The sequence below is a fragment of the Ambystoma mexicanum genome, chromosome 6q (genome assembly GCF_040938575.1).
Source record: "Ambystoma mexicanum isolate Mex_15411 chromosome 6q, UKY_AmexF1_1, whole genome shotgun sequence".
NCBI classification, from domain to species: Eukaryota; Metazoa; Chordata; class Amphibia; order Caudata; family Ambystomatidae; genus Ambystoma; species Ambystoma mexicanum.
Window position 1 is genome coordinate 1,237,888,277 of NC_090937.1, and position 144,179 is coordinate 1,238,032,455.

Here is a 144,179-nt window from a genome sequence, read left to right on the forward strand (position 1 = left end):
GACAAGACAACAAAACTACTAGGCCAGTGAAATTGAGATAGCGCAAGTGCCAGGGAGAGGAAGTGGGACAAGTGCTGAGGGATGGGGAGGAGGAGAAGTGCAGGACATAGGATCATAAGACAAGAAAACAAGAAGTGTGGCCAACAGGTGGCAGTGCAAGGTTAAGTGCAGAACAACAAGTGATGGATAGTGCAGGTAGGGGTGCAGGTAGGGGGACAATAGGGTTACAGATACATCCCCAAGTGCAGCGAAGAGCAGAGCCAAGTGCCTCTACCAGAAATCCCACCCCCATTTTGCCTATATGTTGTAAACCGGAAATTGTGACATGCACAGTGCCAGTAATGGTCCCTATACCACGAAGAATCCTCGAAACAAGGTATCCATTGAGAAAACCCTATATGATGTACCTGAACGAAATGACAGTCTTTTAAAGGAAGTTCAGGAAGAAGTGTGAAGTGAATGAAAGAGAAAACTGGTGACATTACATGAAGCAGAAATGATGCACCCAGAGGAGATCTCGAAGAGAGTATATAGACCCTATAGAACCTGATGGCAAAGTGAAGAATTGAGTAACATTTGATGTGCCGAATGAAGATTGCACATGCAGAGAGCACTGGAGAAATTGCAAGTCATTTTATGATTGTACAGATGCTGAAATGAAAGTAGATTTAGTAATCATAAGGCTGGCTATAAGTAGTGAATAGATTGTAGGGGATGCTGTCAATATATATATATATATATATATATATATATATATATATATATATATATATATATATATATATTCAGTAAACAACTTTGTTAAAGGGACGTTATGGTTCCAAGTAAAACCGAAAAACCCCTGAAATTCGCCAGTTATGGTAAGCTAAGCAACCATAACTCGAGCCACCACTGTGCACTGCTAAAACTAACACATGGGACATCAAAGATGACATCAGAAATGTCATTGATGACAAAACTGATAACATCACATGTGCATTTACTTTTCATGAAAACTCTGCACAAGGGATTCTTATTATAATGTTGACAGAAAAAGGGTCAAGGATAATTGGAATAGATATCTTGAGCTATGTAGTGCATTAGGCAATGCATTGATATAAATAGCATTCTATTATGAAGTTCTTTACAGTATACTAAGCTACTCAAGTATAAATATAAGCATGGTGTGTAGCATACATGATGGAGGTGCAATATTCAGAATCTTACCATGTTGAATAGTGAAATGATATATGCTTTCTTATTAGAGTTTTGTGTACTGTGCAACATGTAATAAGTAGCTAATAAAACCACTTACTACATAAATGATTACATACAAAACACAAAGACACAACAACACATACAAATAATGAGTATATCTAGAGAAAGTGAAGTATGCAAAAAGGCAGCAGTAGGAGCAGAAAGTGTTCACAACTTCCCTATGTACAAATATCACATTATGTGACTGCAACATAAAGAAACGAATGCAAATACAAATATGAGCACATCCAGAGAAAGTACAGTATTAAAAAACAGCAAAACAATAAGAAAGTGTTGATAACCGTACTGATTGTGTATTTTTCCTATGTATATGTTTAATATGCTGTGAGTGGACCCTAAGTGAATTATTGTTGGAACATATTTAAAGTCTATAAATATACTAATTTTTGATTTTTTTGTTCCTAACTATTACTGTCTAATATATAAGATATATAAGATATACCACTAAAGGAAAAACAGTAAGACATGTGGGGGCCGATTCATGGAACCAACGTGCGCCGAAAATCTAGGCGCAAGCATGCGCAAGCATGCGCAAGCGGAAAAAAACAGGCGCACGCGCACGCGTGCGATTCATGGAAGTCCCTGCGCGTGTCCACCGCGGGATGTGCGCCAAACCCGTGCATGGCGCACAAGTCACTGCAACATCGCGAAAGGCGTGCGCGACGGTGCGCGACGCGCACAGTGAAAGCGCACAACCTCAGCGCACACAGCAGAAAGTGGGCGGGACATGGGGCGTAACGCGCGGAATGGGGAACAACACGCGAAAATAAGGGCGTAACTTGGGGATGCACTGCACGGAAGCAGAGGTAACGCCCACACGCACACGAACCACACGTATTCATGGAATGGAATAGGGCAAACCCACGCACAGCCAAAGCCGCGCACAAGCTGAAACACGTCCGCCACACGAAGGCAGGCGGTAGAGTCCCAGCGCATCAAAAAAGTGGCGCCGCGGGAAGTAAAATACGCGATTGAGCGGGGTACGTGTATTCCGGGTGTGTGCGGGAAGTGACACACGCGATTGAGCGGGGTACGTGTATTTCGGGGGTGCGCGGGAAGTTCCACACGCAACTTGGCCGGGTACGTGGATTCCAGGGGTGCGCGGGAAGTTCCACACGCGATTTGGCCGGGTACGTGGATTCCAGGGGTGCGCGGGAAGTTCCACACGCGACTTGGCCGGGTACGTGGATTCCAGGGGTGCGCGGGAAGTTCCACACGCGATTTGGCCGGGTACGTGGATTCCAGGGGTGCGCGGGAAGTTCCACACGCGATTGAGCGGGGTACGTGTATTCCGGGGGTGCGCGGGAAGTTACACACGCGATTGAGCGGGGTACGTGTATTACGGGGGTGCGCGGGAAGTTCCACACGCGATTTGGCCGGGTACGTGGATTCCAGGGGTGCGCGGGAAGTTCCACACGCGATTTGGGCGGGTACGTGTATTTCGGGGGTGCGCGGGAAGTTCCACACGCGACTTGGCCGGGTACGTGGATTCCAGGGGTGCGCGGGAAGTTCCACACGCGATTTGGCCGGGTGCGTGGATTCCAGGGGTGCGCGGGAAGTTCCACACGCGATTGAGCGGGGTACGTGTATTACGGGGGTGCGCGGGAAGTTCCACACGCGATTGAGCGGGGTACGTGTATTACGGGGGTGCGCAGGAAGTTCCACACACGATTGAGCGGGGTACGTGGATTCCGGGGGTGCGCGGGGAGTAGCACACGTGAATTGCACGTGTGGGTCCTCCCAGGTGTACCCTCTACACCCTCCACGGCCCCTGCAGGTGGCTCACACCACAGGGGCCTACCCAGCACATGTCCTGCAGGCACCCCATCCACCATGGCCATGCCCACCAGCCAACCCACATATCAACTAGCACTACTGCCCACCAACGCATGTCCCCCTGCACCCCCAGCCACCAGGGGCAGCCTCCAGCAGGCCCCCACCCATGTCTCCCCCCACCCCCACCCCCCACCAGTGCAGGGGCAGCCTCCAGCAGGCCCCCACCCATGTCCCCCTGCACCCCCACCCCCCAGCAGTGCAGGGGCACCCTCCACCAGGCCCCCACACATGTCCCCCTGCACCCTCACACCCCAGCATCCAGGGGCACCCTGCACCAGACCCCCACTCATGTCACCCATCACCCCCACCCACCAGCAGTGCAGGGCACCCTCCACCAGGCCCCCACACATGTCTCCCACCACCCCCACCCCCCAGCAGTGCATGGGCACCCTCCACCAGGCCCCCACACATGTCCCCCTGCACCCCCAACCCCCAGCCACCAGGGGCAGCCTCCAGCAGGCCCCCACCCATGTCCAACTCATGTTCCCCACCCAACATGTCATCACAGTCCAGATACCTGGTCTCTATGGTCAGCCCCCAAATGCAAAACACCCACCCGAGTATTGCATCCACCCACTCATATTCTGCAATTACATCATAGAACACCAATTGCAAGTTCCAAAACAAACGCATGTCCCTCACATACACCCAATGGGTGTCAGTGATTCTCTAAACACATAACATGAAATGCATGAAAACAATGAGACACCACACATTGAAGTGCAACAAATAAATAATGTATTAAAGGAAAGATGAATAGAAACAAAAATGAAGAAACAGAAATGTGAATGGAAAAAAATGAAAAGAAGCATGTCCGTTCAAAAAAAGAAAAAAATTAAAGAATATAGAAATCCAAAGTAATGTAGTACAAAGTCAATGTCCACCAAACAAAATCCAATGTGAAAAAAAAATTATAAGCCATTGATCCATGGATAATGTCAAAAAAGAAAGTATGTACAAGTCCACAACTATGTACAATGCAAGAAGCCAGGGTCCATCATCCCAACAAAATAAAGGAAACCTAACTAACTACACTAACTAATAAAAAAAACTATATACAAAAATGTGGCCAATGTCCAAAAGGTCCAAATGAAATAAAAACAAAAATGAAACTTAACACTACCTACATAACTATGTACAAGGGCAGCGGGCTAGTTCCACGGCTCACTTCTGGATGTGCCGGGCCAGGGCATCATCGAACTCCTCCTCAATGTCCCGGAGGCGGTCCTCCTCCATGGCCCCGAGGGTCCGCAGGGCCGTCGACGTGTCCACCTCCAAAGCCCTGCGGATTGCCTCGAGGCACTCGACCCGCCTCAGGGCCCTCTGCATGGAGTTCTCCGCCCTGACCATTGAGAGCCGTGCCTCTTCCGCCCGCTGCCGCTCCGCATCTATGGCGTGGCCCAACCGCTGCCACACGGAAGACACTTTTTGTCCTGGGACCTCCTGCCCTCCGGCCGATGCCTGCCCCTCCGATGTCGAAGGCCCCGAGCCTTCATGGCTCCCACCATGGTGCTGCTGCTGCTGTGCCTCTGCCCCTGCACTGCCTCCTGCTGCCTGCACATCCTCCGCCGGCTGGGGTGCAGTCGTTGACGTGGCCACCCCTGCTGGACGTCCGACTCCCGACTGTGGCAGGGATGCCTCCTCCACCAGCCTGGCCGCACCGTCAGAGGCAGCTCCACAGGGCACCCAGGTGACTGATGGGTGGGAAGATGGCACAGAGGACGACTGGCGCGTAGGGGGTCCAGCTGAGGAGGGGGTCGTGGCAAGCCCCATCAGACGGAGGAATCCGGCCTGGGTGACCTGTCCCAGCAGGCTGACGTGGTCAACGAGCCATTCGAGATGACCTGCAGTCTCTTCATGAAAAGACTGCAGGTCACCTCGCATGGCCCGTTGACGCAACGCCACTCCAGCCAGGACAGGCTCAACCCGGGCCTGGATAGCCACGTCCGCAGGCAGAGGAAGGCCAGTTGACGTCAGCTCATCCCCTGCCTGAAAACTGGTCTGGACATGGGCATCCCTGCTGGTGCAAGATGATGCAGGGACAGGATCAGGGACAGGATTGCACACAGGCACCTCCGCGGCGGCCTGTGCTGCCTCCTGTCCCTGGTCCTGCACTGCACCACTAGCACCAGTGGGATCCCCACCCCCAGACCCCGTCTCCGGTGCTTGCACGGCCTCCTCCTCCACCAAACCCCCCACCAACCTGGATGACTCTGTGCCATCTTCCCCCGTTGGGCCCTGGGGGGTCCCAGCTGCCCCTTCTGCTGCCGAGGAGTCCAACTGCAACCTCCGCCTCTTGGACCTCCCCCCGGCAGCTGCGGCCTGGGACGCGGCACCGGACTCCTCACTCCCCGACGAGATGACAACCTGGGAGGGGAGCCGGGCCTTGCGTCTCCGGCTGGCGGTGGGATCCCCGCCGCTGTGCTCCACAGCACCTTCTCCGCCCTCTTCATCAGTTGACGCTGCAGACAGGGAGAAACAAAACACAGGCATCAGGGCACTGTACAATGGACACATACACACATGACAGTTGTACATGAGTGGCATTGGCAAACCTCTGACATGTCATCACAATCCCCAACACACATGTCATTACAACTTGCACACACGAGCCATACCACAGCCATGTTGCAACTGCCAACACCATCCATACACATACAACAGCATCAGCAGCCAAAGGTGAGCCAGACATCACATGCAACACAGGAAGTGCACCACACATGTACACACACCACCACACTTGCATGCATGTGTACACCTCTGCTAAGTGTCGCAGTGTTCAGACGGGCATCCATGTCACATCTGCCCATCAGGCTTCCACATACCGCTGTCACATGCATCCATGTTGCATCACTGTTGCACCCTTGTCAAATACACACACATGCACATGTACACAGCGCTGATACAATCAGCTGAAAACAACATACATGCGTGACATCACAGACATGTCTACTCACATACACATTCATACAAACTTGTGTGCCCACACAACTGCATTTGGCATGCAAGCCCACACACACAGGCACCATCCATGTCTCACACATTACAGCCCTCGCATGTGTCAGCCCCACGGCCCTGTACACCCGCACCCATACTCGACCCCATACAAACAGATGTGCAACCTGCACACTACTGAACAATCACCACACGCACTGCTCACAATCAGGATGCATGTACACTCACCGCTCGACTCCAGACGGGTCTGCCTCTCAAGGACCTGGACGTGGAGCGCTGGGGATATGTGTTCCAGGACCCTCATCTGTTCTTCCGACAAGTGGCCCCGGCGCCCCTTGGCATCCGCTGCCTTCAAGAGGCGCCGGGCCTTGGTCAGGGTCCTGGACCTGAAGTCCTCCCAGCGCTTCTTGACATGTTGGAAGTCGCGGACTGCCAACCCCTCCGCGTTGATGGCAGTCACGATGTCAGTCCAGATCCGAGTCCGTCCTTCCTTGTCGGCGCGGCAACTTCCGAAGAGGGCATCATACTGCCCCAGGACTTGCTCCACCAGGACACCAACTTCGGTGGCACTGAAGCTGGTGCCCCTCTGCCTCTCTGGCCGGGGGTTGTCAGTGGTCACAGATGGAGTTTGCCCCGACATGACAACCCCAGAGGCAGGAGTGGGTGGGCAACTGGGTCCTGGGGCTGGGCTGTGGAGCGATGGAATCCCAGTCGGGAGTCTTTGGTTCCAGCAGGGGTGGTCACACCAACAGCACCCCTGGCTGATGTGCAGGCAGCAAATGGCAGGGCACGTGGGCAGCAGGCAGTCAGGCAGCAGCAGATGGCAGGTGGGAGCGTGCTCGGGGCTCTGGGGGGCAGTAGTTCGGCCTTCTGGGCAGGAGCGTGGTCTTCCGTGTGCTTACGCGTGGCCAGCTTGATACGGAGTGATTTGGCACGTGAAAATTCTGCACGTCAGCGTGTAATTCGAGGAAAGGCCCTTAGCGCGTAAGCGCGTCTGCACGCATACGCATTTTCATTGGACCAAAGGCCCTCAGCGCGTGAGCGCGTCTGTGACGTGACGTGCGAGGGAGTATCCCTCATTGCACGTGATGACAGTACACACGTGGATCCCAACCAATCGCGTGTGAAAGTTCACGGGACCCCGGAACACACGTACCCCGGCCAATCGCGTGTGGAACTACCCGCGCACCCCGAAACACACGTACCCAGGCCAATCGCGTGTGGAACTACCCGCGCACCCCTGAAATACACGCGCCCAGGCTATTCGCGTGTGGAACTTCCCGCGCACCCCTGAAATACACGCGCCCAGGCTATTCGCGTGTGGAACTTCCCGCGCACCCCTGAAATACACGCGCCCAGGCTATTCGCGTGTGGAACTTGCCGCGCACCCCTGCAATACACGCGCGCAGGCTATTCGCGTGTGGAACTTCCCGCGCACCCCTGAAATACACGCGCCCAGGCTATTCGCGTGTGGAACTTCCCGCGCACCCCTGAAATACACGCGCCCAGGCTATTCGCGTGTGGAACTTCCCGCGCACCCCTGAAATACACGTACCCTGCTGAAATCGCGTGTGAAACTTCCCGCGAACCCCTGGAATACACGTAGCCCGCTTGCCGTGCTGGTACAGGGTTAGCGCAGCCCTTTGCGCTGGATTGGGGATTTTGATGGCTTTTCCCTGCGCGGAAGGCGTTCTTGGGGGCGTAACTGGCGCTGCTGCAAGGTCGCTGCGCCACTGTGCGCCACGGCTGGTTTTGGTGGCTGGAATCCATGAATACGCTGTGCGCGGAAATGTGTTTCGGCGCACGCGGCTGGCGCAGACTACCGCACGCGCACACTGTGCTCCAGCCGCCTGCGCCACTTGTGCGCCGAATTCTATGAATTGGCCCCGTGATGTTTTCATTGATGTCATCAATGACATTTGTGATGTCAGCTTTGATGTCCTGGGTGTTAGTCTTATGAGTGCACGTGGTGGTGTGAGCAGCTATGGTTGATTAGCTTACCATAACGGGCGAATTTCAGGGGTTTTTCAGTTTTACTTGGAACCATAATGTCCCTTTAACAACATTTTTTTACTGAATTTCATAGGTTCTTAGTAGCGCAACTTAACCATAACGTCCCTTTAACAAAGTATTTTTACTGAATATACATTTTCATAGTGTGAATTTGATTGATGTTTACTAGGATTCCCTTACTTTATATACATCTAACAAGGAACATACTGAACCCCCTGCTAATGATGTTGATGTCCGCGGACTGTGCATATGTCCGCGAACGGACACGGACAACATCAACACTACCCAAACACTCAGGGGGTATCTTAAATTGTTCTAGCATGCCATATAAACACTGCATAAGTTCAAAACGCAGTACATTAACACATCATATGTAATAATAAATAAGAAGTGGAACCTATATATCTAACACATCAACCATCCATCCATCCATGTACTAAAATGGAATATACCGAAACAAAAAAGATATGCTTCCAACATAATTACCTCACAGAAACTGCATAGCTAGGAGCAACAGCAGACCTGCACAACAGTAAGAATACAAGTTACCAGAAACTAGTAAGTAAACTTTATTTTTCTTATCTATTTCTAAACTTTTTGCATTAGGTACACTAAAATTAATATATTTTTGTTTTTTACACAGAAATGTCCAGTACTTTGGAATGGCTTGAGGAAAATTTCCCACGTGAGGAAATGTCTGAAGACAGTAATACTAATGGTAGACATTTCTCTTTATAAGCAAATTAATAATCATTACTTATTGTGCAACTAACATATATATATATATATTTTTAACAGACCATACAAACATTGAAAATAATACACCAAACCACACATTGGAAAATACTCTGCAGCACATGGAACAAAAAATGGACATGCTCATGGAAAATTTCAATCTTTTGAAACATTTTGTGGAGGACCACATAAAAGAAAACAATAAATACCATTGTCCCACATGTACCTATTCCCCCTCTGCATGTCCTAATTAACTATCCCCAAACCCTCAACACCAAGAAAAACATTTTCATGATACTTCAATCCCTTTATCTCCTCTCATCCATCCTCTCCAAACCCCTAATTCCCCTATATTTGTATCAGTTTCAGCTTGCCCCTCTCTTTCATAAATTGTGTATCTGTATATAACAGAAAAATATATTATGTTCCTTTTAATTCAATCCTTTGTGTCTTATTTTTTATTAAAGACAACTGGGGTGTCCGTTGACATCACGCCTGCCTGGAATGTTTGTAATCAGCCAAAATGAGGGTGTCCTAAGGACACTATACCTGTCCGTACCATTTACAAGCACGATGGAACTGTTCTTAGAACACACTTGGTGTCCGGGATGTCCATAAGTGAACAAAATAGAGCTGTCTTAAGGACACTATACCTGTCCGTACCGTCCGCAGTTAAGTTGAAACTGTCCTAAGAACACGCGCAGTGTACGGGATGTCCGTAATTAAACAAAATGGAGGCGTCCTAAGGACACTATACCTGTCCGTACAGTCTGTAGAACATCTACGCACATGTGCACCACACCCATAAGTCCTGCAAACAGCACGCCTGTCCGTAACTCTCTGTCCCAATTGTGTCGCACTTTTAATTTGTTGAGGACCCGAACACTGTCCGTAGAACACCCGCACGCCTGCGCATGACCGTTCCCATGCATTTGGTGTCCTGCGGACCCCTGTCCCCTTCGCAGACGTGTTCCGGACATCATCATGTGACCGCATCCACGCTGAGCATGTGTCCTGATTTGCGGACACTGTCCGGTTCCCCAACATTTTAAAATAACTTTTTCAGAAAATCCAAATTATTTTACAGTATAAATTCACCATTGCACATGTCCCAGACAATGACCCTGGCTTTCCACATACTTTTTGGAACATTTTGAACCTTTTTGGGTGTGTTCAATCTGTCTGCGAAGCGCACCCCTCCACCGCTATAAAAACCACACCCCATAGCTGATCATCATTGTGCTTCTGGTTATTGCAGATTGACTTTAGCTGCCTTTGCTGCCTTTGCTGCTCTTGCTGAGATTATCACATCAACCATAATGGCATCCATGGCTACTGTTGCGACATCTGCCTCAGCACCACCCTCAAACCCTCCACCACCACCTGCTCCCCAAGGACCTGCAGAGGGGAACAGGCGTGAGGATGTAAAGGACCAGGATGAAGAGGATGAAGAGGATGAGGTAGAGGAACGTCCTATAACGAGCACTCGCCGGGAGTCTCGGGTGTGGCGGTTTGTAGAGGAGGTCCCAGACATAGCATACACCCCAGCCCCACCAGTTTGAGGCACCAGGAACAGACTTGCCAAGGTACGTGAGGAGCAATTGAACCAACAGAGAGCTGCACTGAGCCCATGCCCAGTGCCCATCAGAAGAGCAATACCTGTTGAAGTACCTATAACCAGACAACCATGGGCAGCTTGGTACTGTAGGGTATTTTGTATAGATTTGGGGCCTAGCGGTATTTTCTTACCGCCAAAATGAAAATAATTCAGTTATAATCACTCTTTGCATTCAGATTACATTTGGTATATAGTACTACAGTATACATACATTATTTCAGCACACTGATACATTTACTGGTATACATTATGTTGGTATGCGTTATTGGTGGTATTTCTGGTGAGCATAATTCCTTTGTTTTATATGTGGCCCCAATATCCAGAACCCCTTATTTTTGCTTAGTTTGTTCGTGTGATCACTAGAGAGGCCTCAGGCTTACATTTCAGGAACACCACAATTGGAGTGTCACCATGGGCTGTCCTCACTGTCTTATCTACGGCAGCGAGCTAACATGCAGTATTTATCACCAACTTATCTACATCGGTGAACTATGTCCAGGGCCTCTCTTTCTGCTGACTCATGTACCTCCAGCAGTAGTCTATTTCATTATATTATTATTATGTTCCGTTCAGAAAACATACACTTATATACTGAATGGAATCATGCACACAGCTGCCGCTAAGTCTTATTTTTAGCTAGCTTAAAAATGACAATTGCACTGTCTAAACCTCTCCCCATATTATCAGTACTGTAATGGTAGATGCACAAATAAAAGAGAAAAATAAAACACACTATCCGTCTGCTTTCAGATATTTTTTGTGTATTATAAAAATTGCATTTCAACACAATCTTACTCTTTTTACAGAAATAGAGAGAGCGGCAAGAACATTTTCAATTCGCAACATTAAACCTGTTGATAAAACACTGGAGTTCCCTCTTCCACGCTGACTGAATAGTTTCGCACACATACACACTGCCCCCACACTCTGTAATATAATTACCAGGCCTGTCCAGCATGTGAAGTTTGTCGGCTGGTCGCCTTCTGGAAGTTGTTCAATGAATTCTTCTTAAATCACCCCAGCAAGGACGAGCATCTGCCGTCACTCAAACCGGGGCTTATTGACTAGAATTCCCAGTCTCTGGAGCAGTGCACTGGGATCTGCTTTTTCAATCAGGAAAATACCCAGCCACCAGCCAGGTCTTTCTCCCAGCTGTGTAAAAAGTCTTCTCCTCTCCTTTTTCCCGAGATTCATTAGCAAAGCTCTGTTACAGCCTGCCAAACGAGTTCAACCAATGAAGTTCTATCATGTCCTACCCTCCTTCTCATTAACAATGGCTTGGCTTATACAGTTGCAACTGTAACCAAACTGATTTCCTGCTTATTCGAGTCTTTGCTTCCTGCAAATACTGTGGACAGAGCGCAGATAGAAGCAAAGAAAACAAATAATCTGGATGCGCGTTTAAAATGACTTTCAGAGCCTGTCATTTTCCATCCCATTTTGCACTGGAGAACACATTATATTATTAATGAGTTAGAATCATTAGTATTGTTAATAAGGTTAGTTCATTAATCCTCAAATGTGTCTCCTGCAACAGAGGAATTTCAGGTGGAGAAAAAAAATATATGCTTTTAACTGTGACAAAAAAATTATTTGCATTTTCAATGTAGAAATCGCTTTTGACTGAATAGCCTGTTTTTCATTTGCATGTCCATGTCACACTGGAAACACATGCCTTGCTGTACTGCATTATAGCAATGCACCAAACCCATGCAGTGGTGCTGCATAAAAAATAATGCTAAATACTCTTACATATTCCCTCCTTTTTTCTGAGAATTTGGCAGTCCAAGCCATAATTAGAGGAATAACAACTTGCTCCCTTCCTTCTTTTAAAATGTAGCAATCCAACAAAATGAATATTCACATGCAAAAACAAAAAAGTTAAAAAAACAGTGTCCAATCAACATAATATCAAAATTCATCTTTGGGTCCATATGTTCCTTCCCAATGGAAGTGCCCATAGTTCAGTGCTTCAATTTTATACTTGAAGTCAATCAAAAACAATAAGATAAAATAAATAACTAAAACAAAGAATTAACATAACAGATTAAAATAATTAATTAAAATAATAAATACGTGTGACTCCATACGCCAGGACACTTGTCTGCCTCTGATATGTCCCAACCAGCGATGTCAAATCATTTGGCTCATTCGGGTGTTCTTCCATTTTGGTGCTCTTGGATCCTTTTCTATAGAAGTCATCTTTTCTTTGGCATTCCAGTTATTTTGTCTTCACCTCCACCCGGAGGCAGGCATCATTCGATCTTCATCCAGGGGACTCCAGGACTCCATCATCTCCCGTGACCTCCGGTACAAATATGTTAATATTCTAAATCAAATAGAAAAGAAACAGATTAAGTATATAGCACAATACTAACTTCACCCTTTTGCCAAAAATAAAACATGCTTTGTAAAACATTTTGCCCTTTTTCTTTTGCCTTCTGAAATTAAGCACAGGTTATAGAGAACAAGCATACATAAAACAACATTCAATATTTAATGCATTTTCATTCTGCACACCGACTCCATAAACTTCAGCTTCTTTTTTATATTATATATATATTTACATATATTACAGTGTTTATGTGCCATTATAATCAGCCATCTTTATTTAACTTCTCTGTCACTGCCTCCTGACTGTACTCATTTATTTTACCTTCTTGTGTTCAAGAGACTTTATCTGTTTCTACACGCTCCAGATTTTTTATCTCATGTCTTGGATGACATGGCTTGATTTGGTTTACATGCACAAACTGTTCTATTGCTGTTTCACCTTCAGTCTTTAAAATTTTGTAAACTACAGGAGAGACTTTATCTATAATTCGGAATGGCCCCTGCGAGGCTGCTAGGAATTTGGAATTTTTCTGTTTACTTTTTCCAAAATGGAATTTATACAGCTGATCCCCTACACAATATTCCTTTATTGTTGACTTTTTATCATAATATGTTTTAGCACCGTCAGCAGCCCTTTCCAGATTTCTCTGTACAAAAGCAAATGCATGTTGTAAATGCTTCCTCAGCTCATCAATGTATTCATGAACTGTAGATGCGCTTACAAGTGTTTGCTCATGTGTTCTGTATAGCAGGTGTTGCTGCAACACCATTTTCCTACCTGTCAAGACCTCATGTGGGCTAATACCTGTTGCTTTGGCAGGAGTTGATCTGATTGCCATCAAAACCAACGGTAAACGTAAATCCCAGCTGGAACCTGCTTCAGCTACAAATTTCTTTAAAATGTCCACAACAGACCTATTACCGTGTTCAACTCCACCTAAAGAAACCGCCCGATATGCGATATGTAGTTTCCTTTTCACACCCAGTATTTGCCATACCTTGCTTATTAGAGCACTTGTGAAATGACTTCCTCTGACTGACTCAATTCTTTGTGGCAACCCAAACCTTGAGAACACATGATTCACTAGCAATGTGGCTGCTGTTTGCGCACTACAATCTGGTGCAGGAATACATTCAATCCACTTCAACATCAAACATACCACACTCAAAATATAACGGTTTTGTCATTCGCCGTCCTGTTTGGCGTTTGTATCCGCGTTGGCGGTTACGCGCTGGAAGGGCGTGCGGAGGTTCCGCTACGTGATTTCTCTGTTACTCACCCTACGGTCTAGTGGTTTTCCAACATGGTGTCGCTGGTAGTATTTCTTTCCTCCTCTCCCAGCGATCGCGGAGTTGCAACCCCCTTCACTGCGCTAGCTCGCTCCTTTGGGTTTACACGCTAGTTTTCCAGCCTTGACCTCCTCGGTCACTATCTGTACTTTCGGTCCGCCTTCTCTGAACTATCTCTCTCTCTCTCTTCCTTCCCTCAGCTCTACGGTGCGCTGTTCTCCACGCCCGCCTTCTCTGCCTTACCTTTCGGCTGCGCTGTCATTCAGCCGCCCTGGTTCCTGTTGCTAAGGAGTTGTTTTCTCTGCTGGTACCCTTTCCGGTGGCTCTCTTTCTCTCCGGATCCTTCTTTGCTTTGGATGTCCGGCTTTGCCTGCTCCCATCAGCTAACGGCCTCAAGAACTCCTCTACAACTGCTTGCTCCAGATCCTCTCAAACCGCTGCACTCCTCGGAGGGTTTTTTCTGCCTGAACAGGCTTTTTCCCTTCGTACTGTCTGGCCTCGGGAAGGGGGCCCCAGGTTTGCTATACTTTAGCACTCACTGTGGCTTCCTCTCGAGACAGATACTTTCAACACAAAAAGGAGAAGGACTATCTCTCTCACAGGCAACTGCAACCGGAGGACTTTGAATCAGGTGAGGAGAGTGGGGAGGAACGGGAGTTAGCGGAATCGGCCAAACAGGACAGGTTTCCTCTGCTCGACCTTTTTAAAGGCCCTACATAGTCTATTTGCAAATCTGACCATGGAAGGGTTAGGCCTCTTTTCATTAGTGGAGCTCTGTGCATTGGTGAAGCAGGTTTAAATTGGCCACATACTAGACATCCTCTAGTATACAATTCCACATCTTGGGACATATGTGGCCAATAAGCATAATCTTTTAGTATTTCCAATGTTTTTTGTGAACCACTGTGGCCTGCAGTCATGGCATCATGTGCATGGTGTAGCATTAGCACTCTAAATGAAACGGGTACCACCCATTGTATCTGTCCTATTATGGACTATGTAACCATGAGTACATCCTGTAGTCTAATTCGTTTTGTATTCTTTAATAGCACCCTCAATCCCTCTTTTCCCACACAATCATCTTCTGTTAAAGGGTTTTGTCCAGGATCTATCAAATAGTTATAATAGATTCCCAAAATTTGATCATTCTTTTGTGCCTCAATCAAATCTTGGTCTGGAGTGTCGTAACTTCATTGTACCACTGATTGTTCTGTGTCCTTTGGTGCTTTATAACGTGTTACTGCATCAATCTGTATTTCACCCAGTAAATGTTCAATAGGTAGCAATTCTCCCATCACAGCCCCAATATTAGCCAGGTGGTCTGCCTTATCATTCCTATCATTCCCCTCTTTATCCTCTCCTGGTGTTTTTAAATGCCCACAAATTTTTCTCCAGTATATTGTCAAATTATTTTCTGACACTAATTTGTCTATGGCTTGTATCATTTTTCCATGTTTAAGTGGCTTTTTGTTGTATGTAATCAGGCCTCTCGCTTTCCAGCCAGGTAGGTATTCCACAAAGCTGTTTCGTGCATAATCAGAATCAGTCACCAGGACAATTTCACTGAATTTATTATCAATTGCAGTAGCCATTGCTTTAAAAATGGCTGTCAATTCCGCTACTTGACTGCTCCTAGCTCCAATTCTCATCCCTATGCTGGGAATACCTTCACATTTCAACCAGATATTTCCTATTCCTGACACTAATTGTTTATTAGTGTCATTTTCAATGCAAAAAGCCCAACCATCGACATATAAAGTTGGCAAGTCCTTGCATGTTTTTTCATCAAAAGCTTTGTGTGGTGATTGTTCAAACTCCTGTAACTTAGGTTCTATTTCCATTTCGTTTGATGCTTGTTCAGCTGCACAGTCGTATAAATCTGCTAAACTTTGAGCAATTGGACTATTTTTATTTTGGCCATATCTCACTTATACAGGAAAACCTTGTAATGCTAGCGTCCATGAAGTGATTCTGGACTACGCTAGATTACCTGACCTAATTATTTTACTCTCTAAGAATTGCAAAGGTTGATGATTTGTTTCAATAATCACCTTTTCTTCCTGAACAATAGGGTGGAAATGTTGTAGCGCCCACACAGTGGTTAATAGGGCCTTTTCACATTCATTGAATTTCATTTCAACTTGGGAAAATGCTTTACTTGCATAGGCAATGGTTTTGTGATTCACATCATGTTTTTGTGATAACACTGCTGACATACAAAGTTCAGAGAAACCTATTTCTATAAAGAAATCCCTATCCTTTATGGGGTATGCTAAACATGGTGCCTTTACAAGACATTCCTTCAATTTGGCTACTGCCTCAGAGTGCTCTTTCTCCCATTTCCAGGGCGTATTTAGTTTTAGCAGTTTAGTCAATGGTTGAGTGATCTCAGCATAATTTTCAATGAACATTCTGTTATAGCCTGTCATTCTTAATAAACTTTTCAGTCCTTTCACATTGTTAGGGTCTTTTAGTTTTTCTATGGCCTCTATTTTCTTCTTTTGTGGATTTAGTCCATGTTCAGTTATTTCATGGCCTAGAAAATTCACTTTTTTCTTGCACCATTGTGCTTTTTGTAAAGACACTTTGGCGCCTGCTTTCTGCAATTGGCCAAGCACATGCCTTATTTCATCAAAATGGTTTTTTAAGCTTTCATTTTTTATCAGGACATCATCCACATAAACTATGGTTCCTCTGTCCGCTGAATCAGGCATGGCCTTCCTCAAAAATATTCCAAATTCACTCCCACTATTAACGTACACGAACGGAGTTCTAACCCATGTGTATTGAGTCCTGTCAAATGTAAAGGAAAATAAATTCTGTATCTCCTCTGCCAATGGCACGCAACAATATCCAGAGGTGAGATCTAATGTGGTAAACACTTTTGAACCATGTACCTGGGCTAGGCCCTGATCAATGAATGGCAGTGGCCATCTGGACACTGGTACTCTTTTATTTAACTCCCTCAAATCTGCACAAAGCCGCCATTGACCATTTGTCTTTAACACACCTAAAATGGGTGTGTTGGATGTGCTATGGATAGGCCTGATGATTCCTTGCGATTCTACATTTTTAATAATCTCTGCCAATGATTCTAAACATGCCAGCGGTAGTCTATACTGGCGTACAAATACTGGACTTCTGCTACACCCTTCCGGAAGTATGGCCACATGTAACTTAGTTAAACCGCAATCATAGGCATCTTTTGCAAATACATCTTTAAATTCCATAAATATCTTCCTCAATTCGTTTCTATCCTCATCGTTGTCACACGCATCCGCTAAGGAGATCTGCTCTTCTACCATTTTGGAAAATTCCGGAAAATGTTCTGGTAGTGGAATCTCGGCGCCTTCCTCTAGCTGTGCGGCTGTGTCTCTTTGTAAAGCTGCCACTTTTAAATGTTTTGTCATGTCAGCTTCCATTTCAATGGGCTGATTTTCCATTTCATTTTCACTTAAATCAAATGTTATACAACTCTCTTGATAACAGCACACTGTCTCACTTGAATCATAAGGGTACACAGAATGAATTCTAAATATTCCTTTGGGCTGAGAGTCCAGGTATTCTGGCAACTCACCCTTGGCATTTACATACTTTTCAGGGATATTTCGAAACACCATGTTATTTAGATCTGCAGTATAATGTGATTTGTGTATGGCCATTCCTAATGAGGAGTTTTCCTCTAAGTGAATATCTTGACAACCCTTATTATTTACCATAATTCTTACAGGCCCTTCACCAATATCTACCAATGGAATGTATTCATAATCCAGGCCTTGCTGTTTTATGGATTCATTCAGGCACACAAATGCATCAGAGTCTTTCATCTGCTGTCCATTTTTGCATTTCAGTCTTATTGCAAACTGTTTTGTAAATGCAGGAATAATAGTATCATTCCTCATTTGTAATTTGATTGCATAAGGAACCAGTTGTGCACAATGATAAGCCCTACTTTTGTCTTCAAATTCAGGTGCCGGCCCACCTAGGCGTGACCATATTTTTTGATTAAAGAAATCTAACACCATACACATTCTGTGCATGATGTCATTGCCCATGTAAAAATCATTTTGTGCTCCACTCACTATCCATATATTATGGTAAATTGTTTTCTGCCCAATGCTTATTTTAAGCATGCATCTGCCTGCAATTCGGTTTTCAAAGTCTGGACTGTCCAACCCAGAAACATATTGGTTTTTAATTCTAAATTTCAGGATTTCCTCCCTCTCCATTATTTTTTGCAACAATTTCTCATTAATGAAGCTCTTCTCCTGTTCAAGCGCTAAAGTGGCTTTTATTGTTTTAAAACAGTCATTTATACCAACATGAACCCATGGTTGCTCATCTTCCATGTGTATTTCAGCAAGAGTGGTAATGTGTTTTTCTGAATCTGCTTTAGGAGTAATATTTTGTTTGCATATCTCTTCTTTTAAATAAAAACGTAATGTGTGCTCATCTATGGCGGTCTGCCAATTTTTCCTTGGGTCCAAGTATATTTGTAAAGGTAGTTTTTCATTGTCGCTCTGCATTTTGTCTTGACACATTAATATAACAGTGACACTAGGTATGCAACTATTCTGGAGATATATCTCCACAGCATCATTTGTTTTGGCAACGGTGTGACATTAATTTATGTTGCTGTTTTGTGATTTTAGTTTCTTAGGTCTCAATGGCTTTTTGGTTAAGGACCACAGCACTCCATTCACCCCATCTATGAGAGGAGACAATCTTTTCAGGCAATCTGTCCCCATCAGAAATGCAATTTCACAAATAGATGTGATCAATACCTCTTGTTTCATTCTGTGTTTTCCTATTTTTATGTCAACCTCAGTTACACCTATGATGGGCACCTCCTCCCCATTAAAGTTATGCACTGGACCTTGATTTTCCTTCACTGTGATCTGATTCTGTGGGGATCTCCCTTCATTGATACTCTTTACCAGATCCTTGGATGTAATTGTGGCTTGTGCGCCAGTGTCAATCATTGCAAATGTTTGGCATTTTTCTTCTACAGTGATGGGAGCATAATACATGTCCTCAATTTCCTCTAATACACATAAGAAGTGTGAATTCTTACTGATTTCAGAACTCACCTTTCTCAGGCCTTTTTCACTTTTGGCTAAGCACATTGGTAAATGGAAAGACATTTTTCCCTCCTTTTTACCCATTTCTGCGCGAGAGACTTTATTCATTTTTCCATGTTCAGAGGTTTTTTGGAGTGTGGCCACTGTTCGCCTATCCATCCAGGTATCATCAGAGGCACATTACAACCCTCCAACTGAACATGTGTAACAACATCATTCAGTAATCTGTCATTGTCTAATTATGTGCATTTGTGATCATTTAGTGTGGTGCCAGCCCTTTCAGCCTCTTCAAAAATATGTGGCTCAAAGAATTCTTCAGGTGATTGGCATGTACCCTCCTTTGGAGTATTTCCTTTTTCTGCCTGTGTTTGGTCATTGTTTTGACTGCCCAGGGAAGAAATCATAGCATCCCCACTTACTCCCTGTTTACTGGTATTCCCCATGGATGAGTCATTTTTCTTAAATCTGTCTCTTTGTTCTCTTGGAGTTTCAGGTTTTCTTATTTCATTTGTACAAATCTCCAATGTTTGATTTAGCTCTAGGTTAAACCGTACCTCTCTTCTAAAAGTATTTGCACTTTCTGTTACATGTTAATTTACTGGCATTTTCACTTTTAAATCATTAGACATCTCAGAGTCATTATGCAAAATTACATCAGAGAAATCTGTCTTTTCGGCGCTGTAGGTATCATGAGTACTTAGTCACTTTTCAGAAGAAGCCCCCCGGTCATTGCTATGGCCATCAGCCCCCTCCTTTGATGACTGTTTTTGTGCTGTTTTTGTGCTGTACAAAGCTTCCCTATTTGTTCAGCTAACATTTTCACTTGGGCCTCAAGGCACTGGAACCTTTCCATCTCTCTAGAATCCTCCCTCTGTGGCCTAGATCGATATTGGTTGCTTTCTCCCTGATTGGATCTATTCTGATACCTCTCAGGTGAGTGATTTCTATTGGGATAGTTTCTGAACTCTTGATTCATTTGTGGAGGGGAGCGGGGTGCACCATCCTTTGGTTGTAGTCCCCTGGTGGGGAATCATTGTACTGACGTGGAGTGTAATTCATGTTCTGTCTCATGTCCTGTCTCTCATGTTGTGGGTACTGACCCCTATGTTGATTCCCATTATCAGCAAATCGATCCACATATCGGGGTCTATCCTGATGACCATATATCATGGTGTTGGGATCAAACGTGCTCTGTGTCCCCAATGTCTGGTAGGGACCATCATTTCTTTGATCTTGATTTTGTCCCTGATTATAGTTCATTCCTGACATATCAGGCCGATAGCCTGCCCGGGGCCTATCTCCTAAATACCTAGGACTGATGTAGCTCTCCCTATTACTAGGATCATGTGATTGAAACATTGGTGCAGAGTGTGATGACCTTTGTTGATTAACCCTTTGTTCAGGTGCCAAATTATTTTTACCTGGACTTTGAGCAGACTCAAGGGACATCTTGGCTGACCTGATTTCCATCACTGTTGCTGAGGGTTCTTTAGATTTAGGTCTAGTATCTTTCATTTTATCACTTTCTCTACCCTGACAATAGAGTACCTCATATAGTTTTGTGCTTTGATGCACAACCCACTCAAGGGACTAGTCACGATCAAATTCACAAACCAATTGGGATATGATGTCTTTCTGTAGCCCATAGAAGTAGGTGGTTTTAAATTCATTAGAATTGGGGTCAAAAGATACATCAAAGCGACAAAATGCTCTTTTTAAGTCTTGTAAAAACTGTCAAGGGGATGTATTAGGCCCGGCAGTAAGTGTGTAAGCAACTTTCTTTGCCTCCTGTAATGACTGGAAAGGAGAAAAATGACGCCTAATTTCTTTTTCAAACTCCATCCATGTCATATTCTGCTGTTCATTTAATCCCCTTATGATGCTGGCCGTCGGAGCATCTAAAGTTAAATGAAAATATTGTCTGTACTGTTCCTTAGGTATCTGGAGTGCTTTAAAAATGTCATGAACTGCTTCTAAGTGATCCTAAATGCAGCATTCCCCTCCTTTTTTAAATGGTTTGATCAGAGCTTTAATAGATTTCATTATCTTTATGGGGCTACTTGTTGCAATGCATGGAATTGCACTACTTGGTGACTCGATCCTGGTTCCAGGTGTATGGGATTGGTGGCTGCCCCCAATGGGAGTATCAAATCCCCCAAGGGCGCTGCAACCAAGTTCAGTCACCGGCCCAGTCACTGGAGCACTAGCTCTTTGAGCAGAACTAGAATTCACCTCCACTCCATTGAATGTAGTACCCTGCCGCCTCTCCTGGGACGTGGGAATGCACATTTGTTTTTCTAAGTCTTTGCACTATTTAAGGAGCCTGCATGCTTCATTTTGCAGATAGTTGTTTTCATCACTCATTTTATTTATTACCTCCTGCATGTCACACATTTGCATTTGGCATTCATTGAATTCTTTGTTTCTCTTGTCTCTTTCTTGAATCATTTTAACCATTTCTTGCTCTGCACCTTGGAGATCACTTTCTTTTTCAAAATTTTCTTTTTGTAAAATCTGCATTTCTGAAACAATCTCATCTTTATCCTGTCTAATGTGATCCACTAAGGCTTTTAAGTGTACCAATTCTTGCTCACCGTCTTCAAACTGTTTCTTGCTTTTGGACAACTGAATATCAAAATCTCTGCATTTTAATTGCATGTCTTTCTGACATCCTTCTAATTCTGTTCTTAACATCTCCTCTTTTTTACTTGCCCCATCTAAGTCAGTCTTTAACCTGTTAATTAGCTGGGTATCATGTTCTTGCATTCGCAGGGACCTATTCAAAATAAACCATATTTTGGCACATAGCCGTATTAAACAGTCTTTCTCTGCACTTTTATCGGCTGCATTCAAAAACCTTGTAAGGCAGACCTGAATTATGCTGCCTTCTGCAAAAATATTGTCTAGTTTTTCTTTCTGCACCTCACCTTGAATGCGTTCATGCCATTCTGAGGTACTGTTCGATGACCACGTCCCATGTGCAAACAACTTTGCCTCTAAAAATTGCACTAAGTCTGAGAATGTGGTTTCCCTTTGTGACATTCTGAAATTCGTTTTTGGTGACACTGTTATTATGAAATGTGTTTCCTTTAATGTACAGATAGCAGTGTGAGACACACTTGCCACGCCAGTAGGTGCTCTATGATCACTTTCCTGGCCTGCAACGCACCATAAATATGTAGGGTATTTTGTATAGATTTGGGGCCTAGCAGTATTTTCTTACCGCCAAAATGAAAATAATTCTGTAATAATCAGTCTTTGCATTCAGATTAGATTTGGTATATAGTACTACAGTATACATACATTATTTCAGCACACTGATACATTTAGTGGTATACATTATGTTGGTATGCGTTATTGGTGGTATTTCTAGTGAGCATAATTCCTTTGTTTTATATGTGGCCCCAATATCCAGAACCCCTTATTTTTGCTTAGTTTGTTCATGTGATCACTAGAGAGGCCTCAGGCTTACATTTCAGGAACACCACATTTTCAATTGGAGTGCCACCAAGGGCTGTCCTCGCTGTCTTATCTACGGCAGCGAGCTAACATGCGGTATTTATCACCAACTTATCTACATCGGTGAACTATGTCCAGGGCCTCTCTTTCTGCTGACTCATGTACCTCCAGCAGTTGTCTATTTCATTATATTATTATTATGTTCCGTTCAGAAAACATGCACTTATATACTGAATGGAATCATGCACACAGCTACCGCTAAGTCTTATTTTTAGCTAGCTTAAAAATCACAATTGCACTGTCTAAACCTCTCCCCATATTTTCAGTACTGTAATGGTAGATGCACAAAAAAAGAGAAAAATAAAACACACTATCCGTCTGCTTTCAGATATTTTTTTGTGTATTATAAAAATTGCATTTCAACACGATCTTACTCTTTTTACAGAAATAAATGGAAATTGCACAGTAATAACCTTATCTGTAACAAAATGAAAAGAGAGCGGCAAGAACATTTTCAATTCGCAACATTAAACCAGTTGATAAAACACTGGAGTTCCCTCTTCCACGCTGACTGAATAGTTTTGCACACATACACACTGCCCCCACACTCTGTAATATAATTACCAGGCCTGTCCAGCATGTGAAGCTCGTCAGCTGGTCGCCTTCTGGAAGTGGTTCAATGAATTCTTCTTAAATCACCCCAGCAAGGACGAGCATCTGCCGTCACTCAAACCGGGGCTTATTGACTAGAATTCCCAGTCTCTGGAGCAGTGCACTGGGATATGCTTTTTCAATCAGGAAAATACCCAGCCACCAGCCAGGTCTTTCTCCCAGCTGTGTAAAAAGTCTTCTCCTCTCCTTTTTCCCGAGATTCATTAGCAAAGCTCTGTTACAGCATGCCAAACGAGTTCAACCAATGAAATTCTATCATGTCCTACCCTCCTTCTCACTAACAATGGCTTGACTTATACAGTTGCAACTGTAACCAAACTGATTTCCTGCTTATTCGAGTCTTTGCTTCCTGCAAATACTGTGGACAGAGCGCAGATAGAAGCAAAGAAAAAAAAAAATCTGGATGCACGTTTAAAATGACTTTCAGAGCCTGTCATTTTCCATCCCATTTTTCACTGGAGAACACATTATATCATTAATGAGTTAGAATCATTACTATTGTTAATAAGGTTAGTTCATTAATCCTCAAATGTGTCTCCTGCAACAGAGGAATTTCAGGTGGAGAAAAAAAGATATGCTTTTAACTGTGAAAAAAAATATTTGCATTTTAAATGTAGAAATCGTTTTTGACTGAATAGCCTGTTTTTCATTTACATGTCCATGTCATACTGGCAACACATGCCTTGCTGTACCGCATTGTAGAAATGCGCCAAACCCATGCAGTGGTGCTGCATAAAAAATAATGCTAAATACTCTTACAGTACCCACTGAGACAACTGTACCAGCAGCTGACATGAAATGAAGACTACTTACAAACTGTCCCGGAAGAGACCCAAAGAGTCTTGATGGAGGGCAAATGGTGATGACATAAGAGCCCAGACAGACGTACAGATGAACATAAACGACAAACGAAAAACGACACACAAGGGCGAAATACAAAGAATAACGTTGTAATGGACGTGTAAGAAGATACAATGTTGATACATAACGAGACGTAAGGAAACGTAGCTGTGAAGCAAGATGGAAGTTTTCAACCAGCTAACACTTGTAAATAGGCTTGGAACACACGAAGCTAAGAAAACCCTACTGCTTGCAATGCTTAGTAGAAGAATAGAGTGGCATGCGCCAATTATATATCTACCTCAATGAAGCACATTAAATAAGTGCGACTCCATTATCTAAAAGCAGAATTAAAGTCAGGCAGCAAAGGACTAACAAGGCCAAGATTCATATTCCAGCCAAAGCCAAAGGAAGGAGCGGAATCAAAACTCAGTAAGAAGCAGCTCAATGCCTGAGAATTTGAGGTCAACCTAAGGAAGGGAGGAGAGCGGCAGCCTCAGAGAATCGAAACTTCAGAGCATACCAGCCAGCCATTGAAGGTCGAGATAAAGAGACCCCAGGCAGGTGGCAAGGCTACGGGAGAATCAAATACACGAATACAAGGGAAATGAAGCAGATTCACGGTGAATAGACTCATGACCAGCCACGGGCGAAGAGGTACCAACGTTTGATGTCACCCAGAACCCGAGGGTGCCATAACTTTTCCTGATAAGAAACTACAGTTTCAAGGCCATCCTCAGCCAACTAATTGACACGTAGCCCTAAAAGTACTGATTGATGGAACGGTGGTAGGGTGAATCTAGGGGCACTCCGCATCTGGGTGTCCCTTCAGCATGCTGCTAATTAAAGTGGAGATTTATGCTTAGGGTTGTAACCTACCCAATCACAATGGACCAAATAATCTAGGGTCCTATAGCTTGTAGAACCAATAAGACGTCGTAGTTATAGTGACGTCTATCATGAATGATGTAAAGGGATTGGCATAGACGCCCACCCGATAAGAGTTATCCAATCCTCACGCTCTGTTACCATATACAGATATAGCACCTATACTTAAGTTATCTTTTTCCAACCAATAGAATTGCATGTCAAACTTATGAGTGTTACACGTCAATGATGATGAGAATTTACTATACAAGTTACTGTTTGCATGAAGAATTTGGAAGTTGAATCGAGACAGGCGATCGCAACACTGCTGAGTTCCATTTGTTTCCCTGTTTTTTGTACTTGTCATTAAACGGACTTCCCTTTGCCAAACCATTGAGTTGTCCTTATTGAATTGTGTCGGAGTAAGAGAATCCTGCACCCCATCTTCCTCAAGGTGCAGCTATCTTGTCTTACAGGTACTCAACCATAGGTCGGTACCATAGGTCAGAGGATGCACCGCCCTCCTTTACAGGTTGTTTACCATTCATGGTAACATACCAAAAGCATGTGCGAACAAAGTCACCTGTAACCAGTGCAAAATGGTTCTGAGTCGTGGGAGACGTGGTTCATACAGCTTTGATATGACATCCATGAAGCAGCACCTGAAGTTGTTCCATGGTGGGGCTGTTCGCAAGGCTGTACCTTGTGATGACCGTAGTAGGTAGAGTTCCTCTACCACATGCTCTGTTTCCACTTCTCTCACCACAAGGGACATCCCTCCAGCTGCCTCAAAGGCCATTCACGATGCTGTCCTTTCGAGGGTCACAATATTGTGTATGTACTGCGACGCAGTACTCTACAGGGGGAGCGTCTTTGAAGTGCTTTCGAGACTGCAGTCACAGAGCACATGAAGACCTGCTACCTACCAAAGTAAGGCCCACCCTACATCTTCCTCTCTCCACCTGCCCTTTCTTATCCCTTTGGTTGGTGTCCCTTCATTACCCTTCTTTCCCCTCCTCTCCTAGTGTGTCGTGTGTAAAAAAAACCAAAAAAACATAAACAAACAAAAATAAAAAAAGGCTCTTTTCAGAGCCACCTTTCACAGTTTAAAAATAGAAGTGGCAAATAAACAGTGCAGGGCCCTGTGCATTTGTTTTGATGTCCAGGGACAGTTCTAGGACATATCAAGTTTTAGGGTGCTGCCCTAGCAAATCCATTGCACTTTTCTCTGGGAGGAAGTGGTGGCTCTGAAAAGAGCCGTTTTCTGGTGTTTTTTGTGTGTTTGAAAATCTTGAAATCATCAACATCTACTGCAAAATAGATGACTAATTCCAAAAAAGGTTGCAATACATTTGGCAAATTAACAAGGGGGGTCCTGTGAGTCCCTCTGCCAGAAATTAGTCCTGGTTACGAGAGACTTATCCAGAGTCTTTAGCTCACTATCTTTCACAGAGAAGAAATATCCCAAACATATCAGTCTTTGTCCTGCCCTGGGGCAGTCCAGCACCGAAATGCTAGGCAATTCTCCTCTGAACAAGAGTACCAACAGAAACCTCAGATACATGTTTCGGTCTGGTTGGACCTCATCAGTAGGGTGGATCTGTGCCTCTCTAAGAATAGTGAGCAAGGGGTCCACGTCTGGATTCCCCTAGTAACTTAGGGTGAGACCCAAAGTTACTTAAATATGCAAATTAACAAGGGGGGTCCTGGGAGTCGCTCTGCCAGACATTAGTCCTGGTTACGAGAGACTTACCAGAGTCTTTAGCTCACTATCTTTCACAGAGAAGAAATATCCCAAACATATCAGTCTTTGTCCTGCCCTGGGGCAGTCCAGCACCGAAATGCTAGGCAATTCTCCTCTGAACAAGAGTACCAACAGAAACCCCAGACACGTGTTTCGTTTCTGGTTGGACCTCATCAGTAGGGTGGATCTGTGCCTCTCTAAGAATAGTGAGCAAGGGGTCCACGTCTGGATTCCCCTAGTAACTTAGGGTGAGACCCAAAGTTACTTAAATATGCAAATTAACAAGGGGGGTCCTGGGAGTCCCTCTGCCAGACATTAGTCCTGGTTACGAGAGACTTACCCAGAGTCTTTAGCTCACTATCTTTCACAGAGAAGAAATATCCCAAACATATCAGTCTTTGTCCTGCCCTGGGGCAGTCCAGCACCGAAATGCTAAGCAATTCTCCTCTGAACAAGAGTACCAACAGAAACCCCAGACACATGTTTCGGTCTGGTTGGACCTCATCAGTAGAGTGGATCTGTGCCTCTCTAAGAATAGTGAGCAAGGGGTCCACGTCTGGATCCCCCTAGTAACTTAGGGTGAGACCCAAAGTTACTTAAATATGCAAATTAACAAGGGGGGTCCTGGGAGTCCCTCTGACAGACATTAGTCCTGGTTACGAGAGACTTTTTGTACATTTCTCAAAAATATCTGATTGGCACCATAAGTAAGATGGACTCCATCTCTGCGAAAAATGTATGTGCTACAAAACATAATATTTTCATTGTGAAAAGAGGACATGCCAACATCTCTTAGAAAGGCACAAACAGCCTAATTGACATTGCACCTCGCTTTCTCCATTTTGGACCAAATGAAGAAGAACGCAGCCTCATTTGTCTTTGCGCAATACAAGAAAAAAATACTTCGGAATTTGGAAATATGTCAATGACCTTCCCAAGTCCTTCTTTCATTGCAAATTGCAAAGAAATTCCAGACACATGTCCTACACTATTCCCTCCACAATGAATTATAATTATGTCTTGATGATGCTCTGTCTCTAAAGCACCCAGAGAGGCACCAAGTCCAGCTACTTCATTCCACGCGCTCCATGCCAGTGCACTTCCACATGAGGGATTCCAAGATCTGCAGCTACTCCACAGCGTTCTGCATGCACCCTCAACCAATGTATCCATGAGTCTCCCAAAATCCAGATAATCTGGTTTCGGAAACACACAGCCATAGCTATATGTTCTTCTCTCAGGAAAAAGACGTTCTTACAAACTCTCATTACACAACACACCCAGTAAACTTTACTGACCAATCCCTAGCTCTGCTCATTCTCATTTGTATTCCTCTCCACCCCAAAACCCCTGTATGTGATACGTGCTGTCCGCGACTACTGCCATGTCTGCGGACATATCAAAAACCTGAGCGTGGTGAGTGTAAAATTAAATAGTGTGCCCCATTTCCCCTTTGAGGTTGGCTCTGAAAAGAGCAATTTTTTGGGGCTTTTTTTGCAGATGCTTCACAGACACCTGTTATTTTATATTTTTTGGTTTTATTTTTCTTCTTACTTTACTACTAAAATCTTCCCATAACCTTCTCCAAAGCAACCCTTATATTCCAAAACAGCATAGCATTTCCCAAAAAAGATAAGGAAATGCCATCTTCTTTAAAATAAACAGCATTACTGGAATCAATATTCTCATTATTAAAGAAAAACATACCAGCTCTAAGCATGAAAACACACATGCCTCGGTTGATTGCATACCTACCAATGTTTTGCTGAGGACAAAAAACAGAACTATTGTCCCATATTGCCCTAGGTAGTAATCCAGAAAAAAATACTTTGGCATTTGGAAGGATGTTCATTACTGCTTGAACCAAGTATTCCAAATCTGCCAACAAATTTGGGGCACTTACGTAGCCCAAATGGGAACCACCATAGTGACAAAACTACCACATGCGGACTGTTAATCCTGCCCATATCTTCACAAACTTGTAAAATTCCCTGTACATTGCAATCAGGCACAGTGCTCCAAACCACCTCCACTCCTTTAACATCGAAATTGTTTGCCACATGCCTGTATTGAGCATACTGCTGTAAAGCATGCACAAACATATCTCCAAACACGGACACCCTGACTTTCTCCTCCTCTGCCATCTTCACTACACACAGTCTCTTTCAAAACAAATCCACAACTTCAACAACTGATTGGCTGATCCGTACAGTCGCTTTCCATGCTGGATTTCCTGGAAAACCCCGGATGTGGCACACCCTGCTCACGGACAGCCGCGGTGTCTGCGGGGCATGTAACTCTTAGCCAGCCCTTCTACCATTTCCACATCACTCTCGATGCCATTCCCTCATTGAATACAGCTAAGCAGTCACATAATCATCCACCAATCACATCCAAGACCTCTGCATCTAACTCCACCATCAGAGTTCCGCACTTCAAATGTACTGTTGATCACTCTGAGTACAAGTCTCATATCATTGGTAAGCTCCTACTACAAAAACTACTCTCCAAGTCTCCGAGATTTCAACTTACAGCTGCATACATATTCACATGCATTAATACAAACTACAGGTGTGCACATTTTATTCACAGAACATGTACAACTCTTATGAATGCATATAAACAGAGTAATGCCACTAAACCTGCATAACTATAAAATGAACTTATCGCAACTTTCTCATCTACTATAATCAACTGTCACTTCCAAACCTCTCTGCTACCTACAATACAGCTTTAAACAAACAAGTGAAGTTCATACACTTAAAATTCTACTCATTTGCAAACCATGTTGAACTAACATATTGTAAATAAAATATAAAGGCTGCACATAATGAAATGAAATGCATGCATACACTATGTTCAGATATCAAACAAGAATTCTACTACAAAAACATAAAAATCAACGTCTAAATTAACTTCAGTGATATAAACACACACAAAATTTTTATTTTTTATTTTTGTTTTTTATTTTGGTTCTTTCAAACCTTTAAAAAAGAAAAACAACGACCAAGAGACACAATAACAAACAGCAAAAAATACATATTTTTGCATCCAGTTCCATAGATAAATCACATCTTTCGTCAGCAGGGCGCATTTCCAACCATCCCCTCAATTAAAGAGCGGGCTTTGCGTCCAAGCGTTCTTTTATGACGCGAAGAAAGGAGACCAAGGCATATAACACAGATCTATTTGACCCGTCAAACATGGCTCTCCACGAATCTTCCCGAGATACGAGCTGAAATTTATCTATTACTGGGCCAAAGATGGTGTTTCTTTCTTGTTCTAGCCCAGAGCAAGTCATTGTCAGATGCTTAAGAGTTTCATTTGTGGTTTTACAGAATCGACACACTAGGTCCGAATCATTTGACTGGGACCAAAAGCATAGTCGCTCCTTGGTAGGCAGTACATTGAGCCTACACTGCAAGCATATGGTTCTAGATCACTGGTCCAGGAAACAAGTGAAGTATTCTGGAAGATGGCTGTAAGCTCTCGCCTCTTCGGGGGCTTCTTTCATTGTTCGTGATTCCGATCTTAGTTTACAAGTGTTGATCCAGTCGGTTCTCCACAGCTTCAATTTCGCAGAGTCAGGATTTTAAAGCAAGGTTTGTATCGTGATGTCATATGTGTCAAGAACCTCGCAAAACATCTCATCTCATTGATACAAGATTGTTTGAGCTTTTTCGGAGTCAGGATTGTGGAGTATTGCGATTTGTAAAGGCGGATTCATTTGTATTGTTTTCCTGAAAAGACTTAAAAGATTCCAGGTAACTCTTGCTTGAATTGAAATGTACCCGAGTTTGTATCTTACACATGCTGTGGCAGTCCCCTTTGGGAGGTGTAGAACTTTGGACCAAAAGATGTTTTCAAGTGAATTCCACACCTCATGCCCACAGCCACATGCGTTTTCTCCACCATATATCAGGGATCCAACCACCTTTTGTTGGAAAAAGGTTACCGTGGGTTTTAGGGAGAATTTGCCAAATTTTTTGTTGATCAGCGACGCCTGGCATGCCAACTGGAAGCATTTGCTCTTTGCTGTCTCTACCCAGAGTGCATAATTTCTACTAGCACTGATTCTGATCCCCAGATAGGTGGTGTTCTTCACAATCCTGATAGGTTCTTTATCCAGGTACCATTTGAATGTCTTCTTGTTTCCTTTAGAGCCCTGCAGTTTTTCAAAAACGATAATTTCACATTTCCCCTTGTTGATGTTAAGGCCATTCTCTGTTAGATACTTTTCCACAACGATAAGCTTACGTTGGAGTCCTATTGGTGTTAAATCCAACAGAATAATGTCATCCGCATGAACAAGGTAATCGATATGAGTACCATGTATTTTCGGTGGAAACGTAATCAGCCCTTTGAAAATGTCTTTGATGTCTGATATGAACAGGTTGAAAATGCTCGCTGCTAGGGGACAACCTTGTTTAACACCTGTAAATTTGTCAATTGGGGCCGATAGATTATAAACACACAACATTAGTAACTTCTTTCTTTTACAATTGCAGTCAAGACCACGCTCCTGAAAATCAGCAGCATCTAAATTACAAACAACATAATCGAAAAAACATGCTCATTCCACAAAAAAAGTGTAAGTACAATAGAACCTGAATATTCTTACTGTTACTCAAACACACTGTATAGTTAATTCATGTAATTTGCGCACCAAAAAAAAGAGATTTCTGAACCATTCTGCCCACAAATCCCCATTTATTAAACAGGGATTAGCAGGCAGAATGGCACACAAATCCCCATTTCTTGGAACACAAATAACATAACTCAACCCCTGTAGTATTACAAAACAAAGAACTGATTTAATTTTATACCATTAGATTTACTATTAGTGCTTCTCCTCACCACTAGCTCAGTTTCTACTGTCATCTGAACCACAGTATAGTAACACACAAATAGAAGAATAGCCTTCCCAACTAATTGTAGCTGACCAATGCACAATCACACACCACCACATACATCTTTAATATCATACTCAGACACTCATGCACACAGCACACATACATTGCAGAATGGCCCAACCCATACCTTCTTTTTATTTCAACAGTCCCCAAAGCATGCCTACCAAAAAGGAAGTCCATAGAAAGCAACACAGAAATAGAGCACATGAAAAGAAAAGTGTCCAAAATAAGCATCCATCTCTAGCAGAGTTTGTACAAAAAGTTCAAACAAAACAGCTAATACAGTCATTTAGCAAAACAAAACAAGCTTCCAGGACAGAAACTTTGCCTCCTCTATCAAAATGTAAAACGAAACAGTAAATGATTAACAAGAATTCAGCTACCACTACTGCTAAAACTGCTCCTATAAATCTTGATATACTAGCAAGTAACCATACCAAAAAAAGTATTTTAGCAAAAATGTTCCGCCACAGAGTCCTTCAGAATCTTATAAAAACAGGAGAAAAATCATGCACAACCCTTAAAACCTACTGTAGAAAATTAATCTTAGAAGCCTTGATAGACATTGTAATCATTCTCAAAAGAAAGTTATTTTTTTAGTGTTAAACTGAATTAAACCACCAACAAAACTAACTACTAAATTACAAAAAGACTTCTCAATAAACGGAATGTCGACAAAAATAACTTCTTAAATATCTGCAGAGGTGAGTGGAGTCACACCACGAGCACAGAACCATATTTTAATGATGAAGCATACAAACAAAACCAAACAAACACAATTGCCATACATAGCAGTGGACGATGTTATGAAAAACTTAATAATACCATAATGCAACAAGAAATGCTGCTTACAAAAATATCCCCAGAAAACTCAGAATTACCTCTCCATTTGACTGAACCAGAACGTTCAGTATACAAATGGCCATGCACGTAAATGTGTAACATTCCCAAAAAATCTTTCAAATCTTTACGCCAGTTCCTTAATCAGTATGTGAAAGGCAAAGACAAAATCAAAATGAAACTGCTGCAAAATATGGACACCTGTCCAGTGAGCAAATACACAGGACTACAAGGACATTCATTAGCCTGCATTTTAGGACCTATTTGCAAAAGCACCTTCCATCATATCTAAATGATAATAACACATCATTCAACTATAAGAAATGGAGTCTATAAACTGTACTATGCGAAAAGTCCTGCTTTAGCACTAGCCAATTTAAATAACAATCTTCTACATGAGTCGAAGAAATGAAGCATATCCAGAAAAAATATTTTGGAACTGAAAGCCACTTACAAAATGCAATAGCTTTACAACAGACTAGCAACAATTCTAAACATGGCAACCTTCTACTACACACATACAAAAAAGAAATACTAAAATTTTAAAAGTACATCCGCTGGAGTACCAAACCGTGTCTGTGTGTTGCTGCAGAACTTTTTATAAAAGTAACCCAAAAACTATAGACGTAACATACAAAATAAAAGACAATGAAGATTCCAAATGGTTTGAATTAGCTCTCTACCTTATAGCAGAAAACAAATAAGGAATAACTACAAAACTTGACAACAACCAAACCCCTTCACGTCTATAATAATAACTTGGAATTATTCCCATTACCAAAACCTCTCCAACAACTCAATTTATATGAGAGCATCATATTTCAAACAGTGCACCCATTTCAAGCAATACACCTTCAACCAAAAACAGCAAAATGAGCTCCCTCTGAATTGGTGAAAGGCATTTGTGGCAAAGTAGTTTATTTACCATTAGATCTAAAAGAAAATGTGCACACTCTGGGAGTGCAACGCCCAATAGACCAATCTTTAATTGTCTTAGTAAATGGTGTACCTACAAAACACAAAACATTTTGGCAACAACTTGTAGACTTACATAAAGTTAGACAAGCCTTGCAAAATCTACAAGACAACAATGAATACTACAAAGGAATAAATATTGAAGAAAACTTAAGGGAAACAACTGAAATAATTCAAGAGTTACCAGAAACTGGTCAATTTGAACTTCTAGATCCTGCTACAGTATCCAATATTTTAGACCATTATACAATTCATCTATTACACACTAATCACACCATAGATGATGCACTAGAAACATACCAAATGCGACAAACCAAAGGATCACCAATCAGCATATAGGAAAAAAGTATAGAAGCACATGCTTTTCCTCTACTCTTTCCTACTGGCAAAGGAGGAAGGTACGATGATAGACCTATTCAGATAACAGCATCAGAATACCGCTTGTTACGAATGTATTCTGAAGATCCACATTTTGTCTAAATCTGGGAATACATATTACACCTACTCTTTGAAAGTGAACTAGCAACTCTATGTTACGGAGTTGCACACACATTGAAATCAGGAACCCACTTTCAAAATATGTCAGCTATGCAATTAATACAAAAAGTGCAAGAAAAAGATGAAGTTTTACAATCAAGCATTAGAAATCTGTTAGCAAACATGCGTGGTACGAAAGAGTACTGGTTCTGACGTCACGGAGATGTACATTGTATGATAAGAAACTTTGGCCCACCCACTCGTTTTGTTACATTAAGTTGTGCAGAATATGCATGGGACGATTTACATGATTTCCTACGCATATCAAACAAAAACAAAACCAACATATATATACTAACACTTGGAGAACTTTGTTCTTTAGATCCTGTTAATGTTTCAAGATATTTCCATCATCGTTTCATTGCTATGCTACACGTTATTTGTAATAAAACTGTTCCTCCCCTCGGAGAAGTGCAACACTTCTTTTGGAGAAAAGATTACCAAGCCAGAGGAGCACCACATATCCACATGCTTTTATGGATTAAAGAGGCTCCTAAATTTGGTCAAGACAGAGATGCAACTGTTTTACAATTTATCGAAAAATATGTCACTTGTGAAATTCCATCGGAAGCAACAAATAGTGATCTTCATGCACAAATTGTACAATTTCAAAAACACAAATGTGGCAAATATTGTCATCGCAAATACAAAAACAAAGGGAAATACTACACCAAATGCCGCTTTGGTTTCCCTAGACCAGTTACAGAAACAGGTGAAGTGAAAAACTTCATGTCTTCATGTTGGACATAGTGTTAAAGGTAAATCACCTAAGAACACATATTACATAAAAAGAACAGAATAAACAAAATATATCAATGATTACAATGCAATCATCGCCCTCGTATGGAATGCAAACATAGATGTGCAGTAAGTACATTGCAGTCAATTCCACTGCAGTTGCACGATATGTTACAGCCTACTTAACAAAAGGAGAAAAAACAGAGCTTGAAGACCTCTGGAATAACCTATCATCGGACAAAACACTATCTCAGAAATTGTACAGCTTAGGCATAAAAATGCTCTCTCATAGAGAATGTGGCTCCTATGAAGCTGCAGATTGTTTAACCGGTACTGCTTTGTATGGAAACTCTGAAAATAAAGCATGGCTAAGTCTTGGTCCTGCTAAATCTAGAAAAAGAGTTCTCAAATCATACAACAACATAGAAACAATAGCCAAAAATGATCCCAACAGCCAAGACATTTTGAAAAACAATTTACTAAGCACATACTACCCAAACAGAAGTACCACTTTGGAAACCATGTGTCTATACCACATAGCCCAAAACTTCACATACAAAAATAATATGAAACCCGATGAAAAAAAGGTAGATATAGAATGACAAATTGTGAAGGCAGTTTAGTGAAATTTACCAAACAAAGCTTAATTAATCATACCAAATTGTCTTTAAAAACTCCTCAACATAAAGAACTATATTCCTACTATGTCCCTACTACAACTTTTTAAACCATGTAGAAAAGAAGAGGAGATACTAGAAAACTATGACTCCTATGAAGATGCTTTCAAATCAAATGAAAGCACTATCACAGATGTAAACTTAATACAGTACAAAACAATTTTGCACAATGAACAGCAACACGAAGACGAACTCCAGGTCCAACTAGATAAGGACACTCCCGTCAGAAGTCAACCTTCTCTAACAGGAAGCCAAGAACCACTGGGACAGCCACTAATAGCAAATGAGGCAGAATTAGCTATGACAGAAGTAGAGAACACCATGTGTCACTATGAAGAAGATCCAGAAGACAACTGTAGTACAGTCAAAATTGAACAAAGAGCAGCGTACCATTTTTTCAAGAAGTAACAAAACAAATTGCACATGTGTACAACATGAAAATAAAGAATGTACCTGCCAAAATTACAAACCTATATTACTATACGTCAGTGGTGAAGCTGGTTCAGGCAAAACATTCTTAATCAAAATCATCAGCAAGTTACTTCAACAATTGACAATCAACAAACTGTCAGCTGTTATAACTGCCCCCTCTGGTTTAGCTGCCTTCAACATATGCGGTGTCACTTTACACCGATTACTACTCATTCCAGTAGAACACCAACAAATTAGAATATTACAAACTTTCTACAGAAGCTGCAGTGGAACTACGCAAAGTGTTACAACAAATGAAAATGCTTCTAATAGATGAAGTGAGCATGGTCTCCAACCTAATGGTGGCTTTGATTCACCTCAGATTGCAAGAAGTACTTAAAACAAACTACAAAGAGCTCTTTGGAGGAAAACACATTATTGTTTTCAGAGATCTTCAATTGACACCAGTGAAAGGTGAACCTATTTTTAAACCTTAGGACACAAACTCTGCCGTAAAACTGTTGGCAGCATAGGAAATGTCAACCTTTGGCAACATTTCCAACACAAAGATTTAACAGAAAACATGCACCAATCTAGAGACCTTACTTACGCCAACATGTTAAAAAGTATTGGAGTTGGTGTGCTATCTCAAGAAGCACAAGCAATATTAAAAACCCAGCATATCCATGCACTTTATGGCCCAAACTCATGTGCTACTGATGTCATGGAACAATTAGCACACAAAAATGTCAATTGTATGTTCTTAATGCCAACTCTTCCAAGCTCTTGCAAATTCAATGAAACAATGTTGAAAAAAGATATGCAACCAATAATTGAAATTTGCTCCACAGACAAACTGAAAGTACATGGTATGACACTACACATGTGTCAACAAGCCACTACAAGTCTAAATACCTTAGAAAATTCTATCTCCAACACAGCTGGTTTGCAGAAATGTTCAAATTAACTTTAGAGTAATGCTTAAACGTAACCTTGACGTGGAGCACTGGGTACCATTGTTGGCTTTCAAACATACCCAGGTGACAACAACATTCAGTTTGTCAATAATCTCTTTGACAAACTTTCAGAAGTAAAAAGGGTAGGGCGCTCAACAGCTCGATTCCTTCTTTTCAAAGACATGTATGTACGCAGAGAACAATTTTCTCTAACTCTAGCATACACAGTCACCATTCACAAATCACAAGGTCTTACCCTAGATAAAGCATTGATAAATATTGGGAACACAGTCTTTAAAGAAGGCATGAGCTACGTAGCACTTGACAGTTTATTTCTAATCAACTTGAATGCAAGTGAAGTAAACGCTGATATTCCTTGCATTTTAGAACACAATAGACTACGTTCACTATAGACCCCTCATCTAAAAACATATCCTGTTCCGCAAAAAGGAAAACGTTGTAAAAGAAAACTAATTCAAACAGAAATGCAGCAGGATCTCACTGCAAATCCTCCAAAGAGAGTAAAAGAAGCTAATCCTTCATCAATGACTTCAACCAAAGAAGAATCTATTACTCAAAGTAGCTCAGGTAGTTTTTTAAAGAAGCAACACACACTCCGACAAAATGAATTGGACACAGAACTATCTGGTCCTTTCAAATTTTCAAATATAACTGGTGTAAATTGCTACGCAAATGTGGCAATCAATATTCTATTTCAATTGCCACCAATTGTTGACAACATTTACTTACACAGTACAGACCAATTGTGTTTGCAAATGTTAGTCCTTCATAGAAACGCAACCAACAATCCTGACAGCACATATAGTGTTCATGGAATAAGACAAGAATTGGACTATGGTGCTGGAATGGTGAAATTCACTATAAACTCACAAGAAGATCCACAAGAATTTTTAATGTACTTACTACAAGTACTGGAAAACAAAAACATACCTATAAATGAAATCTTCCAGATTTCATACATGTGGAAACATACATGCACTCTCTGCAACAATGTGGCAGAGGAACAAATCCCTAGTGAGCGCTTCATTTATGTATCCATACCTAATGGCGAATCTGTTCCATTTCAGCAACTTGTACAAATGAAAACCATGGTAGATTATGTACTACCTGCAATGATAATCTCTCCACCTTACTAATACAAACACATAGTAAATACGTAATACTAATGCTTATATATTACAATGCAGATGGTACCAAAAACAACTGCAAGCTGATTGGTTCACACATGGTCAAGTATCACTTGGTAAGAAACCTTCACAATAATAGGTATAATCTACCATGCAGGAGCCACAACCAATGCAGGCCAATACACTGCATATATAAAAAAGAAATGTGGATGGTTTGAATGTATTGATAGTACCATTACTCTAAAGCAGAGATTACCAGCAAATCTTACAAACACTTATTTAATCTTCTTAAAACCAACATTTAATAACTAATGTGTACTAAAACATTAACAAAACTTCAATTACAACACTATAAACAGTTCGAATACGCCAACAGGTATCTAACTGCTCCAAGATTTTTCAACAACCAAAGAGATAAATTAATACTACTGAAAAATAACAATAAATAAACAGTTAGAATACGCCAACAGGTATCTAACTGCCCCAAGACTTTGCAACAACCAAACAAATAAATCAATACCACCAATAACTAATCTGTGCATAAACATGAATAAAACTTCAATTAGAAAACTATAAACAGCTACAATACGCCAACAGGTATCTAACTGCCCCAAAATTCTGCAACAACCAAACGAATCAATACCACTAAATTATAAAAAGAAATAAACAGTTAGAATACGCCAACATGTATCTAACTGCCCCAAGAAACTGTAACAACCCAACAGATCGAACATTAGCCAGAAACAACAAGTGAACACTGAAAACAAACAAACAAATATACTGTATCATAACAAAGAAAGTTTTTTTTAATCCAACATGGATTTTTTTTTTCCCACAGACCCAATGATTTAAAATACAAACACAGAAATTGAGCAAATTGCACAGTACACTGGTTTGTAAACTACTAAATATGGGGGTCGAAAAAAAGCTGAAATGTCTATTTTGCAATGTAATGTCTTTATAAAATACCTACACTAACATGATCTTTTCTTTTATCACAGAAATTGAAAAAGAATATCTGCTCCAGTTATCCAACTCATGAAAAAAATATATCCAATCACAGAAAATCAAACAGTAAGTATATTCTAATAGAATGCATAAATATTGCAGCATAACAGAACCATTGAAGCAAACATCTGCCCATAAACCACAATACAAAATGCTATGCAGTGCTTGTTACCAAACTCTTCAATCTTAATGACATGACATAACCAAAACTTCACATATTAAACTATACAAATCAAACAGTACACAAACTGTAGATTTGCAAATATTTGATAGATATTCAATTCTATGGGTGTGATATGCTGCGGTGGTTGTGGCCAGGGCCTAGAGTCACAACCACCGCAGCATATCACACCCATAGAATCAAACATTTTAACTATGCCATATGGGAATTGTTGTCCTTAGAACAGTTTCAAATTGCCTGCGGACAGTACGGACGGGAACAGTGTCCTTGGGAAACCCCTCATTTTGACTAATTACGGGCATCCCAGACATCACGGGCATGGCAGAGACAGCACGGGCATGGCAAACACATCAGGGGCACCTGACACCTAAACAAATACAGTATTTGACCCATCTCTTACTCCCCAAACCTCCCCAAGCACTCCTGCACACCAAAACACTCCCCGAAATCCACCAAAATAAGTGAGGCAGACATGTGATGTCATCAGTGATGTCATCAATGATATTTGTGATGTCATCTTTGATGTCCTGGGTGTTAGTCTTAGTAATGCACGTAGATGCTGCGAGTTATGGTTGCTGAACTTACCATAATTGGTGAATGTGCAGTGTTTTTTGGTTTCACTGTGAAGTATAACATCCCTTTAAGAAAGTTGTTTTACTGAATGTACCATATATATATATATATATATATATATATATATATATATATATATATATATATATATAGAGCAGGGAACAAAAACAAAGGGGCTAAACATGTGATGTGGTCAGTGATGTCATCAGTTACATTTGAGATACATCTTTCATGTTCTGGGTGTGACTGTCAGCAGTGCACAGTGGTGATGGCAAGTATGGGGGCTCAGTCTGCCATAACTGGCGAATTTCAGGGGTTTTTCGGTTTTAATTTGAACCATAATGGGGAGGGCGAACATTTCTTTTTTAGTGAAGTGTACAGGCTTTTCGTAAGGCAACTTAAACATAACGGCCTCTCAACAAAGTTTTTTTTGTAGTGAATTTCACAGGTTTTTGGGATAGCAACGTAACCATAACCTCCCTTTAACAAAGTTTTTTAACTGAATGCCATAGATTTTTAGTAGTGTAAATGCATCATAACAGTATGTTAAGAAAAATGTTGTACTATATTTATCAGGGTTCTAATAGTAACACATAAGCATACTTCTGTAAAGGAACATTTGAAGTAACTGCCCACCGTGTTCGAAAAGTCATACTCACTTCACAATGACATGTGTAACTGGGTGATAGTGGAGAAGTACATTGTATATTCTTGTACGAACTTGAAAATGGAAAATTTCCGGCACAGAACTCCACAAGGCAAGCGTGCAACACAAAATAAGCAAGAGTGCATGCCGACATATCTGGATCATTAACCCCCATTCCTCCTCAAAAAGTGGGGGATGAATGCCATAAGCAAATGAGATTTTACATCAGTAACCCGTGCTACCAAGAAAGAGGATTTTTTTTGTATTCAACCGGAACGCCTCCGGCGTTCCCGGCTGAAGAAAACAAATCCTTTTTCAAGATGGCCACCATAGAAAGGGAAGACGGGTGTTGGATAGAAACCCTTCTTTGCTTTCCATTGCAGACTACAGAAAGCAAAAATGAAACTGTGTGACCGGAAAGGCAGCCCCACATGTGTGTTCCTTGAGAAATGTATGGTTATAAGCAACACCTTTACCAGAAAGGCAATCCCTGGTGGACATAGCGACCTCAATGCAATGTTTTGTCCCTTCCAGTAATGGCCAGTAGCCACATACCCAACATTGTGGCCACTAACCATACATAGATGTTACCCCCCAGAGACGGAAGCTGTACCGTTGATTTGTTATGTACATGAGTACACTTTTTAAACATCAAAACACTATCACATACACAACATAAACCTTTTCGGGTGTTGGCAATGACCTTGACTTACATGTGTTGTAAATGTACTAATTTTTTTCTGTAAAAATGTGCTTATAAAACACAAAGGAGTACTCTACTTACGGTTACATAAAATCTGAAACAAACTCTGTTATGGGAAACGCAATGACGTTAGAAATACTGGAAGCAACACCATTACCACTCACCGTTCGACACATAGGGCCTCATTACACGGAAGGCGGTAAGCCATGCCGCTGTTAGCGCCATGGCTGCCGCCGGTCCCTTACCGGGTCCGCCTTGGTGGATGGCGGAATTAGCGCCATATTCCAAGGTGGGTGATGGCGCTAATTCCGCCATCCTCCATTACCCCTACATCATAGACAGCGGGCCCCATAGGGCTCAATGGGAATGCTGTAGGTGCTAATTACGGTACCGCTAATTGTGGTACCGTAATTAGCTCTGATGTCCCTTTGCGGGTCCAGTCCTTAACGCCTGGAAAAACCAGGCGTTAAGGGAGGACCCGCAAAGGGACCTCGTAGTAAGGCTGTAAGGTTTTACCGGTACCGGTACCCTTACCGATAAAACCTTACCGCCTTCCGTGTAATGAGGCCCATAATTTTGTAAGTGGCACAGGTCGAAAGGTGTGAAGATATGTGTATTGGGAGGGTGTAACCATGTATTATTTTACAAACATTTCTGTGCACCAAACACTTTCAGTGCACCTTACCTCATTTTCCCGCTTTTAAGAAGATAGCAAGTATTCTGAACTAATGTTGGTTTATAGCGCATCTGGGTGACACAAATTGGTCTGACGGTGACAGAAATTGGCCTGACAGCACTAAAGCATATGATATGTGCCTGACCCTCCCATAGCCAAAGCAAGTGGTATGCAGTACCTTTCTCCATAACGATCCTTGGCAGTTTAAACAAATGCGTCCATATTGACGTACGTGCCCTGATGTAGCACCTACAAAATAATACATTACAACATGCAACAGAGCATGCCACATTGTGAAAGCAGAGAGTAAATTTGAAAAAAAACACTGACATTTCAAAATTAGTACAGTAGTTTTATTTCACAATAAACTAAGCAAAATCATCGCCCTAAGCAATTAGTAAAGTAGTTGTGTTTCACAATGAACTGTGCAGAATGATTGCCCTATGCACATTTCCATACAAGTAGTCAGTTTCTGTCTTTTGTCGACAATGAAAATAGTAATTGGCATGTTGGTTTCTTTCACACACATTGATGTGAAAGATGACGTCAACCACTGTGATCTACACCACCAGAAAGGATGGAATGTTACTTCTTATTGCGACAGCAGCGGACAAAGAGGTCCAACACGATCATCCCACTCAATTATAACGCACAGACAACCGGTAATGAACAGTTGCATTTGATGGTTAAAAAACACGTCACTCGGCAGCTGTAATCCGTGACAATCACAATAGGGAATTAAGTATCTGACGGAAAAAGCGTAAATAAAAGGTATATCAATACGCAACCTCTGTACAAAACAAAGTTGTAACACATACTTTTATTAGTAAAGAATAATTTCAATTGGGGGAAATGTAATGGCACCCTACAAACGGTGACAATGTGCAATATGACGCACAGACAAGCGATAATTAACAGGTGCATTTACAATTAAAAAAGGTGTCACTCGGCAGCTGTAATCTGTGACAATCACAATAGGAAAAGAAGTATCTCAGGGGAAAAGCGTAAATGAAATGTATATCAATACCAAACCTCTGCACAAAACAAAGTTGTAACACATACTTTTACTACAAAATAATAATTTAATTTGGGGAAATGTACTAGCACCCTGCAAACTGCGACAATGTGCAATGTCCATAATGGGGAAAACAAATTAAATGGCACTTAAACCTTGTAATGCAGTAGAAAAAATAATGCTTTTTCCCCCAAAGTAAAAATGTAATGTCAATTTGGTACATAGGTGGCAAAAATACACTTACATGATGTGGACAGGCTCCATTGCATTAGCTGCAGTCAGACAGTAGTGTAAGTAATATTTCATGGTTGGTGCAAACATTTTTGAAGCATAACCATATTTATTTATTTATATGAAACGATATGTTTTTCTAACTGGTACTCCCTACATTCTTTCTGCTCTTTCCCTGGACCTCAAGGCTAAAAAACAACTGCCCCTTATGGCTGTCGACAAATATGCGGCCGTACCAAGCTTGTATTTCAAACAGAAAATGAAGTGGCCTTCACTCCGAATGCAAATACATTCTCATTTTGCAACAACATATCAGCGGCTATTCATGAGAACCGCTACTCCCGTACATGCGCAGAACTGCTGTGTGTACAAAATAGAGCAGGTGGCTGCCTCCCATTCCCCCAGTCTGACCGCAGTAATGTTGTTTATGTATTGTAAAATGGACGCAGTAAGTTAATTTCGTACAATGAGTAGCAAGTTTCACTGTACCGTACGACAGTGCTAACAAGAATACTTCAATGTTTCACTTTCTACTACCAAGTCTCATTAACGCTAAACCCTTCCAAACAGTGTTCCATAAGTGTAACAAGTGCATTGGTGTCTTCTTCGTTTAGGTATATTAGCGGCGATGTCCGCGTTCAACAGAAAACGAAGTAAACATGGCGGACGTATCAAAAGATTAAGACGCACTTCACGCTGTGCCACAACCAATCGGTGAAAGCGCAACATGGTCACGGCCAGCATGCCACGGAATAGCCAATTGCAATCTTCTCCACGGAGCGAACAGGGAAGTGTGACCGCAGAGCGGACATAGATATCACTAATTTGTAGACACATACTTTTTGATCGTTTTTAAAGGAACTACTGGATGGATTGTCACAACATTTACAAAAGCACGCTTTCGCGACCAAGCCCCTCTCACTGCCGCAAATTTGGTTGAAATCCATCCAGCGGTTTGGCCTGTAGCCGTGTGCAAAGTTTTCCCCCATTCAGTCTATGGGAAAAAAAAGACTAACTTTAACTTTGCCCCCCCTGGACCAAACATCTCCAAACTTTCCTGAAAGGGCTGAAAGTGTGGCACAATAGAAGAAAACGGCTGATGATGAGGGAAGATTCGAGCAAGGGTGTCTGGCCCAATGTCAAGGGTTGGGGCAGCCAAGAAACTGGTTATCTATTCAAAAAGACACAATGAATGTGAGAAGTGAGGCAAGCTCCTGTTGAGGTGTAATCAAGGTGTAATCGAGGTGTAATAAAAAAACACTAGAAGTGCCAAGTTTTATTCATGTAGTAGTGTTAAATATGAAGAAGGGGCTTAAAACACGGTCTCCTGTCACATAGTCAAGATGAAAATAGACTTTGGGCAAGCTACACCGAGACTTGAAGATAAGACTGAGCTCACACTCCCTTTTATTCTAGTGCATCGTGATACTTTGCAAGGACGAGTTCAAAGACAATTCGAATGGCATACAGCCGGAGTGTTGATGGATGATGGGCTAATTGGGTGGCGGGGTATGGTCAAGTCCAACCCTCCAGCACCTGGGGTACCGGCTTGCATAGCTAGTGGAATATTCCAGAAGGGTACAAGCATGCCAACCAATCGTAGAGGGCCACATATCAAAGAGCACTATAGTTTGAAAGCCAATGAGATGTTTATTTTATGACGATGAAGATGACTTGCACTAGTGGTGGGAATAAGGTATGCAGTGATAAAATTGCGGCAAAAATGTTGCCTGTACAAGAAATTGCATGAAACATTCTGTGGTTTGATCTGTTAAAGGTGTACCCCATTACACCATTTAAAGAATTTGGGGGTTGCAGGGGTGTCCCCTGTTCCCCTTAAATGGTATAATGGGTCCGGGAGTTGCGGGGGTGTCCGCCACATCCTTTACACGGATTGCAGCATCAAAACCACCGCCTTTTTGCCATGATATTTTGTGTCCACAGCCATTTTTGACGCGATTTTAGCACATGGAACTGGGAATAAGCTGTCCACCTGACCCAATAACAATCCTGTCCCACATAGAACGTATACCTAGATGTTCCCCTTAAGTATCTTACAACCCCAAGTAGGTTGTATTATTTAGCCACATAGTATGAAGTCTTAATGAAAAATATGTACTATATTCATGTTATTTTTTTATTAAATGCTTTGAGAGAACTCTTGAGAGGGTTTTGAGTGAACGTCTGTTGATGTCCGCTGTACTCCCTGTTTTAAGACATTGCAATTACAACAGTTATGGTTTTTCCAACTTCCTGAGTCAGTCTAATTATTGGTGCAAGAGTAAAATCTGCATCCCCATCCATCCCGAAGAGCGGTACCTCGCTTAAGGGGCCTACGGGTTCAAAAGGGTAGCCAGGAGGCAGCGCAGGTGTGCAGCTGGGAGGGATCTGGGCCCTTGGTTCACAGGGTAGCCAGGTAACCCGTGCAGTATCAGATAGGTGATCAGCAGGGAAGAGGAAGAGTTAAGGCAGAAGCAAAGAGGAAAGTCTTCAGCTGCTTCCGGAACCAGAGGTGATTCTGCTCAAGTTTCAGAGAGGCAAGGAGGACTGTTTCAGAGAGAGGTGCCCCCGGAAGAGAGAGATCTGCCTTCAGCTTGTTTCCTGGACAATCACCTGACCCTCAAAGAGTTAGATGTGGAGGAGTGAAGGGCTTGATTTGAAGATACTTCAGATGAGAAAGCTGGAGATATTTAGGTCCCAGGCCCCAGATGGCCTTGTGGACAATGCAGAGAGTCTTGAATTTGATTGTTGCAGACACTGGGAGCCAATGGATAGATTTCAGTGCTAGAGAGATGCGATCCTTGGGCTTGAGGCCAAGGAAAGGTCTCCCAGTCCTCTTATGGATGAGTTGCAGAGGGCAGAGAGTAGAGGCAGGCAAATTTAAAAAGAGGCTATTCCAATAGTCAAGCTTAGACAGAACAAGGGCTCTAGGCACAGTGAGCTTCCTGGGGGAGGAGAGGGATAATACCCCTGAGGAGGTGCAGTTGGTAGTTTGACTTCTTGGAGATGTTGGAAATGTGAGGAGAGAAGTTAAGAGTGGAGTTGAAGAAAGCCCTGAGGTTCTTAGCCTCGCAGGTGGGAGCAGGGGGAGGGCCAATGGAGGCCAGGCAGAGAGTGAGTGGAAAGGACGATGCTGATCTGCCAATAAGGAGGATCTCCATCTTGCTGGCATTCAGGCAGAGATCATTGGCGGTGCCCCACTCTTGGATTGCAGAGAGGCAATCCGGGATGAGAGAAGGAGAAGAGGTGGCAGTGGCGAGCCTGAAAGCGATATGGGTGTCATCCGCATAACATTGGAATTTGGTGTAGAAAGCAGCAAAGTGTATGGGTGAGAGGTGCCAGGTATTAGTTAAACAACCCGGTAGAGAGGTTAGATCCTTGTGGAACACTGCAGGTGGAGAGAGAGCTAGAGGAGAGGAAAGATCCAAGTTGGACCAGGGCGGGTCGATCAGAGAGGAAAGAGGTTAACCAGGCCAGAGCCTGATCAGTGAAACACAGATTATCAAAGAGCCGGTTGAGCAGGATGGCATGGTTAACCATTTCAAAGGCAAAGGGGCTATTGAGTAGGATGAGGACAGACGGGAGATTAGAGTCCAGGTTGGAGAGCAAGTCTTCACGGATGTTCAGGAGAGCATTTTCCAAGCTTCTGGCTGCTCTGAAACCAGATTGATGGTCATGGAGACAGCCAACAGATTTGGTGTGAAGATTAAGCTGGGAGATGGTCAGATTTCCAGCAGATTGCGCAGGAAGGGTGTGATAGAGATTGGGTGATAATTAAACGGAAGGGAGGGGTCAGCTGAGGGCTTCTTCAGAATAGTGTGCACAAGAGAGTGCTTCAGGGGCAATCAGAAGGTACCAGAGGGGATGGAGATGTTGAGAGGGTGGACCGGATGTCCTGAGTTTTAGATATGAAGTGAGAAGCCAGGGCCGTACAGAGGGTCTGGGATGGGACAGGAGTTCAACCAAGTTGTTAGATGCCACAGAAACCACAGACGATACCACTTCTATGGTGAAACTCTGCAACCAAACCCTCCAGTTTGCCATTAACAAAGTTGCCCCATTAGGCAACCGCAAAGCCAAAACCATATCCCACTTAAACTTGTGGTACACCTCTAGCCTCAAAGATCCACGTGCTGTAAAAAGAACAGTGTAAAGGGTCTGGAAATAAACTGCTCTTCAATACTACAGCTGTGGAATACCAGCAAGCCATCATCCAATCAAAAATCAACTCATACAATACAAGAATACAACACCCCAACTCAGGCACGAGCGAGCTCTTCACTATAATACGTGAGCTTGAATTACCAGTCCTACCACTCGACTACTGTATCAAGGATCAACCCGGGTGTCTGAACATACAAAATGCACTCATTGGCAAAATGACCCTACTCCAAAACAAAATGAATGACAACAAATATAAACTTGCTCTAGTCGCCCAACACCCAGACCCACCCCCTGTCATAAACCTCCACTCCTAGATTTGAATTATTCCCGTTTACTATCGCCGAAACTACAAAAATGATCAAGGGCCTGAAGCCCTCAAGATGTTAAGGAGATGTCTGCACAGACTCTCTCATCAAAGGATGTGCTGAAGAGCTTGCGTCGTTCATGACCACTCTGATCAACAACTCCTTCTCCTCCAGCAGTGTTCCAGAACACCTGAAAGAAGTTTGCGTACTCCCTCTGCTCAAAAAACCTACTTTGGACCCTAAAGTCCCTACCAACTATTGAGTAATCACAATGGTTCCCTTCCTTCAGAAAATATTAGACAGAGTGGCATATGTGCACATTCAAAATTACATGGAAACCCACAACCTTCTAGACCTGCGCCAATTAGGCTTCCGTCCTCCTGGACCTCAAAATACAAATGGACCAAATTAAAGACAAGAGAGATCTGGCCATTCTCCTCCTTTTAGGCTTCTCTGCAGCCTTTGACTTAGTTAACCATAAAATACTTTGCCAACACCTTGCCCAAGCTGCCCACTTCTCAACTAACGCTATTAAATGGATTAAATCCTTCCTCTCTAACCCGACAATGTGTGGCTCTTGTGTCTCGCTAACGCTGTACAACATGTTCACCAAGCCACTATTCAACCTCCTGGACAAAATGGGAGTCACGAATGCCAATTATAAGGACGACAACCAAAATACTCTTACAGATCACGACACTGACTCTAATCTACTGAACAATATTTACCTTACCATTCAAGACTTGATGGCGCAAAATGAGCTCTGTCTTAATGACGAGAAAACGGATATTCTCATCGGTGGCAGTCAATCTAGACTAAATAACCTACTTCAACACTAGAAATCCTTCACTATTGACAGTAACATCATCACAGTAGCAAAAGAGGTAAGAAAAGTAGGAGTCTATTTGGACTCATCGCTCTCCGTGACTAGACAAGTCAACGCCATCACCACAGCGATGGCTTACACTGCCAAATTGATCATCGCTAGCAAACCTTTCCTATCTATCAACAACTATATCACCCTAGCCAGAGCCCTCATTCCGTCAATGATTTATTATTGTATCCTCCTCTTCACCCAAAACATCAACAAACTACAAGTAGCCGAGAATAATGCAGTAAGAGACGCCCTCAACATCCCTAAAAAAGAACATATTTCCGCAGCCAGACACCATATCCATTGGCTACCTGTTCGACATTGCATCAAATTCTAAATCTTATCATTAACTCACAAATGCCTCACAAATGCCTATCCAACACTGCCCCGATCTATCTAACTAGGCAAATATCCAAAGCTCAGTCCAAAAGACCCACCCACTCAGCCTACTCTTGCCACCTTGTCATCCCTAGATTTAGAAGGCAAAAAGCAGGAGGTTGTAGTTTACCTGTGATCGCAGCCAAACACTGGAATTACATGCCACTGACCCTGAGATCAGACCCTTCAGTCTGGTCCGTCCGCAAAGGCCTCAAAACATGGATTGTCTCTCAAGACACCTAGAATAAAGCACTTTGACTATATACTTACCTATATACTTACCTGCACCGTGCACCTAACCCCAACATTACCCCAACATTACCGGCATACGAACAAACCCAACCCTGCCCTCACCTGATATAGAACTGTTACGTAATGTGTACATTTAATATATAATGTATAAATCGTCCCGGGCGAATAGCTCAGTGGCAATGTGCACGCCTTGGAAACAAAACGACACAAAGCAACACAGGTTTGATCCCCGGGTCTGTGCTTAGAAACCTCTGGGTATTAAGCATATTCCTGCAAGATACTACTGTAACAAACCTGTATAAGAAAAAGTGCTGAAATGCGCTTAGCATTATGCAATATGGAATTACTTTTATGATGTAATCACTGTAACTAATGTCCTTAACCTATTAAAGTAATGTCTGGAACAAATTTCATTGCAAGCTACCATGGTAAGCAACCTGCTAAAATTAAAAGGGTCTGGATGCCTCTGGGCTTGGCGCGTCAGAAGGGATAAGGCTTCGGGTTTTTCTAGGGATCTCAAAATCTCAAAGTCCTTTCTCGTAAAGTTTGAGGCTGTGGCTATTTGCTCATTGTAGAAATTTTTCTTAGACTCAATAATGTTTTGTTTGTACCGTGAGTCTGCTTCCTACCACTCACTCTTATTTTTAGTGGTTGGCTGCTTTACCCATCTAGATTCCAATTTCCTTTTCTCTCTTTTTAGAATGGGCTAGCTGGGCTGAGAACCATTTTTAATGGTTTATTTTTGCCCTAACTAATTTCCACCTGGCTTTGAGCAGCCTGGTCAACGACTTCTTGAACCAGTGTGTTGTGTATCAATGCTAGTTTTTTGCACAAGTCTATTTCTGTTGTTTGTGTCATGACGTCCTGTATACACTGAGCTAGTTGTGCCTTTGTGATATTGTAAATGTTTCTATTCAGAACTCTTTTGTGCTAGTTTTTTCATTTTGGGCACTGGCCCCTGAGGCATTATGGCAAAATCAACCCTGTAGTGGTCAGTCCATGTACATGGTATGGTTCCATCAATTTTGACATCATGGTTGCAGGATACTACCCAGTTTAGAAAATGACCATTTGGTGTAGTAGGCTTGTTATTCCAAACCTTGAAATGTATATAATGTAAGGCTTTCTCTACCACCAAGGCCTCTTTATCCTTGGGGTCCCCCCTCTAGCGATTTAAATCCCCCACAAGTAGGGTTGCTGTGTTAGTTCCGCTAAGACTATGTAACAGCTGACTAATTTCTTCATTGAAGTTTATTATAGGTGAGGTTGGTATATATACTATTATTAAGTTTATACAGCTGTTATGTGTTGGGGGGAATTCCATGTGAACAACTTCACAGCCCTGGCAGCAGTAAAAGGCTGAGAACATATGGATGTCCTTCCTTGCTATAATTGTTATAATAGCCACTCCTGCTCCAAGTCCTTGTTCTTGATTTTTACAAACAATTGATTAGCCCTCTGGCACAGCTATTTCGATCATGGGGGCACTAGAGTCAAGTATGCAATTTTCTGTAAGGCAGGGGACGTTGATGCTGTTGTCAATGATCAGGTCATGTATATTACTTCTATGATTGTTCAGGGATCTGGTGTTTAGGAGACACATCTTTATTCCTTTGGGAGTACCAAACTCCTGATCCACCATTGGGCATGGCGTTACTTGAGAGGTGCTTGCAGGTGCTAGCTGGTTGATTTTATCATGATTGGGTGCATGAATGACCTGATGGATTTCCAGCTTTGGTATCCTGTGCTTTAATGCGTGTAGAACTCTGACAGACTGATTGTTGACCACTTCTGGCTCTCCCAATGCTATGTGTGTGTTAGCTTGTTTGGTGGTGCAGAGGGTGAGTAAGTGCTATTTGACACCATTCTCCCTTCCTGGAGAGTCTCATTTACATATTGTTGCACAGTCGCCATGTGCTGTATGCAGGGCTAACTGCAACTTCATGAATTCCAAATATCCCATGACTTACTGGTTTAGGTGACGTTGTGTTGCTATAATTGTTGGTGAAGAGGTCGGGCCTCTCGCGTTGATGACGGTGAGGACCGGTGAAGACCGTCTTGCCTCTGAGGCACTGGCGCTGAAGCTCTCAATGTTTCTAGATATGCCGTACAGGGTGCCTGGGAACCTCAGATCCCAAGATACAATGCACCCTGCTGATGGCGTGAAGGTTTTAAGAAACCTGCTGCAAGTGCTTTATCTCACTGCTAGTGAGCACGTAGCTCAAAGTAAAAGCCTGACACACAGAATATGCGAGTTCGTAGGTAACAGTAAATCAAAACACAGTGATTAAGCAACAATCTTGTTTGCATCACAGATGACTGACTACATGTATTAGCCAACTCTGCTTACAGTATTCAATGCTCTACCAAATTGCTATGCCAAGTTCAATCAAGGTTCTCAAACAATCCCCTCAGCGTTTAGCATGCAGTCTTACTTGCTTTCCTTGAATGCAGAGTATGCAACTTCCAGCTCATCTGTGTACTATGTTCTGACTCTGAATTAGAGCAAAAGAAAATTGGACAGTTGAGGAAAGCATATGAACTTTTGATTATTAATAAGAAAAAAGAACATACCATAAATAGATGGGTAATACTAAAATAAATATCTGTGGTAACAGAGATACATGTACGTTTTGGAACATTGTGACAATGTTAAAGGGGTAAATGTAGAGGGACACATCACAGGTGATGTAGGTATCTTTTTTCTGCATTTTACAGTAGGCCTTTTGGGGGATATTGTGAGCTATTGGAAGAAGAAAAAAAAGTACACCTGATAATCAGCCCACCTCTTGATATGACCATGTATGAAGTTGAGGTAAAGACAAGCAGAAACAAAGTCCCAGGGTTTGATAGAATTCCATTAGAATTGTTCCAAAGTGAACCATCAATTTGTATTCATTTACTGCACACATTATGTATTGGTATCATGAGTAAAGACCAAATTCCTACCAAATGGAAGGGTGCTGAAATTATTCAAGTTTTTCAAAAGAGGGATCAGAATGAACATTACATTATAGGCTCATTTCTCTATTAGACACTAGTGCTAAAATGTATGGGAAAGGTCTGCTCCTCTCTTGGGTCCTTCCTCTTCTCTATCTCTATCTCTACCTGTGGTGTTCCCCATGTAAGGGAGAAAGGGTCTCCCAGGCCCCCCTTCATTCCTAGCAATGCACATGGTATGCTCATTTCACAGTTCACAGCGCACCTCTGGCCAAGGTGTGAGGTTACCATTGAATGACCCATATCTGTGCATGGACAATGAGCCACGAGACTCCATTTTGTGTTAGCTGCCAACTCCATTTTCTAGTAGGCTGCATATAAACGTTGAATTCAGGCCTGCACCTCTCCCTGTCATTCTCTGCGCACAGCTAGCATACAAAGCCCCCACCTCCTCCTCTATGCCTTCCCCACGGCTGTCCTGTTCTCACGGAAGCTTAGGCGTGAAGTGTAACGAGTTAAACACTGTATCTCTCCTCTTCCTTTTACATCAATGCCCTGTGTGTGACCAGGTCCTGGAAAAAACCCATCCATCTCCAAAAATCTGCCTCTGCACTAGCAGCCCTTCTAAAGAAATATAGACCACAAGCCCCCTAACCCTGCACCTCTTTGATGTAACAGTTGCATGCCCCTCACCGTGTGCCACTCCATTTCACCCCTATCACTAATCCCATGTGGTCATATATTTTTCTCTTACTAACAAAGAGTAAAACACCTGCAGTAGATCCAAGGAGATACTTGATTACTGTGCTTTTGAAATACTGGGTTAGAAAAGACCCCTGGACCCATGTACTCTTACTTTCTATTGTTCAGGTCAAAAGTCTAAATTATATATATTGTATATGGAGATTTATGAATAAAGCTAAAATGTGTGTGGCCAAAAGGGCAAATGTTAGCTAGAAAGAATTACAGCGACGTGAACATCGCCTGACCCTGCACCTCTCCCAGATGAGCCCAGCTGATCCACGTGTTCTAAGAAGTTACAATCTGAAGCCGACCAATCCTGAAGCATCATCCCTATATGAAACATACTGACCAATCCCCATTGGTCCAATGGTTCTCTCTAGGCTGGACCACTGCAACAACCTCTTTCTAAATCTGCCTGCCTCTGCTCACTGCCCTCTGCAACTCATCCAAAACAGAACTGCAAAACTTGTCCTTGGCCTCAAGCCTAGGGATCTTATCTCTCCAGGACTGAAATCTCTGCATTGGATCCCAGTGACGGTGAGGATTAAGTTCAAAACCCTCTGCATTGTCCATAAGGCCTTCTGGGGCATGGAACCTCAATGCCTTTAACTCTCTCTCCCTAAATATCTTCATTCTCAAGCTCTTCGCACATCCGCCTCAAACTCCCTCAGGGTTTGTCACTTCTCCATGCAGTGAGTTGGTGGTAGATCTCTTTCTTTGGCTGGGGCCTCCCTCTGGAACAGCCTCCCTGCCTCTCAGAAACATGAAGAGAACCATCTCCGGTTCCGGAAGCACCTCGAGACCTTACTCTTTCCTTCTGCTTTCTCTCCTCCTCTGCCCTGCTGATCTCCTGGCTGAATCTGAAACTCCGGTTCCGGAAGCACCTCGAGACCTTACTCTTTCCTTCTGCTTTCTCTCCTCCTCTGCCCTGCTGATCTCCTGGCTGAATCTGAAACTGCACTATTTACCTGGCTACCCTCTGATCTCAGGCCCGGTGCCCTTCCCGCTAGTTGCACACCTGAACTGCCCCTCTGGCAACCCTTGCACTCAGGGACTGTTTTTCTCTATCCCTACAGCCTCCCCTTGACACCTGATGTCTGCTCTTACCCTTGCACTTGCCACCAGCTGGCCACACATTTACTTATTATGTATTGTCTTATTTATTTTACTGTTATCCTATGTACTGCATTGTCCTTCCCCCTTCCCTCCTCCCCTGCACTTACACAATCTCAATGTCACCTGGCCTAGTAGGAGTGTTGTCTCTGTCTTCCCGCTGTTTCCCCTCCCTTGCCTATTCGCGCTTTGAAACACTTGTGTATAGGCGCATTATAAATGCCATATATGAAAAGGCCCCAAACTTTGTTGTTGATAATCTAGTACTTTCAAAACTTCAGGTAAGATTTAGGCCAGGCTTTAGTACTATCGTTCACGTATTCTGCCTTCATATTTTACAGCTACATTGTGTTATTCACCCATTGTACTTGATTTTGACACAGTTTGCAGGAAAGAGCTCGGGGAGCAGTTAACCACCATAGCAGTCCCAGGTAACTTGGTATCAGCTATTGTAAATCTTTCCAAAATAATTTTTTGCAAGTAGGATTTTGAATACCTGTCGTTGATGTGTGCTGGACCCATCCCTATTTTGCCTTTATATCAATAAATTATCTGACGTTCTCACCAGTTTTGATATGGAGCGAGTTGACAGCTTACTCTTCACAAATGATGCAGTTTTGACAAGGAGAGGCTTAAAGAAAGCACCTTCAGTATCTGATATAACATCTTCCAGTATGGGAATTCCCAAAAATATATTTAGTTTCAGTCATATATAATTCACATTCCTTAAACTTAAAAGGTTTAAAAGTTAATACTAAAAAACAATACATGATTTCTATTATGCCATGGGAAAAAAATTCATATTTCGTGAAACAAAGAATCAATAAATACTAAAACATCTTTGTTTGTAGTAATATTTAAATAAAATGATGAACTGCGTGTTAGACAAAACTGTATCTCCATAAATTATATCACCAATCTCATGAACATCAGAACACTGATGTTTTCATTGCAGTTAAATGTCCCGTTACAGTATTTGTAGATATTCTTAAATTCCGACATGTTTCGGGCTCAATTCAACACCCTCCTTCGGGGGAAGAAACATCTAAATTCCTTATTCTATCTACAAAACAAACTATGAAAGTATGAGAGATAAAAATACCTAATATCGTCAATAGGATTTAACCACAAAAACTCACTGACCGTATCCTTAAGGGTAATTTAGTCATGTAGAATACCTTAGAAGGTCAATAAATTCTCTGCTTGTACAAGCTAATTTAATAAACTTATAGAGTTTGCTTCCTAAAAAATATGTTTCAACAATTAGGGATCTCTATATTCCCTAAATAGGAAATATGCAGTAAAGTATTATGCATGAGGCTCACATACCTCCAAAAGAAATGTTTAATTCTCCCATACTTCGAACCTCTTATCCCTTCAACATCAGTCGCAAACCTAAAATTCCCGCAAAACCGCTGGTTAAACTGCATTGCTCATATCCTTGCTGAACCTTCCTATGAGCACAACAAATGTTCATTTACATCTGAAACTTGCCATAAATGGCATAGTTTTTGAAGCTCATCTTAAACCTTTATTTTTATTGGGATAGGTTTTGGACCAGAGAGTTATTATCTCTGTACAGGGATGCCTGCAGAGACATATTCAGCCAGACTGGTTCAAGCTACCTCAAATTGTTCAAGTGCATTCCCAAACTAACAATTGATCTGAATTTGGAAAATTGCTGGAGATATGTACTAAAATCAGATGGGACTAGCTATCTATCGGCATCGGTTATCATGAAGGGGTGTGAAAAATGGCACTATTCTTGTAAACTAGCAGCAGTTCTACCCCAAGGTTTTACTTGGAGATACCTAGAGAGAAAGGAAAACCTGGACCAAGAATTAAACACAATGATGATTGGAGAAAGTGAGGCTAGACTCCTTTATATGACATTTCTTTTAGGAATCTTCATTGTGTTCGCATGTCAACAAATGGAAGTTGGAATACATAAATAAATAGAAGTTGTACCCCATATCTTGTGAAGACATGATCCATCTTCTCTTTATCTTTCCTTTTTAAAAGGCAACTAGAAGAAAATGGTCTGTCCATTCTTCGGAAATGAAAGAATTAGAACCATAAAACAAGAACTTGTCTTCTCTTTTCAAAATCTGAAGCTTCACTGTGGGGAATCTACAATTCCTGAAGATTCTTTGCAAATTAAGGAGAACATATTCATGACAATGTATACATTTTTTGCACACATCAGAAGTAAACTATTTCGAGATTAAACTGAATTTACAATTACAATGTTAGAATTGGAAATAAGTTGATATCATATAAGCATGTTTGCTCTTTCTTATGAATTAACTACAGAAATTATACTTTATAATTGTGCTGTTTTGTATTCTTGTAATGTGCTATTGTTGTATTGTTTCCTATTGTATGAGATTTTATGGTAATTTCTTTCCAATATTAATTCTGATTGGTTGATTGAGAAATCCGAGGAGGAATGCATCCATTAGAATGTTAGTTAGGGAATCATTTTAAAGACTAGGATTACCACAGTGCAATCCTTGAATTACATGGGGTCAACCACCCCTCACACCTTTAGTACAGGTTTCCTATGCGGTTTATACTGTAGTTACATCTATCCATCCCATTTCACTGAAAGTGTTAAAGCTGACAAAGAACAAGACTGATTTAGGTGAAAATAGGAAACTACTTTGCGGAAAAAAAGAGCAGTGGTTCATCCATTAAATAGGCATGAAGATGATTTTCTCTTCTTGCATAGGCACGTGAAACTGACATTTTTGTTTCACATGCAAGAATCTTCAGGTCACACTGATGCAGAGATCTGAAAATAGGCTTCATTAGCCTTTCCAAAATGAATTAGATGCCATAATTCTGCCCACATGTGCATCATTTATGATCAAAGCTCTCACCAGTGCCCTCTTGTGTAATAAATGAAAATACAAATCACATACATGATAGCTCACTTTGTTCAAATTCAGGAAGGAACAATCAAGTCCTTCATCCTTCTGAAGCAAGTTAGATGTGTTCTGAAAGTAGCATCAAAAGGTGCTCTGCCCGCTGTGTCTTACTGTACGCTTAATATGTGGACAATAATGAGTTAACTGGCATTCTTAGCTGATTGCTTTGCAGGCATTGAAATGGACATGTTCATTCATACCGGTGCTTCCGTGTACCTCTGCAGGTGGGTGCAGTTCCACCCCCAGGTCTGACCGTGGCTGTCGGGACGACACCCACCAGCAGAATCGTAGTGTGCCGGTCCGGTAACAACGGTGCTGGTAGGCTTACTGGCACCGTTGTTACCGGACAGGCACACTTGTAATGAGGCCCAATGTCTGATTTTGTATTACATGAAGATTTATAAATATAATCTAGAGTGTATTCTAATGTACAGCAACATATCATTATATACACAAGATTTTCAGGATGTTGGCTTTCAAATATCTCATGAATACTGGACTTAATGCACTTTGCTAACATTTTCTTTGCCCAGGGCATGCTGCATTGTATATGTAGCCTTTAGCAATGGGGTTTGAAAACATTCCATGTTGACATTACGTGATTTATTTGTTCTGCCGTTTTTGTGGTTTGTATATAGTCATTGACATGCAACCTTGAGCTGATTTAGTGAAGATACCAAACATTACATCATCCAATCAGATGCTTCTGGGGCCTGATTACAGAAACCTTGCAAGTGCAAAGTTGCACTGTGTTAGCACTAGGGTTACGTTTGCCCTAGTACAAAAAACATTGGGACCATATTAGAAAACATTTGCACTGTGACAATGTTTCATTGTATAAGCACAACAGCATAAAACATACACTCTCAATGCAGTTTTCCACCAGGGCAATGTTTGCCCTCGGGCTTGTAGGCAATGGTATTAGCATCAGGGCATATTTTGGCTTGGTGCAACAATACATTGAAATTGCATGATTTTTGCATGAGGGAGACTTTTGCCCTAGTGCTTATACAGTAAAAAATTGCAAATGTTTTCAAATATCGGTCCAACGTTTTTGGCACTAGAGCAAAAATTGTCCAAGTGCTAATATGATGTAACTTTGCACTTGCCCCGGTTCAAGGTTTTAGTTGGCAATGTTTTGCTTTTATTTAAAATGTTGCATGGAAAAAAATACATCTTTACATCCAAAATATATAATGCATGTGAAATGTGCACCTTGTCTGCTATTCTATACAGTCACCCCTGGCCATTTTCTGTTGGTTTAACAAAACCTATAAGAGCCCTTGGCTCCTGATGAACAACAGCAATAATGACACTACATGTTATGAGCCTGGGTAAACAGATCCCAAGACACTGTGGGCCTCATTACGACCCAGGCGGTAAGTTACCGCCTGGGCCGTGACTTTACCACCATGGCGTAAACTACGTTTACGCCATGGTGGTTGGCGGACTTACCGCCCCATTCCGACCTAGGCGGGGCGGTAAGTCCCCAATCCCCATTTACCCTTCCCCATTCCCATTTTTGCCCCATAGGGCATAATGGGAGTGGGGAAGGCGTTAATTACGCCACCGTAATTTACGGTGGCGTAATTAACTCCATGGTCCCTTAGCGCCATGGATTTTAACACCTGCTAAAAGCAGGTGTTAAAAGCACCATGGTGCTAGGGGACCTCGTAATCAGGCGGTAAGGGTCGGCACTGTTAACGCTGCCGTAAACCCCTTACCGCCTGAGTTGTAATGAGGCCCTGTGTGTCCACTGCTGAATATTTATACTAACATACTCATTTTAATGGGCTGACAACAATTTATTCTGTCCGGATAATCAACAGAAATGACACCCAGAAACTCACCCGGAAGCAAGCCAGCCTATCCAAGAGGCACACTTTCCAGAACCTGGTAGCCAGGCTATATTCTTCCAAGAGACTCCTGTCTCTGAAGGCCCAGCTGCTCTCTTGAATAACTTTGTAAAGGGAAACTAGCAAGAGAAGAACAATCCACCCCCTTCAGTGGGCAGGACCGCAAACCATGTCAACGTTTTCAGAGGTTTGTATATAGGAAACAATGTGCAAGTGTAAGCATTCACAATGATATATGCAATCTTCTCACTAAACTGTATAGAGCTTCTCAGTATATCATGTTTACATTTTAATATGTAGAACGATATTTCAGTGAACAACCTATATGTGTTAAAAATGTTCAGTTTATAGTATGCCTTTTTGATATGTAAATGATATAATATATGATGTATGCATTTCAGCACACTGTGCATTTGAGTTATTAGATTGTACCATGCATATCTCACTATGTAATATACATAGCTATGTATACAATGTATTCATTCATTCGCACCCAGGGAAGAGTGCTAAGCCAATCAAGGGACTGGAACCATTGGTGAGAACTGACAGTGTACAGCTGATGTTTTTACAAACACCAAAATCCCTTTCCGAGCAGCTTGGCACCCGCTCGATCCACAGATCCACGTCCTCCTCCACAACCCCCTCCTGCATGTCATCCCCAAACTACCCCTCACACCAATTAGCAGTTGGGGATCCTGGCTCCATGCTCCATCTCATCTCAGACATCATCGTAGAAATAAAAAACAGATTTGGTCTCTTTTTCTATTTTTTATGGGTGGTGGAAATCTTGGCTTTTTTTCCCCACAGGAAATTGGCCTCACACAGTACGTGTGGAGCCAGGCTCCCATAAAAAAAAAAAAAAAAAAAATATATATATATATATATATATTCAGTAAAAAATCTTTGTTAAAGGGACGTTATGGTTAAGTTGCACTACTAAAAATCTATGAAATTCAGTGAAAAAACTTTGCTAAAGGGATGTTATGGTTCCAAGTAAAACCGAAAAACCCTTGAAATTCGCCAGTTATGGTAAGCTAAGCAACCATAACTCGCGCCACCACCGTGCACTGATAAGACTAACACCCATGACATCAAAGATGACATCACAAATGCCATTGATGATAACACTGATGACATCACATGTGTATGTACTTTTCATGAAATATGTATACAAGGGATTCTTATTATAATGTTGCGAGAAAAGTGTCAAGGATCATTGCAATAAATATCATACCCTAATTAGTGCATTGAACGATGCATTGATATAAAATAGCATTCTATTATGGGGTTCTATCTAGTATACTAAGCTACTAATGCAGAAACATAGCATTGTGTGCAGTACAAGATAAAGGTATAAAATACGTAATGTTAATATGTTGAATAATGAAATGATAATTGTTTTCTTAATAGATTTTTGTGTACTGTGAAATATGTAATAAGTAGCTAATAAAACCCATGTATTACGTAAATGCATTACTATAGACAAAACACAAAACACCTGTCCCCCCCTCACCATATCCCAGCCAATTATCCCCAAACCCTCTCCATGACCCAAAATGTTTTGATGAGACTTACATCCCTTCTTCACCTGATACCAATCATGTTGAAACCCCTAATTCTCCTGTTTTTGTTTCCGTTTCTGCCTCACCTTCTTTGTCATAAATTATTAATATATGTTAAATAAAGTTACATGTTTGTATTGTGTTGTACTTAGTTTCCGTTTTTTTTAAAAAAAACAATGTCGGTGTCCACGGACAGCGTGGGTGTGCTGAAATGTTCGTAAATAAACGAAAATGGAGGTGTCCTGAAGAACACTATACCTGTCCGTGTTGTTCGCTAGCAAGTTAAAACTGTTCTAAGAACACAATTGCTGTTCTGATATGTTCGTAATTAAACAAAATGGAGGTGTCCTAAAGAACACTATACTTGTCCGTACTGTTCGCTAGCAAGATGAAACTGTTCTAAGAACACACGCGGTGTCCTGAAATGTCGTAAAGAAACGAAAATTAAAGTGTCCTGAAGAACATTATACCTGTCCGTGGTGTTCGCTAGCAAGTTGAAACTGTTCTAAGAACACAATTGGTGTTCTGAAATGTTTATAAATAAACGAAAATGGAGATGTCCTGAAGAACACTCTACCTGTCCGTACTGTTCGCTAGAAAGTTGAATCTGTTCTAAGAACACAAGCAGTGTCCTGAAATGTTTGTTTGCCGTGTGACGAACAGTGTCCGTAGAACATCAACGCGCATGCGCAAACCAATGTTCGTGCATTTGGTGTCCTGCGGACAGGCGCTTCCTTCGCGGACATGTTCGCGAAGGGATCATGTGACCACGCCCATGCTCATCGTGTGTTCTGAATGCGGACACTGTTCGTGTCCCGGAACAATTAAAAAGTACATTTTCAAGTAATCCATAATATTTTTTCCATAAAAACTCAACATAGCACAAGGCCACATACTAATCATGAGTTTCTCCATACTTTTTGAAACTTTTTGAACCTTTTTTGTGTTCGATCTGTCCGCGGACCACGTACAAGCACCCCTATAGCTTATTCTCATTGTGTTTCTGGCTTTTCTACAGAGCACTGCAGATTGCCATCTCATCTTTGATGGCATCCATGGTTCCACTGCTGCCACCTGGTGCTGTATTTGCCTCAGCACCACCCCCACCACCTCCACCACCACCACCTTCCCAAGGGCCTGAAGAGGGGAACAGGAGTGAGGATGCAGAGGAGGAAGAAGAGGATGACGAGAATGAGGTAGAGGAAATCCCTACTACCCGCACTAGGCGTGAGTCTTGGGTGTGACGGTTGTTTACCATTCATGGGAATGGTCCTAAGGCTTGTGCGAACCGTGTCACCTGCAATGAGTGCAAAATGGTACTCAGTCGCGGGAAGCATGGTTTGTATAGCTTTGGGACCACGACCATGAAGCGACACCTGAGGTCATTTCACTCTGGAGCTAATCGCAAGGTTGCGAAGAACGTAGTAGGTTGATTTCCTCTACTTCATCCTCCGTTTCTTATCCTGTCACCACAAGGACCACCTCTGTGGGACAGCGTCTTCCTCAAGCTGCCTCACAGGCCATACAGAATTCTGATGACCCTTACCTTTCGAGGGTCACAGTTGTATGTATGTACTGTGACACAGTACTCTGCAGGGGGGAGTGACTTCGGAGTGCTTTTGAGACTATTGTTTCAGAGCACGAGAAGACCTGATCACTACCCAAGTAAAACCCACTCTACATCTTCCTTTCTCAGCTCACCCTTTCTTATCCCTGTGGTTGGTGCCCCCCTTTACCCTCCTTTACCCTCCTCTCCTAGGGTGTCGTATATAAAAAACCAAAAAAAATAGAAAATGACAAAAATTAAAAAAATAAGGTTCTTTTCAGAGCCGCCTTTCACAGTTAAAAAATAGAAGTGAAGATAAATAAATCAGGGCCCTTTGTATTTCTTAAAAGTCTGCCGACAGTTCGCGAACATCAAAAATTGGGGTGCTACCCTATTGTAACCATTGCATTTTTCTCTGGGAGGAAGTGGTGGCTCTGAAAAGAGCTATTGGGAGGTGTTTGCATGTCAAAAATTATAAATACTTAACACCTACTTCAAAATGGATGCTGTATTGCTAAAAAAAGGTTGCAATGCGTTTTGTACATTTATCAGAAAAATCTGATTGCCAGCATAAGTAAGATGGACTCCATCTCTGCGAAAAATGTATGTACTACGAAACATAATATTTTCATTGTGAAAAGAGGACATGCCAAAATCTCTTAGAAATCCACAAACAGTCTTATTAAAATTGGCCCTTGCTTTTTCCATTTGTGGACCAAATGAAGAAAAACGAAGCCACATTTGTCTCTGCGCAATCCGTGAAAATATTACTTGAGAATTAGGAAACATGTCCATGACTTTCCCAAGTCTTTCTTTCATAGCAAATTGCAAAGAAATTCCAGACACATGTCCTAAACTGTTCCCTCCACAATGAATTACAATTATGTCTGGATGTTGCTCTGTTTCCAAAGTAGCACAGAGAGGTAGCAAGTCCAACCACTTCATTCCACATACTCCATGCCAGTGTACTTCCACATGTGGAAATCCAAGATCAACAGCTACTCCACAGCTTTCTGCATGCACCTTCAACCAATGTATCCACGAATCTCCCAAAATCCAAACAATCTGTTTTCTGAAACACACAGCCATAGCTATCTGTTGTTCTCTCAGCAAAAAGAGTATCTGAGAAACTCTCTCCTGGCACAACACACCCACTAAACTTTCCTGACCAATCCCTTTCTGTGCTCATGCTCATTTGCATGACTTATGAACCCAAAAATCCCCGGATGTAGCTCCCTATGTCCGCGGACATATCGTTACATGAACAGCCCTTATACCATTTCCACTTCACTCTCTCTGCCAGTCCCTCATTGGATGTAGCTATGAAATCACATGACTATGCACTAATCACATTAAATACCTCTACATCTAACTGCATCATCATAGATCAGCACTGCAAATGTACTGTGAATCTCTCTGAGTACAAGTGTCATATCATTGGCGAGCACCATCTACAAGAAATACTGTACAAGTCTCCAAGATTTCTACTTGCAGCTCCATGCATATCCATATGCATGAACACAAACTACAGGTATGCATGTGTTCTGTACAGTACATGAACACATTTCTGACTTTTAGCTTGTGTAATCTGTAAAATAAATCTACTTTCTTTTTTCCAATTTCCTAAATTCAACTGTCACTCTTAAACCTTTATACTATTTACTTTCTTTATACACACACTATCAAATCATGTTAAACTAACATTTTTGAAATGAAATGTATAGACTACATATATTCAAACAGAATTGCATGCATGCACACTCTATGTTTAAATCTCAAAAAATAATACTTATACAATTACATATTTTTATTTATGTATTTATTAATTTATTTGATTACTTTAATTTAAGCATGACATTAAGGCACTATTACCTAGAAAAGCTTAGTTACAGAAATAGGGTTATCCAGTGGTACATTATGAATTTCACAAGACATACTAAAGATATTTTGTTTGTTACAGTTACTCATTGCAATACAATTTGTTCATTAAGAACATATCATATGTATTGAACTGGTGCGACATATCTTATGTGAATAAGATAGTTTTAATGGTTTTGAGGAAGGCGCTGAGGATTTCAATTAAAATAAATCAATATCTAAATTAAAAACAATGCTATATACAAACAAAATTACTAATTTGTTTCTTTTACAATTGCAGTGAAGACCATTCTCCTGAAAAGAAGCAGCCGAATTTGAAGAACAAAGAACTAAGAATTAACCTGTTCATTTTAGAAAAAAAGTAAGTAGAATATCACCATAATATTTGTATTATTACTCAAAAATAATGAAATTAATTCATGCTATTTCTGTGCCTAAAAATAGAGATTGTGCACCATTCTGTCCAAAAATCCCCATGTCTTAAACAGCAATTTACAGCCAGAATGGCGCACAAATTCCTACTTTTGGACACACAAATTACCCAACTCAACCGGTAGAATTTACATATTATAGAACAAACAACTGTTTTAATTGTATACATTAGATTTACTATTTGTACTTCTCCACACCACTAGCTTATTTTTTTCTGTCATCTGAACCTATGTTTAGTAACATATTAATTGAAGAATACACATCCCTACTAGTTGTAATTCCCAATGCACAATCAGACACCATTACATACATCATCTTACTCAAACACTTATGCACACAGCACACATACATTGCAGAACACCCCAACCCATAACTTTTTTCAACAGACCCTAAAGAATGCCTACCAAATGTCAAGTCCATAGAAAGCAACGCAGATGTAGAACAAATGAAAATAAAAGTGTCCAACATAAGCATCCATCTCTAGCAGAATTTGCAAAACAAAGTTGAAACAAAACAGATAATACAGTCATTTAGTGAAACACAAGAAGTTTCAAGTACAAAAACTTTGCCTCCTCTATCAAAATGTAAAACAAACCAAAAAACAATTAACAGAAATCCAGCTATCACCACAGATAAAACTGCTTCTTTAAATTTTAATATAGTGCAAAGTAAGCATACCAAGAAAAGTATTTTAGCCAAAATGTTCCATCACAAAATCCTTCAAAATCTTACAAACACAGGAGAGAAATCAGGTTCAATGCTTAAAACCTATCGTAGGAAATTAATTTTAGAAGCATTGATAGATAGTGCAATTCTTCTCAAAAGAAAGTTATTTATTTTAGTGTTAAACAAAATGAAACCACTAACAAAACTAATAACTAAGGGGCCAATTCATAGAATTCGGCGCACAAGTGGCGCATGCGGCTGGCGCACAGTGTGCGGTGCGGTAGTCTGCGCCAGCCCCGTGCGCCGAAACACATTCAGGCGCACAGCGTATTCATGGATTCCAACATCCACAACCAGCCGTGGCGCAGAGTGGCGCAGCGACCCTGCAGCAGCGTCAGTTACGCGCCCAAGAACGCCCCTTGCGCAGGGAAAAGCCATCAAAATCCCCAATCCAGCGCAAAGGGCAGCAGCAAACGCAGAGCGGGGAGCGTGTATTTCAGGGGTGTGCGGGTGTCCCCACACGCGATAGGCCTGGGTACGTGTATTACAGGGGTGCGCGAGAAAATCTACACGCGATTGGGCTGGGTACGTGGATTTCAGGGGTGCGCGAGAAAATCTACACGCGATTGGCCTGGGTACGTGTATTACAGGGGTGCGCGAGAAAATCTACACGCGATTGGGCTGGGTACGTGGATTTCAGGGGTGCGCGAGAAAATCTACACGCGATTGGGCTGGGTACGTGGATTTCAGGGGTGCGCAAGAAATTCTACACGCGATTGGCCTGGGTACGTGGATTTCAGGGGTGCGCGAGAAAATCTACACGCGATTGGGCTGGGTACGTGGATTTCAGGGGTGCGCGAGAAATTCTACACGCGATTGGGCTGGGTACGTGGATTTCAGGGGTGCGCGAGAAATTCTACACGCGATTGGCCTGGGTACGTGGATTTCAGGGGTGCGCGAGAAAATCTACACGCGATTGGGCTGGGTACGTGGATTTCAGGGGTGCGCGAGAAAATCTACACGCGATTGGGCTGGGTACGTGGATTTCAGGGGTGCGCGAGAAATTCTACACGCGATTGGGCTGGGTACGTGGATTTCAGGGGTGCGCGAGAAATTCTACACGCGATTGGCCTGGGTACGTGGATTTCAGGGGTGCGCGAGAAAATCTACACGCGATTGGGCTGGGTACGTGGATTTCAGGGGTGCGCGAGAAATTCTACACGCGATTGGCCTGGGTACGTGGATTTCAGGGGTGCGCGAGAAATTCTACACGCGATTGGCCTGGGTACGTGGATTTCAGGGGTGCGCGAGAAAATCTACACGCGATTGGGCTGGGTACGTGGATTTCAGGGGTGCGCGAGAAATTCTACACACGATTGGCCTGGGTACGTGGATTTCAGGGGTGCGCGAGAAAATCTACACGCGATTGGGCTGGGTACGTGGATTTCAGGGGTGCGCGAGAAATCCTACACGCGATTGGGCCTGTGCGAGTGGGGCAGTGTATTACGTAGGTGTGCGGGAAGTTGAAGAGGTGAATTGCCAGTGTGGGTCCTCCCAGGTCTCCCCTCTACCCCCTCCACGACCTCTGCAGGCAGCCCACACCACAGGGGACTACCCTGCACCCCTGGTCATGTCCCGCAGGCAGCCCATCCACCATGGGCATGCCCCCCAGCCAAGCCACATGTCCCCTTGCACCCCCAGCCCCCAGCACCGTGGGGCACCTGCCAGCAGGCCCCCAACCATGTCCCACTCATGTCCCCTTGCACCCCCACCCCTCCAGTCACCAGGGGCAGCCTCCACCAGGCCCCCACCCATGTCTCCCACCACCCCCACCCCTCCAGTCACCAGGGGCAGCCTCCACAAGGCCCCCACCCATGTCTCCCACCACCCCGACCCCCCAGCACTGTGGGGCACCTGCCAGCAGGCCCCCAACCATGTCTCCCACCACCCCCACCCCCCAGTCACCAGGGGCAGCCTCCACCAGGCCCCCACCCATGTCTCACACCACCCCCACTCCCCAGTCACCAGGGGCAGCCTCCACAAGGCCCCCACCCATGTCTCCCACCACCCCCACCCCCCAGTCACCAGGGGCAGCCTCCACAAGGCCCCCACCCATGTCTCCCACCACCCCCACCCCCAGTCACCAGGGGCAGCCTCCACAAGGCCCCCAACCATGTCTCCCAGCACCCCCACCCCTCCAGTCACCAGGGGCAGCCTCCACCAGGCCCCCACCCATGTCTCCCACCACCCCCACCCCCCAGCACTGTGGGGCACCTGCCAGCAGGCCCCCAACCATGTCTCCCACCACCCCCACCCCCCAGTCACCAGGGGCAGCCTCCACCAGGCCCCCAGCCATGTCTCCCACCACCCCCACTCCCCAGTCACCAGGGGCAGCCTCCACAAGGCCCCCACCCATGTCTCCCACCACCCCCACCCCCCAGTCACCAGGGGCAGCCTCCACAAGGCCCCCACCCATGTCTCCCACCACCCCCACCCCTCAGTCACCAGGGGCAGCCTCCACAAGGCCCCCAACCATGTCTCCCAGCACCCCCACCCCTCCAGTCACCAGGGGCAGCCTCCACCAGGCCCCCACCCATGTCTCCCACCACCCCCACCCCTCCAGTCACCAGGGGCAGCCTCCACAAGGCCCCCACCCATGTCTCCCACCACTCCCACTCCCCCAGTCACCAGGGGCAGCCTCCACAAGGCTGCCACCCATGTTTCCCACCACCCCCACCCCCCAGTCACCAGGGGCAGCCTCCACCAGGCCCCCACCCATGTCTCCCACCCCCCAGTCGCCAGGGGCAGCCTCCACCAGGCCCCCACCCATGTCTCCCACCACCCCCACCCCTCCAGTCACCAGGGGCAGCCTCCACAAGGCCCCCACCCATGTCTCCCACCACCCCCACTCCCCCAGTCACCAGGGGCAGCCTCCACAAGGCCGCCACCCATGTCTCCCACCACCCCCACCCCCCAGTCACCAGGGGCAGCCTCCACCAGGCCCCCACCCATGTCTCCCACCACCCCCACTCCCCAGTCACCAGGGGCAGCCTCCACAAGGCCCCCACCCATGTCTCCCACCACCCCCACCCCCCAGTCACCAGGAGCAGCCTCCACAAGGCCCCCACCCATGTCTCCCACCACCCCCACCCCCCAGTCACCAGGGGCAGCCTCCACAAGGCCCCCAACCATGTCTCCCAGCACCCCCTCCCCTCCAGTCACCAGGGGCAGCCTCCACCAGGCCCCCACCCATGTCTCCCACCACCCCCACCCCTCCAGTCACCAGGGGCAGCCTCCACAAGGCCCCCACCCATGTCTCCCACCACCCCCACTCCCCCAGTCACCAGGGGCAGCCTCCACAAGGCCCCCACCCATGTCTCCCACCACCCCCACCCCCCAGTCACCAGGGGCAGCCTCCACAAGGCCCCCACCCATGTCTCCCACCACCCCCACTCCCCCAGTCACCAGGGGCAGCCTCCACAAGGCCCCCACCCATGTCTCACACCACCCCCACCCCTCCAGTCACCAGGGACAGCCTCCACAAGGCCGCCACCCATGTCTCCCACCACCCCCACCCCCAGCAGGCCCCCACTCATGTCCCCTTGCACCCCCACCCCCCAGCACTGTGGGGCACCTGCCAGCAGGCCCCCAACCATGTCTCCCACCACCCCCACCCCTCCAGTCACCAGGGGCAGCCTCCACAAGGCCCCCCACCATGTCTCCCACCACCCCCAGCAGGCCCCCACTCATGTCCCCTTGCACCCCCACCCCCCAGCATTGTGGGGCACCTGCCAGCAGGCCCCCAACCATGTCCCACTCATGTCCCCTTGCACCCCCACCCCCCAGCACTGTGGGGCACCTGCCAGCAGGCCCCCAATCATGTCCCCTTGCACCCCCACCCCCCAGCAGGCCCCCACTCATGTCCCCCTGCACCCCCACCCCCCAGCACTGTGGGGCACCTGCCAGCAGGCCCCCAACCATGTCCCCTTGCACCCCCACCCCCCAGCACTGTGGGGCACCTGCCAGCAGGCCCCCAACCATGTCTCCCACCACCCCCACCCCTCCAGTCACCAGGGGCAGCATCCACAAGGCCCCCCACCATGTCTCCCACCACCCCCACCCCCAGCAGGCCCCCACTCATGTCCCCTTGCACCCCCACCCCCCAGCACTGTGGGGCACCTGCCAGCAGGCCCCCAACCATGTCGCAATCATGTCCCCTTGCACCCCCACCCCCCAGCAGGCCCCTACTCATGTCCCCCTGCACCCCCACCCCCCAGCACTGTGGGGCACCTGCCAGCAGGCCCCCAATCATGTCCCCTTGCACCCCCACCCCCCAGCAGGCCCCCACTCATGTCCCCCTGCACCCCCACCCCCCAGCACTGTGGGGCACCTGCCAGCAGGCCCCCAACCATGTCCCCTTGCACCCCCACCCCCCAGCACTGTGGGGCACCTGCCAGCAGGCCCCCAACCATGTCGCCTTGCACCCCCACTCCCCAGCACTGTGGGGCACCTGCCAGCAGGCCCCCAACCATGTCTCCCACCACCCCCACCCCTCCAGTCACCAGGGGCAGCCTCCACAAGGCCCCCCACCATGTCTCACACCACCCCCACCCCCAGCAGGCCCCCACTCATGTCCCCTTGCACCCCCACCCCCCAGCACTGTGGGGCACCTGCCAGCAGGCCCCCAACCATGTCCCACGCATGTCCCCTTGCACCCCCACCCCCCAGCAGGCCCCTACTCATGTCCCCCTGCACCCCCACCCCCCAGCACTGTGGGGCACCTGCCAGCAGGCCCCCACTCATGTCCCCCTGCCCCCAGGTCCTGACGAAACGCAATCATGGCAGTAATGGGCAGCATACCCAGCACAAACACCCAGCCAAGGATTGCATCCACCCACATAGTAGATGCAATTACATGATACAACCCCAATGGCAAGTATGTAAATGAACACATGTCCCTCACACACACATACACAATGGGTGCAAGTGAATGTCAAAACCCATATCATGACATGCATGAAACCAATGAGAAAATACCACAAATGTAAGTAATAAATAGATGTATTAAAGATGAAAATGAAGTAAAGAAATAAAACACACAACAATGGGGATGACAAAACAAATGGTCCATGTCCGAGAACTAATAGAAAAAATCAAAAAACGAAGGAATCCAAAAACTAATGTAGTCCAAAGCAAAATAATGGGTGGGAAAATAAGGAAAAACCATTGCCTCATGGTGAACACAAATATAAATCCAACAAATGTTTTCCAAACATCAAACTATGTACAAGAACATCCCAGGGTCCATGAGCCCAACACCATAAATTAAACCTACTACTACTAACTAATAATAAAAATATATACAGAAAAGTGGCCATTGTCCGAGCGGTCCAAAAAAAGTTAAAAAATAAAGGAAACCTAACACTAACTAACTAAAGAACTATATACAATGGCAGCGGGCAAGTCCTGCGGCTCACTCTGTGATGTTGCCGGCCAGGGCATCCTCGAACTCCATGTCGATGTCCCGGAGGCGGGACTCTGTCCTGGCCCCGAGGTCTCGCAGGGACAACCCCGTGTCCACCTCAAACTCCCTGCGAGCTTCCTCGAGGCACTCAGCCCGCCTCAACGCCCGACGCATGGAGAACTTCGCCCTGACCATGGTGAGCCGCTCCTCTTCCGCCCGCTGCCGCTCCGCACCTATCCGCTGGACCAACTGCTCCCACACGGAAGACACTGCCATCCCAGGGTTCTCCTGCCCTCCGGCCGATGCCTGCCCCTCTGATCTTGATGGCCCCGAGCCATGATGCCTCCCACGTCGAGCCTGCTGCTGCCTCCGACGCCACTGCCTCTGCCAGCACGACGGCATCCAGGCTGATGGAATCCACCGATGCCATCGTGCACGTGCCCTGCCAGATGATGCCGGCACATCCTCCATCTGCAGGGGGACAGTTGCTGGTGTGTCCACCCCTGCTGGACCTTCGACTCCCGACTGTGGCAGGGATGGGGTCCCCACCGAGCTGGCTGCGTTGGTCGGGGCAGGTCCACAGGGGGCCCTGGTGGCATCTGGGCCGGAAGACGGCATGGAGCACGACTGGCGCATAGCCACCACAGAGGAGGAGAGGGTCGCCAGAAGGCCACACACATGTAGGAAACCCCCGACCATGGCAGCTCCCAAATGGTTCACGTACGCACAGTGCTCTTTGTGATGATGTGCATGCTCCTCCCGGGAAGCATGCACCTCATCACGAATGCCAGCCGTGCGCAACGCGACACCAATCAGGACCCTATCCACACGGCCAGGGGTCCCCTCGTCCGCAGGTAGAGGAGTGTCAGATGACATGGACATCTCCCCTACCTGCGGACGGGCCTGGGATGGGGCATCCCTGCTGGTGCATGGTGGTGCAGTCACAGTGTCAGGGACAGTGACATGCACAGGCACCTCCACGGCGACCTGTGCTGCCTCCTGCCCCTGGCCCTGGACTGCACCACTTGCACCAGCGGGGATGCCCCCACCAGGCCCCATGTGTGGCTCAGTAGCGGCCTCCTCCCCCTCTGTGGAAACCACCAACCTGGATGTCTCCACGCCGGCTTCCGCCGGTGCAAGCCCCTGTGGGGGCTCACCCACCCCTTCCGCTGCAGCCGTGGTGGCATCCCCACCGCTCTGCTCCACAGCGCCTTCTCCGCCCTCTTCTTCACTTGCCACTGTGTAGAGGGAGACATAGAACACAAGCATCAGGGTACTGTACAATGGTCCCCTAGACAGGAAGCAACAGCAGATGAGTGGCACTGTCATACATCACTTCCATCATGTCCCTCCACAACACATGGGTCAGTGCAGGCAAAAAACATACAGTAACAGGCATGGCGCATGCCATGGACATTGGCATACATGACCAGGGGACTCATGATTCATACAATGTTGGTTTTAAACTCACATGCATCATGGGTCTTGCCATCACATGCACACACCTCACCGTAGTTCCATCCATCTGGCCTCGTACACCACAGACGCAGTGGATACAAGGATGACTAGGCTGCATCAGTGAATCTGAACATTGTCACAGAAATGTGTCATGCATCCATGGCAGTTACAAGTCACAGACACGCAGGTCAGACACACACACATGGACACCATACGTGTACATGGGACCAGCACCCATCCCTCACCCCCACCCATGTCCAGGAACAGAGACTGCCATGCTTCCATGTGTCCATTCCGCACAGAGCCCCCCATGTTGCAATTGAACACATTCACCAACCATGTGGTTCACACATCACTGTACTCACATGCCTGACCATGATGTCCCTGCACACACACATACGTACATGGCCTATGTCACACATACAGGCAGGTATCAGACAACCAACACACTGCAACATGCCCTGTCTCACACAGTAATGCTTGGCCACTTACCGGCCAACTCCAGATCGGTCTGCCTCCGAAGGATCTGGGCGTGGAGCGCTGGGTCTAAGCGTTCCAGGACCCTCATCTGGATGTCACTCAGGCGTGCCCGGCCCCCCTCCGCGAGGCGCCGGGCCTTATTGAGGGTCCTGGACCTCAAGTCCTCCCAGCGCTTCTTGATGTGCTTGATGTCGCGGGTTGCCACCCCCTCCGCGTTGATGGCAACCACTACATCGTCCCAGATCCTCTCCCGTCCTTCCTTGTTGGCGCGTGGTCTTCCGAAGAGGGCATCATAATGCCCCAGGACATGCTCCACCAGGACACCAACTTCCTTCTCACTGAAGCTGGTGGCCCTCTGCCTCTCTGGCTGGGGGTCGCCACTGGTCTCAGATGGTGCTTGCCCCGACATGGCGACCCCCGAGGCAGGCGTGGGTGGGCAACTGGGTCCTGAGGCTGGGCTGTGGAGCGATGGTATCCCAGTCGGGAGTCTACTGTTCCAGCAGGGGTCGACACAGCAACTGGACCCCTGCAGATGGCTGATGTGCAGGCACCAAATGGCATGGCACGGTGGCAGCAGGCAGGCAGGCAGGCAGGCAGGCAGCAGCAGATGGCACGTGGGAGGCTGCTCGGGGCACTGGGGAGCAGTGATTCGGCCTTCAGGGCAGGAGCGTGGTCTTCCGTGTGTATTCGCGTGGCCAGCTTGATACGGAGTGATTTGGCACGTGAAAAATCTGCACGTCAGCGTGTAATTCGAGGAAAGGCCCTTAGCGCGTAAGCGCGTCTGCACGCATACGCATTTTCATTGGACCAAAGGCCCTCAGCGCGTGAGCGCGTCTGTGATGTGTCGTGCGAGGGTGTATCCCTCATTGCACGTGATGACAGAACACACGTGGATTTCAACCAATCGCGTGTGAAAGTTCACGGCACCCCGGAACACACGTACCCAGGCCAATCGCGTGTAGATTTTCTCGCGCACCCCTGTAATACACGTACCCAGGCCAATCGCGTGTGGAACTACCCACGCACCCGGAAACACACGTACCCAGGCTAATCGTGCGTGTAATGCGCGTAATCGCGCGTGAAAAACTGCACGTCCGCGTGTAATGCGCGTAATCGCGCGTGACAAACTGCACGTCCGCATGTGACGTGACGCGCGCGTGCGTTTCCCTCAGCACGGGTTAAAGGTGAGCGGGCCCAGCAGTTCGCTGTACGTGCCTTCCGTGGAGACCGACGTGTGTTGCTGCTTCCAGTTGTTTCGCGCGCCATCTACTTCACAGCTCTCAAGGACGTATCTCTTCTTTTGGCGGGGGTATTGGCTACGCGTGTTTTTCTGCATCGCGCTAGTCAGACGGTGAGTCGCAAACGCTCCTTTTCCCACTGCGGGTGCCCCTGTGTATTGCACCCATTTTCGATGTCATCGTAGCCTGCGTGTCCCACGCGTACGCGTTATTCGTGTTACTGGGTGCCACCGTGTACTGCGGGAGGTTAAATCCACGCACGTAGGCTGCAGGGTTGCGTGCACAGTTTTACTGCAGTTTTGGGGTGCCTGAGCGTTGCGTGACCCGTCACCACATCACCGGGGTCACATACAGCCTTGCAGGTGCAGGGGGGCTGTTAACATCTTGCTTCCCACCCCTTTCACCCCAATTGCCCAGGTCAATTGTGCTGTACACCTCCCATTGGCACCACTCCATCTGTGCCAGCACTATTACATCTGTGCCATGGTTGGGAGGCCACCAAAGGTGAGGGGCGCCTCAGCTGGGCGTACTCCTCGTGGCGGGCGTGGTCGGGGACGTGGCCGTGGTGACCAGGGAGTAGGGGGACTCCAGGGTGTCCAGGGCAGCCACAGAGGGGGAAGAGGCAGGGGTGCGCCACTTGAGCACAATGTTGTGCCATGTGTTGGTGCAGCCATGCCACCACCCCCTGTGGTTCCGGGGGATGCAGCTCCTGCATCTGGCACTGGCACCCGTATGACCCGGCAGTCCGTTCCATCGACTGCCACGGGCCCAAGGGTAGCGGTAGCTGCAGGTGCAGCTGTGGACACCGCCACCCAGGCTCAGGGTCTGCCAGCGCAGGCTGCGTTGGCACTTGAAGAGCCCTTGGTAGATCTCCAACAGGCCAGGGGGGAAACCATAGGGGCACGCCGGGCTGCTCAGACCAAGACACGTGTCCTTGGGGCAGTCATGTCATCTGCTGCCCCGAACAGCCGGGTGTTGGCAAGTGCAGGGGCAGATGCACCCAACAGCACCCCGGTTGTGAGTCTGCCAACCAGGACCGTTGCGGTCAATGACCCTGCCACAGCTGATGTTGCTGCGCAGGGTCCATTAGTGGGCACCCAGCTGCCACTGACACAAGTCAGGCCTTTGGTCATCCCTCCACCTGCCACTCCCTCGGCTTAATCCACCGAACCCACTGGCCATACTGGTCAGGGCGGCATTAGCCAGCCAGGGTCTGCGCCACAGTCCAAGAGGAGGAAGGTTGCACCTGCAGCACAGGCTGGGACCCCACACACAGCCAAGACCTCCTGCACGTCGAGGAAGAAGCCTTTCTGTAAGCAGGAACTGGACTTCCTCGTGGACTACGTGCGGGGACACAGCCGTGACATGCTAGTGGGTGCCAATAGTCAGACTACGGCTGCCCAACGTGACACCCACTGGAAGCATGTTGCGGAACATGTCAGTTCATTCGGCCATGAGGTGCGCACGGCGCAGGAGTACAAAAAGCGCTGGAATGACATCAAGCGCAGCACTAAGGCTAAGCGTGCCTCAAATTACAACTTGACTCTGGTGACTGGCGGTGGGCCTGCACCAGAGGAGGAAGAACTCACTCCGCATGAGGCTCTCGCTGCGGAGTTCATACCACCAGAATTGGTCGAAGGTGTGGGAGAGATGCTGGACTTTGATGCCCAGTCCAGTGAGTGTCGATGCGTAGTTGTTGAGGACGTGTGTGTTTCACTTGTGGGATGTGTTGTGCATGATTGCTGCTACATGTGACGTGTACATGGTTCTGATGTGTAAGTAATGCAATGCTACCGTCATGCATGTCTCCTCTGCCTGCATGCGGGACTCCATGTGGGCATGCTCCCTTGCCCCTCCTCCGCCACTCTGCACCCCAGTTCGACCTTTGCACTGGTCTGCTACATTCTTGCCAATGTGTAGTTTCTTGTTCATGTGTCCTGTGTAGATGCTAACTTCCAGCTTAGAAACTGCCAGACATATGCCATGTGGTACAGCCTTAGTACTCGATGCAGGGTATCCCACTTGTACTGTGCATGGATCAGATGTCCCGCAGGGACATGAGTGCCCATTCATGCTCCATGTGCATTGCACGCATGCCCCTATGTGTCCTTGACTGGATGATCACTGTAATATGAGTCCTTGGTTACATACATTGCCTGCCATATTATCGGCCTCCCCATGTCAACTGTGGCTCAGTCCTGCGTTGCACACATGTTTAGGCTCTGACAATCTGTGTGGCTCACAGGCCTCAGCCTGTTCAATGGCCAATGACTCTGTCCAACTCTTGTCGTGTCTTCTTCACACGTGGCTGGCCTCCGGATCTTCCATCATGTGTCCTGCCCACTGTCCCAGCATCATTTGCAGTGTTGTAATTTGAATCACATTAAGCTGTTGATGCCAGTCAACACTGCTTGTCAATACACAGGTGTATGGGCAGCCTTTTGATACCATGCTAGGCATCCCTGCTTTGGTACTGGGGTGGAGGGGTGCTTGGCTGCTAGACATGGTACACATTGAATACACAATGCACGTGATGTCTGAATTTGACATTGCACTGCCTTCACATTTCCTGGCACACACCATGGAGTGCTTGTATATGTAGGTAGTGAGTGGCGTACACATTTTCAGCACTGCATAGACCCACTTCCATGCAAACTGCCACCTTTCAACAGGTCTGATCACAGTAGCTATTCAAAGTAGACCCAGCATGCATGCCAGGTCATATGTTGTGTGTCACATGTCTGCCGGATGCCTTTGCTGTCGGTGTGTGTGTGTGTTGTGTGCTTCTGACATGTGTAGTGACCTTTTCCTCTCTATTTTTCAGGTGATGATGCAATGGATGCAGAGGATGGTGTTGTCATGCCAGACACAGGGTTGGTAAGACCACATCAACCCGGCACTAGTGGGGGTCGTGGGGTGGTAGGCCACGAAAACCCCCAAGTGCTGCAGTCCATCCTGTCTCTGGCTGCCTATGAGTCCAGCCTTGATGACGACTCTGACGTCCATGTTGAGTTGGATGAGCATCAAGTCCATGTGTCAGGGGTGAGTGATTCTGATGTGGACACTCCTCTGTCTGCGACACCTGCACTGAGGGATCAGACAGTCTTGGTTCCTCCGCCCGTGGTGGATCGGGACGCAGGGTCACCCTCCACACCAGTCACTGATGTGCCTGGGACATCACGTCGACGGGGGCATGTAGTCGTGCAGCCGCAGGCGGTGCCAACACAGCGAGGACCTCCGGTCCTTGGGTCCCGCAGGGGTCAAGCCCGGCAACACGGTCGCCGCGCGCAACCGCTGTATACTGAGTGGGAGCAAGACATGACTGCCAATTCCGAACGGCAGGGGGCAGCAATGGAGAACATCGCTGACAGCATGGAGTGTGTGGCCCGGTCTGTGCTCCCCCCTGCTAGGCAGGTGCTTCTCCAGCAGCAGGCGGCACGGTCCACGGCCCGCTCGCTCAGGCTGGGCATGGCGGCCTCAGACAGGGCACGCCAGGCTGAAATGTCGTCTCTGCGTCAAGCAATTGCTGCTCACGCAGAGGCGCACATGGATGCCCTGAGGGAGGAGTATGCCTCCCTCAGATCCACTCTGGGTGTCCTTATGATGTCCCAGAGGCAGCAGGCAGAGGAGAGGTTTGCACAGCTTGAGCGCACCATCTCAGCTGAGCTACAGGCTTGCCGGGAGGTGCAGCGGTTGTCCAGCCAGGCCTTGCAGGAGGAACTCCGTGTTACACGTGCTACCTTGCAAGAGGAAGCACGTGTATCACGTGAGGTTCTGCATGCAGACCTATGTAACATCGCCACACAGAACCAGGCTCACCTGTCCGGCAGACTTGCTGCCGACGAGGGGCAAGCTGCGGCTAGGCGTGGCCAGGCTACTGTGCCACGTCCTCCTTTCCGGGATGAGCCAGACTCGGACGACCATCTATCTCCCACATAGGTCGTGCTGTGCAGGCGTTGAGCCCATGGAGGTATTTTTTTTTGGCTCAGCATCATCGCATGTGGATGTTGAGCAGCACCCTGTACCTCCCCCCTCCTGGGTGCCTCCCCTCCCCCCCGGGTCGTATGTGGCCATTTTTGATTTTTCGTTTAGTTTAGTTAGTTAAGTTTCTGTTTGATAGTTAGTTTAAATAGGTAATGTAGGTTTTCCATAGTTAGTGTAATTAGTTAATAGTTGAGTTAGTTTAAAATTTGTAGTATATTGTGCTTTCATGTGACAGTGCGGTGCCTTGTGGTTTTTGAAGGCATCCACTGTCTGTTCCAGCTGGGCCCTTCATGGTTGTCTTGTGTATGTGTTTGCTGCTTGGGTTCCTTGACTCACATATGCCACTCCTGCCTCCCTTATCCATGGGCTCGCAAGGATGGTTCGGTGTTACAGAATTTTACACAAGGGCTTTGGACTGTCATATCTGTGGCATGTCTGGTGCTTTGTGACTTGTGTTGACACCCCTAGTGGGGATGATTTAGGTGTAATTGTCCACTGTTCAGCTTTTTCTAGATGGGGTGTGTCATGATTAATGTGGACATTGATTGCTATGCATTGTGTATTATGTCTCATTTCTTTCCTGTACACGTGCCTGTTGCAATTCATGCTGTAGATAGTGTTCCACACTTTGGAAGTCAAAGACGGACTGATGGTGTGATTTGTGATGTGACTTTCTGACATGGTCAAGTAATGAGATGCCTGATGAGACACACACAGATCACTTTGATGCATTAATCATTTGTTTCATGCACTTTCTGCAGGGGGATGAGGCACCAGAGCACCTTTGCCAGCAGACATGGCCCATTGGACGACGGATTTCCTGACCCGTTTGTTGGTGCCCACATGCACATGTGTGCACGAGCAGAGCCACAGTGATTGCAGACCCACATCCTAGAACTGCTGACATGTTCCAAGGAACTCCAGGCAAGGTGAGCATCACAGGGGGGCCACGACACAGCAAAGCTTGCACCAGGCGAGTTGCACATGCAGGCTTAGTCACAGCACTGAGGGTGAGCTTAAACGAATATTGGTGTTGAAGCACACAATGCAGCTCAGATGTGTTTGTGGACTGATGGCTGTTGATAGTAGGGTTGTCTGGGACACATGCAGGGGCAGTGGCACATACCCTGCGGTACACCAAGGTTCATTGAGGCACTTGTATCAACCATGTAGCCTTCCGAGACATGGAAAGGGGCAGCTCACAGGGACATACAGCAAGGGACATACTTGGGTGCAGTGCATGTCTATTCCACGTACTTCATGATAAATGCACTGCCAACTTTGTTTTGGTCATGGTGGTACGCAACTTGCTCTGTAGTCATGGCTTGCCATATGGGTCTGTCTGCTTACCCAGGGAACATTGCATGTTGTGTGAATTGTGACACATTGGTGTTCCACTTGCCACGCACCCACCAGCGCCTGACTTACTGCATTGACTGTGTATGACCCGTCACAGGGTGATGTTATATATGGGTACGAAGCGTCGAGCACTGATTGTCTGTTTGTAGAGTAGTTTGTTGCTATGGGGCATGTTTTGTTTTGTGTTTTCGTGTAATTGGCACATACAGGTTGTTGACTGTGTCTCTCTTTGCAGCATTGGAGTGCTCCTGTAACCGGCCCTGAGAGTGCGCAGGCAGGAGGCCAGCACTCAAAACCAGAGCAAAGTGTCTTGTTGTTTTCCTTACAAACTGCCCTGCATAGGCTTGCCGGGGAGTGTACTGATGCATGGATGTATGTGTGGTCCTATTTGGTATGTTTTTTTCCCTATTCACCCGTGATCCTATGCAATTATGAAACCTGTACCCTCTACCCGGTGTTCCTGCTTCCCTTGCCTATCCAAGCAACGTTCCCTGACCCTCTTTCCCCACTGGGGTTGCGGATGCCTGTGTAAGCCCCGAACTTGCAGGCGCCAAAACCCTAGAGGGGGTGGTTGGTTCGTACCACTCCTGAGCCTGGACTACAGAAGGCCATGACAATGATGTCCAAGTTTGTTTGGATTGTGTATGTGTTCATGCAGGTTGTAAATTTTCGTGCATTCCCTAGTTTCATGTGTCATTCCTCCTCCCCTCACCTGCCACTCATTCCAGTCATCCAGTGTGTATACTGGAGGGGTGGGGGTGGTGGGAGACATGGGTGGGGGCCTTGTGGAGGCTGCCCCTGGTGACTGGAGGGGTGGGGGTGGTGGGAGACATGGTTGGGGGCCTGCTGGCAGGTGCCCCACAGTGCTGGGGGGTGGGGGTGCAGGGGGACATGAGTGGGGCCTGCTGGGGGGTGGGGGTGCAAGGGGACATGGTTGGGGGCCTGCTGGCAGGTGCCCCACAGTGCTGGGGGGTGGGGGTGCAGGGGGACATGAGTGGGGGCCTGCTGGGGGGTGGGCGTGCAAGGGGACATGGTTGGGGGCCTGCTGGCAGGTGCCCCACAGTGCTGGGGGGTGGGGGTGCAGGGGGACATGAGTGGGGGCCTGCTGGGGGGTGGGGGTGCAAGGGGACATGGTTGGGGGCCTGCTGGCAGGTGCCCCACAGTGCTGGGGGGTGGGGGTGCAAGGGGACATGAGTGGGGGCCTGCTGGGGGGTGGGGGTGCAAGGGGACATGAGTGGGACATGGTTGGGGGCCTGCTGGCAGGTGCCCCACAGTGCTGGGGGGTGGGGGTTGCAGGGGGACATGAGTGGGGGCCTGCTGGGGGGTGGGGGTGCACGGGGACATGGTTGGGGGCCTGCTGGCAGGTGCCCCACAGTGCTGGGGGGTGGGGGTGCAAGGGGACATGAGTGGGACATGGTTGGGGGCCTGCTGGCAGGTTCCCCACAGTGCTGGGGGGTGGGGGTGCAAGGGGACATGAGTGGGACATGGTTGGGGGCCTGCTGGCAGGTGCCCCACAGTGCTGGGGGGTGGGGGTGCAAGGGGACATGAGTGGGACATGGTTGGGGGCCTGCTGGCAGGTGCCCCACAGTGCTGGGGGGTGGGGGTGCAAGGGGACATGAGTGGGACATGGTTGGGGGCCTGCTGGCAGGTGCCCCACAGTGCTGGGGGGTGGGGGTGCAAGGGGACATGAGTGGGACATGGTTGGGGGCCTGCTGGCAGGTGCCCCACAGTGCTGGGGGGTGGGGGTGCAGAGGGACATGAGTGGGGGCCTGCTGGAGGGTGGGGGTGCAAGGGGACATGGTTGGGGGCCTGCTGGCAGGTGCCCCACAGTGCTGGGGGGTGGGGGTGCAAGGGGACATGAGTGGGACATGGTTGGGGGCCTGCTGGCAGGTGCCCCACAGTGCTGGGGGGTGGGGGTGCAGGGGTACATGAGTGGGGGCCTGCTGGGGGGTGGGGGGGTGGGAGACATGGTTGGGGGCCTGGTGGAGGCTGCCCCTGGTGACTGGAGGGGTGGGGGTGGTGTGAGACATGGTTGGGGGCCTGGTGGAGGCTGCCCCTGGTGACTGGAGGGGTGGGGGTGGTGGGAGACATGGATGGGGGCCTGGTGGAGGCTGCCCCTGGTGACTGGAGGGGTGGGGGTGGTGGGAGACATGGGTGGGGGCCTGGTGGAGGCTGCCCCTGGTGACTGGAGGGGTGGGGGTGGTGGGAGACATGGGTGGGGGCCTTGTGGAGGCTACCCCTGGTGACTGGAGGGGTGGGGGTGGTGGGAGACATGGGTGGGGGCCTGGTGGAGGCTGCCCCTGGTGACTGGAGGGGTGGGGGTGGTGGGAGACATGGGTGGGGGCCTTGTGGAGGCTGCCCCTGTTGACTGGAGGGGTGGGGGTGGTGGGAGACATGGGTGGGGGCCTTGTGGAGGCTGCCCCTGGTGACTGGGTGGTGGGGGTGGTGGGAGACATGGGTGGGGGCCTTGTGGAGGCTGCCCCTGGTGACTGGAGGGGTGGGTGTGGTGGGAGACATTGGTGGGGGCCTGGTGGAGGCTGCCCCTGGTGACTGGAGGGGTGGGGGTGGTGTGAGACATGGGTGGGGGCCTTGTGGAGGCTGCCCCTGGTGACTGGGTGGTGGGGGTGGTGTGAGACATGGGTGGGGGCCTTGTGGAGGCTGCCCCTGGTGACTGGGGGGTGGGGGTGGTGGGAGACATGGGTGGGGTCCTGGTGGAGGCTGCCCCTGGTGACTGGAGGGGTGGGGGTGGTGTGAGACATGGGTGGGGGCCTGGTAGAGGCTGCCCCTGGTGACTGGGGGGTGGGGGTGCAAGGGGACATGAGTGGGACATGGTTGGGGGCCTGCTGGCAGGTGCCCCACAGTGCTGGGGGGTGGGGGTGCAAGGGGACATGTGGCTTGGCTGGGGGGCATGCCCATGGTGGATGGGCTGCCTGCGGGACATGACCGGGGGTGCAGGGTAGTCCCCTGTGGTGTGGGCTGCCTGCAGAGGTCGTGGAGGGGGTAGAGGGGAGACCTGGGAGGACCCACACTGGCAATTCACCTCTTCAACTTCCCGCACACCCACGTAATACACTGCCCCACTCGCACAGGCCCAATCGCGTGTAGGATTTCTCGCGCACCCCTGTAATACACGTACCCAGGCCAATCGCGTGTAGATTTTCTCGCGCACCCCTGAAATCCACGTACCCAGGCCAATCGCGTGTAGCATTTCTCGCGCACCCCTGAAATCCACGTACCCAGGCCAATCGTGTGTAGATTTTCTCGCGCACCCCTGTAATACACGTACCCAGGCCAATCGCGTGTAGATTTTCTCGCGCACCCCTGAAATCCACGTACCCAGGCCAATCGCGTGTAGCATTTCTCGCGCACCCCTGTAATACACGTACCCAGGCCAATCGAGTGTAGATTTTCTCGCGCACCCCTGTAATACACGTACCCAGGCCAATCGCGTGTAGCATTTCTCGCGCACCCCTGAAATCCACGTACCCAGGCCAATCGCATGTAGATTTTCTCGCGCACCCCTGTAATACACGTACCCAGGCCAATCGCGTGTAGCATTTCTCGCGCACCCCTGAAATCCACGTACCCAGGCCAATCGCGTGTAGATTTTCTCGCGCACCCCTGAAATCCACGTACCCAGGCCAATCGCGTGGAGATTTTCTCGCGCACCCCTGTAATACACGTACCCAGGCCAATCGCGTGTAGAATTTCTCGCGCACCCCTGAAATCCACGTACCCCGCTCAATCGCGTATTTAACTTCCCGCGCGCCACTTTATTGATGCGCTGGGACTCTACCGCCTGCCTTCGTGTGGCGGCCGTGTTTCAGCTTGTGCGTGTCTTTGGCTGTGCGTGGCTTTGCCCTATTCGATTCCATGAATACGTGTGGTTCGAGTGCGTGTGGGCGTTCCGTCTGCTTCCCTGCAGTACATCCCCAGTTACGCCCTTATTTTTTACGTGTTGTTCCCCATTCCGCGCGTTACGCCCCATGTCCCGCCCACTTTCTGGTGTGTGCGCTGCGGTTGTGCGCCATCACTGTGCGCGTCGCGCACGCCTTTCGCGATGTTGCAGTGACGTGTGCGCCATGCACGGGTTTGGCGCACATCCCGAGGAAGACACGCGCAGGGACTTCCATGAATCGCACGCGTGCGCGTGCGCCTCTTTTTTTCCGCTTGTGCCTGCTTGCGCGTAGATTTTCGGCGCACGTTTGTTCCATGAATCGGCCCCTCAATTACAAAAAAGACTTCTCAATAAATGAAATGTCAACAGAAAGAACTTCTTAAGTATCTGCGGAGGTGAATGGAATCACACTATGAGGACAGAACCATACTTTAATGAAGAAGTGTACAAACAAAACCAAACAAATACAATATCCATACATAGCAGTGGGCGAGGATATGAAAAAGTTAATAATACCATAATGGAACAAGAAGTACTCCTTACAAAAATATGCCCTGAAAACTTAGAATTACCCCTCCATTCAACTGAATCAGAACGTCTAGTGTACAAATGGCCATGCACGTCAATATGTAACATACCCAAACAATTTTGCAAGTCTTTACGCCAATTCCTCAATCAATATGTAAAAAGCAAAGACAAAATCAAATTAAACAACTGCAAAATATGGATACCTGTCCAGTGCACAAATACACAGGACTACAAGGACATTCATTGGCCTGCATTACAGGACCTACTTGTAAAACCACCTTCCATGATATCAAAAGAATTTCAACACATCATTCAACTATAAGAAATCTAGTCTATAAACTGTACTGTCGGGGGGGGATTCTGCCGGGGTCGGCCGGGCCGTCCGCAGACCTCCGGGCAGGGAGGCCCCAACTCCTCCCGTGTATATCTCGGATCGAGACAGAGTATGAGGCACACACAAGGAGCAAGGCAACTTCTGCCGTTTATTATGCAAACGGCAGGGATGGGTCAAGGAGCGTACGCGTTCGTCCTGACACACACACAATAGTGGGGCTCGCAGGCCCTTTTTACTACATTATGACGCGCTACTTGCGTCATTCCAAAAAGTTACCAAAAGAACCTATCGCCACTCTTGATTGGTTGCTCGAGTGGTGGGGTTAGTATAGTACGCATATAGAGAATGATATTAGTGGTTAAGATGTAGTCAGGTGGTATATCTGGGTTGTCCCTACAATTAGATACATAAGAATTGTTACATGAAGACCCCTGAGGATTGGCTAACGTTACTGACGTCTGAGATAAGAACCTCATGTTCTGATTGGTGCATCCGTGAGCTCCCCAGCCTGGGACCACCGTTGTTCCCAGCACACGGTGCACCTGTGGTTGCAACAGTGTTTCAATATGGGTACGTGCAGGCAATGTGAGGATTTATTCATAGGTGGGAGACTGACCGTTCCCACTGTAGCAGGTGTCCATTGAGCCTTTCAAGTGTGTCGGCCTGCGTCTCGTAGCGAGGTACCCAGACGCCTTTTCTCTCCTGGGTTTTGGCATCTCGTCAGGTTCGGCTTGGTCACGTGGGGAGGGACCGTGTTTGAGGCATAATTCTGCACAATTAATATTGTTTTTCCACTGTATGTCTGGTTTAATTTGCAGATATGATTTTAACATTGGTACGTGGAGTGCGAGGTTGCAACATCGTGCCTTTGAAGATTTGTTTCTTGACTGTGGGTTTGCAACATTACGACCTTGGCTGGTTGCTCCACTGGGTTCTTTCTGCAGGCTCAGCAACCTGACTTTTGCTTTGTTAATGTCCACGGGAACTCTTGCTTGAGGCCTACTTGGGCCTGGTGCACGAGTAATCCATTTAGTGCATGGATGCTTTAGGTTATAGTGGCATACAGTTTCATGGCCAGTATCGTGTTTCCATTATATCTCTCATGATGGTAACGGGTTTCAAGAGAAGCGTGAGCAAGCGTTATAAATGAGCTCATGGTGCGTCTTGCGTTTCTGCATTCTGAAAGCCTATGTAAAAATAATAAAGATGCACGTCCGTGAATAAGCCTGTCGCCTACGTCAGAGCACTGAGTATGTTCTTCGTGTAGATTGGTGTGGAAATGTTCAGCGTGTATAATAGTTCAGCGGTGCTTCCCGTTATCTAGGTCGTCATGGCATCTCTAACGATGTGTAGATTTCAGTCTAGTTGGTCCGTGCCGCAGGTGTCGGCATGGCCAGTGCGGGCTGTTGGGCAGGCAGATGGACACATCCGTATGTTTCTGTACCAGGGTATTTGGTCATCTGGTAAATGGGCAAACTCTTCTCGTGGCGGGTGTCTGGGCCGCGACCCTCTAGGCCAAGCGCGAGAGGTGAAGGACGGGAGTCTGGTTTTCCATTCTCCCACTTCAGTCCCCCCTCTGGTCGACTTGTCGACCACAAACATATCCTTCTCGTTATCTCCTCTTACTCTCCATATCTTGGTTATCCCTCCGAGATGTCCATAATGGTTTACGTGATCTTCAAATGACCAATACATGTATTCGCATGTTCCTCCAGGAGTACAGTACACCCATCTTCCTATGTAGCTCCTAGGGTTCCTTGGGTTCTCGATCTTCACTGATGGTGGGTCTAGATGATTGGCGATGATTTGGGTGCGCAACTTCTCCCTTTCGTGTATTATCACACCTGTGTGCTGGCCGTCATCCGCTGGCATCAAGGGGTGCATTCCCACCATTTCCAGCAACTCATCAGTTGAGCGCGCCTTCCGGGCTTTCCAAAATCTAATTATTATCAGTGCAGCTCCAGCCAAAATAGCACATCCCACTATTATTTTCAGTCCATCTGACAGCCAAGATGGCATCCATGACCATAATAGTGAAAACCAGCTTTTATCCTTGTTTACGCCGTTACTTTCGTCCATCATTTTGGAGTGCATCTGGGCCAATTGTGAAACTGCTTCTGTTAGTGTACCATTGTCGGCATCGTTGGCAGGTATGAACGTGCAGCATGATTGTCCTATCTTTGCACAAACTCCTCCTTCCATTGCTGTGAGAAGGTCCAATACATATCTGTTCTGTAGTGCTACCATCCTTACAGCTCGCAGCTCCTCTTTAATTGCGTTAAACCCATTTACTGTCGAATTTATGGTCATCATTAGTTCCCATCTGGTTATTTGCAGCCATTTTGCGTTTGCGTATGCCTGCAGTCCCGGATGTATTATTGAGGAGAAGAACATTGCTGCTCTGCTGAATAGTCTGTGTTCTGGCGGTATTGATGTTAGTTCCGTTTCCGACCTTCCCCACAGATAATTTCCTGTTAATGGCTCTCCTTGTCTTTTTCTCCTGTTTAGGACAGTATCATTGCTGTTGGTCCTGTTTTCTTGCTCCTTCTGGAGTGGTGCAGATCTCTTTCTTCTCCTGTCTCCTTCATCCATTTTCGGAAATTTCGCCACATCGACATGCTTCTTAGGTACCACTAGTGATGGTACATTGACGTGTACCATTGTGCACACACCACTCCACAGGGGAGGCAGTGTATGATATGCCTTTTCTCCACAGGCCCAATAATGGTCCATTATTACTGCTGTTCCCGCTCCCCCCTCAGGTAACTCCATCACACTTGCACAATTGGTGTTATATCCCACGTCCACCTCTCCTTTATGCTGGTAACATACTTTGGGCGCAGTCAATGGTAATATAGTTATCGGGTCTTCATCTTCTTCTACCCACGTGAGCATTGGTACATACTTGATCCATGTCGTCCAACATCGATGATTGTGTGTCTCGATGGTTGAGATAGTTTCTTTTGTTACCATGTTGCTGCCAACCACTCCTATCTCCCAGCTGGTACCCAGGAACACCTTTCCTGTTATCGTCAGTAATGGCCTCTCCCAGCATCCTTGTTTACCCGGAACTTCCGTGGCGTACCAATCACATGGTAGATACTGCAGTGTTACCTTCTTTGTTTCTCCTTTTTCAGGGCCACTTGTTATGTATCTGAATGCTTCAGCATGTAAACTGGTCTTGTGATAACTCAGATAGGTCTTGAGGAAGTTGTTTTCATATGGGTATGAGTCTCGTGTTTTCCATGTCATGTGCACTACTGTTCCTTGGAATCTTCCTTTCGTTTGGAACAGGGCCAAATATATTATGCACTGTGCTGTTTTTTCATCTATTTCTGTGGCAACAAATGTTCGTGAAGCGCTCATGGCGTATGGTATTAATGAGCAAACGTAACAGCTATCCTCAGTTGTCTGCTTACCAATGCGGGTCATGTGCTGGTACCATATGTTGTTTGTGACGTGTGCTGAATCTTGTACATAATTATCAATACCTTTATTGTCTGAGTATGTGCTGCGTTTAACTTTATTTCGCTTTTGTTCATTGTTACTGTTACCACCTGACGTAACACCTGTTGCAGCAGGGAGGTGGGGTACATTAGGTTTGGGTGCAGCAAAAAAACTCATAGCATAGCTGTACTGCCATACAGAGGCAGCCAAAACTCCGGTGATCATAAAAATCCCTATTATTTTTATTACATATGCTAACCTCACCGGCATTTTTGCTCTTACCTTGCTGCAGTCCTGGCAGCGTATTCTTGCGACGTTAAAGTTGCCCGCCTAAAAATTCTCAAAAAGTGCTTGTTATTAAATGTTAGTTTTGTTTCATTAAGCTCTCCCTATCAAATAGTCATTCAGTGCCCAGGTGAAGAGTTGCTCCCACGCTACTCTAAGTGATCGGTCTCTCAAGACCGGCAAGTATGGGCGGAGGTGGGGCATGTAATTTTCTATGGCCAGGAGGAAGGCCGTGTAGTATACACGTACCCTTTTCTTTTTTAAGTATGTTGGCCTTTTTATTTCGTATACAAATTGGTGTGACAATTCTTCTGGGTAACTATCGTCTGGCAGCACCATCTACGCCTGCACACTGAATTTGTTAGATAACTTTTCTTAACAATACAATATTACGCAGCTCCTGTATGTGCGAGAGAAAAAGAGAACATTCACGTGTTTACATGTGTATTGGTGCAAGCGAAGTCCTTAGTTTTTATTACAATTGTATTTAGTAGTCAATGGGGGGGGGGTTTGCTCAGATGGCGGGAGCAGTTTTACTCTTTGAACGTGTGACCATGGGGTGGGCAGTGTGGGGATCACCCCCTTCTTCGTCCGTTATTCTCTCCGAGGGAACAATTGGGTCGTTGTCTGTGGTTGTGTTTTCTTCCGCTGCCGGGGATGTTGTTGGCGTTTTTCCAATGGACCTGTCGTTGGCGCTGGGGCGGGTCTGCAGTTTGTAGATTTTTACATCATGCAGGTGGTTCCACGCACGCTTATCCTTTAGTTTTACTGCTCTTGTTGATACGTCCTCTACTAAATGGGGGCCAGTGAACCTCTGCTGGTTCCACTTTCTATTAAAATTTCGAAGTAGTACGTGGTCACCTTTGGCAAGTTGGCACAAGTTCTCCTTTCCCAATTCTGTATTTTCGTCTATTTCTTGGTTGCTGGTTGACCCGCCCCGTGTGCGCTCGAGCTGTTGAGACACAAACACAACGCTAGTAATCAAAGAAGACACATATTGATACATTTCATCACCTAACACATTCGCAGAACTTTCTTGGTCGGTGAATGCCCTTGACGTTGGTGTTAGGGGAAGGCGCATTTGGCGTCCAGTAACCACCTCGTGTGGGGTGAGGTGGTGGTCGGACCCTGGCCTGTTTCTAAGTTCGAACAGTGCTAACGGAAGGCAATACAACCAACTTTTCTTTGTTGTTTGCTGTATTTTAGCAATTGCCTCCTTCAATAGGCCATTCAGGCGTTCACATACACCATTAGCCTGTGGGTGGTACGCACATGCAAATTTGTGTTTAATGTTCAGTAGGGATGTGATATGCTGGAACATTTCATTTGCGAAATGGGGTCCGTTGTCTGATCTTAACACCTCGCACACTCCCCACCTGGGGAATACCTCCCTTACTATAAATTTGGCTGCTCTAAACGCATCAGGGTGTGAACAGGGCCCTGCTTCGATCCACCTAGAAAATGGGCATACTACTACTATCATGTATCTATTGCCTTGACAAATGTTGATCATATCAACATAGTCAATGTGGAGGTGCCGAAAAGGTCCTTCTGGTCGGGGTATGGTACCTCTTATCACCTTTAAAGTATGACCGGCCGTGAACTGTTGACATGTAAGGCAATTGCTGATAAAATTTGACACATGGGATGTTAACTCGGGACAGAACCAATCTTCTCTAATTCGTGCTGCTATTATTTCTTTGCCTGTATGGGCAGGGTGATGTAATTGGTTCAAGGCGGTATTTAACAATGCCAATGGTATTACAACTTTCCCAGTGCCACCCTGGCGCCATAGTGCGTCGGTTGGTGACATTGTGCATCCTCTTTTCACCCATACTTCTTTTTCGGCCATTGGTGCAGCCGCTTGTAACTCCATAATCTGGGTGGCTGGGAGATGGGTGTACCCTTCTTTTATTAACATCTCCCTCGCTATTCCCCTCCCTCTCCCTCTCTGTGAGTCTGTGGGGTTCCATATCTCACCAAAATATGCAGCATATTTTGCATGTGCGTCTGCTGCTGCATTTCCTTTTGATATATAGTCTTCTCCATTGGTGTGTGCGGTGCATTTTACTAGGGCTAGTTCTTGGGGATCGTTTATTACTTCAATTAGTTCAGCCAACAAGAGGGCATGTTGTACTGGAGTGCCGTCAGCTCTCCTAAACCCTCTTCTTCTCCACTTTGATAGCCCTGAGTGGACAGTGGATGTAACATATGCACTGTCGGAATATATAGTAACTTTTTTATCAAAACTTTCCTTTAGTGCCAATATGAGTGCAACCAGTTCCGCCGCTTGAGCAGAGTAATGCTGTGGTAATTGTACACACTTAATAGCCACACACACTGGCGCTTCCATCATTTGTACTACTGCTGCCCCAGTCCTCCTTATCCCGTCTCCTTGATCAATAGTTGATGACCCATCAATAAACAAAAGCTCACCTCCCTCTAGTGCGTTTTCTTCAACTTTCCTAGTACATGAGTACATCTCAGTTACTTGGGTGCAGTCGTGGGCGTAATCTCCCTCTTCAATTACTTCTGCTAGGAACCTTGCAGGGTTAACCGTGCTACATCTAACAATTGCCAGTTCAGCTTTGGACAAAATAATCTCATAACCTGTTGCCCTCTGTGTCGTCAGTGTGGACTTAGGTTTATTCAATATCGCAAATAGTGCATGTTCTACAAATAGTGTAGTTGGACACCCCATAGTTATTGATGATGCTTTTTCTACTGCAAATGCAGCTGCAGCAAGACCTTGTTCGCAAGAGAATTGTCCTAACATTATTGGATCTAAGTGACCGCTGTAAAATGCTACTGGTTTATAGCCCATGCTAGTCTTTTGGGCCAATACTGCTTTCATTACTGCTGAGTCGCAATGTGAAAATATAAAAAATCGTCGCTCATAGTCTGGGGATGCTAGTACTGGAGCAGTTGATATTGCTTCTTTTAATTCATCAAATGCCTCCTTCATTTCCATAGTCCATCCCAACTTTTTCTCCCCTTTATTTGCTTCCTTCAAACCCTCAAGCAGGGGTCCTATGTAAGAGCTGTAATCAAATACCCATGCTCTACAGTAGTTGCACAGTCCCAGAAATTGCTGCAGTTCTCTTACAGTCTGTGGCACGGGAGTGCCTGATATTGCCTGTGCTCTTTGTGGTGCAATCCTTCTTCCATGTTGTGATATCAGTTGGCCAATGTAAAGTACCTGTTCCTGACAGTATTGTATCTTTTCCATGTCTACCTTGTACCCCTTTTCAGCCAATATCGTCAACATTTTTAATGAGTCCTCTCTACATTTATCTTCATTTGTACTGCAAATTATTATGTCATCCACATACTGTAACACTGTGCTTTCCAACTCAACGTTACCCAAATCCATCTGTATTACCCTATTGAAAATTGAAGGTGATTCACAATATCCCTGTGGTAATCTGGTATGTTTCCACTTCCTATTTCGGTAAGTGAAGCTTGTCAAGTCTTGTGAGTCTGGGTGTAATGGTATTGAGAAAAAAGCATTTTTAAGGTCAATCACTGTAAACCGTGATGCTTCTGCTGGAATGCCACACAAAATTGTGGCCGGGTTTGCTGTTACTGGATACTCTGCTTCTACTATGTTGTTCAACGGTCTGAGGTCCTGTATGAACCGCCAAGACCCTCCTTTAGCCTTGCGCACCGGGTACACAGCTGTGTTGCATGGGGATTCTGAGGGGACCAATATGCCATTGTTTATAAGGGCTGTTATGGTTTCGTATATGCCCTCATCTGCCTCTCTTGACAATGGGTATTGTTTCACTCTTGGTAGTATGGCACCCTTTTTTAATTTTATCCTTACACCCCCTATGCTTTTAATGCATCCTACATCATAAGGGCTAATAGTCCATAATGATTTTGGCACCTTTGACATATCTTCTTTAAAAAATGGGACTGGTGTGCCAGCGGGTGCCTCAAGTGCCATTGCAATTTTCTGTGCCACTTGTTTGTGAGCCACTGTTAGCCACATTTCTACACTCATCATGAACACCATTTCATTTTCCTCCTTTTCTTCTGAAAACAACTCTTCATCTGACACCTGGGTCAGCCTACATCCTTCTGCTAGTGCTATCACCGCCCTCCATGCTCTCCCTTCTTTATCTTGGGCGTGCACAGCAACATAATCAGCTGTTGCAATAATGCTCTCAATGTCCACTGCAAGGACCTTCCCTTCCAGTTCATTAGCTGGTGTTTCTGGTCGGAATAGATAGGCTGCTGGTCTCCTCCATATTTTCCCTCCTATCCCTGGCATCCATGCAAATGCCATGTCTGTTCCGTACTGGAATAGCTCGCCGTCTACCGGCTCCGCCCTGATCGCTATCTGTCCACAGTATGCTTGCAAAATCTGTCGTGCTGCAAGCATGTTAATCCCTGGAGTAGAGCAAATTATGCCATCCTCTGTAAAGGAGATCGTCATATTTAATCTGTTCATTATGTCCCTCCCCAGTATGTTTACTGGTGAGGCACTATAATACAAAAGTGGTACTGACAGATCGTAATCTCCAATAGATAGCGGAACGTTATCAGTAAATGGAACCAACCCTTTAGCCCCAGAAAACCCTTGTGTGTTCATGGCTTCGCCTGACATCTTAAACTTACCTTCCCTTATGCAAGACCGGGTTGCCCCGGTGTCAACAAGGAATGATAATTTTTTGTCACCTATCGTTACCTCTATGCGTGGCTCCTCCGCACTATTAGGTGTTACTGACAGGATGGGACACACCAAGGCCGTCTGTGGGCTGTCCTATTGGGGGTACAATGACTGGCCATTCCCTGTGTAAGGGTTGTGTCCCAACACCGTCACCCCACCCAATTGCGTTCGTTCAGGTTGTGGTGGTGGTTGTATTAACGCTGCACCAGTTACTTGTGGCAGGTATTGTTTTATTTGTTGTTGTGGTAGGGAATAGTGTTGGTCACTCCCTTGTGGTGACATCTGCTGTGGTTGTATGCCCTGCTGTTCTTGTGATGTCCTATGTTGTGCTTGTTCGTTCCATGCTGGTGTTCCTGGCCTGACCCTGCATGTACGTGACATGTGTCCTAATAGTCCGCAGCTCCAACACACGGGTGGTTCCCTGTTTTGCCATGGGAAGTTCCCTGTGTTGTCCTGGTATACTGGTTGCCCTGTCTGGTAGTTATTTCTGAGTCCCCCAGCCTGTTGTTGGGTATTATATCCGTATCCTCTTCCCCTCATAAACCCTCCTCTCCCTCTATTATAATTATAATACCCAGCTCCTTGCATTGGGTACCCTCCTCCCATGTTCTGTGCGTGTGATTGCAGAGGCAGCACTTGCTCTATTACCTCTTGTGGAGGCGCTATTTGAGCTGGATTTTGTGCAGCCACTACTTGCGTTGGGCTTTGGGCCATTGGTGTTGGCGCAGTTATTAGTGCCCCTTCCATGGTATATTTAGTAAGTTTTTTCTGTACTAATTTGGCCTCTTCTGTTTTCCTGTCCTCTTCCTTTTGTTTCATTTTTCCTTGCCATGTTCTACAGTGATGTACTATAGTCAGTTGTATTTCCGGCCATGGTTTTGCTTCCATCCCCACTACTTTCTTTAATTGTCTCTGAACTCCTTCTGGGAGCCCTTGTACTAGTATATGATAAAATATGGCTGGTGTTTTGTCCCATTGTTCTCTAGTTTCCATGCGCCACTTCTCTTGAATATCCTGGATATAATCAACAGGATCCTCGTTCTCACCCATCTTACGGGAAGTAATGGCTCCTATGTCTGATGTGTCTGGGTACTGCACTCTTAGTGCCTGCCATAGCGCATGTCTGCAGTTTGCAAATGGTGCCCCATCATGCGATGTGTTTGTTATTGTTACCCCATGGAATCCCGCTCTTTTCCAAATGTCATCCGCTCTATCCCCTAATATTGATATTAACAGGCCCTTAACATCTCCCACTGCTAGTTTCTGTCCTGCGGTGTGTTTTTCCATTTCATATATCCATTTACCCGCACCTCCACTTAATGATGGGAGCCTACATTTTATGTTTTCCTTATCCGTATGTTTCCAAGGTACATACTGTGGTCTAACCCCTCCTCTCTCCAGCAGTGGCATTACATTCTGTCTTGTGTCATCCTTTATGCTCCATGATGTTAACTCTTCACACCCCTCCTCTTCCCCCATTCCTTTTACTACTTCAAATCCTTCCTTACTACCTCTTCTCCTACCTCCCTCTTCTTCCTTTCCCCTTTTTTCATCCTTTCCTGTGTTCAATATGGGCACGTCTGTTTGCCTGTCTTGCCTGCGACTAGGGAGGTCCCTAAGCCGACATGCATAAGGTGTAACTTCGTCCATGAAGGGTGCGAGCTTTATTCTGTGCAGAGAGCGTGCAGTTGTTGAACATGTGGGGTGTGGCGTTAGAGAGCGTGATGGTGATGTGGGTGGCGTGTGTTGGTTGGTGAGCGTCGGTGGCGTGTGTTCGTTAGTTTGTGTTTCTCCCATTCTTTTCACTTCCTCCTTACTTCTCTCCAGCTCCTCCCATCTTCTACTCACCCATGGCGAATCTATGTTTGTTCTAGTGAGGTATAGCTTATCTAAGCTTTCCCTTTCACTCTTCCTTCCATCCTCACTACAAAAATCATTCATAAATTGCGCCCCCCACTCTGCCTTTTTTCCTTTTATTGTTACAGTTTTTAAGTCTATTAGGTCTCCCTCTTCCTTTCCGTTGTTACCAACTGTTCCCCTTAGTGCTGACGTTGTTGCTACCTCTCTATTTTTATATACTTCTCCCCATCTTTCACTCTCCCTCTTACTCTCTTCTCTCTCCCCTTCACTCCTCTCCTCCATCTCCCTACTATTTTCCTCTCTTTTCCTTTTTAATTCCTCCATTACTTCGTTGCTCATCTGTTCCAATATCCTTTCATCCTCTCTCCTCCTTTCCCATTTCACCCTTTCTCTTTCTACTATACTCTCTATTACCTTCCCCTCTTCATATTTTTTAGCTGTCTCTGATATTATCCTCCTCCTCCATATTTCCATTTCTTTTTCATTTTCTTCTTCTTCCTTCTTCTTCTCCCTCATCACTACTCTTGATACCCTTTCTGCTGCTGCTTTTACCCTTACAGCTTCCCTCTTTCTCTCCTCACTTTGCTCCCTTAATTTTTCCAATTCGTCCTTACCTTCTTTCCTTTTCCTCACTCTCTCTCTTTCCTCCCCCTCAAGTTGTTTTATCAGTTCATTCTGCTCATCCCTTAGTTTAGCTAATCTTTCCTCCAAAATCTCTTCCTTCTGCCGTAGCAGCTCCTCTCCCCTCATTTCACTCTCTCTTTCACTATCCTCGTTTGTTCTCTTTACCGCCTCCCTTTCCTCTCCAGTTAGTGATCCTCGTAATTTCAACAATATCTGTGCAGCTACCCACTCATCGTTTCCTATCTCTACAGTCTGCTCTTCTCTCCTCCCGTCCCCCATTGGTATCTTTCCATGAGCCACATATGGTGGAGGGCTGTATGCCGGGTTTGAGTATCCTTCAGCCGCCCTTAACTGTCCTTTTATTTCTCCTAATTCTCTTAAAGGGTACAACCCTCCTCCCTCTGTTTTCACTCCCGGTGTTAAGGGTATCTCATTGCTCGGTTCCTGTTTTATGTCAGCTAATTTATCAACCTTTCCTCCACCCAGTTTTTCATTCCCCATATTCTTTGTTCCTTCACTCTCCTTTTCCCCATCCGTTCCTTCTTTCTTAATCTCCTTTTCTTCCGGTGTTTCCCCCATAGTGAACATTCCATTTGGTCCTGGTCTAGACCCCTGGAACATCCTCCATAAGTTAAACACCTCCACATGGTTTGCCAACTTCTTCCCCTTGTATGTATTGTGCAGATGGTTTAATAGTGAATGTTGGGCATATGGGTCAAAGCTACCATTAGGCGGCCATGGTGTCAACATTTTGTTGTCCGTCCCCTGGGTCCACTCTATGCTGTACTTAATTAACTTCTCCCTATGTGGTGGCAGTGTGGTGCATATATGTTGTAGTGGGGTAGTGAGGGTATTCCCCCACCCTCCCAACCCTCTCCCGTATGACATACTAGCGCACCCTTTCTTACCCTTCCCCTTGCTACCAGTTTGCAACATACAACCTTTTATTGCTTACCTTGCCCCGCAAGTGTGGGGACTTACGACAATCCTTTGACAAATTATGCAATGATAATAATCACAAAAAAAAAATTATAAAACAAATATATTTATGATGTTATATTATATTCCTTCCCCTACGGCCCCCTGCGGCCGAAGCGCACGCAGCCCCCTGCAGCTGCGTACCCCTTACGACGATCTTACACAGTCGTCCTTTTTCCCCGTTCTCCTCCCACCTTTACACTTGCCGTGGCCGGCGTTCTCCGTGCGCAGCCACGCCCCCTTCCCCTTCTCCTCTTTGATCCACTCGTTTATCGTTTATCTCCGTGTCCGCTCCTTTATCATGTTTCTCTTCCCCACCAATGTCAAACCCAAAGCTTCTTGTGTTCACGATATCTTACTAAATCCCTACTGGTGACGTCACCTATTTCTTCGAACTACTGGTATATTCGTGTTATGTTCTTTAAATTCAAAATACACTTGCAATCTACCCCGCTAACCCTACAGCTGTCTTCCTGTCTCTCCTGGAACAAGGTAATCTCATCAATACTATAACCGGACTGCGCACGCTGCGTCGCCTCGCGTGTGATACGCCCCTCAACAGGAGGGCTTAACCAGCCAATTATCTTCCGTTTTGGGCAACTACGTAACTAGCCACCGCCCACAGGGAAACGTCATCTACCTATCGAGTTTCTTGCTCGAACAATAGGGAACCTCATCTACCTATCGAGTTTCTTGCTCGAACAATAGGGAACCTCATCTACTCATTGAATGATAAATGTCAAATCGTAGGAAACCACACACACCCACCCTCACACGTAGTCGCGATTTAGGCCAATCAGTGTCTTTCGAGCGGCTGCACGTGATGTTTTCGTGCCCCGCCCCCCTCTTTCGCGTAACGTTAGCTTTTTGTTGCGAGCGTCTGCACGTGTTGTTCTCGTGCCCTGCCCCCCTCTTTCGCGTAACGTTAGCCGCCTTCTCTCGCACTCAATTCACTACCATTCATTCCATTATCATCACTCAATTAAACCTTCACCCCACCTTTTTACAATACCTCCCTCCTCCCTTATTTACTTCCGCCCCCTCCCTCACAATTTCGCATTGCTTGTTGTGCGTGTCATGCTCACCAAGTTCCCTCGATGCAGGGCCGCTCGACTGCGTGCACCCCTCCAAGCGGCTCGCCACCTCCCCTCGTCTGGACCACGTCTGGACACTCGCCGACCGCGGGCGGGATACTTCTCAACCGGCTCCCGAGGGCCAATATCCGGATTGCGCTGTCCGGTCCTCTCGCAGCTCCGCGATGGTCCTGTAGTCCTCAGAAGGGGGCAACGGCAGAGGGGGCCGCGCCGCCGGGCCTCCCCGCAACGGGAGTGCCTGGAAAAATAAAAAATAAAAGTCGATCTTAAACAGATCTCAGCAGTGCCTCCAACTTGTCGGGGGGGGATTCTGCCGGGGTCGGCCGGGCCGTCCGCAGACCTCCGGGCAGGGAGGCCCCAACTCCTCCCGTGTATATCTCGGATCGAGACAGAGTATGAGGCACACACAAGGAGCAAGGCAACTTCTGCCGTTTATTATGCAAACGGCAGGGATGGGTCAAGGAGCGTACGCGTTCGTCCTGACACACACACAATAGTGGGGCTCGCAGGCCCTTTTTACTACATTATGACGCGCTACTTGCGTCATTCCAAAAAGTTACCAAAAGAACCTATCGCCACTCTTGATTGGTTGCTCGAGTGGTGGGGTTAGTATAGTACGCATATAGAGAATGATATTAGTGGTTAAGATGTAGTCAGGTGGTATATCTGGGTTGTCCCTACAATTAGATACATAAGAATTGTTACATGAAGACCCCTGAGGATTGGCTAACGTTACTGACGTCTGAGATAAGAACCTCATGTTCTGATTGGTGCATCCGTGAGCTCCCCAGCCTGGGACCACCGTTGTTCCCAGCACACGGTGCACCTGTGGTTGCAACAGTGTTTCAATATGGGTACGTGCAGGCAATGTGAGGATTTATTCATAGGTGGGAGACTGACCGTTCCCACTGTAGCAGGTGTCCATTGAGCCTTTCAAGTGTGTCGGCCTGCGTCTCGTAGCGAGGTACCCAGACGCCTTTTCTCTCCTGGGTTTTGGCATCTCGTCAGGTTCGGCTTGGTCACGTGGGGAGGGACCGTGTTTGAGGCATAATTCTGCACAATTAATATTGTTTTTCCACTGTATGTCTGGTTTAATTTGCAGATATGATTTTAACATTGGTACGTGGAGTGCGAGGTTGCAACATCGTGCCTTTGAAGATTTGTTTCTTGACTGTGGGTTTGCAACATTACGACCTTGGCTGGTTGCTCCACTGGGTTCTTTCTGCAGGCTCAGCAACCTGACTTTTGCTTTGTTAATGTCCACGGGAACTCTTGCTTGAGGCCTACTTGGGCCTGGTGCACGAGTAATCCATTTAGTGCATGGATGCTTTAGGTTATAGTGGCATACAGTTTCATGGCCAGTATCGTGTTTCCATTATATCTCTCATGATGGTAACGGGTTTCAAGAGAAGCGTGAGCAAGCGTTATAAATGAGCTCATGGTGCGTCTTGCGTTTCTGCATTCTGAAAGCCTATGTAAAAATAATAAAGATGCACGTCCGTGAATAAGCCTGTCGCCTACGTCAGAGCACTGAGTATGTTCTTCGTGTAGATTGGTGTGGAAATGTTCAGCGTGTATAATAGTTCAGCGGTGCTTCCCGTTATCTAGGTCGTCATGGCATCTCTAACGATGTGTAGATTTCAGTCTAGTTGGTCCGTGCCGCAGGTGTCGGCATGGCCAGTGCGGGCTGTTGGGCAGGCAGATGGACACATCCGTATGTTTCTGTACCAGGGTATTTGGTCATCTGGTAAATGGGCAAACTCTTCTCGTGGCGGGTGTCTGGGCCGCGACCCTCTAGGCCAAGCGCGAGAGGTGAAGGACGGGAGTCTGGTTTTCCATTCTCCCACTTCAGTACTATGCTAAAAGTCCTGCTTTAGCACTAGCAAATTTAAATAACATTCTTCTACATGGTACAGCGAAAGAACTACTTCAAGAAATTGTCTATATCCCGAATAAATATTTTGGAAGTGAAAGCCATTTACAGAATGAAATAGCTTTAAACCAAATTAGAAACAATTCTACACATGGCAACCTTTTGCAAAACACATAAAAAAAAGAAATACTAAAATTTAAAAGTACATCAGCTGAAGTACCAAACCATGTATGTGTATGTTGCAGCAGAACTTTTTATAAAAGTTACACAAAAACTGTAGACCTATCATATAAAATAGAAGACAAAGAAGATTCTAAATGGTTTGAATTAGCTCTCTACCTTGTAGCAGAAAACAAATACGAAATAAGAGACCCCTTACTACTTTGCAGTTACTGCACTACAAAACTTGACAACAACCAAACTCCTTCACGTGCTATCACAAATAATTTGGAATTATACCCACTACCAAAACCCCTACAACAACTTAATTTATATGAGAGCGTCATAATTTAAACAGGACACCCATTTCAAGCAATAATATGCCTTCAACCAAAAACAGCAAAATTACTGCCCTCTGAATTGGTAAAAGGCATTCGTGGAAAAGTAGTTTATTTACCATTAGATCTAAAAGAAAATGTGCATACTCTAGGAGTGCAACGTCCAATGCAGCAATCTTTAATTATCTTAGTAAATGGAATACCTACAAAAGACAAAATAATATATCGTAACAGCTGGTAGATTTACATAAAGTTAGACACGCCTTACAATATCTTAAAGAGAATAATGAATATTACAATGAAATTAATATTAAAGAAAACTTGAAAGATACAACTTAAATAATTCAAGAAACACAAGAAGCTGGTCAATTTGAGCTACTAGATCCTGCTACAGTATGAAATACTTTAGACCATTATACAATTCATCCTTAGCACTCTAATGACACCATAGAAGATGCACTGGAAACATACCAAATGCGTCAAACAAAAGGATCACCAATCAGCATATGGGAAAAAAGTATAGAAGCACTTTCTTATCCTCTACTCTTTCCTACTGGCAAAGGAGGAAGGTATGATGATAGACCTATTCAAATATCAGCTTCAGAATACCGCTCATTACGGATGTATTCTGAAGATCGCAGATTTAGGCAAAATGTGGAATACATATTCCACCTACTCTTTGAAAGTGTACTAGCAATTTTATGTTACGGAGTTGCACACATATTAAAATCAGGATCACACTTTCAAAATATGACAGCTACACAATTATTACAAAAAGTGCAACAAAAGGATGAGGTTTTACAATCAAGTATTACAAATCTATTAGCAAAAATGCGTGGTATTAAAGAGTACTGGTTTCGACGTGATGGAGATGTACGTTGTATGATCATGAACCTTGGCCCAGCCACTTGGTTTGTTACATTAAGTTGTGCAGAATATGCATGGCAAGATATACATGATTTCCTACACATATCAAATAAAAACAAAACAAACATAGATAAACTAACACCAGGAGAACTTTGTTTTTTGGATCCTGTTAATGTTTCAAGATATTTTCACCATCGCTTCATTGCTATGCTACATTTTATTTGTAATAAAACTGTTCCTCCCCTTGGAGAAGTGCAACACTTCTTTTGGAGAAAAGAATACCAAGCCAGAGGAGCACCACATATCCACATGCTTTTATGGATTAAAGATGCTCCTAAATTTGGTCAAGACAGTGATGCCACTGTTTTACAGTTTATTGAAAAATATGTCACTTGTGAAATTCCATCAGAATCCACAAATAGTGATCTTCATGCACAAATTTTACAATTTCAAAGACATAAATGTGGCAAATATTGTTGTCGCAAATACAAAAACAAAGGGAAATACTACACCAAATGCAGATTTGGTTTGCCTAGACCAGTTACAAATACAGGTCAAGTGAACAACCTCATATCTTCAGTTAGACAAAGTGTTAAAGGTAAGTCACCTAAAAATACATATTACATAAAAAGAAAAGAAGAAGAAAAATATATCAATGATTATAATGCAATCATTGCCCACTTATGGAATGCAAACATAGATGTGCAGTACATTGCAGAAAATTCTACTGCATTTGCACGATATGTCATAGAATACTTAACCAAAGCAGAGAAAAACAGAGCTCCAAGACCTCTGGAATGACCTGTCATCAGATAAAACAGTGTCTCAGAAATTATACAGCGTGGGCATAAAAATGCTCTCCCATAGAGAATGTGGATTATATGAAGCAGCTGATCGTTTAACGGGTACTGCATTGTATGGTAAATCTGAAAATATAGTATGGCTAAGTCTTGGTCCAGCTAAATCTAGAAAAAGAGTTCTAAAAACATACGAAGATATAGAAACAATAGCCAAAGATGATCCCAACAGCCGAGACATTTTAAAAAACAATTTATTGGACACATACTACCCAAACAGAAGTAATACTTTGGAAACCATGTGTCTATACCAATTAGCCCAAAACTACACATACAAAAATAATATAAAACCTGATGAAAAAAAGGTAAATACAGAGTGACAAACTGTGAAGGCAGCTTAGTTAAACTCACTAAACCAAATTTAATAAATCATATCAAATTGTCATTGAAGACTCCTCAACATAAAGAAATATATTACATGTGCCTGCTACAACTCTTTAAACCATTGGGAAAAGAAGAGGAAATACTAGAAAACTATGACTCATATGAAGATGCTTTCAAAGCAAATGAAAGCATTATAACTGATGTAAACTTTACACAATACAAAACAACGTTGCACAATGAACAGCAACACGAAGAAGAACTCCAGGCCCAACTAGATAAAGACACTACTGAGAGTAGTCAACCTTCTGTAACAGGAAGCCAAGAACCACTTGGAGAACCACTAATAATAAATGAGGCAGAATTAGCTAGGATATAAGTAGAAAACACCATGTGTCAGTATGAAGATAAAGAAGACTTAACTATACTAGAATCAAAACTAAACAACGAACAACGTAGCATTTTTGAAGAAGTAACAAAACAAATTGCACATGGTGTACAACATGAAAATAAAGAATGTTCCTGCCATAATTATAAACCTATACTACTGTATGTCAGTGGTGAAGCTGGTTCTGGCAAAACATTCCTAATCAAAATCATCAGTAAATTCCTTCAACAATTGACAAACAACATCCAGCTGTTGTCACTGCCCCCACAGGTTTAGCTGCCTACAACATAGGTGGTGTCACTTTACACTGATTACTACTATTGCCAGTAGAACACCAGAACAAATTAGACTATTACAAACTTTCTGCAGAAGCTGCAATGGAACTACGCAGAGTATTGAAACAAATGAAAATGCTACTAAAAGATGAAGTGAGCATGGTCTCCAACCTAATGTTGGCTTTGATTCACCTCAGATTACAAGAAGTACTGAAAACAAACTATGAAGAGCTCTTTGCAGGAACACACATTATTGTTTTCGGAGATCTTCTTCAATTGACACCAGTAAAAGGTGAGCCTATTTTTAAAACATTAGGATACAAACTCTGCCGTAAAACTGTTGGCAGCATTGGAAATGTCAACCTGTGGCAACATTTCCAATACAGAGAATTAACAGAAAACATGCGGCAATCTGCAGATCTCACTTATGCCAACATCTTAAAAAGTATTAGAGTTGGTATACTCTCTAAAGAAGCAGAAACAATATTGAAAACCCGGAAAATTAATGCACTTCATGACGATAATGCATGTGCTACAGATGTTATGGAACAATTAGCCCACAAAAATGTCAATTGTATGGCGTTAATGCCAACTCTTGCAAGCTGTTTCAAATTCAATGAAATAATGTATAATGTTACGTAAAGAAAAGCAACCAATAATGGAAATTAGCGCCACAGACAAACTAGATGTACATGATATGACACTACCTATGTGTGACCAAGCCACAACAAGACTAAATAGTTTAGAAAAATCAATCTCAAACACAGCAGGCTTAGTAAAGATATTCAAATTATCCTTAAATTGCAGAGTAATGCTGAAACGTAACCTTGACGTGGACCAAGGACTAGTTAATGGAGCACTGGGTACAGTTGTTGGCTTTCAAACATACCCACGTGACAACAAAATTCAGTTTGTCAATATACTCTTTGACAAACTTTCAGAAGTTAAAAGGATAGGACGCTCAACAGCTCGATTCCTTCTCTTCAAAGACATGTATGTACGCAGAGAACAATTTACTCTAACTCTTGCATATGCAGTCATGATTCATAAATTACAAGGTCATACCCTATACAAAGCAATGGTAGATATTGGTAACACAGTCTTTAAAGAAGGCATGAGCTACGTAGCACTATTACGCTTACGTACACTTGACGGTCTATTTCTAATCAACTTTGATGCAAGTAAAATAAACGCTGATATTCCTTGCATTTTAGAATACAACAGACTTTGCTCACTATACACTCCGCATCTAAACACATATTCTGTTCCACAAAAAGTAAAACGTTATAAAAGAAAAATAAATCAAACAGAAAAGCAACAGGATGTCACTGCAAATCCCCCAAAGAGAGTAAAAGAATGTAATACTTCATCAAGTACCACAAGCAAAAAAGAATCAATTAGGGAAAGTAAACCAGGTACTTCTTCAAAGAAGGTAGACAAACTCCAAAAAAGCAGTCAGATACAGAACTACCTGGTCCATTTAAACTCTCAATTATAGTTGGTCTAAGTTGCTACGCAAATGTAGCAATGAATATTCTATTTCAATTACCACCAATTGTTGACAACATTTACCTACACAGTACAGACCCATTGTGTATGCAAATGTTAGTATTACACAGAAATGCAGCAAACAATCCTGACAACACGTATAGTGTTTATGGAATAAGACAACAATTGGACTAGTCTGCTGGAATGGTGAAATTCACTATAAACTCACAGGAAGATCCACGAGAATTTCTAATGTACTTACTACAAGTACTGGAAAACAAAAACATACCTATAAATGAAATCTTCCAGATTTCATACATGTGGAAACATACATGCACTCTCTGCAACAATGTGACACAAGAAGAAATCCCCAATGAACACTTCGTATATATATCAATACCTACTTGTGAATCCATTCCATTTCAGCAACTTGTACAAAATGCAAACCATGGTAGATAATGTTCTACCTGCAATTCAGATAATCGCTCCATGTTAGTAATACAAACACATAGTAAATACGTAATACTAATGCTTCTACGTTACAATGCAGATGGTACCAAAAACAACTGCAAGCTGAGTGGATACACACATGGTCAAATATCACTTGGTAAGAAAACCTTTACAACAATAGGTATAATCTACCATGCAGGAGCCACAACCAATTCAGGGCACTACATTGCATATATAAAAAAGAAATGTGGATGGTTTGAATGTAATTATAGTACCATTACTCTAAAGCAGAGATTACCAGCAAATCTTACAAACGCTTATTTAATGTTCTTAAAACCAAAATTTGATAACTAAACTGTACTTAAACCTCAAGTAAACTTGTAGTAAAAAATATAAACTGTTAGAATATTCCAAAAGCTATCTAACTGCCCAAAGATTCTACAACAATTAATCACATAAATGAATACCACTAAATTAGAGCAAAAAATAGACAATTAGAATACGCCAATTGGTATCTAACTGTCCCAAAATTTAACAATATCCAAACAGATAAATCAATACCACTAAAATATATAAAAAAAATAGACAGTTAGAATACGCCTACTGGTTTATAACTGCTCCAAAATTTCATAATATCCAAACAAATAAATGATATGTTACTGCTCCAAAAAAAATGCAACAACCCAATGTATAAAGCATTAGCCAGAAACAACAAATGAACACTGAAAACAAACAAACAAATAAACTGTAGCATAACAGAAAAAGGTTTTCTTTTTATCCAACATGGATTTTTTTTTCTCCCACAGACCCAATCATTTTGGCAACGAACACAGAAACTGAGCAAATTGCACAGTACTCTGGTTTGTAATCTACTAAATATGAGGGTACAAAAAAATGTTGATTATACAATGTAAAAAGTCATTACAAAATACTAATACTAACATGCTATTTTCTTTTATCACAGAAATTAACAATAAATACATGTACTCCAGTTACTAAACCAAACAGTAAGTATATTATACACTTTATGCCCTGGCCACAACCATCACAGCATATCACACCCATAGTATCTTATAACTTTGTTCCTTATAAATTTGTTTTTGACCCAAAGTTATAAGCAACTATAAATGTGATATGCTGCGGTGGTTGTGGCCAGGGCATAGAGTGTTGGGTGCATGGCCAAATGGCCATGCACCCAACACTCTATGCCCTGGCCACAACCACCGCAGAATATCACACCCATAGAGTAAAACATTTCAACTATGGCCTATGGAAACTTTAATGTCCGCGGACATTACCAGTGTTCTTAGAACACTTTCAATTTGCCAGCGAACAATACGGACAGCGTCTTCAGGACACCCCCTACGAACATTTCAGGACACTGCGAGAGTTCTTAGAACACTTCAGTACAGTGCGTGTGTTCTTAGAACACACACCCATTTTGTTTATGTGCAAACATTTCAGGACACCCTGAGTGTTCTTAGAACACTTTCAACTTGCCATCGAACAATACGGACAGCGTCTTCAGGACACCCCATGCGAACATTTCAGGACACTGAGACAGTTCTTAGAACACTTTCAACTTGCCATCGAACAATACAGACAGCGTCTTCAGGACACCCCCTACAAACATTTCAGGACAACGCGAGAGTTCTTAGGACACTTTCAACTTGACAACGAACAATACGGACAGCATCATCAGAACACCCCAATTTTGTTTATTTGCGAACATTTCAGGACACCCCGAGTGTTCTTAGAACACATTCAACTTGCCACAGAACTATACGGACAGCGTCCCCAGAACACCCCCATTTTGTTTATTTGCGAACATTTCAGGACACCCCGAGTGTTCTTAGAACACATTCAACTTGCCACAGAACAATAAGGACAGCGTCCCCAGAACACCCCCATTTTGTTTATTTGCGAACATTTCAGGACACCACGAGTGTTCTTAGAACAGTTCCAGCTTGCTTGCGAACAAAACGGACACAGAGTCCTCAGAACACCCCCCATTCACTTTATTTAGAACATTTCAGAACGCCTGTGATGTCCGCAGACAAATCGAACGCAAAAAAAACGTCTACCACATAAAAAAGCCCAACATTTAACCTATCTCATACCTTCCCATCCTCCCCAAACACTTCAACACACCAACACACTCTACTAGATACACATTTTGAACAAACTTTCACCGCGCTGTATGCGAATCCAAGATGGTGGGCGCTACCAAAAATCTGACGCATTTCACGCTTAACACCGTCCAATCAGCGAACACGTTGCATGTCCGTGGACATCATGCAAGCCGATTGGCCAATCAGGACACTGTCCACAGAGCGAACAGGGAAGCGTGTCTGCGGAACTAACACAGATATCACTAATTTTTTTTACCTACTTTTTGGACATTAAAAAAAAAAAAAAAAAACTACTGGACGGATTTTCACCAAATTTGCAAAAGCATGCTGTCGGGACAACGCCACTGCTCCTGGTCCAAATTTGGTGAAATTCCGTCCAGCGGTTTGGGCTGTAGGCCCGAGCAGATTTTTTTTCCCTTTCATTCTATGGGAAAAAAAGAAATTTTGGGATCCCCCCTATAACTTTTCCCCCCCTGGACGTATCCTCACCAAACTTTGCAAAAATAATTCAGAGTTGGCCATATACTTTTTTGCAAAGTTTGGTGTGGATTCGTCCCGGGGGAAGCGAAGTTATAAGCCGCCCAAAAAGTGCTCTTCCTATGGAAACACCAACTTAACCATAACTACATGGCCACTACCGTGGCCATTTAATATATATATATATATATTCAGTGAAAAAACTTTGTTAAAGGGACGTTATGGTCAAAGCAAAACCGAAAACCCCCTGAAATTCGGCAGTTATGGTAACATAAGCAACCGTAACTAGAGCCACCGTCACTGATGACATCACATGTGCATTTACTTTTCATAAAAACTCTGTACAAGGGATTCTTATAATGCCATAACGTCCCTTTAACAAAGTTGTTTTACTGAATTTCATAGGTTTTTAGTAGCACAACTTAACCATAATATCCCTGACTTCATTTACATGTAACATAGAACATACTAACCCCCTCGTAGTGATTTTCATGTCCGCGTACTACCGCCATGTCCGTGGACATATCGAAAATCTGAGTGTGGTGAAGGTAAATTTAAATAGTGTGCCCCATTTCCCCTTTGAAGTTGGCTTAAGAGCCAATTTTTTTTGTTTTTTTTTGTTTTTTCACAGATGCTTGACAGACACCTGTTATTTTGTATTTTTTTTCTTGTTTTTTTTTCTTACTTTACTCCTAAAATCTTCACATAACCTTCTCCAAAGAAACCCTTACATTCCAAAATAGAAAGGCATTTCCCGTAAAAGATAACAAAATGCCATCTTCTTTAAAATTAACAGCATTACTGGCATCAATATTCTCATTATTACAAAAGAACATACCAGCTCTAAGCATGAAGGCACACATGCCTTGGTTGATGATACACCTAGCAATGTTTTGCTGAGGACAAAAAACTGAACTATTGTCCCATATTGCCCTAGGTAGTAATCCAGAAAAAAACACTTTCTCATTTGGAAGGATCTTCATTACGGCTTGAACCAAGCGTTTCAAATCAGCCACTAAAGTAGGGGCACTGACGTTGCCCAAATGGAAAGCACCATAGTGCAAAACTACCACATGCGGACTGTTCATCGTGGCCATATCCTCACAAACTTGTACAATTTCCTGTACATTGCAATCAGGCACAGTGCTCCACACCACCTCCACTCCTTTCACATCAAAGTTCTTTGCAACATTCCTGCATTGAGCGTACTGTTGTAAACCATGCACAAACCTATCTCCAAGCACCAACACCCTGACTTTCTCTACTTCTGCCATCTTCACCACACACAGTCTCTTTCAACACAAATCCACAACCTCGACATCTGATTGGCTGATCCATACAGTCTTCTTTCCATGTTGGATTTCCTGGAAAAACCCGGATGTAGCACGCCCTGTCCACGAACAGCCGCGGTGTCCGCGGACGGCGTCCACTTTACTCTCTGTGCCATTCCCTCATTGCATACAGCAATGACACAATACGAATAACGTCCTCAGAACACCCGCATTTTGTGAATTTTCGAACATTTCAGGACAATTATCATTTCATTATTCAACATATTAACATTACAAATATACTTTCATCTTGTACTCTGCACACAATGCTATGTTTCTCCATTAGTAGCTCAGTATAGTAGATAGAATCCCATAATGCAATGCTATTTATATCAATGCATTGTTCAAAGCACTAATAACTGTATGATATTTATTGCAATATCCTTGACACTTTTTTGGCAACATTATAATAAAAATCCCTAGTATACAAATTCCATGAAAAGGACATGATGTCATCAGTGATTTCATCAATGACATTTGCGATGTCATCTTTGATGTCCTGGGTGTTAGTCTTAGCAGTGCACGGTGGTGGCGCGAGTTATTTTTCATAGCTTACCATAACTTGCGATTTTCAGGCATCTTTCGGCTGTACTTAGAACCATAACGTCCCTTAAACAAACTTTTTTTAATATCATGCAAACAATATACAAACATGGCGTGCAAAAACCAACTTCTCACAGATGGCTTTCCACAGAATGTTGCAAAGTAAGAATTTATGCTAGTTCACAGTGAAGGTCAGCTGCTTCCATTTTTTTTCTCGGCCCCGGAGAGGCTCACAAAGCGGACTATAAGGTCGTATTGTGTTTTGACCTTGACAGACAGAGATTGTGATGAAAGACTTCTCTTGAAGGAGTGTTGCTAAAACGTAAGAGAAGATAAAGATGCAATTTCTGTAACGAAACCACTTTTATATATTATATCACTATGCGAAAGATCGTTCGCACACGCAGAGTCGTATTTTGGGACTGCACCACTCGTAGACAATGGGAATTGCAATTGTACTGAAAGTAACCCTTTAGATTATTTTATACCAAATATAATTACAATAGCGTAGCATTAAAGACCGCTCAAGTTGAAGTTGTTCGTTGAAAGTGGCATAATGTTTTCTATCGCGCACTATCACCGCCGAATTGATCCTATGTCGTTTAGAGGGCTCTGAAAAAGGCAGACGACACAGGGTGGGTTAATAGAAATAATTTAACCGGTCTATAGGCGGTCAAGCACTCTACTCGCTGTGCCACTTCACTGTAGCCTGTCAAGTGGCACAGTGAGTACAACGCTCGCTTTGACATCCGTGCACAGCTTGCTAACGTAAGTTCGAATCCCGGCACGGCCGAACTCAGCCTTTCATCCTTCCGTGGTCGATAAATGAGCACCACACACCGTGGTTAATAATAAGCACTGCTTACATACCTCACGGTTCTTAGCGCTATATGAATGGGAAAATATTATTATTTTATTATTAACATACTCTGTTGCACTATCTTCGATAGCAAATAGTTTCATGCCCTAATAAATAAAATGATGATTTTTAATGAAGATCGGCTGGTGAGACTAATTTATGTTTTTTAAAACAGGTACGTGGCCCCATTTTGTCACGATTTACAGACTCCAGCGGATGGGGTCTTCAACTGCCAGGTGCAAGTCCAAATATGCAACTTTATGACCCTCACCATTTTATGGGACAATCGCCAAGGACCAATATGCCCTTACGCAGTACTAGCGGCTACAAACAACATACCAACCAATAGAGTGGTCTAATGGCTTGTTGTTGGAGCAACCTTCCGATTATCAGAGCGACTATTTACTGCTTTTATCATAAACCAACAGCCTATCTACCGCAAAGGAACAACGCGTGGCTCCAAATAAACTTTTCCTGATCGACAGCAGAGACAATAGCAAATCGCTGAATATTCACTAAGTATTTCATGTGAAATAAATGTACTTTACCAAATGTACAATCCTGCTGTTTACTTTTAAACCACAGTTTCATATTCCGAATTGTGGCGCACTGAGTTGTAAGCTGATCTAACACTCTCTGTACCGCAAAGGAACATCGCGTGTCTCAACATGAACTTTTGCGGATCGACAACAAAGACAAATGCAAATTGCTGAATATTCTCTAAACATTTGATGTCAAATAAATGTACTTTACAAAATTTACAATCTTGCTGTTTGCTTTTTAATCACTATTTCATATTCCGAATTGTGGCGCGCTGTTTTGTGACATAATATGTGTTGTCTTCCGGGTTCTCTGTAAAGTCACTTAGGACTGCTGAGAACTGGGCCCGTTTGATGACGCACCCTGTAACGTCACGGAGAGAGGCGGGGAATATGAATGCTTTGATAATATCAGGCTTAGGGGCGGGATATATGATTTAGTGTCCCAAAAGCAAGTCAGCCAGGTCGATAGCGCCAGTCATAGGATTATCACATAATGTTGGCGCACACCAGCCGGATTTATCGTTTCTTTAGTGGACAAAAAGTTGGTTGACGCCCATAGGAAATTTTACTATTAGCGGACAAAAGGAGTGGTCTTGAAACACTTTCACCCTGACAACGAACAATACAAACAACGTTCTCAGAACACCCCCATTTTGTGTAATGGCAACCATTTCAGGACACCGCGAGTGTTCTTAGAACACATTCAACTAGACAGATTACAATACGGACAGCGTCCTGAGGACACCCCCAGTTTGTGTATTTACGAACAATTAAGTACACCGCGAGTGTTCATAGCTCATTTTTACCTTCCTTGCGAACAAAAATGACACATACTCCGTCCTCTAAACACCCCACCATTTAGTTTATTTACAAAATGTCAGAACAGCCGTGTTCTCCGCGGACAAATCGAACGCAACAAAAACATCTAGCACATAAAAAAAACAAAACATTGAACCTATCTCATACTCCCCCACCCTCCCCAAACACTCTTACACACCAACACACGGCACTAAATACAATTTTTTATCCACGTTTTATCCACGCGCTGTACGCGGTCGGCGGCGAATACAAGATGGCGGGCGCCACAGAAAATCTGACGCGCTCTACGCCCCTCTCCATCCAATCAGCGAACACGTTGCATGTTCGCGGACATGACGCAAGGTCATGGGCCAATCGGGGTGCTGTCCGCGGAGCGAACAGGGAAGTCCATCCGCGAAGCGAACACAGATATCACTAATTTTTTTGCCTTACATTTTGGTCATTTTTTTAAAAACTACTGGACGGATTTACACCAAATTTGCAAATGCATGCTTTCGGGACCAGGCCGCCGCTCCTGCTGCAAATTTGGTGTAAATCCGTCCAGCGGTTCGGGCTGTAGCCGTGCGCAAAGTTTTTTCCCAGTCAGTCTATGGTAAAAAAAAATGTTTTGGGACCCCCCCCTATAACTTTTCCCCCCCTGGATGAATCCTCACTAAACTTTGCAAAAAAATTCAGAGTGGGCCATATACTTTTCTTTGCAAAGTTTGGTGAGGATTCGTCCAGGGGGAGCGAAGTTATAAGCCGCCCAAAAAGTGCTCTTCCTATGGAAACAGAAATTTAACCATAACTACACAGCCACTACCGTATATATATATATATATATATATATATATATATATATATATATATATATATATATATATATATATTCACACCCTGGACAGATCCCCAGTAGCTATCAATCTGTGTCGGGCTCATACAGGACCCTGAGTCCTGCCTAGGCCCTGGCTGGCAGGCCGATAGCGGTCCTATTTGCCCCTCGATGCAAGGGTGGTTAATACAATCCCCACAATATGCATTACAATATGTAATGTCAGTATAGCAATATAGGGGGTAATTCATGGATTATTTGCGCCAAAAAAATGGGATTTGTGCGCCATTCTGCCCACAAATCCCCATTTGTTAAACAGGGATTTGCGGGTAGAATGGCGCACAAATCCTGTTTTTTTCAGCGCAAATAATCCATGAATTACCCCCATATTATATATACATCTCAGTATCAAATGTATACATCTCAGCATATAGTGTATATATTTCAATATGTAATCTATGCCTCTCAATATACAACATATATATATCTTAGTGTACAATGTATACATTTCAGTACAGTGTATATTCTTCAATGTATAATGTGCGCATCTTAGTTTACTGCATCTATGCCTCAATATACAATGTATGTGCCCCACCGTATAATGTATATACATGCATACATAAATATATTGTGGGGTGAAATATAGCCCCTTGGTGCCAGAGACAAAGGGGCCAGAGTAATTTGTTCATGCTCACCGAAACATAAGGCATGTACACGAATAATGCCAGACCTGAGGCCCATGGAACCAAAAACATGCCTAAAATCTAAGGAAAGAAAGTGGACCTGACTCTAAAAAGTGCAAAGATGTGTGCAATGCCTTTGCTTCTCGAAAAGGAAAAGAAAGACATGTGGCTGTGATGTTTTGATTCAATACATGGAGACCTGCACTTACACATCAAGAAACTGCAGTGCACAGTATCTTCAATTGGATGTCAGAATTGTGCTCCAAGCAGCTGCAGTGAAATAGAGCATTGCATCTAAATTAAATAAAAGAATGTAATTTTATTTTTCCTTCCAAAGTTACACTATGCTAAGCGAAATGCCCACTAGACTTTCAAGCTTGGGCTTAGTGTTCTCATAGGACATAACAGCAATTTCGAAGTAGTACACATGTATCTTGAAACTGTGTGCCTTATAAGATGTAATTTAAAATAAATTTATGGACCAGTCTACAGGCTGGTTGCTGCAGGCTACATGGACGGTCATTTCTCCAAACTTGAAACTAACCTCCCTCTGTTGCCCTGGAGATTCAGGCCTGGTTGTCTTCATTCATCATTCCCCTTTCTTAAAAATACAAGAAGGAATACTTTTTAGATCAGAAATGCTGTGGAGACCATATGAAGTCAGGTCTGTTCTGCAGCAGGAGTGGCCTCCAGGTCACAAGTCCCATTAAAAAATCCATTAGTGGCTCTCGGGTTTGAAGGGGGAGGCCGGCCTCAACACAGGCCCGGCTCTGCTAGTCACAGGCCTACCGAGAGAAATGAAACCTAAGAAAAAGTGGGGGCAAGAGTGAGGGGGACTTGTGAAACTGCAGCTTGATTAAAATGGGAGAAATACACTTTATCGCATAACATGGGCAGCGTCCATGGCACAATGTTCATTCCAGACTTTTATTAAATGTGTCAGTCACCCCCTTGTAACCATGCCAGAACGATTTTGGTGGGATTAACACAACTAAAGTTATTAAAGAAAATGTGATTTGGGCCCTCCCTTGATTTCAAGAGATGCAAAAGCATGCTGGCAATAATTAATATGACTACTGTAAAATGCCATATTTTTCACTCATATGGTTCCTGAGTAAATGAAGACAAACTGTATCTCTGCACAGGAAGGACCTGCCGAGTCCAGACTAGTCTTATCTGATTTGCCTTAAAATATAGTTCTAAAAATGTATTCATGCATGTAAAGATCTGAACATTCAGGGTACTTGCCATGTTGAGGTATTTTGAGTTCAAAAACATGACCAAGCCATCTGTCAAAGTGGGATGATGAAATGTCTCCCGTAGCTGTTTTAAATCACTCCCCCATCCACTTGTCATATTAGAACACAGGTGGGAGGTGGGTAGTGAACATTAACCAATTCCTGTCGTGAGAATCATGACAAGTTAGTGATGTAATTTGCCCTATAAATAAGCCAGTTTCCATCAGAGCTGGACTGCTTCAAATAATTCTGAGAGGCGACCTGCTGCTGAAACAGGGTGAATAACATTCCAGCAGAGAGGCCTAATTTTGCATTGGAGACAGGAACCAGGAGACATACAAGCTGATTTGTAACCCTTGGAGGACTCACAGGAGATCCTTGACTGAACCCTTGCTGTCCCAGTGGTGCTCTGATGTTACCTGATGCCAAGTCCAGACCTCTCCTGTAAGTAGGACTACCCAAGGCCCTAGATTGTGTAGGCCCTACATTCTTCCAGCATTGTTTTAGTATTAACCATTGAAAATATCCTGTTTGTGTGTGGAGATCCCTAGCATATTTGTATAAGTAAATCAATTGATTCCCCTTTTGAATTCACAGGATATGTATTATTGGCATTGGAAACCAAAAATATATTCCCAGTTTGTTGTGAACCGCTATAGGCCTAAAGACTTGCCAAAACAATGAATCCCAAAGCCCTATTTCCACGTGAGTGAGCAGGGTGCAAAACGAAATTCGCCATTGACCCCCTTTAATTTAAATCAGAAGGGGAAGCCTGGCAGTGCCTTTACATATGCAAGGTGCAAAAAGAAATTGCCCCTTTGTATCCATTGTGCTCTTACCAAAATCGCATAAGACCCACATGTTCTTTGCAGGTGTGGCAAAACAAATTTTCCCATTTGCATTTTCTTTCTTAAATTGCAGCTGTGCTAAGTATCCCAAAATCTATTTTCCCATTGTGTGCTGACTAAAACCCCAGAGCCCTGCCTGCTCTTTTTAGGTGTGGCAAAACGAAGTTCCACTGCTTTTCTTTCTTTCATGTTGATTCTGTGATTAATAGTCAAAATCTGATTTTCCAATTGTGTTCCCACTCACTGCCACTTCCTTCCATTGAGAGGAGTCAAGCCTGATTGATGTTTGGAGGGTGAGGGTTGCTGGGAGGAAAGGTATCATAATACTGTGTTTTCAATCTGCACTCACTGTGTCTTGAATTGTTCTTTTCTGTATTGGTGGGTGATTTAAAAGGAAACATCTTGGATCCAAAGACAGCACGGTCGCCACCAGAGGTGAAATGCTGTTTTGGAAAGTGTTTTGTTCTGCTACAGTGAGTGGGGAGGATTAAAGAGTAAGAGATGGGTTAAATACTGTACTTGTTTGGACGGTGTTAGGAAAGATTTCTTAATTGTAGGTAATTTTCCTTCCATGTGGCAACCCCCAAACTTTTTGCTGTTGTTTTCACCCTGATCTAGACTTTGCCAGAGAAGCGCAGTCTTCCGCCGCACTCCGCTTTATTCATGTTGCAGTTTTCCCGCAACATGGCACAAGAGTGCATCGTAACTTACATTACCGCGCTCTTGGGTCTCTAGTCATTCTACAGGCCCTAGTAACTCTCGATGGATGTATAACGAACTGTGCAAGTATGTCACGGACGGGACTGGTGGCAGCAATCGTTTCTTTGTGTTTTTGAACTCCCCTTTGCCCTGTTAACCACGCTTCTCGCGTTTGGCCAAAATGGGTGGCCTGGCTTCCAAAATGGCCATGCCACGAGGTTCTTTGTCCTTCCATTGACCGTCTTGCCCCTTCACCTTCCCGGGGCCATCCTTATTTGGGCATGTGCTTTCCCGCGAAACACAGATGCTTTTGCGGGGTTCTGCATGCCTTGTGTTTGCCTCCAGGATGTGGGCTGGGATGTCTGGTCCCAATACACATCCTGGGTGCCAGAGAGTCTAGTGTGTCTTGAATGCCTGGGACCACCGTGGTCCGTGATAGCTCCATGTATGGTGTGAGTGTTTTGTGAGCAGATCTCCCATTGGGTCCTCTCCGTTTTGGCGCAAAGGGAACTCTGGATAAGAGGAGGCTGGAAACACCACTACCATGTCGATCTCCTGAGTTCTCACGAACGACGGATACAGGAGCCAAGTATCCTGCAACTAAGAGGCTGAACCGAGGAATCGCTGGTGACCCGCTGAAGGACTGCTCCTCTGCACTGCTATCGCCCTGTGAAACCATTCTGCCTCTGATTGAACGAGAAGGCCTGTACTGGTACTTCAACCTTTTGGAATAGTGGGAACAACTATTCTCGGCATCTTTATCATCTCCTGCACGTAAGCCTTCGGAAGCGTCTCTGGGCCAACCAGTGGACTGACCAGTTTACCCAAGAGTCTTGCTCTGTAACCGCCGTCAGGTTACTGTTGTATTCCGTGTCCTTGACACTCTCACATGATTCATACACTTGGCATTCCCAGGTCTGAAGTGAGAAGTGTACATTGGGCTGAAATACACACAGCCGCTTTGTTGCCCTGCTGTGGTAACAATTTGTGCGGGTTCACTGCGTTTGGGACATCCTCAACTCTAACTTCTGCTGCCGCGGAATCTTCACAACACCGAGACGTCCCCTGCTCGTATCTGAACCTACCAGCACTGAAACTGACACGGAGAGGCCTGGGTCTGCCTGCATTGGGGACCGGTGAGTAGCAACGCTAGGAACTGGTTGCCCTCCTGCAGTAGCCCGTAGCTTTTCCTCACTGTGTTAAACAGCACACCTTTTTTGCAGTTGCGCTCTGCTTCTGCCCGCAAGTGGAGGCCGCGCTTGAGTAGCGGAGATCTGTTCGCCCTCCTTTGTTCACCACTCTGAACTGCCTGACTTCCTTGAAGAGAGTCCCCTTGGCCCATTGGCACCAGCGTGTGCAGGTACTTTTGAGCACAAGGCTCCACTGTTCGTAGGGCTCGGACTTCCTTCTAGTTAGGTGGCCTCTAAAGGTGAACTGGGTCTAACGATTAATTGCACTGCCTGTTTTCCTCCCTATCTAGGTGGTTTGCATATTTCGTGCTTCAAACTCTTTAGACCCTTCGATAATTGTATATATATTGTATTTGATTGTCATCTGTTGGTTTACTTGAGTTTTAGCGCAATTCTTTGCTATGGTCAATGTTAAAAAGGCCTTGTAATAAATGTGTCTATATTTTTACTATAACACCTTCTTTGAGTAATTTGTAAGCGTCCTTGCTTTGTGTGCTCATTGCGGGCTTTCAGTCACCCTCACCCCTCTTGAGACCTAGTCTTGACCGCCGCGATCGCTACCTTGATTGGTCTGGCTTGTCCAGAGGTTACCCTGTTCCAAGAAACTAGGCTGGCCTTCTGAACCTCTGCCCCTCCAGGACCGAGTTCAGAAATCCATCTTAACAAATTGGTGTACAGCGGTGGGATACGACTGAAGGTATCCAGTGTTGCACACGCGCAAAGGCATTTCAAGTTATTCCTACCAGAACACGTAGTGAATTGTCCTAGTATAACATTTAAAAGGCCATAGTCCTATCTAACAGTATGGAAACAAAAAACTTGTTAACTTTAAATTCTTCTAAATCCGAAACATTGAAAAAGATGTGCGGAGAGAGGTGTCTCTTCTCAAGGCACCAAATTGGATATGATCCAAAGAATCGTGGCATGGCAAGAAGCTCAGCTTGACGCTATAGCTTCTGAGGACAGTGCAGAAGGAGGTGGGGCTGCTCTCACTGGTAGAACCGACGGTTCTGCCGCTGCACTGGTCCACCGCGACCATGAGGACAGGGAGGATGAGATGTCTAATGTTTCCTCTGCCAGTTTCGACAGGGAGGCCATGCTTGAATTCAAGAAGCAAGAGCTGCTGTTTAGGCAGAAGGAGCTTGGGTTCAATATGGCCAAACTACAGGAAGAGCTTGAGTTCAATAGGGTCAAGCTAAAAATCGAACAGGCAGAAAAACAGAAAGACAGGGATCACCAGTTGGAACTGGCCAAGCTTCAGGTTGCAAATGGAACCAAGGGTCCTGAACATGGGTCTGGGGCCTCCTGTCATCCAAGGTTTCCAAAAGATCTGCTCAATGTCTATGAGGAAAAGAATGACATTATGGACTGGCTGAATACGTTTGAGTATGCATGTGAAGTTCAACAATTTGACAATGCTGATAAGATTGCCTGGTTACTCAGCAGACTGCCCCATTCTGTCTGTAGTGCCATTATGGAAATGTCAAAGTGTGAGCAAGCAGATTTTGCAATGTTCAAGGAAACTCTCATTTTAAAGTTTGGAAAGACTCCTGCCCAATATTTAAAACGATTCCGAGAGTATAAGAAAAAAGAAGGTGGTACTTGGGTATCTTATGTAACCGAATCCTTAAAACAATTGACTGGCTGGGTCGAAAGTTATAAGGTTTCTACCTTTGAAGGCATGATAAGTCTTGTCATGCTGGAACATAATTTTTGTATCTTCTTCCGCTGAGCTCAAGCAGCATTTGGCAGATTCTAAGGAGATAGATCCTAAGAAGCTTGCCATTGCAGCAGATTTATGGGTGTCACATCGAGTGTCCCATAAGGACAAAACTCATCCTGGTAAGCAGGAGGAAGGGAAAAAGTTCAAAGGTAAGGATGGTGGAGAATCTGATAAATCTTCTTCTCAAAAGGGCCACAAAAAGAAAAATAAGGGTAAGACACAAGAGAACTCACAGTGTAGTGGAGGTCAGCCTCCGAAACAGAACTCTGGTTACAATAAGCCTCCCTATGTAAACAGACCCAATGGATCTTGTTTTGCTTGTGGAGCAACTGACCACGTGAAGGGGGATCCCCGGTGTAAGGTTAAACCTTTGGGGGTCCACTCCGCTAATCTGGCCTTCTCCTCCTACGAGGAATTAGAGATTACAGGAGCATCCTTCTCCTCCGACTCCTTCCCCTGTGGGATAGAAGCTGAGGTAATTTTAGTTTCCCTGGGTTCCTGGGAGCCTAAAGTCGCAGAGGCTTATGCTAGGATTCCATTCCAGATAACACCAAGCACTACTTTAAAGACAGTGTGCTGATCAATGGAGTAGATACTCCAGCTCTTAGGGATAGTGGGTGCAGTCAAACTGTAGTGCATTCCACCTTGGTAGAATCAGAGGAAGTTGCCAGAGCTACTCTGATGCCCACTAAGTTGGCTGACAGCCCACCTCGCAGGTTTCCAGTAATACCTGTAAATCTTACTTTAAAATGGTACAGCTGTCAGGAATCCAGTGAGCATTCAGAGAAACGTCCCAGGAAAGGTCTTGTTGGGCAAATATCTCCGAGCTTTAGGGCTCATGGGAGACACTGCTGACACACCCATGCACACGGTCTCAAACACGGGCAGCATTGGCCAAGACCAATGCGCTGCCCCAGCCAAAGGGGAAACCCAAGGCTAAAGGAGTAAAGAAACCAAAACGAGGGAAAGAAAATATTCCCCCGAACTCACCTACCACTGCGGTGGAGGAAGTTGGTCAATTGCCCAGACCTGGCGAGGAGGCGGCGATACCTGAAGTATTTTACCCCAACGACTATCCTGAACTAAAAGACTTGTTAGTAGAAGGTGGTCCTGACAGGGAAGAATTCAGTAGAGGCCAACGTGAGTGCCCATCTCTGGAAGGCCTATGGAGACAGGCCTGCTCCCAGCTTGAGGGTGAACCTCCTGGGAAGCATCAGATTTATTGGGAAGGTGGACTCCTGTACAGTGAGCCCACAGAGTCTACACTAGGAGACCATCGGAGGTTGGTGGTTCCCCTTGCTGTAAGACCATTCCTCCTGCAGCTGGCGCATGAAGTGCCCCTTGCTGGTCACCTTGGTATTAAGAGGACCAAGCAAAGGTTATCCATGCACTTCTACTGGCCCAAGATGGGGGTGCAAGTAGAAAGTCACTGCAGGAGTTGTGCCTCCTGCCAGTTATCTGTTAAGAGTGGCTCAACAATCCAAGCTCCATTGGTACCACTCCCAGTTGTGGGAATACCATTTGAAAGGGTAGGGATCGACATCGTTGGTCCCCTTGACCCGCAAACATCGTCAGGACATAGGTTTATCCTGGTGCTTGTCGACTATGCTACCAGATATCCTGAGGCCATCCCATTGAAAACCTTAACCGCCAAGTCAGTTGCAAAAGCATAACTTGGCATCTTTCCTAGGGTTGGCTTCCCTAAAGAAGTTGTGTCTGACAGAGGCAGCAACTTTATGTACATGCAGTCTATGTGGAAGTAATGTGGGGTCACCTACAAGTTCTCTTCGGCATACCACCCCCAGACCAATGGTCTGGTGGAACGTTTCAACAGAACGTTAAAGAGCATGATTGGGGCTCTGGAAGAACCTCAGAGAAGAAAATGTGATCTTCTTTTACCATGCTTACTGTTTGCCTACCGAGAGGTACCACAGGAGGGTGTTGGCTTCAGCCCCTTCGAACTTCTGTTTGGTCACCCTGTCCGGGGACCCTTAGCTATAGTCAAGGAGGGATGGGAGATGCCCACTCCCCCTATTACTACCAACGTAGTCGACTATGTGTTAGGGCTCAGAAAACGGATGGTACTTCTGATGGGTCTGGCTAGTGACAAGTTGAAGGCAGGACAAGCGCTGGTGAAACATTGGTATGGCCAGAAAGCTTCCCATATCAACTTTAAACCTGGTCAGCAAGTACTGATCATGAATCCCATAAGGCCTGGAGCTTTACAGGACAAGTGGTCCAGCCCTTACATAGTGGTTGAGCCCCTGGGTGAGGTCAACTATTTAGTGGACCTTGGAAGGCCTGGACCGGCTCCAAAAGTGTTCCACGTAAATAGGTTGAAGGCTTTCGTCCCAAGAGTCAAAATCGCAGCACTGCTACTGGCTTCAGATGTTGAGGAAGAGGAGTCTGAACCTCTCCCCGACCTGTTCCAAAGCAGTCCTTCGGATAGCTCCTTTGAGGGTGTCCGAGTGGCCCCTCACCTGACTTCTGATCAGCAGGCTGAGGTTAAAAGTTTGCTTAGGCAATTTTCCCCCCTGTTTTCACAGTCCCCTGGTTTGACACCTTGGTGCAAACATAACATAGACACAGGTGACAGCGTTCCTACCAAAAGTAGAGGATACAGGATGTCAGACAAAGTACGGTCTTATTAAGACAGAGGTCAACTAAATGTTAGATCTTGTGGTGACTGAACCCTCTGGTAGTCCTTGGTCCAGCCCTGTGGTTTTGGTTCCAAAAGCAGGCACTTCTGAACGGAGGTTCTGCATGGATTACAGGGCTCTGAATGCTGCCACCAAGACAGATGCACACCCCTTGCCTCGAACAGATGAGCTGGTGGATACCATGGGTGCCTCCAAGTACCTCAGCATGTTTGACCTCACTGCGTGCTATTGGCAAATAGCCTTAGCAGAACATGCCAAGGAGAAGACAGCGTTTTCCACTCCAGACACCAATTCAGGGTAATGCCATTCGGGTTGAAGAATGCACCTGCCACTTTCCAGAGGCTTGTGAATCATGTGTTGAATGGGTTGGATGAATTCTGTCTTGCATATCTGGGTGATATAGCAGTTTTCAGCGCCACCTGGGAAGACCATGTGAAACACCTCGCGATTGTGCTACAGGCTCTTCAGAAAGCACACTTGACCAAAAAGTCTAGTAAATGCCAGATTGGACAAGGCTCAGTGTTTTACCTTGGACATGAAGTAGGTGGAGGGAGGATACAGCCTCTTCGCAGTAAAGTAAAAGCAGTACAAGACTGGCCTACCCCCACTACACAGACCCAAGTGAAAGCCTTCTTAGGACTCGCGGGGTATTACCACAACTTCATGGCAGACAAAGGCACCATATCTGCCCCTCTGTCTGCCCTCACCACTCCGAAGAAACCCAAGAAGGTAACTTGGACCGACGAGTGTGAGAAGGCCTTCAACGGCTTTAAAGACTCCTTGTGCCAGGCCCCTGTCCTGAGGGCCCCTGATTATCAAAGACTTTTTATTGTGCAGACAGACACCTCTGACACTGGGATAGGAGCTGTACTATTGCAAGTAGATGGGAAGGGTAAGGAACACCCTATTGGTTTCATTAGTCGCCAGCTTAAGGACAGAGAGCTCAGATGGTCCACAGTAGAGAAATAATGTTTCTCTGTTGTGTGGGCCCTACGTAAGCTGAGGCCCTACCTCTATGGGACCCACTTCACTGTGCAAACTGACCATAAGCCCTTAAAGTGGCTGATGAACATGAAGGGAGAGAATCCAAAGTTGCTTAGGTGGTCCATAAGTCTACAAGGCTTCGACTTCACTATTGAGCATAGGCCAGGTGTCCAATATAGCAATGCTGATGGGTTGTCCAGAATGTTTAACCGACCTGAACAAGAGGCTCATCCACGGGTGGATTAGTTCCCACTGTCCATAGTCTGGGAGGGGCGAGTGTTTGGAAAGATTTCTTAATTGTAGGTAATTTTCCTTCCATGTGGCAACCCCTAAACATTTTGCTGTTGTTTTCACCCTGATTTAGACTTTGCCAGAGAAGCGCAGGCTTCCGCCGCACTCCTCTGGGCTTTCGCTCCATTCTTACGGGGAAACTGACATGCCCTTAAGACAGTCAGTACTGTGAAACGTTGTTTTCCGTAGTTCTTTTCTCATGTTGTAGCTTTCGTGCAACATGACACCAGAGTGCACTGTAACTTACATTACCGCGCTCTTGGGTCTCTAGTCATTCCACAAGCCCTAGTAACTCTTGATGGATTTATAACGAACTGTGCAAGTATGTCACGGACGGGACTGGTGGCCGTGATCGTTTTTTTGTGTTTTTGAACTCCCTTTTGCCCTGTTAACCACGCTTCTCGCGTTTGGGCAAAATGGGTGGCCTGGCTTCCAAAATGGCCATGCCACGAGGTTCTTTGTCCTGTCCATTGACCGTCTTGCCCCTTCAACTTCCCCAGGTCGAGCCGGCCCAGGGCCATCCTTATTTGGGCATGTACTTTCCAGCGAAACACAGATGCTTTCGCGGGCTTCTGCATGCCTTGTGTGTGCCTCCAGGATGTGGGCTGGGATGGCTGGAAACACCACTACCATGTCGACCTCCTGAGTTCTCACAAACAACGGATACAGGAACCAAGTATCCTGCAACTAAGAGGCTGAACCAAGGAATCGCTGGTGACCCGTTGAAGGACTGCTCCTCTGCACTGCTGTCGCCCTGTGAAACCATTCTGCCTCTGATCGAACGAGAAGGCCTGTACTGGTACTTCGAACCTTTGGAATAGTGGGAACAAGTATTCTCAGCATCTTCATCATCTCCTGCACGTAAGCCTTCGGAAGCATCTGTGGGCCATCCGGGGGACAGACCAGCTTACCCAGGAGTCTTGCTCTGTAACCACTGTCAGGTTGCTGCTGTATTCCGAGTCCTTGACACTCTCACACGATTCGTACACTTGGCATTCCCAGGTCTGAAGTTAGAAGTGTACATTGGGCTGAAATACACACAGCCGCTTCGTTGCCCTGCTGTGGTAACAATCTGTGTGGGTTCACTGCGTTTGGGACATCCTCAACTCTAACTTCTGCTGCTGCGGAATCTACACGACGCCGAGACGTCCCCTGCTCGTATCTGAACCTGCCAGCATTGAACCTGACGCGGAGAAGCCTGGGTCTGCCTGCATCGGGGACCGGTGAGTAGCAACGCTAGGAACCGGTCGCCCTCCTGCAGTAGTCTGTAGCTTTTCCTCGCTGTGTTAAACAGCACACCTTTTTCGCACTCGCGCTCTGCTTCTGCCCGCAAGTGGAGGCCGCGCTTGAGTAGCGGAGATCTGTTTGCCCTCCTTTGTTCACCACTCTGAACTGCCTGACTTCCTTGAAGAGACTCCCCTTGGCCCATTGGCACCAACGTGTGCAGGTACTTTTGAGCATAAGGCTCCACTCTTCGTAGGGCTCAGACTTCCTTCGAGTTAGGTGGCCTCTGAAGGCGAACTGGGTCTAACGATTACTTGAACTGCCTGTTTTCCTCCCCATCTAGGTGGTCTGCATATTTTGTGCTTCAAACTCTTTTGACCCTTCTGTAATTGTATATATATTGTATTTGATTGTGATGTGTTGGTTTACTTGAGTTTTATTGTGATTCTTTGCTATGGTCAATGTTACAAAGGCCTTGTAATAAATGTGTCTATATTTTTAATATAACACCTGCTTTGAGTAATTTGTAACCGTCCTTGCTTTGTGTGCTCATTGCGGGCTTTCAGTCATCCTCACCCCTCTTGAGACCTAGTCTTGTCCGCCGCGATCGCTAACTAGATTGGTCTGGCTTGTCCAGAGGTTACCCTGTTCCAAGAAACTAGGCTGGCCTTCTGAACCTCTGCCCCTCCAGGACAGATTTCAGAAATCCATCTTAACAGACGGTAGGTGTTAATGATGTATTGGCCATGCAAAATGGTGTTTGGGAAAATATTGTGATCTTCTATAGTGATTGGGGAGGTTTAGAGAGCAAGAGATGGACGAAATACTGTGCTTGTTTGGGTGGCAACTGGTAGTGATGTATTCTCCATTGCCACCTTGTTCAGGTTATTTGTACGTCCAGAAAATGAGGGGTGTAATAAGCATAGTATTTGAGTACGTACTGTGTGCAGGCACCTTGAACATGTACGAGGGACGTGCGTGGTGTTAGTGACTATTGACATTGCGTTCCTGTCGTTATTACATTACATTTTCCTCTGGGTCTCTTATTGATTAGTACGGCACTATGGTTGTGACCCATGGCCACGGTAGTGGCCGTGCAGTTATGGTTAAGTTGCTGTTTCCATAGGAAGAGCACTTTCTGGGCGGTTTATAACTCTGCTCCTCATCAAACCTTGCAAAAAAAGTATATGGTCCACTCTCAAAAGGTATTTTTTTCCCATAGAGTGAATGGGGGAAAAACTTTGCACACGGTTACAGGTGTTAGTGACCATTGGCATTGCGTTCATGTCGTTATTACATTATATTTTCCTATGGGTCTCTTATTGATTAGTACGGTACCATGGTTGTGACATGCTGCAGTGGTTGTGGGCAGGGCCTGGAGTCTTTGATGCATGGCCGTAGGCCGAAGGCCATTCTTCCAAAACTGTAGGACCTGGCCACAACCACCGCAGCATGTCACAACCATAGATACACCTGTAGTATTGATTATGGATTATATGGTTGTGGGGAGTGTGTGCTGTGTTGGGTGCTTGGCTGAAGGCCATGCTCCCAAAAACAAAGTTATAAGGGCTGGAGGTATAAGCCAGTGCACACCAAAACATTGCAATATCTATGGACATATAGCTAGGCATGCAGTTTGTGGCAAGATGAGGTGAAGCATACCACTCCTATCAATACACCCCTACCACTGTACGTCACTGAGGTGCTTGTGGGTAGGATGTAGAGTTTTGGCTGCATGGCTGCAGGCTGTAGGAGATATACAATACTTCTAAAACCCAAGGCCCTGTCCAGAACCACCACATCATATTACAGCAATGCATACATCCGTAGTACAGGCTAGCATGTTAGATGGTTCTGGGGAGGGTGTACAGTGTTGGATGCATGGCCGAAAGGCCAAGCACCCAGAAACGACCTTATCAGCAGTGCAGTTATAAGGCAATGTACACGTATACATTCAAATGTTTGTGCGCACATATCCAAATGTGTAGGTCAAGCCCACAACCACTGCAGCATATTAGACAAGCATGTTAGTGGCTGTGTAATTATGGTGCAGTTGCTGTTTCCATAGGAAGAACACTTTTTGGCAGCCTTATACCTGTAATACCCTTGGACGGTTTGTTACGAAAGTTTACAAAAAAAAATAAATCTAACACTCTGACTTTCTTTGGAACATTTGTTGATGTTTCGTGCACGGGGGACGAAAATTATAAGGGGCAGGGGTTCTCAAAACGTCTTTTTTCACCTTAAAGTGATTGGGGGGAAAAGGTTTGTGACTGCAAACATGTGGCTCTTTCTCTGATTGCTTGTAGAACAGCGTGAAATATGTCAGCTTTCTTCTGTGGCCCCCCCTATCTTTTATTCATGTTTTAGTGTATGCGCATATCGCCAGAAATTCATGTAAAATAAGACAGCATTGGACTTGTCACATTGATGTAATAGTTTTTCAGAAGGACACGTTTGAGGGGGCCACAATGGGATGTGGAAGCACAAACTGAAAAAGTGCAATTTTGTTGTCACCAAAGTGATACGTTTAAATGCAAGCTTCTGCTCACTGTACCATGACTACTTACGGCGTGTGAGTTACAAAGTTTTTGAAATTAAATTGCGGTCAGACTAGCGCAGTTAGTTTACAAAACTAAGGCCACCATCTGCAGTGTTTGCAGGAAACAGCACTTCTTGAGGTGTATGGGAGTAGCAGTTCTCATAACTGGATTGCAATATGTTGCTTCAAAGAAAGAATGTATTTGGTTTCTCAGTGAAGGCCAGATGAGTTACTTATTCGGTTGACCGCTCAATACGCCCAAGTGAATGTATAAGGGGAAAATGTTTTTTGACCTTCACTGAAAGGGAAAGTTACTAGCAATTCATGGAATAAAAGGGACAAAAAAATAGCAACTGATAAGGTTATGTTTTAAGAAGTTTGTAGGGACTTGCAATATTAGTATACGAAGACTCTTCGCTGCGAACATATTGGTGTGTAACTTGCACAAACAGAATGGAGGCAGTAAATATTATGTAAGTTTATTTTTGCACACTGTACAGCGAACCACACTTTATTGTACCATTACTGCACATCTAATTGTGCTAATGTACCTGCCATATTACCTTTATGCACTGTTACATTTTTCCTGTAACGTTGCAGAGTGCCCTGTTTGCACGTTTGTAGCTTATGAGTGCACTCATCCATTTTTAGCATTATTATTTTTCATTTGAAACAGTAACTTTGTCCACATAGCTTTGGGTGTAACTTTGCACGTTTTTTTGGTATTCTTTGAAATCAGGAGACGTATTTTTTTAAATTGTCCTCTATATTTAGTTTCATAAACCATTTATCCTCTTCCTGTGTACTTGCTATGTTTTTTACTCTTACGGCTAGGGTGGCCAACTGTCCTGGATTTCAGGGTATTTTCCCAGAATTAGGTGCTCCGTCTTGCGCTTTGCAGAGTGGCTGTGCGGGACGCAGGTTGTGCCGACTTGCGTTGGACCAATCTGCCTCCAGCACAGCCACTCTGCAAACTGAAGGTGCCATGTACACAGCACGGCGCTGCCGCCTGCTGCTTTTTTTGTCTACCGGCTCTGCAGCCTTGGCTCCTTTTGAGCCTACAGTTGGAATTGCAATGCTCTGACACCTGGCTTCATTGAAATGGAAATGATTTGTTCCTGGGATCGTGATGGGCATGTTTGCAGTTAAAAAACGTGATCATTACCTCCCAAGGACAAACCATTTGCATTTCATTTAAGCCAGGAATTAAGAGCCATTACAAAAAATAACATTTAAAAAGAGGTGGGACAAGTGAATGACGTGACGTCATGACTGCCTTGTGGACAAGTGTCCTGTGACAGACTATCAAAGAGTTGGCGACTCCACTTACGGCACATGCAAAATGTGGCAGTTTGTAGCCTCCTACTATAGGTTCTCCTGGAAATTAGTAACATTTTACTAACATATAATGTTTGAACACGTAAGTTTGTGTTGTACTTTGCACATTTTCTGGGTCTTTTTAAAAAATAAAATTGGTATAGGTTGGTTATTGACACTTACTTTCTTTACCTTTTCCCCCATAGGTATATCATGCCATACTGGGTCTGCCATGGTTTTCAAATGCAGAGTGAGGGCTTCTTCGGACGGAAAATGCAACTGCTGGTGAGCGGTTGCCTGTCCATAATAATGTGGAATGAGTCTGTAAACCCATTTGTCCGTACGCTGAACTCGCTATTTGGAGCAACATCACTTCATTTATGGTGGTGTAAACTCTAGGTCATGACGACTTCTGGGAAATAACTGTGGAAACAAAGCGACTGCTTCAACGAAGAGTTAAATAATTTTATATGCCAGAAAAACAACGTGTTCCTATTCTTCACTATTTCCTATGCCACCCTTACAAGCAGTGTTGTGAACGTACTGAAAATGGGCTTACTCCGATGGACTCTGCTAGTTTGTTGTTAAATAAACCTACTTTGCAAATTCTATAATGTTCAAATTTTCTTTTATCTTCCACTGTATTATTCCAAAATGTAAGTTATTAGGTTGTACGTTGCTATATGTTTATTTACAAGTGTTGCGTCACGTACTTGTGCTATGTGCAGCCTACCATGGAAAGGGAAGAGGGCCTATGTATGCAATAACCGTCTTACTTTTCTATGGCGGACATATTGAAAGAGGATTTTGTTTTGTAATCTAAACTGCCAAAGCTGCCCAGATTACAACAAGTAAGCGTACATTTTAGTAGCACACGCTGCTGGTCTGCTAATTTAGACTATTGCTGGCAAAGATTATTTAGCCTATGTACTTTACTGAGAGATATGCAGTACTTGGAGTGTATGCAAAATTGTTTTGTTTTTTTCCTTACAATGTAAAAGGCCGTTATTAACGCATTATTTCCTTACTTTACGGGTGCCTTTCTTTTTTGGCACGGCAGGTAATAAGGGAATTTGCAAACGGCAATGAGCAAAAAGGCAACATACGGTAATATGGGTTGGTGGATGTACGCCGACAAATTTTATCCGTTTGTTATGTGCAAGGTAGCGCCACTGTTTCTTATGCTTTCACATCACACCACTGCTGCTGTTTCTTAGGGAGGAAGGACGCCTCCAGCTGATGTGTTCTTAAATAAATACAACTTTTTCTACCGATATATAATGTGTAGTGCATTGCTAATCGCTGCATACCAATACATGTTGGCGTTGTGTACGCCAGCATACCTTTATGTGGCATTTTTCGCAAGGTGTATACTGTTTACCAAACGACCCTTGGTAAAGGGACGTATGGTTACGTTGGTCTCCTGAAAATCTGTGACATGCAGTACACAATTATTTTCTTAACAAGACCCTATACTTACATTGTCCTACTAAAAACCCGTACAATTCACTAAAAAAATGTTGTTAAGGGGACATTATGGTTAAGTTGCGCTACTAAAAACCTGTGAAATTCACTAAAAAAATAATGATAACGTGACATAATACAAACATCACACTATAGTTCCAAGTAAAACCGAAAAACCCCTGAAATTCGCCAGTTATGGTAACCTAGGCAACCATAACTGCCCGCACCACTGTGCACTGCTAACACTAACACCCAGGACATCAAAGATGACATCACAAATGACATTGATGACATCACTGATGACATCACATGTGTAGCCCCTCCGTTTCTCTTCACTACCATATCTAGGCAAGGTGGTTTTATTTGCTGACAGTCAGAAACGTAACTTTCAAAATGTATTACATTTATAGATATTGCTATTCTCACATGTTCTTACAATACTTTCATTACATTTCAACCCCATCTTATGATGTACATATATAGGGGAAGAAGCAGGCCTGCAACACAGCTATCATTTTTGTGTGTGCATGCAATCATGTAGATTATGCACAGTTGCTAATGACACTGCCTCCTGTTTGCTTACTTTTCTCTCCGCATATAAGCCTCATATTTGCATGCATTGTACTCCATTTATGTTTTTTGGGTATTACTAGAAATATGCAGTATGTGATGAATTATTACCAACTTAGTACATTTTACAGACCAGAAAAGTCTCATAGTGAAGCCTTCACCATTGTATTATACAACTTTGGAAAATAGAAACATAGCACCTTTGTGGTGTATGCTGCAGTCTATACCTACATTTCTGTATGAGTAGGTTCATGTACTAGTAATAGAATTTTGTTTAGAACACTACATTGCGTGATGAAATATACAGTGTATTGTTTGTTTGTTTGTTTATTTATTTATTTGGTATTGCACGTCAAACCCATTAGGTAGCCGGGTGCAGTAGAGGTCAAGACAATTTAAGCTTGGTTACATAATGAGTACAAAGTATCATATAATATACAAGACAGTTTGAAAATAGGCTGCCAGGATGGTTACAAGGGCATACAGAGGGAAGCAAGTAAGAGACATGCAGCAGAGACCGGAATGCAAGGTACCGAGAAGGTAAGCTAACAGTCATTCGTTCATAGCCATTTAATTACATTGAGTCTAAATTTAGGATATGTTTGTTCCTTTCTGAGGTCATACGGTAGCGCATTCCATGTTTGTGCTGCAATAACTGGGAAGCTTGATCCTCCAGCTGTGGCATGTTTAAATCTAGGCATTTCCAGGGTATAGGCATTGGCTGTTCTCGTTGGACGCGTGGACGATCTTCTATTTATCCTTTCAGCAAGGTAGGGTGTGGTCAAGTTGTTTAAGCATTTGGAGGTAAGGGAGGCTGTTTTTAGAAGTATCCTGTCAGATATTTTTAGCCAATGAACCTCTCTTCTGGCATCAGAGATGTGTTCCCTCCTAGGGATATTCAGGGCTGCTCTTAGGGTGTTATTTTGCATTCTTTGTATTTTGTCGATGATATTTTTGTTGGCATCTGAGTAGAGAGCGTTACAGTAGTCTAATCTCGACATTATAAGGGCATTGGCGAGGGTGATGCAACTCGAGGTAGAGAGGAATGGTCTGCAAGCTCGGATAAGCTTACATGTATAAGCTGTGGAGGATGCGAGTGGGTTCACTTGTTTACTTGTTCTTGAGCGAGAGAGTGGCATCAAGATAGAAGCCTAGTGTTTTGACCACTGGCATCACCTTGATGAGATTGTTGTCGATATTGAAAGTGGTATAGTTAGGGCTACGTTTTTTTATGTTAGTTTCAGAGCCTAAGATTAGCATCTCAGTTTTATTGTCATTCAGGCAGAGGCCATGAGATGCCATCCATGCCTGAATGAGGAGGTATACTCTGTTTACTAAGGCTGTGTGCTCCAAAAAGTTGCCCGAAAGGGGAATGAGGATCTGGGTATCATCTGCATAATTTCTGATAGGTAATACCCAGTCTGCCCAATTTGTTGAACAAAGGCTTAGTAAAGATGTTATACATAGTGGGTGAGACACAGGATCCTTGGGGTACTCCACAGGAGATTTGAGTTGGGTCAGCAGCCGTTAGGGGTGAAAAGACTTTCATTGTCCTGTTGGCCAGGCAGGATTGTCAAGAATAGAGATTTCTTTAAAGGTAAATGGTGCAGTTGTGTTACACTCTGGGGATGGTTGTTGCTCAGAGGGGGGCAGAGAGGCTTTTTTAATTGCTATTTTCTGTTGGAGTGTAGTGATTTTGTTTAGGAGGGCTTTTTGGATTGCAGTGCACCATGGCTTGTCCTTCGGGACAGTGTCTGCCGGTGGAGTTGGGACTTCCATTTCACAGAGGATGGAGAACAGTTCCTTACTATTGGAGCTAGCTTTTGCAATTCTATTATTGAATATATATATTTTTTTGTGTTGGTTATTTCTTTTGTGTAGTATTTGGAGAGTTCTGTTAATTTAGCCTTATTGACAGTAGTCGGGGAGTGGCGCCAGATCGTTTGCAATTTTCTTTTCTGTAATCTTAACTCTTTAAGTTGAGGTGTGAACCATGCGTTGAGGTGGGATTTTTGTCTGGCTTTGCGCATTATTAGTGGGGCGGCGGAGTCCAAGGCTTGGGACATGGCAGTATTGAAGATTTTCACTAAAGATTTAGGGTCAGCATTATTGTTAACGTTATTCAGAGAAGGGAGGAGGTGCGGGAGTAGTTTTTCTGCTGTGATGTCCTTTTTGCTTCTTGTGGGGATTGGGGGTGCCATCTCAATGGTTTTAGGACTAAGGAGGTCGAGTGTGGCTGAGAAGGTGATGAGGTGATGGTCGTACGTTAATTGTGGTACATTATCTGTAATAATAATGTTACAGTTCGAGTCAGCCACCCAATCCAAGGTTCTACCTTTGAGGTGGGTGAGGGATAGGACTTTTTGTGAGAGTCCATGATCTTTGAGAAGCGCAGCTATAGCTTGGGTATGTTTGTTTCCAGCCTCAATGAAGTCGAGGTTGAAATCCCCCAGTAGCAGGGTTTGTGAGTGGATTTTAGTGTTGCTGGTTATGATATCTGTAAGGACCTCCTCAAAGGTTCCTAATGGGCCAGGAGGTCTGTTTATCAGGTAGATTGTTAAAGCACGTTATTAGATAGGGGAAGTTTAGCTGTGAGAACTTCGCATGAGGGACATGTAATTGGAGTGGCAAGTCTAATGGGGAGGCTAGTTTTAGCGATGATAGCTAGGCTGCCACCGAGAGAGTTAAGCCTGTCCACTCTAAGTATCTGGTAGCCCTCGGGTATTGCTATCATGAGGGCAGGACCTGCTGCATCATGGAGCCAAGTTTCAGTTACGGCTAGTAGGTCTAGATTCACATTGTGCAATGAATCTGCAATTTCAGAGGCATGGGCTACTAGGGATCTGGCGTTGATAAGTGATCAAGATAGGGATAGTGTGCCTTTATTTGTGGGGTAGGAGGGAGGTTTGGTTTCAGGTTTATTGGGACTAGCAAGGTTTCTTTTTACTATATTGGACGTAAATGGTTATTAGGAGTGTGTAACACTGTATGGTTGTTGGTATTTTTAGGATCATAGAGCCGGGATAGTCTGGATCTAAGTCTCATATTTCTATCCAGAGGAGGGCGTGTTAGGGGGGGTGGCTAGAGACATAGTGACTAGGAGGCTAAGTGTAAATACTAAAGATAGTGTTCTCAGGTTGTCAAGCATGTTCAGGGCTATGCCGTGGGATCTCAGATGGTGTTTTAGGTCAGGTGAGATCCACTTAGTAGGCTAGTAGCAGGTTAGTGTTGATTGTACAACAATTGCACTAGTGGGTTGGGGTAGGCAAAGAAATAAGTTGCACAAGTAGGCTAGTGTCAATAGCACACGTAGGCCAGAATCAATTGCACAGGTAGGCTAATATCAATTGCACAGGTAGGCTAATATCAATTGCACAAGTAGGCCAGTATCAGTTGCACAGGTAGGCTAATATCAATTGCATAGGTAGGCTAATATCAATTGCACAGGTAGGCTAATATCAATTGCACAGGTAGGCTAATATCAATTGCATAGGTAGGCTAATATCAATTGCATAGGTAGGCCAGTATCAATTGCACAGGTAGGCTAATATCAATTGTACAGGTAGGCTAATATCAATTGCATAGGTAGGCTAATATCAATTGCACAAGTAGGCTAATATCAATTGCACAGGTAGGCTAATATCAATTGCACAAGTAGGCGAGTATCAATTGCATAAGGTGGGCTAGCGAGCAGTTTGGATAGGTGAGTAGTACTGCATATAATCAAGCCTAAGCCGGTTACATGCAGCAGTTATGTGAGACAGTTGCATATATAACCCATAATAGGTTGAGGGGGTGACTATCTGGACTATCTGGTCATACATGTGAGTAGTATACAGTTACAAGAGGTAGATGGCATTGTTGTTCGAGTCGGGCGGGAGTAGGCAGGTGGGTTCACTTGGGATCCTTAAAGTTAGGATTGTGATGTGGCCAGGGTGTTTGGGCAGGTGGAGGAGTATGCGGCTCAAAGTTTGTGTCCGTCCGTTAATTGCTATAGATTTGCTGGTGGGCAGATCGTGGGGGCCAGTTCAACATCGTGCAAGCATGAAAGAGTACATTTGTGGCGTAAATGAGATGCAGGGTTGGATCATACCTTAAGCTGTCTCCGACGATAGAGACGGTGCGCATTCAAGTGCATAACAGGCGCAGAACAGGGCTTTTTCCAGCGGGCCTTCGCCGGAAGGGATAGAGCTGGCTTCCGCCTGCAAGTAAATCGGTGCTATTGAAAAGCATGCATGCTGCTATGGCAACGTGTCAGGCAGCCATGTTTGTCTGCACGACGGCCATTTTAGAGCCAGGCAGCTTCGGAAATCAGGGATATATTGAGGATTTCGGAGAGTTTAACCAGGGTACGCACATCTGGCACAATGGGTGCTATATCCAGGCAGCTCACCTACTTCAGGGCTAAGGTGAAGGCGATCCTGCGTGCAATCTGCAGGCTCGAGGTGAGTGGATCAGCTGATGCTCCCATGTGTGTGCCGCATCGGGTGTGATGAGGTCGGGGGCTCCTGCCCGCTCTGTTCTTGGGGCTCACGGGTGATGAGACTGCTCCTGCAGTATGGATGCAGCGTCGGTGGTGATGGGGTAAGCAGGGCTCCTGCCCTTGTTCTAGTTTCACGCTCACGGGCGTTGTTGCTGCTCCTGCAGTGTGGGAGCAGCGTCTTATGTGCTGGGGAGAGAAGGGCTCCTACCCTCTACGCAATCGAGGTCTAACGAGGTATTACACATGTCCCGATAACCCACGATACTTTTTTGCCAAACTTTCATTCACAACCCTTTGTCTGTAAGATAAACACATATGTGATGTCATCAGTTATGTCATTAATGACATTTGTGATGTCATCTTTGATATCCTGGGTGTTAGTGTTAGCAGTTCACAGTGGTGCTGGCAGTTATGGTTGCCTAGTCTACCATAACTGGTGAATTTCAGGGGTTTTTCGGTTTTACTTGGAACTATAATGTGACGTTTGTATTATGTCACGTTTATAAACAAAAAAAATTGTGAATTTCACAGGTAGCGCAACATAACCATATCGCCCCCTCAACAAAGTGTTTTTTTTTAGTGAAAACAATATATATATATATCTCAGTATGCAATGTTTGTATCTCAGAGTACAGTGTCAATATGTTAGTGTATAATGTGCACACACAATGTATGATGTCTACATCTCTACATATAATGTCGGGGGGAAATTCTGCCGGGGTCGGCCGGGCCGTCCGCGGACCTCCAGGCAGGGAGGCCCCAACTCCTCCCGTATATCCCAGTTGAGACAGAGTACGAGACACACACAAGGAGCAAGGTGACTCTGCTGTTTATTAGACAAAAACGGCAGGGATGGGTCAAGGAGCGTATGCGTCCGTCCTGACACACACACAATCGTGGGGCTCGCAGGCCCTTTTTACTGCATTATGACGCGCTATTCGCGTCACTTCAGAAAGTTAACAAAAAACCTATCGCCACTCTTAATTGGTTGCTCGAGTGGTAGGGTTAGTATAGCGCACATATAGAGGACAATGTTACTGGACAAAGGGTAGTCAGGTGATATATCTGGGTTGTCCCTACAATTAGATACATGAAAATTGTTACATGAAGACTCCTGAGGATTGGTTAATATTACTGACGTCTGAGATAAGAGCCCCATGTTCTGATTGGTGCACCCGTGAGCTTCCCAGCCTGGGACCACCGTTGTTCCCAGCTCTCGGTGTACCTGCGATTGCAACAATGTTTCAATATGGGTACGTGCAGACAATGTGAGGATTTATTCATAGTTGGAAGGCTGACCGCTCCCACTGTCGCAGATGTCCATTGAGCCTTTCAAGTGTATCTGCCTGTGTCTCATAGCGAGGGATCCAGACGCCTTTTTCTCTCCTGGTTTTGGCATCTCGTCAGGTTCGGCTTGGTCACGTGGGGAGGGACCGTGTTTGAGGCAGAATTCTGCACAATTAATATTGCTTTTCCACTGTGTGTCTGGTTTAATTTGCAGGTGTGACCTTAACGTTGGTGCGCGGAGTGCGAGGCTGCAACATCGTGCCCTTGATGCTTTGTTCTTGGAATGTGGGTTTGCAACATCGCGACCTTGGCTGGTTGTTTCACCGGGCCCATTCTGCAGGATCAGCAACCAGACTCTTGCTTTGTTAATGTCCACGGGAGCTCTTGTTTGAGGCCTACTTGGGCCTGGTGCATAAGTGGTCCGGTTGGTGCATGGGTGCTTTAAGTTAGAGTAGCATATAGTTCCATGACCAGTATTGTGTCTTCATTATAGTTCTTATGGTGGTAACTGGTTTCAAGAGAAGCATGAGCAAGCTTTGTAAATGAGTTCATGACGCGTCTTGCGTTTCTGCATTCTGAAAGCCTATGTAAAAATAATAAAGATGCACGTCCGTGAATATGCCTGTCGCCTACGTCATAGCACTGAGTATATTCTTCGTGTAGATCGGTGTGGGAATGTTCAATGTGTGTATTTGTACAGATGTGCTTCCCGTTGTCTAGGTCGTCATGGCATCTCTAACAACGTGTAGATTTTAGTCTAGTTGGTCCGTGCCGCAGGTGTCGGCATGGCCAGTGCGGGCTGTTGGGCAGGCAGATGGACACATCCGTATGTTCCTATACCAGGGTATTTGGTCATCTGGTAAATGGACAAACTCTTCTCGTGGCGGGTGTCTGGGTCGTGACCCTCTAGGCCAAGCGCGAGAGGTGAAGGACGGGAGCCTGGTCTTCCATTCTCCCACTTCAGTCCCCCCTCTGGTCGACTTGTCGACCACAAACATATCCTTCTCGTTATCTCCTCTTACTCGCCATATCTTAGTTATTCCTCCTAGATGTCCATAATGGTTCACATGATCTTCAAATGACCAATACATATATTCACAGGTTCCTCCAGGAGTACAGTATACCCATTTCCCTATGTAACTCCTGGGGTTTCTTGGGTTCTCGATCTTCACTGATGGTGGGTCTAGATGGTTGGTGATTATTTGGGTGCGCAGCTTCTCCCTCTCCTGTATTATCACACCTGTATGTTGGCCGTCATCTGCTGGCATCAGGGGGTGCATTCCCACCATTTCGAGCAATTCATCAGTGGTGCGTGCCTTCCGGGCCTTCCAAAATCTAATTATGATCAGCGTAGCTCCAGCCAAAATAGTACAACCCACTATTATTTTCAGTCCATCTGACAGCCAGGATGGCATCCATGACCATAATATTGAGAACCAGCTCTTATCCTTGTTTACACCGTTACTTTCATCCATCATTTTAGAGTGCATCTGGGCCAATTGTGAAACTGCTTCAGTCAGTGTACCATTATCAGCATCGTTGGCAGGTATGAACGTGCAGCATGATTGTCCTATCTTTGCACAAACTCCTCCTTCCATTGCTGTGAGAAGGTCCAATACATATCTGTTCTGGAGTGCTACCATTCTTATAGCTCGCAGCTCCTCTTTTATTGCGTTAAACCCATTTACTGTAGAATTGATGGTCATCATTAGTTCCCATCTAGTTATTTGGAGCCATTTCGCGTTTGCGTAAGCCTGCAGTCCCGGGTGTATTATTGAAGAGAAGAACATTGCTGCTCTGCTGAATAGTCTGTGTTCTGGCGGTATGGAGGTTAGTTCCGTTTCCGACCTTCCCCACAGGTAATTTCCTGTCAGTGGCTCTCCTTGTCTTTTCCTCCTATTTAGGACAGTATCATTGTTGTTGGTCCTGTTCCCTTGCTCCTCCTTAAGTGGTGCAGATCTCTTTTTCTCTTGTCCCCTTCATCCATTTTGGGAAAGTTTGCCACATTAACATGCTTCTTAGGTACCACTAGTGATGGTACATTGACGTGTACCATTGTGCACACACCATTCCACAGGGGGGGCAGTGTATGGTATGCCTTTTCTCCACAGGCCCAATAATGGTCCATTATTACTGCTGTTCCTGCTCCCCCCTCAGGTAACTCCGTCACACTTGCACAATTGGTGTTATATCCTACGTCCACCTCTCCTTTATGCTGGTAGCATACCTTGGGCGCAGTCAGCGGTAGTATTGTTATTGGGTCTTCATCTGTTTCTATCCACGTGAGCATTGGTACATACTTGATCCACGTCGTCCAACATCGGTAATTGTGGGCCTCGATAGTTGTGATAGTTTCTTTTGTTACCATGTTGCTGCCAATCACTCCTATCTCCCAGCTGTTGTCCAGATACACCTTTCCTGTTATCGTCACCAGCGGCCTCTCCCAACATCCTTGTTTACCCGGAACTTCGGTGGCGTACCAATCACATGGTAGATACTGCAGTGTTACTTTCTTTGTTTCTCCTTTTGCAGGGCCACTTGTTATGTATCTGAATGCTTCTGCATGTAAACTGGTCTTGTGGTAACTCAAATAGGTCTTGAGGAAGTTGTTTTCATATGGATATGAGTCTCGTGTTTTCCATGTCATGTGCACTACCGTCCCTTGAAATCTTCCTTTCGTTTGGAACAGTGCCAAGTATATTATGCATTGTGCTATCTTTTCATCAATTTCTGTGGCAACAAATGTTCGTGAAGCACTCATGGCGTATGGTATTAATGAGCAAACGTAGCAGCTGTCCTCAGTTGTTTGTTTACCAATGCGGGTCATGTGTTGGTACCATATGTTGTTTGTGACGTGTGCTGAATCTTGTATAAAATTATCAATACCTTTATTGTCTGAGTATGTGCTGCGTTTAACTCTATTTTGCTTGGGTGCAAGGTTACTACTATCACCTGACGTAACACCTGTTGCAGCAGGGGACGGGGGTATATTAGGTTTAGGTGCAGCAATAAAATTAATAGCATAGTTGTACTGCCATACAGAAGCAGCCAAGAACCCGGTGATCATCAAAATCCCTATTACCTTTATTACATATGCTAGTCTCACCGGCATTTTGCTCTTACCTTGCTGCAGTCCTGGCAGCGTATTCTTGCGACGTTAAAGTTGCCCGCCTGAAAATTCTCAAAATGCTGGTTACTAAATGTTAGTGGTTTGTTTCTTTTAAGCTCTCCCTATCAAATAGTCATTCAGTGCCCAGGCGAAGAGCTGTTCCCACGCTACTCTAAGTGATCTGTCTCTTAGGATCGGCAAGTATGGGCAGAGGTGGGGCATGGAATATTCTATGGCCAAGAGGAATGCTGTGTAGTAGACACGCACCCTTCTCCTTTTTAGGTACGTTGGCCTTTTTATTTCGTATACAAATTGGTGTGACAATTCTTCTGGGTAGTTATCGTCTGGGAGTACCATCTACACCTGGGCAGTGAACTTGTTAGTAAGCTACTTTCTTAACAATACAATACGCAGTTCCTGTATGTGCGAGAGAAAAAGAGAACATTCACGTGTTTACAGGTGTATTTGTGAGGCAATGTCTTTCAGGTCAGTTATGACTATACTTGGGGGTCAATGGGCGGGGGTTTGGCGGAAGTATTTTTACTCCTTGAGCGTGTGACCATGGGGTGGGCAGTATGGGTATCACTCCTTTCTTCGTCAGTTATTGTCTCCGGGGAAGTTGGGTAGTGACACGGTAAGGGAACAATTGGGTCGTTGTCTGTGGTAGAACTTCCTTCCTCTGTCGGGGATGTTGTTGCTGCTCTTCCACTGGACCTGTCGTTGGCGCTGGGGCGGGTCTGCAGTTTGTAGATCTTTACATCATGTAAGTGGTTCCAGGCACGCTTGTCTTTTAGTTTTACTGCTCTTGTTGATACGTCCTCTACCAGATGGGGGCCAGTGAACCTCTTATCGTTCCACTTTCTATTGAAATTGCGAAGTAGCACGTGGTCACCTTTGGCAATTTTGCACAAGTTCTCCTTTTCTAATTCGGTACTGGCGCCTTCTTCTTGATTGCTGGTAGACCCGCCCTGTGTGCGCTCGAGCTGTTGAGACACAAACACAACACTAGTAATCAAAGAAGACACATATTGATACATTTCATCACCTAACACACTTGCTGAACTTTCGTGGTCAGTGAATGCCCTTGACGTTGGCGTTAGGGGAAGGCGCATTTGACGTCCAGTAACCACCTCGTGAGGAGTGAGGTGGTGGTCGGACCCTGGCCTATTCCTCAATTCAAATAGGGCTAATGGAAGGCTATACAACCAGCTTTTCTTTGTTGTTTGTTGTATTTTTGCAATTGCCTCCTTCAGTAGGCCATTCAGGCGTTCACATATACCGTTAGCCTGTGGGTGGTATGCACATGCAAATTTATGTTTTATGTTCAGCAAGGATGTAATATGTTGGAACATTTTGTTTGCGAAATGTGGGCCGTTGTCTGACCTTAACACCTCACACACTCCCCACCTGGGGAAGACCTCCCTTACTAGGAATTTGGCTGCTCTAAATGCATCTGGGTGTGAACAGGGCCCTGCTTCAATCCATCTAGAGAATGGGCATACTACTACAATCATATACCTATTACCTTGACATATGTTGATCATATCAACATAGTCAATGTGAAGGTGCCGAAAAGGTCCCTCTGGCCGGGGTATGGTACCTCTTATCACCTTTAGGGTATGACCGGCCGTAAACTGCTGACATGTAAGACAATTGCTGATAAAATTTGACACATGAGAATTTAACTCAGGACAGAACCAATCTTCTCTAATTCGTGCTGCAATTATTTCCTTGCCTGTATGGGCTGGGTGATGTAATTGGCTCAGGGCGGTGTTTAAAAGTGCCAACGGTATTGCAACTTTCCCAGTGCCGTCGCCATAATGCGTCGGTTGGTGACATTGTACATCCTCTTTTTACCCATATTTCTTTTTCGGCCATTGGTGCAGCCGCTTGTAGCTCCATAATCTGTGTGGCTGGAAGATGGGTGTACCCTTCTTTTATCAACATCTCCCTAGCCATTCCCCTCCCTCTCCCTCTCTGTGAGTCTGTAGGGTTCCATATCTCACCAAAGTATGCAGCATATTTCGCATGTGCGTCTGCTGCTGCATTCCCTTTTGAGACGTGATCTTCTCCATTGGTGTGTGCGGTGCATTTTACTAGGGCTAGTTCTTGGGGGTCGTTTATTACTTCAATTAGTTCAGCCAATAAGAGGGCATATTGCACTGGAGTGCCATCAGCTCTCCTAAACCCTCTTCTTCTCCATTTTGATAGCCCTGAGTGGACAGTGGATGTAACATATGCATTGTCGGAATATATGGTTACTCGTTTGTCAAAACTTTCCTTTAATGCCAATATTAGTGCAACCAGTTCCGCTGCTTGAGCAGAATAATGCTGTGGTAATTGTACACATTTCATAGCCACACACACCGGCGCCTCCATCATTTTAACCACTGCTGCCCCGTCCTCCTTATCCCATCTCCTTGATCAATAGTTGATGACCCATCAATAAACAAAAGCTCACCTCCCTCTAGTGCGTTTTCTTCAACTTTTCTAGTACCCGAGTACAGTTCAGTTATTTGGGTGCAATCATGGGCATAATCTCCCTCCTCAATTACTTCTGCTAGGAACCTTGCAGGGTTAACCGTGCTACATCTAACAATTGCTAGTTCAGCTCTAGACAAGATGATCTCATAACCTGATGCCCTTTGCGTTGTTAGTGTGGACTTAGGTTTATTCAATATTGCAAATAGTGCATGTTCCACAAACAGTGTAGTCGGACACCCCATGGTTATTGCTGATGCTTTTTCCACTGCAAAAGCAGCTGCAGCGAGACCTTGTTCGCAAGGGAAGTGGCCTAACATCACAGGGTCTAAGTGGCCGCTGTAAAATGCTACTGGTTTATAGCCCATGCTCGTTTTTTGGGCCAATACTGCCTTCATCACTGCTGAGTCGCAGTGTGAAAATATAAAAAATCGTCGCTCATAGTCTGGGGATGCCAGTACCGGAGCAGTTGAAATTGCGTCTTTCAATTCATCAAAGGCCTCCCTCATTTCCATAGTCCACCTCAGCTTTTTCTCCCCTTTATTTGCTTCTCTCAAACCCTCAAGCAGGGGTCCTATGTATGAACTGTAATCAAATACCCATGCTCTACAGTAGTTGCACAGCCCCAGAAATTGCTGCAGTTCTCTCACAGTCTGTGGCATTGGAGTGCTTGAAATGGCCTGTGCTCTTTGTGGTTCAATCTTTCTTCCATGTTGGGATATCAGTTGGCCAATGTAAAGTACCTGTTCCTGACAGTATTGTATCTTATTCATGTCTACCTTGTACCCTTTTTCAGCCAATATCGTCAACATTTTTAAGGAGTCCTCTCTACATTTACTTTCGTTTGTACTGCAAATTATGTCATCCACATACTGTAACACTGTGCTTTCCATTTCAACGTTACTCAAATCCATCTGTATTACTCTATTGAAAATTGAGGGTGATTCACAATACCCCTGTGGCAATCTGGTATGTTTCCACTTTGTATTTCGGTAAGTGAAGCTTGTCAAATCTTGTGAGTCTGGGTGTAATGGTATTGAGAAGAAAGCATTTTTAAGGTCAATCACTGTAAACCGTGATGCTTCTGCTGGAATGCCACACAATATTGTGGCCGGGTTTGCTGTTACTGGATACTCTGCTTCCACTATGTTATTCAAGGGCCTGAGGTCCTGTATGAAGCGCCAAGACCCCCCTTTAGCCTTGCGCACTGGATACACAGCCGTGTTACAGGGTGACTCTGAGGGGACCAATATGCCATTGTTTATAAGGGCCGTTATGGTTTCATATATGCCCTCATCTGCCTCTTTTGACAGTGGGTACTGTTTCACTCTTGGTAGTATTGCACCTTTTTTCAACTTTATCCTTACACCCCCTATGCTTTTTATGCATCCCACGTCATAAGGGCTAGTAGTCCATAACGATTTGGGCACCTTTGACATATCCTCCTCAAAGAAGGGGACTGGGGTGCATGCGGGTGCCTCAAGTGCCATTGCAATTTTCTGTGCTACTTGTTTGTGAGCCACCCTTAGCCATATTCCTACACTCATCATGAACACCATTTCACCTTCCTCCTTTTCTTCTGAGAACAGCTCCTCATCTGACACCTGGGTCAGCCTACATCCTTCTGCTAGTGCTATCACTGCCCTCCATGCTCTCCCTTCTTTATCTTGGGCATGTACAGCAATATAATCAGCTGTTGCAATAATGCTCTCAATGTCCATTACAAACACCTTTCCTTCAGGTTCATTAACAGGTGTTTCTGGTCGGAACAGATAGGCTGCTGGCCTCCTCCATATTTTCCCTTCTATCCCTGGCATCCATGCAAACGCCATGTCTGTTCCATACTGGAATAGCTCGCCATCTACTGGCTCCGCCCTAATCGCTTGTCTGTCCACAGTATGCTTGCATAATCTGTCGTGCTGCGAGCATGTTAATCCCTAGAGTAGAGCAAATTATGCCATCCTCTGTAAAGGAGATCGTCATATTCAACCTGTTCATTATGTCCCTCCCTAGTATATTCACTGGGGAGGCACTATAATACAAAAGTGGAACTGACAGATCATAATCTCCAATAGATAAGGGAACGTTATCAGTAAAGGGAACCAACCCTTTAGCCCCAGAAAATCCTTGGGTGTTCATGGCTTCGCCTGACATCTTAAATTTACCTTCCCTTATGCAAGACCGGGTTGCCCCGGTGTCAACAAGGAATGATAATTTTTTGTCACCTATCGTTACCTCTATGCGTGGCTCCTCCGCACTATTAGGTGTTACTGACAGGATGGGACACACCAAGGCCGTCTGTGGGCTGTCCTATTGTGGGTACAATGATTGGCCATTCCCTGTGTAAGGGTTGTGTCCCAAGACCGTCACCCTACCCAATTGCATTTGTTGAGTTTGGGGTTGCTGTGTTAACGTTACTTGTTGTTGTGGCAGTGGCTGTTGTTGTGGTATTTGTTGTTGTTGTGGGTCATTTCCTTGTTGTAACGTCTGCTGTTGTTGTATACCCTGCAGTTCTTGTGAGGTCCTAGGTTGTGCTTGTTCATTCCATGCTGGTGTTCCTGGCCTGACCCTACACGTACGTGACATGTGTCATAATAACCCAAAACTCCAACACACGGGTGGTTCCCTGCTTTGCCATGGGAAGCTCCCTGTGTTGTCCTGGTATACTGGTTGCCCTGTGGGGTAGGAATGTCTAAGTCCTCCCACCTGCTGTTGGGCATTATATCCGTATCCTCTCCCTCTCATAAATCCTCCTCTCCCCCTATTATAACTATAATACCCAGCTCCTTGCATTGGGTACCCTCCTCCCATGTTTGGTGCGTGTAATTGCAGTGGCGGGACTGGGACTTGTTGTGTTATAGTCTGTGGAGGTGCTATTTGAGCAGGATCTTGTGCCGCCACTACTTGTATGGGGCTTTGGGCCATTGGTGTGGGCGTAGTTATTAGTGCCCCTTCCATTGTGTATTTAGTAAGTTTTTTCTGTACTAGTTTAGCCTCTTCTGTTTTCCTGTCCTCTTCTTTTTGTTTCATTTTTCCTTGCCATGTCCTGCAGTGATGTACTATAGTCAGTTGTATTTCTGGCCATGGTTTTGCTTCCATTCCCACTACTTTCTTTAGTTGTTTCTGAACTCCTTCTGGGAGCCCTTGTACTAAGATATGATAAAATATGGCTGGTGTTTTGTCCCATTGTTCCCTAGTTTCCATGCACCACTTCTCTTGGATATCCTGGATATAATCAACAGGATCCTCATTCTCACGCATCTTACGGGAAGTAATTGCTCCTATGTCTGATGTGTCTGGGTATTGTACTCTCAGTGCCTGCCATAGCGCATGTCTGCAGTTTGCAAATGGTGCCCCATCATGCGATGTGTTTGTTATTGTTACCCCATGGAATCCCGCTCTCTTCCAAATGTCATCCGCTCTATCCCCTAATATTGATATTAACAGGCCCTTTACATCTCCTACTGCTAGTTTCTGTCCTGCGGTGTGTTTTTCCATTTCATATATCCACTTACCCGCACCTCCACTTAGTGATGGGAGCCTACATTTTATATTTTCCTTATCCGTATGCTTCCAAGGGACGTACTGTGGTCTAACCCCTCCTCTCTCCAACAGTGGCATTAAATTGTGTCTTGTGTCACCCTTTATGTTCCACAATATCGAGTCTTCACACCCCTCCTCTTCTTCCGGTTCCTTTACCTCTTCAATTCCGTCCTTATTACCCCTGCTCCTAACTCCTTCTCCATCCTTTCCCCTTTCGTCATTTCCTGTAGTTAATGTGGGCGTGTTTATTTGTCTGTCTTGCCTGCGACTAGGGAGGTCTCTAAGCCGACATGCATAGGGTGTCAGTTCGTCCATGAAGGGCGCGAGCTTTATTCTGCGCAGCGAGCGTGCGGTGGTTGAGCATGTAGGGTGCGATGGGGGAGGGCGTGATGGAGATGGGGATGGTGTGTTTTCATGGGTTTGTCTTTCCACTAGTCCTTTCACTCCCTCCTCACTTCTCTCCACGTCCTCCCTTCTCCTACTGATCCATGGCGAGTCTATGTTTGTTCGGGTGAGGTATAGCTTATCTAAGCTTTCCCTTTCACTCTTTCTTCCTTCTCTCTCCACTCCTTCTTCCTCCTCACTGCAAAGATCATTCATAAATGGCACCCCCCACTCTGCCTTTTTCCCTTTTATTGTTACTGTCTCTAAGTCTATTAGGTCTATTTCTCCTTTTCCTTTGTTATCAACCGCTCCCCTAGTGCTGATGTTGTTGCTACTTCTCTACTTCTATATACATCCCCCCATCTTTCACTCTCCCTACTCCTCCCCTCTCTTTCTCCTTCACCTTTCTCCTCCATCTCCCTACTATTTTCCTCCCTCTTCCTTTTCAATTCCTCCATCACTTCGTTGCTCATCTGTTCCAATATTCTTTCATCCTCTTTCTTCCTTTCCCATTTCACTCTTTCTCTCTCTACTATACTTTCCCATTTCACTCTTTCTCTCTCTACTATACTTTCTATTATTTTCCCCTCTTCATATTTCTTAGCTGTCTCTGATAGTACCCTCCTCTTCCATATTGCCATTTCCTTTTCTCTT